Source organism: Hyperoodon ampullatus (genome assembly GCF_949752795.1).
Source record: "Hyperoodon ampullatus genome assembly, chromosome: 16".
Classification (NCBI taxonomy): Eukaryota; Metazoa; Chordata; class Mammalia; order Artiodactyla; family Ziphiidae; genus Hyperoodon; species Hyperoodon ampullatus.
Window position 1 is genome coordinate 65,153,200 of NC_136929.1, and position 144,179 is coordinate 65,297,378.

At 36.5% G+C, this 144,179-nt stretch overlaps 1 protein-coding gene across 6 annotated transcripts; it reads left to right on the forward strand.

Annotated features, from left to right (window-relative positions):
* Window positions 1–5,804: 5,804 nt before the first annotated feature.
* On the forward strand, window positions 5,805–118,224 carry TRPC4 (transient receptor potential cation channel subfamily C member 4; the record flags this gene model as incomplete). Of its 6 annotated transcripts, XM_079721550.1 has the most annotated exons (11): window positions 5,805–6,182; window positions 33,036–33,554; window positions 72,653–72,989; window positions 84,561–84,700; window positions 94,425–94,738; window positions 101,599–101,794; window positions 105,223–105,417; window positions 115,766–115,807; window positions 115,933–116,022; window positions 117,502–117,646; window positions 117,899–118,224. In XM_079721550.1, the coding sequence occupies 11 exons, from the start codon at window positions 5,805–5,807 to the stop codon at window positions 118,222–118,224; spliced, it is 2,682 nt and encodes an 893-aa protein (XP_079577676.1). The 6 variants fall into 6 exon arrangements, with proteins under 6 accessions (XP_079577676.1, XP_079577674.1, XP_079577675.1 ...); XM_079721548.1 differs by having other exon boundaries at window positions 105,223–105,432; window positions 117,502–118,224; XM_079721549.1 differs by having other exon boundaries at window positions 117,502–118,224.
* Between the last annotated feature and the right edge of the window lie 25,955 nt (window positions 118,225–144,179).

A 144,179-nucleotide genomic window follows, 5' to 3' on the forward strand; every position in this document is an offset into this window, starting at 1 on the left:
TTGCGGAGTACAGGCTCCGGACACGCAGGCTCAGTGGACATGGCTCACAGGCCTAGCCGCTCCGTGGCATGTGGGATCTTCCCGGACCGGAGCACGAACCCGTGTCCCCTGCATCGGCAGGCGGACTCTCAACCACTGTGCCACCAGGGAAGCCCAGGAGTTATTCTTATATATCTTATGTGGTACTATGGATTCTTTCCATGGGAGGTCTTATATTTTTCATAATTATGAAAATTCTTGGTCATTAATACTAAAAATATGTCCTGTGCTCCATTATTTTAGTTTTTCTTCATTCAATTGCTATTTTATAGATTTTGGCTCTTATACATCCATCCTCTTTTTCTCTTCACTTTTACTTTTTCCTAACTGGGAGAATTTCACGATCTGAACTACTGATTCATTCCATGGTCATTCTACCAGTATCTCCAATTACTTATTCTTGATGATCTCTTATTCCTCAGATTTTCTCATGTTCCCTTTATAATTTTGTAGATATTTATACACGTACTTTAGTCTCCTGTTAACAGGTATATTAACTCTGTTTCTCCCATTATAAGATATTCAATTTTTAGCCTTGGCTGTCTTATACCTTTTTCCTCTGTGCTTACATTTCCCTGGAAGTATCAGCCAACTGACCAAAATCTTATGCCTTTCTGATGATTTAGGCAGTAGTGACAGGAAGTGTATTCCAGAGCTGAGAGCTGTAGATGTGTTGATTTACACATTACAGTTATAATTATTTGTATGGGTGAAAAAAGCTTGGGGGTAAGATAGTTAGAGAAGAAAAATAGGTAAAAAATGAAAGCATTTTCCCCCAGGGTATTCAGTATCTTCGTGACTGTTGACTGGATGTCCAGTTATGCATTGTTGCCTTCAACGGGCCTACAAACGCTAAACCGTTTTTCGGCACGTGATTGAAGCAGTTTTACCCTATTAATTTTATTCCTTTACCCAAGATGACAGGAGGAATAACTCTGAAAGTATAGTCACTAATTCATTGATTCATCAACAAATTTGGGGCACTAACTACCTGCTTAGCATTGGGGATACAATATTGTATAAGTCACAATCTTTTATACAGTAAGAAAAAATGTTCTAAAGCTAAGAGGTCCACAGCATTTATGAAGATGCATAAAAAAGGCCATTAACTCTGCCTTAAGAGGAAGAGAAGAAAAGTCCTCAGAGGCTACGGTACTTCACAGAAGGTTTTAAAACTTGGTAAGAGTTGCCAGAGACTCAGGGGAGGAACAGTTTTCCTCTTGTAAAGAACAGTGTGAGAAAATGCTTAAAACTGTAGTGGCCAAGTGGTTTGGGATTCTTGTCAGTGTAAAATAAGGTTTTCCAGGGACTGTCTTGGTAGATATGTCAAAGAAGGCATTTAGAAGCCAGGTCATGGAGGTCCCATATTCCATAATAGGTTAGTGTTTTTCCTGTGAATGGTTCTCAGTCATTTAAGGATTAAAAGTGAGAGAGTGATTGAATCAGCTTTACATTTTAGAAATATTAGGCATGTGGCATTGTGGAGACTAAACAGCGAGGATGCAAGGATAACATCGGTGAGATTATTAGATGGATATTAGTGTAGCCACGTGAAAGATGATGAGGAAAAAGGCCTGGAGTTAGGAATGATAGCAAAAGTGAGAGCATTATGCTTTTAGGTGGAGTATGCATTATATCAAAGGTTATTGAGATAATATACTATACCAATAGCAAGAAAAAAATCTGAATTGGATTGAGTGTGAATAAGTTATCTGGGAAACTGTTATTTTATATCAGATTTCAGAAAAAAATACAAATACAACTTAGATATGTGCCATAGTATCCTAACAAAAAATGAGAGTCTTTATTTCTCACCGTGTAATAAGATCACACGTGTATGAAATGTATCTTTTGGTAGTTAGGGAATAAAAAGCAAAAAGAAAAAACAGTGTTGTTTGGGGAAATTTTATTTTACTTTTAGTAATGTATACTCAAGAGTGGAGATTTCTATTTTCTTTCCTTTGTGTTCTTCGGAATTCAAGTTCACTGTTCTTTGCACCACACAGCTAAATTTATCCTTTAGGGAATATGCCTTCAGACCCTATAAAATCTGGAACTTTTGTTTTCCTGCATATCTTCATGTTGTTTAGATGATTGTGGTTTTCATATCTACGGACAATTTTTTAAAAATTTCTCTTGGGATTGATGTCAAGGTGAAGCTCTCCCACAGTTTTGTTTCTTAAGTCCCAAACATATTTAGGGAAAATAAATGTTGGGTTAATTATGAATTCATGTCGCAGTATTTGAGTTTTTCTTCATCACATCCCATAGCTCTTCCAAGTCTTCGAAACATAACTTGATGAAGCAGCCATTTTACTTCTGGCTTATGTGTCATAAAGGGGGCATTGAAATCAAAGGATCTGTTCAACTCTGTAATTTATGGGGAGAAATATATTTTTCCTCCAGAAAGTTTATTCTGAAAGTGCAGGGTCAGAAACAGGGTTTTATTTCCACATTTGAGGTCAAGATATTTGCTTCAGTGAGAACCCTGTTTTTTTACAGACTTTCTATCCAGTAGCAATTCCGTTGTTGCTAATAAGAGTGTCAGCTCAGGAGCCATTGGCCTTATCAGCAGCTTCTCCTTGCAACTACATTCGTGTATCACAGTTTTCAATTGTTAAACTTGATTTTTGTCCTTCTGTTAGTATCACTCCATCAGGTAATCCAGAAGGACAAGTGGATGTACTGAAAAATTATATACTCTTCCTGACTTTCTTAAGTTTTTAGTCATCAATCAGAGTTGCTCCACCTTCCTTCTTTCTCTTCCCCTCTCTTTCTCTTTCTCTATGTTTTACTATTCCACTGTAAATATTTAAACTTTATTTACTTTATGTATTTACATTTTAAGTATATTTCAAATCCACATAGCCTTCCAAGCATGAATTCTTGTGTCTTTTTTTTTTTTAATCAAATTCAAGATGTTAAAAGAGGACAGCAGACAAAAGGTCTTTCTCAGCACTAACTCTTTGATTCTCCTCACCCATTCCTTCATCGTTGTTGTTTCTCCCCACTTTATAGATGGAGAGACAGGTTATCTAATGGAAAGTCTCATGCCCAATTCACATCTTAAACACAACGTTGAGTAGAATGTATCTTTCTCTCAGTGTCATATTACTCTTTTTGAAACTTATGTAGTTTACATTTATGGTAGCTATCTGGATTAAATGAAATAGATTTTAGTAAGTCTCACTTTTCATTATCTGTCCCCTCCTCTTGCACAAATTCTCCAGTATCTGCTATGTTGTCCTCCTATCCCTTCATTGTCACCAACATCTTGTACTCTGAAAATGAGAAGTCAAATGCTGTGTACTGTCTAATTTTTATATGATACCATCATCAATAAAACAAAGTAAATGAAATAAAATGAAATACAGTTTTTCCATCCTCTAAGCTGATTCCTAATCCTGACTGAGCCATAATTCACATGAATTTCTGATTCTGTGTATGCATATGTATGTTCATACTTTCATTGTAACCTGTATTTTGGGTAAGCTACAATGAAACACTAGTCTTAAGCAAAAATATTGTTGGTGGAAAACCTTGGATTCAACTCTAGAAAATGAAAATTAATGTATTTTTCCAAGAGCCATGGGTAAGGATAAAGTGAGGTAATAGAGAATGTATACTGCTGAAATAGAATATAAATGGTGGTTATTATCATTATGAAGATTTCGACTATAGTCTGGATAAAATTGCCATGTGAAAACCACAACTTTGATCCCACACACTTTCATGGATGCTGACATGGATAGAAAAGTAGTGCTGGGGAAGTGGGGGACAGTTGCCTTCCTAAGGCAAACATTTTAATGTTACCACTGATGCATATATGGGACATTTGGGATCAGAAAATTATAAAGAGATATGTAACATAATAATGATGTTGATTATTGAAGTTTTGGTTATACTGGAGGACTATTAAATTGTCTTTGTTGTCTGATAATATCATTTTGTTCCCATTATTCTAGTCAGTTAATGCATTGTCTAAATACTGAAATTATAATCAAGCTTCAAGTAAGAAATTTGCATGTCTAAAATTAATATATTTGAACACCAGTATTAATTTTTATGTTCCTCTAAAAAGGTAATATTGTTATTTAAAGAACTCATAACACACTTTGTCTGCAATTGTAAAAATAAATTTATATCATGCTGTATAGTTGGTCATTATATGTTTAAAACACCAAGACTAACAAAATGTGAAATATTTGAGAAAAATATTCTGGATTATAGGATTACCACTTTTTGCTTAGTCTATGAAGAGGCCTTAATAAAGTGCTGAATCAAATATGCCAGAAAGGAAGAAATTATGGAATTGCAGTTTTGTGTATTAGATCCTGAACCTAGATATTTGAGAAATCATGATGCATAATCTGGACATCAAAAAATTAAACTTAACTATTTGATAACTGAAATTACTGTTAAATTGAGGTAGCATGCAAACAATGCATACTTTCCCAAATTGAGAATATTACATTAAATATAATCACATTTGTTAATGCAATGCATGTTCAAGCTATAGTTAAAGCATTATTCAAATCTGGTTAAGTTACTTATAAAATGATTAGGTCTAAAAAGATCAATTAAGATGCATATGCATGTTCAGGTACTTAGAATGCCTCATTCATTTTAATTTGATGTAGTGAATGTATGTAAATAAACATGTGGGTTGAATATAAATGATATAGAATAATAAAATAGTTCAGACCATAAGTATGAAATCAGGACCTAACAGCAGTAAAGAAATTATATTCAAAACAGAATACATTTTTCAGTAACTTTGTACCTCTAAGATGATTACCAAATCAGTATAACTTCTAGCGACATCGGACTTTTTTATTCATCTATTTTAAGACGATAATCTCTTATTTATTTGAAATAATTTCATCATCTTCAACTGTATATTTACTGTAACTTCAAAATAATATTACATTTTACAATAAATGTATTCCTGCCTTGTGGTTTATTGTTTCATGATACGGAGGTAAGAGAATCAAGAAAATAGCATTTTCATAATAAACCATATATTTAATCCTTTTCTAAATGCTTCCATTGGAAATTAAATTGCCTAGACTCATCTTGATAATTAGTACCACTGGTACACATTCTTTCTTCCTCAATGAATTTACTTACAAGGGGAAAAAAATAAAATTATGCTCATCGGGCTCAGTATGATATTTTATTGACATTAATATCAGTAACTCACAGTAACTGTAATGTCAGTTCTTACAAACATTAAAACTAGAAATGAAAGTGAAAAACATTTTGCCCAGATATTGATATTCCATTATCTCAACAGCATCTCCATGATGAGCAAAACTGACAGTGACTGACATTCTTGAAAATCCCTGGTCCAGTTTGGGGACCCCAGAGATACAGCCTTTGACTTTAAAGGTTCTCCGTTAAAAACAATATATATTTATGATAAATTTTGTAAATAATTTAAAAACTTACAGGTGCAACCTCTGACAGACGTCACTTTTAAAGTAACTTTTATAAGTAACTTGCCAAATACTGGCCTCTCTTTCTTCTTAAATAAGAACTTTGAAACCTGTGTTTCTAGATAACTGAATAATTATTGCCTATTTCCATTGTTTAAAGGGAACGTAACTTCTCACTTAATAATTACGGTTCCATCGTTGTTATTGGCCTCATTGTGAGTTGTTAAATGCGATGCATAATCATTCAAAAGTGTGCTAATACTAATCCTTGTGTGTGTTGGTTTTTGTTTGCACTTTCAGAGACCAAGAAATAGCATGGCATGAAACATGGCTCAGTTCTATTACAAAAGAAATGTTAATGCCCCCTACAGAGACCGCATCCCTCTCAGGATAGTCCGAGCAGAATCAGAGCTCTCACCATCCGAGAAAGCCTACTTGAACGCTGTGGAAAAGGGAGATTATGCAAGTGTCAAGAAATCCCTAGAGGAAGCTGAAATTTATTTTAAAATCAATATTAATTGCGTCGATCCACTTGGAAGGACTGCTCTCCTCATCGCAATCGAAAATGAGAACTTGGAGCTCATAGAACTACTCTTAAGCTGTAACGTCTATGTTGGAGATGCTCTATTACACGCCATCAGGAAAGAAGTTGTCGGAGCTGTAGAGCTGTTACTGAACCACAAGAAGCCCAGTGGAGAAAAACAGGTATGTGCAAAAATACTGGCTTTAGTTTATTTTACTTGCAGAAGGTTTCTATGGATGGTCTTATTCTCCCCAAATTTTAATAAATGTTAGCCTTGAAATCAGAACGATTATGACACAAAACCACTGCTAAGTACACATTTTACACTCTCCAAAAGTCACCGCCACCTGCACCTCCTACCCTGGCTAATCAGACTTTAGTGAAAACCAAAGCAAAACAAAGTAGCCTATGGTGGCTTCCCATACATTGGAAACATTTCTATCTAATGGTCAATAATGTTTTCGGGGGGCTACTGTGTACGTGTGGGTGTTTCTCCTCTCGTGCGTCACTTTCTGATGTTCTACAGTGACAGGCTGAATTCTTTTGCTAGTTTCCTTTTTAACCTGCTTGCCTGTTCTGGAATTCTGCATGTTATTGCAGAAGTGAGTTGTACATATAATTCTGATATTGCTCTTTAGCAAACTCCAATAGATTCTTTTAAATTGAGACTTAAATGGTTTATAAGCAGGAAAAAAAAGATTACTAATAAATAACTGAACTCTGACTGTACGCTTAACTATGTCAAATTTACTAATGGCAAAATGTAGCTGTATCTTAACATCACGGGTAGGAAATAAACCAAAATGGCACACAATTATAAATACAATGTGGTTTTATTCCTATTTTTTATTCCTATCTCCCTATTTTTTTTACCACTAAGGAAGTGGAGAAATCGTTGACAGAAACGAATAAGGAATCTATTTTTTCCTTATTTTCTATTTTTCCCACTTGTCTGTCTAGATCTTTCCCTTTTTTACTGCCCTGTATCTGAATCGTCTCTCTGATCCTTTATCCTTTCACACTGAACTCTTCACTTCCCTGCATCAAGTCTCACTGACTGATTGCAAAGACATTGCATGTACTTCAGTGGCTCAAATCTATGCTTTAAAGTAAAATCTTATAAAAATGTGTGTTATTACAGCTCTAGCAATTTCTGTTCTATTTGATAAGGCGCAAACAATTTCTGCAAATGATGGACTCTTAGAGACGTTACATTCCTTTAAAGCAAGCTCTGCTGTAGCTACTATTATCTTTGCTTTACTGGAGGACTTTGATCAGAATCCCCACCATGATTAGGAGAAGAATTCATGGATGGGTGTCTCCTGAAAAAGTCTCCCCAGAAGTTTGTGTTCTATGGCCCATTCTTATGTCTCACCACCATGCACCCCTTTCCCTTACCTGAGCCCAAACTTTGATAAAAACAACACTCCTCAATGACAATAGTTCTTTGCTTGTTGCTTTACTAGATTTTTGTTCTCATATCCAGTTGTTTGGGATACCTTCCCATCATATTGGTAAAATTTTCCTGATAGAAGGATTTGCTTCTTTCATGTATCCTTTCAAACTTGTACTAACCTTGACAGAGGTGGATAGGTAATGGTAATACCTGAAGGCATATGTTATGTTATATCGCAGTTTTCCACCACTAGAGGAACACAGGACACACAGACAGGAATGAGTAAGAGTGTGTTTTTATCTGTGTAAGTTCAGGCTCTACTTTCCCAGGCACCTCGTGATTTTGAAACTCCTTCCACAATCATACCCCTAAAGTATTTGCATTTCCTAATAACAATGATCTTATATCGTACACCCTGTTGCTTCATATCTATAAGGGCAACCATAAGACAGATGTTGGGACTGTGGGCCTAGATCATTTGAGGTTGCAACAAGTCAATAGAACAAAATTGCGATTGTGTTTTCCCTGTTTATTACTGTATAACCTTCTTAATTCTATTGTCTAGAGAACAATGACCAAACATTTCCGTGTCTCTTTAGTCAATGACATTTGTGCTGGCCAAAGTAATTTGGTGTCTGGAGAAAATATCTGCTATTATGAGATTGTTTGTTGGAAGATGTTCAACTTCTAAGCTAAACTCTAGTCTGACAAGTGGGTCCTGGCTTCTTAGCGGCACTTGATCTGAACCCTGATTATTTATAACAGGCAGTAAAGGTTTGCAATCTGCCTGGAGTCTGAAATATCCGAGGCCATGTGTTTCTGGAAGATTTCTCTTGTATCAGTTTGTAAGCCAAGAATTTTCCTTTTCTATTTGCACATTCTAGAGTTCCTCTTCAGCGAAGGCACTGAGAATCAACAAAACATTGCATCTTTTGGTTTGAACTTTCTAATTTGGAAAGAGCAACTCCAGTCTACCTCAGAGTGTCTGGTATCTTGTACAATAAAAGTGAGGTTGTTACATCATGAAATGTATACAGTATAGCACATAAAAGAAGTCCTCAGGGCTTGTTGCGGGGAGGAAAGGCAAACAAACCCCATGAGAGCTTGGCTGTTTATCTGTGATCTACATAGATAATGCATCTCCTAAGTATGGCCAACCTTGTTTGGAATAACAGTTTCCATAAGCCAGTGTCTGGTAGGTAACAAATAAATTCTTGACAGGAATTTTTTCTCTCATAAATTGTAATTCCTTAGATGATTCTTGTGATCATTGAAAGCCATTTTGTGTTTACTATTTTTGCCTAATTTCCAGTCTCATGGGCTTCCCCCAAAGATCCTGGAACACAGTACCATTAATTTTGTTGAGGTCACTGAAGCCGAGTGTTAAAACCTGGGAACACTAATATCCAAGAGGACAAGATAAACATAACTTGTCTTAAGATGAGTCAAGGAAGAGGATCTAATATAAAAACACATACAAATCTGATCATTAGAACACTTACTTAGAATTTAAAATGTGACAGACGTGGATCAGGAAACACAGTCTTCTTTTACAAATTTGTCACAAATTGATTTCTTTCTCCTGAAAAAAGATGCAATGTGTGATGGCCTCCTGAAATCATGGGGGATTGAGAATTCAGATTAATCTGTTTACCCTTCCAGTACATTCACCAGGGAACAACTTACAATTTGCATATGCTTATTGTGTCAGGCCTTAGCCCGGGCCCTGGGGAGAAGACATTATTCCTGTTTTCTAGAGTCTAGTTGTGAAGAGAAACAGGAAAAATATCATGGGAATATGAATAAAGATGATCACAATGGAAAAGATAAAAGAGAAATAAATCCTTGGGTAATTATGAAATTAAATTGACTGGACTTGGTAAATACAAAATATTATGTTTTAAGGTTTGTAACTGGGGAAAGTTAATTCCATTAACTGAGATAGAGATTATAAGTAGGGTTTATGAGACCTGCTTGGATATACTCAGTTTTCGATTTATTGACATTAACATCTAGGAGATAATTAGAAATTTTGGACTTAAGAAAGGGGTCTGGGATTGATATACAGATGACAGGGAAGACATTGAAACACATAAAATCACCTGTCTTCCTACCACCCTGACATTGATTGTCTATCCTTTCCATCATATCTTGTTTAAGTGATTATGATTGCTAGTATGTTAAAAACTTTTCTCAGTGCAGCATCTAATGAAGATATTTAGGGTTTGCCAGATAAATAGATGGGCATAGATCATTAAGTACTTCCTTCCCTATTTAATGTACTTCTTCATAAACCAGGGTTTTGAGTTCTTAGTGTTTTATTTTCATTTTTACTATAAAAAATAGAAAGAGTAATACTTTATTTCTTTCATGTAGTAGACAGCACGGAGAACCTGTAGTTCTCCACACTAGGCAGGAAGATGGAACATTATGTATTCTTACTGGGGCTGCTCTCTTGCTAGAATCATTACTCTCATACTCTCTGATGATTTATTAAACTTTTCTTTAACCTTTTTAGTACCTTATTTCTCTACAGGGGATAATTGACAGTGGCTTCTTAGCCCCTTTTCTCAGTCAGTTGATTGGTTACTTGACTTCTAATTATTTCTAGCAGACTTTCTCTTTGATATCTTCTAAGGCCAGATTCAATTTCACTTTTAGCTGCTTCGGTAAATGTTTAGCAGAAACAGAACTTTCTTTTTCACTATGCACTCAGACCATAGTACTAAGTCTTCAGTATCATCAAAATTTCTGGGAGGACTTGTTAAAACATAGTTTGCTGGATCCCACCCCAAGAGTCTCTGATACAGTGGGTCTGGAATGGGTCACTGGAATTTGTGTTTCTGACAAGTACCCAGGTGATATTCAATACTAATGCTTCTGGTCTAGAGACAACACTTTAAGAATCAGTGACTTAGAAGATGTTGACAGTTACAGAATACCTATAGTTGTCTACCTTGTGTTAGGTGTGCTGGACTCTACCATGCTAACCTTACTTTAAGGAGATTTCAAATAATTAGCTTAAATATGAATGATTAAGTGATATTTAATGTATGAGAATTTCCCAACTTCACTAATATATTTATTATATTTTCCCTTCTTTGGGAAAAATACTTTGCTAAACATTACTTATCAGTTCAACAGTTAAGATCCTAGAGTATTTCAATTGAAGAAATTTTTGGTTTGAAAACTCTGCTAAAAAGAGTACCAGATTTAAAAATTTTGAGGGATCTTGGAAATCTTGGAGACCATCTAATCCAGTCACTTCATTTTACAAAAGAGGGCAAGGAACCATGGACCCAGTGGCCTTTAGAGTTTAACCTAACCAAAAGAATCTATAAATTAATAGCTAGCAACCAACCTGGAGATAGTCTGAATGATGAACGTTCATTGAGCTTGTCACCATGCCAATAACTGTGAAAAGAATTTTGTTTGCATTATCTCATTTAATCTTCACATTATCCTGTGAAGGTTGGTGCTTTTGTTCTCCCCATTTATAGATGGGGAAATGAAGGTACAAAAAGGTGTAAGTGACACGTCCCAGATCACAAAACCAGGAAATACCAGTGCTGGAACTCAAGAGTCAGAAGATAACCACCACACTGCCTGGCTCTAGCTGATTAGTTAATAATGCTAATTTAAGATATGGGTTATATACATTTAAAAGAGCCTCTAGAGGTACATATTTAGGCAGTGTCTCTGTCTTGAACATTATGATGCCATTTATAATTTAGTGGCCCAATAGATACTAAGTCATTAGAAGTCATTAGAAGCTATGAAATGCCAGGGAAGAGCAGAGCTGAGTAACAGAAATGCTGACTTCTAGTCCTGTTTCACACTTGCTAACAGGACAAGCCTCTGAAAATCATTCTGAGCCTTGGTTTTCTTGGCTATTAATTGGAATCATAGAATTAATTTACTTGCTTCTTAATGTCTGGTGGTGTTAAAATTCTGTAAAAGTGTTTTTTATAAGGTGACATGTAATAACATAATATACTGTTATTACTGTTTTATGCCATATTCTCTGCCTTCCTATTGACAAACAAATATATGAATAATACAATATACACTGAAAAGAAGTTCAGCACTGGCAATTTACCTTTTTGAGTGCATGACTTCATTTACATTTGAAAATGCACTTACTGGAAATAGAAACCCTGCTCAGGGAGAGCAAAGGAGAATTTAACTGTTTACCCTTTTTTTTTTTTTTTTTTTTTTTGTGGTACGTGGGCCTCTCACTATTGTGGCATCTCCCGTTGTGGAGCACAGGCTCCAGACGTGCAGGCTCAGCGGCCATGGCTCACGGGCCCAGCCGCTCTGCGGCATGTGGGATCTTCCCGGACCAGGGCACGAACCCATGTCCCCTGCACTGGCAGGCAGACTCTCAACCACTGCGCCACCAGGGAAGCCCTGTTTACCCTTTTTCTTTCCATCTCAGTGCACATAGGGGATTTAAAAACTAATTTCTGTAGATGTTCTAATGCAATTTGTGACTTTAGAAACAGTACCTATTATGTGATCAGAAAATCAAAGGGTGAAATAGGAGATTGGCCTTAGCAGGTTAATGCAAATATACATCCAAATCAAAATATACCCTGCTGACTAAAAATAAAGGGCAGTTTTTACTTGATATGGGTGCTAATAAATATAGCCCTGGCTAGTGGGCAGAGATAAAGTTTACTTTTATCTCTTACATTCATCTGATTTTCCTCACTGGACTTCAGAACAAGTAATTTACCTTCTGCAGTCCCATGAACTTCATATGGTCCCTATTAAATGTCGTATATGCTAAGACAGCCTATCTGTTCTAGTCTTTAGAGCTGCCCCTTGCAGAAGGAAAACATTTCAGCTTCCTCAGTAGTTAAACACTTGAGGTTACCCCTTTCTATTTGCTTTTGTTACATCCTGGATATTGACAGTAAGTGAAACTAAATAAATGTATAATAACCATAATCTTGGTTACTATCAAAATTCAGAGAGTATGAGAGTAAAAGCAAGAGCAGGAGAGAATTATAGTAAAGTATTAAAAATGTTCTCCCCTCAAAATACTTATCCTATTGTGAGACATAGCTAGATAAATCATCAATTATACTTTCTTTATATCTGGATGTAAAATATCAATAGGAAAGATGCTTATAATATTGTCTAAATCCACTATTAATATGAAAAAGCTGAAAATTATCCCCAAATATGATCTTTATAATGTAAAGTAGAAATCAATATAAAGAAATTTTTATTTAAAAGTACTTTGAAAGTCTAAAAATTCAATTGAGTCTTATTATTCCACAGCAGGGAATTTAAATGCTATTACAACATAGAGCCTAGATTGCCTCTAGTCAATTGGCAATCATGAGAGATCTGAATAATTTTGCCCTAAATGGAAGAATTTTTAAAAGACGGACTATGTTACACTGTTAATATGATGAAGTGGATTAAGATAACAGGTCATTCTGACTCATAAAATAATACACACTGACATTTTCTTCTTCTTTAAGACCAGCAAATTATAGACAAGTAATTCTCCTGAACCATGTTCTTTCCTCTCAGCATATCACACTTATTATGAAAGTAAAAGTAATCATCATCATCATTAAATATGTTTGGAACTGACAAGAGCAAAAAGCTTTTAGCTCCTTTTGAAACTCAAGTGAAAAAAACTACAAAAAACAATCTCAAGCATTAGAGCTCCATGCATTGAGGCATTTCCATGCCACAATAAGAAAATAGAAGACAGGGCCCTTATTCTCTGTTTGTGGACAGAGAAGGAGTGAGATATAGTGAAAAGAGTCGAGAGAGAAAGATGTGGCTATAAATCCTATTTTATAATCTCAGGCAAATTATTTGAGCCTCAACTTTCTCATAAATAAGAGGGGGATGAGAGTCCCTGCTTGCCAAGTTGTTTTAAATATTGGATAGTTAACACACTAATGTAGCTGACATCAAAAGAGCTCAGTAAATGCAAATCCCTCCACCTTGACGTCATTTGAGTATTTTACATGTATTCAATTCAATTTAATTAAAAATACATATGTGCATTGAAGAGGCTAAAAATTCCTCAAAGCAAATGCATTGTGAAGTGTTACTGCTGGTGTGAAGAGTGAGTTTATGTTAGAATCAGAGAGAGGGAAACTAGCCTTTCAAATGTGAGCTTTGGTGAAAAGATTTTCAGGGGTCACTTTTATTAAATACCCCCCAGTCCATTATAAATGTTTTGATTAAATCTAAAAATAATAACTTGATGTCTTAGTAAGCAGTGTATCAATTGAACTTCATTAATTGTAATAATTTAAAAATTAATCATTAAGGAAAAATGATGTCATTCAACAATTGTAATTCATTGAATAGATAAGGTGTTAATATAATTAGGAATTTAAAAATACATATTATGATTAGAATGTCTCAAAACTGTTTTTAAAGTGTCCTTTCAACCTATTATATTTACTTCTGCTCTGATTAGATATAAAGTGAGTAAAGTTTTTATTGCTTTAATATCTGAAACACAAGAAAGTGAGGATTGAAGTAATGTAGAAGTGTATAAAAAATATTCAGTAGATTTGGGAAAGTGTAATATGTTGACATATTAGAAGAATTTTTGTACAGAATAATATATATAAAGCATATACTTCACCCTAAATGGAATCAGTATGAAATATATTTGCTTTGCACACATATAACTATTAGCTTTATCAATGAAATGCTTAAAATTAAAAAAAATTTATTTGGTAAATTAAATATATATTAAATGTTGCTAAACGTATTTCTCTTGCATACTTTATCCTAGAGTATCAGAGCCCATAATCTTTTTTTTTTTTTTTCTTTTTTTTTTTTTTTTATTAGTTTCTGCTTTATAACAAAGTGAATCAGTCATACATATACATCTGTTCCCACATCCCCTCCCTCATGCATCTCCCTCCCTCCCACCCTCCCCATCCCACCCCTCCAGGCGGTCACAAAGCACCGAGCTGATCTTTTATAACATCTGAGGAGCCTTTGATTCTTTTGGTCGAGCCTTAAATTACCAGCTTTAGGAAAGACATTTCAAGTATATTCTATTTAGTGCTTTTCAGCCTAAACTTAATGTTTGACTTGCAGGTAGTGTTCATTAAATCATATGTTCTAGCACCTATTTTGGATGACTTTTACTTTACTATATATACCATGTTCTCCTAACCCAAGTCTACACTGCCTGGTTCTCTCAACTTAAAAGCAAAAAATCAAGTTTAACTTTGTGAAATCAGAGAGCAGTTTGATATCATACTGACCCTACATCCCTCTCCCCATTCCCCCCTCCTCCTGCTTCCCTACCCACGCAACCCTCCCCCCACACAGACTCCCGGAACCATTACCTTAGAGATATGAAGAAAGTGAAGTTTAGAGAAGTTCAGGAAACTTGCCAAAGATTACTGAGATTATTCATTCTTGAGCCAAGATTAAAATTCACTTTTTTTGTCTAGAATCAAATAGAAATATTTACCATAAACATTACTTTAATTCCAGCCTTAAACATTTTGTAGAACAAGGAAAGCATACGGATATAAATAAATGTTTCAAGGTTTAGTTTTGGGTAACAGGAAATGTTTCCTGGTGGAAAAAGATCAGGTTTGGAATCAGACAGATAGGAATCCAAGTCTTAGCTCCACCCCTTACTATTTGCGTGACCCAGTGGTGATTATTTAACTCAAAAGAGAAAACGGTAATGGCTATTTCTCACAGTTCTGATGAGAATTAGAAATTTGAAATACTTCATGTAAAGTGAATGCCTGGTGTATTTACATTTGATTTCGTGTTGTTGTTATTATTATCATTATCATCATTCATTCATTTCAGAACCAACTATGCTAATTTGATCAATGTCTAAAGATTGACATTTGCATCACGATTTTAAGTTGTCAGTGATTAGATTTCAAATACACTGATGCAGACCACAGGAGGCAAACTTGCTGAATTCTGGTGATGAAATCTCAAAGGCAAGGCATCTCAAATATCTGCATAATGGTCAGGAGGATTGTGAATAGATGAGAGGTTGGATGGAGCCAGGAAGCTTGTCTGTGACCTCAGACATGTGGAGAAGTTAGGAGAGTGGAAATTGACCAGGCTTCTAAGACTACAGTGAAGTCTAAATACATATAATCTAAACATGTTGAAAATCATCTGATACAATGTAGTTTCATTCTGAATACAGAGAAAGAAAAAGAAAAATCATGATAAAAGAAGATGATCAGAGATGATCTCAAGGAAGAATAAACAGGTTCCCTTAAGGATAATTTAGGGAGTATGTGTTCAGAAGAGACAGGTCATTTAAATGCAACATTATGAGAAAAAAAGCAAAACATCTCCTGCCATAAGTCACATTTCTTTTAATAAAGATGAGGTAAAGCAGATCATTTGTTTTGACCACACTTAAGGAAAAGACTGCCACCTGGTGCATATTTGAGGCCTTTTAAAATACATTAGTATTAGTTTAAACATCTGGCATGAACTCAAAAATAATAGTCATCCACTTTATATTATTTTCCTTTAATTTCATTAGATTACAGTTTTGCACACCACCATATTAGCAGAGGTTTTGTAAGGCACCATAAACATCACAAGTTTCCATGAAATTTATCCATTTTTACCTGGTACAAATGCATCTTTTACAGGTCACCTAATTCAGATGAAATATTACCAAGAAAAAGTAAACAAAAATTTAGGAACCACCATGATATACTTCTTTGGATTTCTTCTTTACTTAATTCTATAGCAAAATGACAAAAATAATATCTTGGGATCACTATAATGCTGATACATTCCATTCTTTACAAATCTGATCCAAAAAGTCAAGAGCTGGGGAAAGTGATTTTTCATTCTATAACTAGTGCTGTAGTCAGAGTCTGTTTTGATTTTCCCTGGGACTTAGCTTTTTCTGTATATTTTATCTGAGGCATGAGAGATAAGGAATTAATTCCCAAAGTTTTCTTCTTCTAGTAGCATGTTGCCACTCCACCTATCCTGGTAAATATTTTTGACACACTAAAGTGGAAGTTAAGAAGTCTCTTAGCTGGTTGCTACAGAACTTGTAAATTACTGAAGTCTTTCATTGTTGTAGCTCAAGATTCAAGTTCACAGCTAAAGAAACTCAATGGAGGAAAGAAAAAAAAAACATGATTCTTTCCCTTCACATGTGTATTTCTCAGCCCCCAGTCAAAAATCTAGGTAATATTTTCCTTATCTGTGGACGGAGGAAAGCCATCATTCCATTCAGAGGACTAAGTGCCTATCACTTTACTTTTGCCGAGAAAGTCCAGCTATGGGGCTGACATGACTTAGCACCTGTCTTTTTTCATTAGTTTCACACTGTCATATCCTCAAATTTTTCCAAGCATTAGTTCAGTTATTTTTATGCAATCTCAGAAGAGAAGTTTTGTGAAACAAGTTATTTCCATAGCACTCCTTAGTTTAGAGCTATGTTTTTATCCTGGAAGACTGTTTTTGTGTCCTTGCCTTTCCTTAATACTTACCAACATAACACATTGTGTGACAGTGATGGATCATACTGTTATTCTCATTTGCGTTAACTTCCTAATTCTTCTTTTTCTTCTTTTTTTAAAATTTTTATTTTATATTGGAGTATAGTTGATTAACAGTGTTGTGTTAGTTTCAGGTGTATAGCAAAGTGATTCAGTTATACAAATACATGTATCTATTCTTTTCAAATTCTTTTTGAGTAGAGGCCCCTGTGCTACACAATACGTCCTTGTTGGTTATCTATTTTAAATATAGCAGTGTGTACACGTCAATCCCAAACTCCCAAACTATCCCTTCCCCCTCCTTCCCCCCCCGGTATTCATTAAGTAAGTTCTCTAAGTCTGTGTGTCTGTTTCTGTTTTGTAAATGAGTTCATTTGTATCATTTTTTTTAAGATTCTGCATATAAGTGGTATCATATGATATTTGTCTTTCTCTGTCTGACTTACTTCACTTAATATGATAATCTCCAAGTCCATCCATGTTGCTGCAAATGGCATTATTTCATTCTTCTTAATGAAGCCTTTTTACCTTTAATTTTTCCCTCATGTGATTACTAATATATAAATATAAAAACTTTAATTAGCCGTGGTTGTTGTATTTTGGGTCTTTAAAAAACAAAATCTTTTTCACCCTGTTAATCTGTGATGGTTTTTGTAGTTCATTTTCTTCTCAAACTTATGAATACCAGCCTATTCCTTAGGCAGATTTTACTCTTCACACCAAATAAAATTTTAGTCCTCTTTTCTTCTCCTGGCTATATAATACTACACACATTCTAGGTATTAAGTAGCAGTTTGCTGAATAGATGGATGAACATGACAGATTAAAAACCCCATCATCACTCATGAAAATAAAGCAGGCAAAGAACAATCTGGCAAGATAAAATCAAACATCAAGGAGCTTATAGACATTAGTGAAGGTAGCACTTCTGATTTAGATCATATTCAGAATGAAAACAAAATTATTAATACCTTCATTATAAAATTTTCTGGGAATATATTGTTTTTGAAGTTGGGCCTCTATTTCATCATGATGCTGTGTTATGATTGTAAGTGAAGTATTGCATTCTGAGAAGCCTCACCTCATCTTAAAAAGTTAAAGTTCCACGTGGAGCATGCAGACTTCCTTGAAGTAACTGCAGTATTTCCAGAAAAGCCTGCAACTGGTAAAAAAATATAAAGCACACTACCAATTTTGTAGATATTGAGAGAGAGAGAGAAAGAGAAAGCATGTATATCTGGGTGAGAGAAAGACAATGTATATCTCTGGATAGTGGGATTTAGGGAGAATTTTGCTTTTCCTTTTGTACTTTTGATATTTTAAAAATCTTTAGGCAATAAGGGTATATAGCTTTTGTAATAGGAAAAAGTTAATGCTTGTCTTAAAGATCGTAATGCGGGGCTTCCCTGGTGGCGCAGTGGTTGAGAGTCCGCCTGCTGATGCAGGGGACACGGGTTCGTGCCCCGGTCTGGGAAGATCCCACATGCCGCGGAGCGGCTGGGCCCGTGAGCCATGGCCGCTGAGCCTGCGCGTCCGGAGCCTGTGCTCTGCAACGGGAGAGGCCACAACAGTGAGAGGCCTGCGTACCGCAAAAAAAAAAAACCAAAAGATCGTAATGCTCCTGCACATCACAACAGGAAAAGGCAGTGAATGAGAAAGAAGTTATTAAATATATGGGCATGTTAGGCATAAATACAGAGTTGTTCCCATTATAGTAATTAATGAAAGGGATATAAAATTTAGGAATCTTACACCCATTCAACAGGCCCATTCTTTTAGGGTTCATAAATGAAATCTAAAATTTTATTTAGTATTCTTAAATTTAGTTTCCCATTATTAATAGAAAAATAAAAACCACAATTGTAATAATTGTCTGTGTTTTCATTTTTAATATCATAAAAGTAAAGGGTACTTTCTCCTCCTTACATTTATGAATCACTCCAACTCTGTCAAAGTTCTTTCATCATATTAAGGTGACTTGATCCTGTGGGTAAACAGGCAATGCTGTTATCGCTAAAAGTGAAGCTGGTGAATGATGTGCTGGAGGCCACACTGATAGTTAGTGGATGAGCCAAGGTCACCTGACAACTCAGCTTTATCTCTTCTGCTCCTTTCAAGGTAACCGATCCAACCTCACACCCACTTCATAACAGCCAGACATTCAGAATACTACCCAGCACAGCCTTACTAACTTGTAGCCTCTAATATCTTCTTAGCCTCAACTGCTGGTTCCATATTTTCAATTTGCATCTCCTCATTCATGGCCTTTGGGATCAGCATGTTTTTCCATTAGGATACACTATCGATGTAATTCTGCTGCATGTCTCACTGCCAGAAAAGCATCCATATGAAATTCTTTTTATATCTTCTCTGTTTAATAGGTGCTGTGACAGATAAAAGCTCTTAGAGTGAGTTTTCCACTTGAAGTATAGATGTTTTAAAGAAATGAAGTACTAACAACAACATGCAATGGAATTTTGCTGTACTGGATTGATGAGACCTTGTTCCTATACTTCCACATTCCCCATATTTTGAGTGTTCTTCAGTCAGAGTGGATTAAGATGTGAGGATTCAGGTCATTTGTCCCTACATTCCTGCCAAACATGCTCCATTCAATTTGGCAGACAAAATCTAGTGCTATATTGCCCATCGTCCTAAGAGTCTCAGGGCACTTGAAAATTACAGGCAAGCTTGATAATATTTGTTTAAATTTAACATAAGATAAGATCTCTTACTCCATGGAACCTTGATTGGAACCTCAAATCACAGGACTTGACATAATTATATCAACTTTTATTCATTCATGTAAATCTACATTAATCATGTGCAGCACAGTTTAAACAAATCTATCATGAAAAATACAAAACAGAAAAAATGAAGGTTTACCTTGGTGTAAGTTTTTTTTTTTTTTTTTTTTTTTTTGCATTACGCGGGCCTCTCACTGTTGTGGCCTCTCCCGTTGTGGAGCACAGGCTCCGGATGCGCAGGCTCAGCGGCCATGGCTCACGGGCCCAGCCGCTCCGCGGCATGTGGGATCTTCCCAGACCGGGGCACGAACCCGTGTCCCCTGCATCAGCAGGCGGACTCTCAACCACTGCGCCACCAGGGAAGCCCCTTGCTGTGGTTTTTAACCTCTGAAAGATTTGTTTTATTTCAAAATTATCTCTATAATAATTTAACAGTGTGTGTTCCTTTGTGTGTTTAAAATAAAATCATAAAAATCAAAAATTGAGAAAGGAATTCATAAAACATAAGACAAAAATTAATAAAAATAATTCTATTTCATGCTGACTGATAAATCAGCAAAGAACAATAAGGCAATTATGCAATCTTCTGAATTTTATGCCTCATCTATATAGTGAAACTAGCACCCTTTATTTTTGTTGTAACTAAATCCTTTTGGAAAAGCAACTTAGTGACGTTCAGCAAAACCAAAGAAAAGTGTATTCATATTTAACCACTCTTTCATGTATTCAAAATGGAGGTGATTAAGTAAATTACAGTGTATTTTTAATTGAAATATTGCACAATCATCACAATAATATTTTAAAGTTTTAAAATCTATCACGGGATAAATAAATATCAAATAACAACTGAATTCCATATGGATTAAATAAATAACATTATAATTAATTTAAATATGATGCAAATACTAAATCTCTTTAGCAAGGGTTAGGGGTTTTCACGTGGACAAGACTGTCTCAGCTTAAAAGTAAAGCAGATATTTAGCCTATACAAAACCCTATACACATGGCTTTCATTCTCAAAGATTGGTGACCTATTTTCATGAATGAATGTCTGGGCTACACAGAGCAATATTAGGGGAAAAAAAGACTGATAAATTTGTTGAGGTGAAAATAACATTAACAGTCTTCATAATAAAAATTTGCATAAAACCTAAAACATGGAAAATATTTGAAATAAATATGATTGATTAAAAAAGGTAAATAAATATATTTTTTAAATAACAATGAAGAAAAACAGGTGAGATCTACCATTCAAGGAACATATTATTCCAATCTTTCACAAACATTTCTAACTTTATGAAACTGATACAGCCTTGGCATCAAAATCAGAAGAGGACAGTGTGAGAAAGGAAAATTATGGTCCATCAAAAATTAAATGCAAAATCTAAAGCAATTATTAGAAAAATCTATTAATGTAATTCGCTACTTTGGCGGGTAAAGGAGAAGGAAATGTATGATTATCTCACTAGATGCCAAAAAAATAAAGCATTTGATAAAATGTTTATCCTTGCATGTTAAGAAAAAAAAATCAACCAAGTAAGCAAACCAAGAATGAAATAGACAAAAAATTTTCCTTACCTTGATTGAGTCTACCCAAAACCTACATCTTATATTATTCTGAATAGTGAAATATTAAAAACATTCATGTTACTATCAATAACAAAATAAAGATTCTCAATATTGTTCTTCCATACAACACTCTACTGGAGGTTCTATTTTGAATAACCAAAAAAGAAGTAAAAATAAAAGATATAAAGACTAGGAGAAATAAAAAACATATTCAGCTAATTTGTCTACATAAAACCAAAATGTAATCTACATATTATTATAATTAATTAGAAAGTTTATGCAAGTCATGGCATGAAACATTAATCTAGAAAACTGTCCTTCCATTAAATTGGTCAAATACTCTAATCATACTCATGCTTCAGGATCTTCGCACTTGCTGTTCTCTCTTCCAGGAATGCTCTGCCCTTAGATGTAAGCTTAGCTTGCTCTCTAAATTTCCTCAGCCTTCTATTCGAATGTCATCATAGCAGTAAGACTTACCTGTCACCCTACATAGGGCAGCAGCCTCTCCTTGACTCTGACACTCTTTATTTCCTCTTACTCCACTGTACTTTTCTCCATGGCCTTTACTGTTTGAGATTTCTTCATTCATTGATTTATGCATCCACTAGTTCATTCATGTTGTGTCTTTCTCTCCCCTCTCTTTCTAGAATGCAATTAGAATAAAGGTGAGGATTTTGTCTGTTCTGTTCACTGCTGTATTCCCCAAACTTTGAAGAGTGACTGGCATAAAATGGGTGCCCCAAAGTATTACTGAATAGCTGGAGGCTGGAAGAATAAATATTGACACATACAGACTATCATTAACATGAGAACAGCCAACCTTCAGGGAGTACATATATGCTGAATGAGAAGAACACTGGGCTTAAGTCTGATTTCTAAAGAAACAGTGTTCACAGGATGAATAGGAGAAGGGTCCCCAGTGAGTGAGACTGAGAAAAAGCAACCAGAGAAAATGATGATGATAGTGATGAAGATAATTACAGTAATTACACTAGATTTTGTTTTATCAAACATTATATACTGATGCAAAACACTTTCATATTAATTATTATTCTGTATTTCTTTTTGAATCCTTAAAAAAACGCTACGAGGTAAAGACTATAATAATCTCCATTTTATAGATGAGAAATTGAAGTTTAGGGGGTTAAATAATGTTTCCAAAGCTACAAACCATTAGTGGGACAGCCAGGATTTGAGTCAATACACTACCCAGTTATGGAAGTCAAAGGACTGGTGACTTTCAAAAAAAGGGACAGTGATAAACACTGTCAAGTGAAATTAAAATTAGAATCTCTAATCAGAACTTGTGTAATTCTTATAAAATTAAGTATACACTTGGCCCGTTGAGCTATGTTCTCTACCAATAAAAGATTTCACTTGGGTATCATTTAATAGATTCTCCTTCAATGTAACAGATATAAAGAGAGAGAAAGTTTTAAAAATAAAAGTGATGTCTGTGAACTAAACGATCTGGGAGTCAGTGATAGCAATCCTCTCATTATTTTAGTGATTAAACACCTAGCCAAATCTGGTGGTGATTTAATGTTGCTATTTGTTTGATGTCGCCCTAGGAGTCAAAATAGATTTCTCCAGTTCTTTATCCAAGATGCAAATGATATTTAATAGCTATTATTTATGGTATATCTATAGCAGTATACAACAGAGTCTATGCCATTTTAGGAGATACACAGTTTAAATTTTCAGTCATGAAAAGTACACGTTCCAAGCTTTGACATCTACACTGACGAAACTGGCCCACCAGGAAATAATTGTCCTACTTTTCAGATGAATCAAGCACTATAATTGGGATTGTGTTTATGTGAGAGAAACAAATCAATCTGGCAAAACTGAACAAGACTGTTTTATGCTCTTTCTCCTAACAATCTTAGGCTTGTCACATAACACTAGTCCCTTCCTGTTATTTAGTGATTTGTAGATACCACATGCTATCATGTTGCCCTGCAACATGAAATCTTCACTGCAGCCCTATGTGTATTAACTTTGAGAAGCCTTTATATATATTTCTCCAGTTCTTATTCCACAAGGAGAAATATCTTGAATGAATGTCCAGATTTCAAAATGGGAAACTGGAAATGTGGACAAGTTAACTGGCTTTGTCATTCTCACACAACTGAAAATGGTTGAGGCAGGATGTAATGCTCACTCTTGATGCCTGAGCTATTTCCAGGACCTCACAGCTGCCTTACTTACAAGACATATAGATTATTGATGAAGAATTTAGACCCAGGAGTCAAGCTGCATGGATTTCTGTGTGACCATGGGCAAACTATTGCATTTCTCTAAGGCCTATTCTAGTTGTCAAAAGAGGATTACAGTAACACCTAATTCCAAAAATGATTTTGAAGATTAACTAAGATGTGGCATGAAAAGCTCCTAGCACAGGGCATGGCACATGATAAGTGCTTCATACATGTTAGTTGTTACTTGTGTCACTATAATCAGACTCCAAGCATATGTGTATCACCGAGTTGAAATGATTTTTGCCAGATCCTTGTTCATTTGGTTCAAGTGTGCTTCATAGTTCTAAAATAAATCTGTTATCCAAGTTATTGTAGAAGTATATTCACTATGTGCATCCTACACCTATTCAAATCAATACAAACTATATCTATTTGCTGGTATTTTTAATTCAAAGTAAACTTGAAATAGGCTTACCATAAAAATATATAACCAATGTAATTTAAAATGAATATTAACTTTAAAATAAAGTAGAAACAGTTATTAATGTTACATTATTTATATTTATATACTGGATGTATCACTGACCAAAGCTTGGGTAAAGTTATTATAAGTAGTTTGTATGAGAGCACTTAAAGGAGATAAGAGAATCATAAATTGTATAATCTGCACTCTCATTCTTCACTTTTCCCACAAACTCCTCTTTTTATTTTATTTTATTTTTTTTTACAAACTCCTCTTTCAAAAACTTGATATTTATCTCTTCTTGTAAAAAGCTAATAACAACACCTTCCCTTTCTCCTGCCTCCATTTAAAGAAAAAAATGCCAGGTTAATGACAGTTCAATTGTACTAAAGGGTATCATAGAAATCATAAGGTTTGAGTTGGGTCTTGAAGGTTTGGTAGAATTTGATAAGTGGGAGGGAGCAGGCAGAAGTCAACAAGAAAACTATGAAAGGAAAGTTTGACACTGAAATGATTGGGCCATGGGATGCCTGTCAGGGTGGAGTACAATGTAGATTTGAATACACAGGGTGGGACATGATTATAGAGGCCTTTGTTTATCAAATAAAGTAGTTAAGATATAATTAGGTAATACCAAGGACAGTCTCTGATATAAAGTTAACTCATGTTTAAAGAACATAAAATAAGGAGCCTTTACGTAAATAACTATGCTACAACTCTCCAAAGGGGCAAAATGAGACCTCAGGGGCAACCCTCCAAATTGATACATACAGCATGCATTCAAGTTAAAATATTCAATAGCATCATAATATTTCATGTAGAGATATTCCACAATTTGTTCAACCTTTCTCTTTCGAAAAACATTCAGGTGATACCCAAGTTTCTATCATGACAAACAATGATGATATATATACATAGTTTCAAGGTGCCTGATTTTCTGTAGGAAGGGTTCCCTAACTAAGACTATGGTGCTTAGAATTTATGTAAGTGCCAGAAACCTTCCAGCAAGGCTGTTATAATTTGCATTCCTCTTGTTTTTGATGAATGTGGGTGCATCAGCTCCTTAAATTTGGCAAAAAAATTGTAGTTCATTATTATTTTATATTTCCTTTCTCTGTCTATTAATGAGAAAGATCATTCACGTTTCTGACCTTTATTTCCTTCCAGTTTTATTGAGATAAAATTGACATACAGCACCGTATACGTTTATGATAACATTTAGCATAATTATTTGACTTACATAATCGTGAAATGATGATCATAATCCATCATCTCATACAGACACAAAATAAAAGAAGAAAAGATTCTTCCCTGTGATGACAGTTCTTAGGATTTGCTCTCTTAACAACTTTCATATATAACATGCAACAGTGACAATTATATTTATCATGTTCCACATTACATCGCTAGTACTTATTTATCTTGTAACTGGAAGGTTGTACCTTTTGACTGCCTTAATCTATTTCTCCCTCCCCCTAACTCCTACCTCTGGTAACAAGAAATCTGATCTCTTTTTCCATAGGTTTGTTGTTGGTTTTTGTTTGTTTGTTTTTAAGTATAATTGACCTACAACCTTATGTTAGTTCTTGGTTCACAACATAGTGACAGATGTTTCTAACATTATAAAATGATGACCATGATAAGTCTAGTTACCATCTGTCACCATACAAAGCTATTACATTATTATTGACTGTATTCCCCATGCTGTACATTTCATCCCCGTGATTCATTTATTTCGTAGCTTATATTATATTTGTGCCTCTCAATTTCCCTCACCAATTTCCCTCACCCCTGACCCTCTTGCCTCTGGCAACCACTTGTTCATACTTTCGGTATCTGTGACTCTGTTTCTGTTTTGTTATGTTTGTTCACTCGTTTTGTTTTGATTTTCTTCTGTGAAAATCTTGGGTCATTCTACTTGAGAACTGTAAAACCAAATATGTAGTTTTCCATATTCTGTGTTTCCAATCTTGCTTTAAGAGTTCTCCCCAACCCTTGGGCTATACAACTATTTTTTTTTTTTTTTTTTTTTTTTGTGGTACGCGGGCCTCTCACTGTTGTGGCCTCTCCCGTTGCGGAGCACAGGCTCCGGACGCGCAGGCCCAGCGGCCATGGCTCACGGGCCGAGCTGCTCCGTGGCATGTGGGATCTTCCTGGACCGGGGCACGAACCCGTGTCCCCTGCATCGGCAGGTGGACTCTCAACCACTGCGCCACCAGGGAAGCCCTACAACTATTTTTTAAAATTATTTTTCTAAACTTGTGTTGCTTTTTGTTTTTACATTTAAATATTTACTCTATCTCAAATTTATTGTTATGAAATGAGATACACACTAATTTTGTTTGTTTGGGGTAGAAAATTGTTTCAATAAATGAACCACTATTTCCAATTGAATAGAAATTTTACTTTTTCACATATCAAGTTCCCATATAAAATAAGAAGTAATTCTGGGGACTTCCCTGGTGGCACAGTGGTTAAGAATCCACCTGCCAATACAGGGGACATGGGTTCGAGCCCTGGTCGGGGAAGATCCCACATGCCGCGGAGCAACTAAGCCTGTGCACCACAACTACTGAGCCTGTGCTCCACAACAAGAGAAGCCACCGCAATGAGAAGCCCACGCACCAAAACGAAGAGTAGTCCCCGCTCGCCATAACTAGAGAAAGCCCACGTGCAGCAACGAAGACCCAAAGCAGCCAAAAATTAATTAATTAATTAATTAATTTTAAAAAAGAAGTAATTCTGGTCAAAATTCTATTCGACTGATCCTGTATTTCTTACTATATTTTCTTGGATCATAGCCTTCATATCATAATTTTTGAAACACTTGGTTATATATTCCTCCATATTAACTAATAAAATAGTTTTATCAAGTTATAAACAAAACAACATAAGTAAAAAAGATTCTGAATAAAATGCACATATTTATTTTGAGACAATCTACATAATTAAGATATTAGGTCTTCCTATTCAGAACATAATATTGTATTTTCCCCATATTTTGGATTTTTGTGCAAGTTCATGTATGAGTATATATGTATGTGTGTGTATGTGCATGTTTATGAAAATTTCAAGTTCTAAATAACTGATGTTAAATTAATTTTTAAATATAACTCTAAGTTGAAACTCCCTTATGTTGGTTTGAATTAGAAGGTAGTCTGGGTGATTGAGAGAGGTAAATTTGATATTCATAATCCTGAATTTCAAGAAATGTAGGTTTCAATACATTATATAAAAACAAAGTTAAAAAGCAAGATGAAACTGAAGATTTTAACAAATTTTTATTGAAGTACTTGAAAAAAAATTCTCATAAATTTTCAGTTACTGTGCTATCAACTGGAGTATAAAAATAGTTTTTGAGTCATAGAAATTTCATGTTACAGGGGATAACCTCTTTCATATAACAGAAATATTAAGGGACTTTCAAAGATAATATAACTAATTGAGTACAGCCAGATTAGAATATGGATCTATTTAGTCTTAATAATTTAGGATACATCAAATAATATTATATAAGTAAATTTCTTTTACTCAGTTTATACAACCCAGTTTAATAAATGCTGAATGCAAGGGAATGAATTCTTTTAAATTGGTTGAATGTCACTCCAGGATGAATTTCTCTTCTAGAAATGTATACTTCAGGATTAATAGTTCAAAAATGTATATGTTAGTCACAAAGAGACATCTCTATATTTGGGTAAGATGTCACATATGCCTCAGACTGGTGCCGAGTGATTTCAAGGTAAAGCATTTCGTTGAATTTGAGAAAAGCTATCAGTTTATGGGTTAATAGTTAATCACTTAAACTGATTAATGGGTGTTAATTAGCTTATGTGTAGGTCAGTCATTGTGAATGCTATGTGACATGAAAATGATTCAGTTAATAATGTAACTAATGTTATGATAAGGCTGAGAAAAAGACGTTGAACAAATACTCATTCATAAATCTTAGACAGAAGAAAAGCCAGAGCAAACTTCCAGTTATGCAACATAAGAAACAGGGACATAAATTTAGTTTCCAGATCCTCTTTTAACTGCCTCTTCTACTTAGTTGTAGATTAGTGGGTCAACTGTATAATTCAATCGGTTGGAATTTGTTAAACGGTGGAATGTGTTGTTTGTTTACAAGTAATGTGAGTATATATTTTCATGCATGTATGTTTGCCTGGGTGTAGTGTTTTTATGTCTGTAGAGTTTACTTCAGCTAAAATAAATCAAGCATAGTGTGATTTTTATTTACAGGGTTATCCTCATGATCTTCATATCTATCCTTAAATATGCCAAATGGCAAATTTGAAAAATTTGGAAAAATACAATATTTCTATCAAAACCATTTTTAGATAATAGCTACCAAGCACTTCTAGTGACCTATTTATTTATTTTAATGTTAGAAAAATATGCTTTTCACTTGTAACGTTGGCACCACAAAAGGAGAGAGGGAGAGTTGCATATTGAAGATATTGAATAAAACGAAGAACAGGATGGAGACAGAAAATAGACTGGTGAATGAAGCAAGAAAAAGAGGGAGCAAGCCCATTTTCTGCATTTTCTAAATGTTTCTGAGATCAAATGCCTTATATTTTAGACTTCTTTAAATTTCTGAGTATTTAGTAGATAGCAAAGTGGCTACTCAACGGATAAATTTCTCAGCTGCAGGAGCTCAGCAAACAGCAGTCTCACAGCTTGCTGCCCTCTTCCTGTCTTCAATATCACCATCTTCCAAGGCAAGAGGTAGTGTGGATGGCACTCTCATCTTTCCAATGAAGTCAGTAAGTGGCCTTTTATCAATTGTTATTCATAGCCAGCTAACAGACCGAAGAGAGGGGAAAGTTCATTGGCCCTTATTTGATTTAGGACTTCTCTGAAAGTCCCCTTTCAGGGCAAGATTTTGCAAATGTGCCATTAGCACATGGTCATTCTGTAATGGAACTCTGAATTGTTTAGTTCTGTTGACCAGCTTTCCCTCCCAGCAAAGTAGACATTAAAGAAAGTGAAATCTGAACTGGCAGGTATCTCAGGGCATCTGGACTAGACCTCTCTTATTTTCTGATATCTTTGCTTCAAATTGTTCTATTCCATGCTTGTTCTCCCTCACACCCCCAGCACCGTTTGAGGGGTCATATGCACAGCCTCTCCTTTTCCCTTCCTACAACCCTAGTTCAGACTGCACTCATTACCAGGCTCCGTTATCTGCCTCTACCCATCTATTCTTAATTCAATAATCAAAATATGCTAGCGTGATGTTAATACTTCAGAATTACTCCATCACTCTCCTGGTTCAATTCTTCTATGACTCCACCAATGTCTACAAAATAACGCGATTCAAAACCATCCCTCATCTTGCCCTGATCTACACTGAGGCATTTTATGATTATTTATCTCTATATGATTTATCCCATACTCTAAAGAAAGTATTTGCTATGAATCCATCTTTCTTATTTTCTTCTTCTTGTTGTCATTTTTCCTGTAACTTTTCTACATTGCTAGTTCCAACCAATCTTAAGTTTAAATTCCTCCTAAAATCCTTTTCTAGTTCTACCAAGTAAAAATAATGTCTTCTCTAAATTCATTTCCCTTTTGCTTTATTCATACTCTCCTTAGGGAATTTACTAATTTTTTATGCTAAAACCATTTGCATAGTATTATACTGTGTGTGTGTGTATGCAGGTGTGTGGGTTTGTGTGCACACACACCATATTTTTAGGACTAAGGAGAATAATTATGATTATCCTCAGAGAAGTATAAAAGGACTTAGACAAATTCAATACCCAACCCTGATAATAAATAATGAATAATCCAATTCAAATTGATTGCTTAACAAGTTGAATGGTGTAAATAAATAGATGGATAGATAACTGGGAATACCAAGCATAATTTGTGGTGGGCATGAAAATTGGTATCACTGCTTAAGAAAATTGTTTGACCCAGAAATTCCATTGCTAGATACAAGACCAACAGGCATGGACAAAAATGTGCATAGGAGCAATATTCTGAATAGCCACAGACAAGAAACCACACAAATATCATCAAAAATAGAATGGTAAATAAATTGTGCTATATTCATAAATCAGAATATTATGCGGAATTGAAGTAACAAAAACGATTGCTACTAACAATATGAATATATTTCAAAGAGCTAATGTGGAATGGAGAAAGCTAGACATAAAAAGTACATACTTTAATTTGTTTATATAAAGTTTAAAAGTATGTGAAAGTAATCTGTGGTGACAGCAGTTAGATTTGTGATTACAAAATGGAATGACTGGGAGGTGACAAGAGGGAGGTCCCTGGGGTGCAGGCACTCTTCTAGATTTATCTTTTATAAATTTATTTATTTTATTTTTGGCTGCATTGGGTCTACGTTGCTGCGCGTGGGCTTTCTCTAGTTGCAGCAAGTGGGGGCTACCCTTTGTTGTGGTGCATGGGCTTCTTCTCATTGCAGTGGCTTCTCTTGTTCTGGAGCACCGGCTCTAGGCACGCAGGCTTCGGTAGTTGTGGCATGCGGGCTCAGTAGTTGTGGTGCACGGGCTTAGTTGCTCTGGGGCATGTGGGATCTTCCCGGACCAGGGCTCAAACCCGTGTCCCCTGCATTGGCATGCAGATTCTTAACCACTGCGCCACCAGGGAAGCCCTCATCTAGATTTTTGTCTGTGTCTTGTCACACAGGTGTGTTCACGTTTTAAAAAAGGTTTCAAGGGCTTTCCTGGTGGCGCAGTGGTTGAGAGTCCGCCTGCCGATGCAGGGGACAAGAGTTCGTGCCCCGGTCTGGGAGGATCCCACATGCCGCGGAGCGGTTGGGCCCGTGAGCCATGGCCGCTGAGCCTGCGCATCCGGACCCTGTGCCCCGCAACGGGAGAGGCCACAACAGTGAGAGGCCCGTGCACCACAGAAAAAAAAAAAAAAAAAAAGTTTCAAGATGCACACTGATCTCTGTGCATTTTACTGTATGTATGTATGCTATACCTCAATAACAAGTTCAAAATGAATAATTATTGCAATGAATCAAAATATATTGAATAAAATAAAGGAAGAATCCATGGGTTCATTAGTAATATTCAATAATTAAGAGGAGAAGAGAGCAAAATTGTACATACAGAAGAATGCCAATTACTAAACTTAGAAGTGATGGAGGAATAAGAAAACCCCCAATTTTCAGACTCCATGTAACACTTGATTCAGGTGTGTAATTAGCACTCAATAACACGCAATTGTTTAAGTGTTTTTGTTTTATTGTTATTTTTCAATGCAATGCTTACCCTCTGGGACCTGGATAAACAATCACGTGTGCCTGCTGGGCTGACCTGTCAGAGTCCCAGCAGACTACTGTCTGTTAAGTATATATAGTTTATGTGCTTTGTTTGAATATAACTGGTGAAAGTGATGGGTTTTTTTAAAAAGCAGTAGTGATTTGGGGTTTTTTTGAGTTTTGTTTTGCTATTTCATTCCATTCTTGACTAAAGCTTCCTTTAAGTCGTTTATTATGGAAAATTGTCACACTAACTTAAAGGAAGGGGTGGGGGAAATACATAAATTGTCTTCTAAAAAATTAAATAAAATACTGAATACGTTAAAAATATGTATATATATATAGTGTGTGTCTTATGAAATAAATGGATATTCAAAATGGCCAGATGAATTAAAAGCATTTGAGTTTAATTATTCTCATATAAAGAGAACACCTCTACTTAAAAGTAGTGCTACTGAAGTTTCATATGACTTTCATTTTCCTCTACATAGTTGTTTTCTTTTGATCCTTTTGTGGTTTTAATCATATTTGACTAGCAGCATATTTTAATGTGACGTGTCATGACTTTTTCTGCCATGCCTGTTTAACTTGTCCTTATGTAGCATTTATTTTCATAGAGACCTTTATGACTTTGCACCAGCAGGAAGAAATACTAAACCAAAAATTGTAAAGCAGCAGGGTGTAGTGCAGTATGTACAGGCCTGGGTGTCAGACAGATGGACCTAGGTTTAAATAGCAGGATTCCCACTTACTCACCAAGAGACCATGTCTATAAAATGTGAATAATGAATAGTGAGGGTGGATGTGCTTTAGGCCTACTAAATAGTGCCTATTAAATTATTTTTGTCATTACCATTCCTAGAGTATAACCCTAAGGAAATTGTTCATAAGTGCATTGGTGAACTGATTCACTGGGAAGCATTTCTTTCTTTTTTTTTTCTTTTTTAATAGCTTTATTGCGATATAATTCACATACCATAACATTCACCCACTTAAAGTATACTATTTGGTGATTTTTAGTATATTCACAGGGTTGTACAACCATAACTACAATATTAGAACATTTTTATCACCCTCAAAAGAAACTTTGTGTCCTTTAGCAGTCACCTCCCATCCCTTCCATTACCCCCAAGCCTAGGCAATCGCTACTTTCTCCATATACAAATTGGCCTATTTTTGTATATTTTATAAAAATGGAATCACACAATATGTGATCTTTCGTGACTGGCTTCTTTCACTTAGCATAATGTTTTTAAGGTTCTTCCACTGGAAGCATCTATTTCTAATAACAGCGATGTTAGAATGGGGCACCTCTTGTCATCTGGAAAATATACCATAAAGGAATGGATGAAAACAGAAAGCAGAGGGGCTAGCACTCTTGCGTTCTGCTGCCACCTGTAATCGCAGGGTGGATCTTAGGACTGCAGAAGATAAAACACAAACAAACAAGCAAAAAACCTGACTGAAGAATTTAAAACCTTCTATTGCAGAGGAAGATCTTGGGTTTAAAACAAATCATTAACTATTTTGTAGCATCTTTCTTATTATTTAGGGAGCCCATATCACTGGGAAAGAAAAGCAAAGATTGTCAGCCAGAAAATAAGTTGGAGGCAAGAAAGTCTTTTATCAAGAGTTTCCATAGGCACTGAGTTTAAGATATCATGAAATGTCACAATTCGGACTGAACAAAGAATAATGTGTCATTCTATTGCAGAGCTATTTTTTGTTTAATTTTCTATTGTCTCTTGAGGGGAAAAAAGTCCTATCTCTCCTGCAAAAAAAACCCATAAACCTGGCAAAAGACCTGTGAATCTTGTTCAACATTGCCATAGCGCGTTGCTTAAATTCACAGGCTTGAGCAAATGCGTTACTACTCACGACCTCTGCTTTCTTCTTTCTAGGTGCCTCCCATACTCCTTGATAAGCAGTTCTCTGAATTCACTCCGGACATTACACCCATCATTTTGGCAGCCCATACAAATAATTACGAGATAATAAAACTTTTGGTTCAGAAAGGCGTCTCGGTGCCCAGACCCCACGAGGTCCGCTGTAACTGCGTCGAATGTGTGTCCAGCTCGGATGTGGACAGTCTCCGTCACTCCCGCTCCAGACTCAACATCTACAAGGCCCTGGCCAGCCCCTCTCTCATCGCCCTGTCCAGTGAAGACCCTTTTCTCACAGCCTTTCAGTTAAGTTGGGAGCTCCAGGAACTGAGTAAGGTGGAAAATGAATTCAAGTCAGAGTATGAGGAGCTGTCACGACAGTGTAAACAATTTGCTAAGGACCTACTGGATCAGACAAGAAGTTCCCGCGAGCTGGAAATCATTCTTAATTACCGCGATGACAACAGTCTCCTAGAAGAGCAAAGTGGAAATGATCTCGCGAGACTCAAATTGGCCATTAAGTACCGTCAGAAAGAGGTGAGTTTTGCCAGACTTTATCCATCAAAATGCCACAGAATTTAAATGGCAGTGAGGGAAATTGGTACTCCAAAATTAGGTTGGGGGTTTAAAGCATTTTCTGTTTAACTGTAAGTGGATGATATTTATTGTTTGCCAGATTACTGATGATGAAACACATTGAAGAGGGGCAGTAAGCAGGTTAATAATTAGTGATGGTTTTTGACATCTGTGTTAAAATGTACACAGTTAATGGTGTGTGATGGTAAAACTAATGAATTTTAGAATCTCTGCACTGAGAGTTCTGGTTCTGCCATTTATAAGTTTTGCTACTTTAGAGGGTCACACAGATCTCTTTGAGTTTCGGTTTTCTCATCTGCTTAAGGGACTTTATATTTGATTATATATATATATATATATTTCTTTATACATATAAAATATTTTACTCACAGATTTGTAGGAAGTGTAAAATGAGTGGATGTGTGTGAAGGCTCTTAGTAAATTATAAGGTATGATCCTAATAAAATACATTATTAGAAGTTATTAATAAAGGAAAGCCTTTAGTCCAACAGCAGATGAAAATACTAAAACTTCCTTCATGTCTGGCTTAGTTTCTTGATTTGTCGGGAATGAGAAGTTAAGAAGTCAATTGCAAATTGCAGAAGAGTAATAAATTTTTCATTAGATTTCCATGGATTTGAACATTAAATAAGGAAAATTCAGATCTATTACACTTATCACCTAGTGTAATTGTTTTTTGTTTCCATCACTGATTTTGAGTAAGTTCTCAAAAATCCATTTACTTCTACCTCCAGAAAATATTGGTTTTCTTTTCATTGGTGAATTATAGTAATTGTTCTAGAACAAAAGTTGGAAAAAACTATGTATGTAATATAAGATGAAAAGGAAAGAGAAAAAGAAACTTCTGAAAAAAATGTATTCATTTTTTTTTTAACTTGGCCCTAAATATTCTACATTAGCACTGGCTGCTTTATCTACTGCTACTTACTAAAGATTGAAGATACCTGAATTTGCTTCTTTGAGTTTTTCCTATAGTTCTTTGGCCAGTTGTCATGGGAGCCTAAAAGTAATTAACAATCTTTTCCCTGAACAACAAAGGAAACAGCTACTTTCCTGTGCATTCCCACTGATTATAAAATCACATGTAGTAGTATCAATTCATCTTTTTAGGGTATCGTGTTTAGGACTCAGGGCTCGTTTTTTTTTAAGGGACTAGAATAATTTTAATATGCAACTAGAAGAAACTGATGAAAAATTTCACATGATTAAAGATTGTAAAACACTAAATATGAAACTTACAAATACACCAGATAGATTTAATTGATATTTATAGGACATTCCATCCAAAAAACAGTAGATTACACTTTCTTCTCAAGTGCACATGGAACATTCTCCAGGATAGATCACATCTTGGGTCACAAATCAAGCCTCAGTAAATTTAAGAAAATTGAAATAATATCAAGCATCTTTTCTGACCACAACGCTATGAGATTAGAAATGAATTACAGGGAAAAAAACGTAAAAAATGCAAACATATGGAGGCTAAACAATATGTTACTAAATAACCAAGAGATCACTGAAGAAATCAAAGAGGAAATCAAAAAATGCCTAGAGACAAATGACAATGAAAACACGACAATCCAAAACCTATGGGATGCAGCAAAAGCAGTTCTAAGAGGGAAGTTTATAGCTATACAAGCCTACCTCAAGAAACAAGAAAAATCTCAAATAAACAATCTAACCTTACACCTGAATGAACTAGAGAAAAAGAACAAACAAAACCCAAACTTAGCAGAAGGAAAGAAATCATAAAGATCAGAGAAGAAATAAATGAAATAGAAACAAAGAAAACAATAGCAAAGATCAATAAAACTAAAACCTGGTTCTTTGAGAAGATTGATAAACCAAAATTGATAAACCATTAGCCAGACTCATCAAGAAAAAGAGGGATAGGACTCAAATCAATAAAGTTAGAAATGAAAAAGGAGAAGTTACAACAGACACCACAGAAATACAAAGCATCCTAAGAGACTACTAAAAGCAACTCTATGTCAATAAAATGGACAACCTGGAAGAAATGGACAAATTCTTAGAAAGGTATAACCTTTCAAGACTGAGCCAGGAAGAAATAGAAAATATGAGCAGAGCAATCACAAGTAATGAAATTGAAACTGTGATTAAAAATCTTCCAACAAACAGAAGTCCAGGACCAGATGGCTTCACAGGTGAATTCCATCAAACATTTAGAGAAGAGCTAACACCCATCCTTCTCAAACTCTTCCAAAAAATTGCGGAGGGAGGAACACTCCCAAAGTCATTCTATGAGGCCACACCATCACCCTGAGACCAAAAGCAGCCAAAGATACTACAAAAAAAGAAAATTATAGACCAATATCACTGATGAATATAGAAGCAAAAATCCTCAACAAAATACTAGCAAACAGAATCCAACAACACATTAAAAGGATCATACACACAAAAAAACAAAGAAACTTACAAGTAATTGCATGCATTAGAACTGATAAAACATTATATATATGTTGTTCTCTGTTTTGTTCTTGAGCCACTAAAAATGTTCATTCCTACTGAACATTTTTTTCTTTGCTTAGGTTCTTTTGTATATTTTAGGAATATACAAAGTGAACTCAACTTCAAAGCGTATTGAACAAAAGCCACAAGTTTAGTCCCTAGCTAGATATGTCAGAAGCAAAGTAATAGAAAGCATTTGATAATTTCTAACACTTCTTTCAAGATGCTTATACTTTTGGCTCATATGAAGTTTGGGAATTGGAAGATAATAGAACCTAACATTGCAGCAGGATGAAGGAAGGCTAAAAACATATAATATGTAATAAGAAAATAAGAATTAGTAATGTCTTTTAAAAGATACCTTTTAAAAATACCCTGCCTTTGCACTTTCTATTTTAATCTTTTGTGATTACATTGGAGAAAAAACTTAAAATTCTTACAGAGTTGTTCTGGAGTACCTTTTATTCAATATTAAAGAGCATATTTCCCTGGAGTTGACAGTTTTTCCAGAGCAAAGTAATGTTGGATGGCTAATAGCATTATAAAATTGAGAATAAGATTTTACTTTCATATAAATTCTTTGAAATCATAGGTTGCATTTTATGAAACATATTCCTAAATTATTCAGAAATTATTGATTTCAAAATATTTAAGATCTTCTAGTAGGATCTTGTGTCTTAAATGAAACTCTGCTTTAACATAAATGTCTTGCCTTGTTACCATTTAACCACAGGTTTTCCTTATTTCAGTCTACAGAAGATTGAGGTTTGTCTTTGGTCCATCTCTTACATTTTTGGAATACCTTCCCATTAATCTTCACATGGCTGAGTCTTACTCAGTCTTTAAAGTTCATCTCAGGTCTCTGCTCCCCCAGGGAGATTCTATGAAGCAATCCCCCTCCATACAGTCTCTGGGATAAATGCCTTCATTATGCACATTCTAGATCACATTGTATTGCTACCTTTCACTTGCCTTCTCTAGGCTGTGAATGTCAGGAACACATCTGTCTCATTCACCAGTCCTACCTCAGTACTTGATAGAGCTCCATGTGAACTGATCTCAATATGTTCAATATGAATGCACTTGAATGAAGTTACAGAATTTCTTAGTTCTGGAAGGCTCCCTGCATGTTTCTTTGCCTGATTAATTTGCAGTGTTTAGGTTAATAATGGAAAGCAATGAAATACATTATTTATTGTGAAAAGACTGTAGTTCACTCCCCGTATAGCTCTTCAAATTAAAGTGAAAAAATAATCTCTACATAGTAAACAGTATATGTTCTTTTTAATTTACTTTTCCCTTTCATGAAGGTATGTCAACAGTTTTGCAACATTAACTTTAAACTTTGGTACTAATCTGGGTTCTCTCTTAGAAATTAAGGAAGTTGTTAAAGAAGAAGTAGATAAATCAACATTTGGAGAGCCCTGTACTCATACCTTTTTATCCCATCCTGGAGCAATGAGAGAAATATGAAGAGATTCTGTCAATCAGATGCCTTCAATAGCATGATGCATTGTATTGATTCCAAATATTCCATAACACAGCTCTTTAAAGCTCTCAAGATTTGTGGTTTTATGTTTCTTGATTTATTCAAAACTCCTTGTTGTGGAATCAAGAAACAAACCTCCTGCCAGAAAGGATACATAGGGGGTAGAATTCAGGGTCAGTAGAATCACAGAGGCTAAAAAACTCTAATACAAAACTCTAATACAATCCCCTGGATAGGAGAGAAGGGGAGGTAAAGGGCAAGGTACCAGAAGAGTGCTGGGTAATGGGAGAGCAGTGAAATAATGAATGGGGAAGAAGCAAAAGAAATTTGTTTTCCTAAAACTTCATAGGGCTGAACTTTTTGGTATTTCATAAGCTTTGTTTTGTTATGTTATAAACTCTCTACTGATAAGTTTATCATGCCAAATTTTTTTAATTCAAATTTCATTAGAAAAGAGTCAATAAATGGCAGTATAAATTCAGACTTGCTACTGGCTGAATTTCATATATATTTCATACAAATAAAAAATACCACTCATGTTCCATATGTACCTGAAATCTACATGGGAAGCTCCATCTGGAGATCTGGAGTCAGATGCCATTTGGTGCTTCTGGTAGTGGTTGAGGAAAAATAGCATCTATACGTATATATATTTTTTAATTTGCAGCTACCAACCCTCAAGGATGTACCATTGCCCATCTCCACCAAAAAGAAAAAAAAATCACAGAGAAATCAATAATAATGTTGCTTCCTAGCTGTTATGTCAGAACCTTGGGATTGTGTTGGCAAACAATGGCTCTCTCCTCTTAAATCCATTGGATTCTGGTGGCAGCCATGGAAGAGCTTTGCATTTGCTACAAATGGGGCATGAAGGGCTGACCTTTGTTAACCATTGGTTATCTTTGAATCTTTTGTTTTCTTCCTTTTCCCCTCTTATTCAATTCTAGGATGTCTAAAATATACCTTTCATATTTTCTTGTGTCTGTTAAATTCCACATAAGAGTATGGATAATTTGGAGGGAAAAAATGTCTCATACTATGGAGATACTGTCTCATGGACATCAAATAACTATTATAGAAGAATAGCAAAGAGAGCACTTCTGGGGAGAAAAATGAGAAAAGGTGCTGCATACAGTGTTCCCCTCCATAACTGAGATTCTTCTGCTGAAATAACTTTGAGAGTCATCCATATAAGTAAATATGGTGATGTCTTTGCCTTAGTTTTACTTAACACATACTGGGTTATTTGAATTCGATTTGATATTATTTACCATGTTCCTCTCTTTTTTCTCTCTTCTCTGTTTTGAACTATTTTGAAAACATTCATGTTTTTCAGATCTCTTCTTAAATACTACTTTCTCTGGGAAGGCTTCCCTTTGAGTTGCTAACTCAAAATTAATCATTAGTTTCTCTTGCTATGACAGCAGCATTGCTTTATTGGAAGTGCTGTTTTGCTTTTTATTTGTTTTCACGTTTTGTTTCTCCAGTTGAACACCTTGCCCTTAGTCTTACCTCCTTGAATTCATTGCCCACCACACCACTAAAGAGTCTTTGTTTTGTTTTGTGTTTTAGGAAAAGTAAATCTAGGGATAAGTTTTCCAGGCATAGCACTGATGAAAGTCCACAGTCTTGGGGAACCCCTCGGTTTGGTCATCATAAATCTGAGCATATGAGCTCTGTGTAAAGCATTGCAGTGTTTCTCTCACTCTCTCATGTAAAGTACAAGTGTCACCGCTGCTTTATATGAAGTCTGCCTAAATCATCAATTTCTTCTTTCACCATCACTACTTATAGTTCACATTTCAGCCAAATGGAAACACTCATAATACAATTGTACTCTTTTACCCCATTGGGCCTTTCCACCCAGGAGCCTCTTAACATAAAAAGACCTCTGCCCTGTTTCACATTGCTTGCCTATTGTCATGGGTTTCATCCGGACCACAGTAGAATCGCCTGGGAGGTTTTTGAAACACTGCACTGCTGCTTCTATCCCAGCACTCAGGACAGTTACACCAGAACCCCTGGAAATGTGGTGGCATTTTTTTTAAAAACTACCCAGATGATTCTCATGTGCAGTCAAGGTTGAGTAAGTACTACTTGAAATTATCTATCAAAGTTTAACTCATGAATTAAAACTTCTTTAGATTTCCTTGACTTTCTCAAGTAGAGAAGAGAGTGGTCACCAAATGTGACTGATCATCAGAAGCAGCTGGGCAGCTTTTAGAAACAACTGTCTCAGCCCCACATGCAGAAATTCGCCTTCAGTAAGTCCTTGCATTTGTGGCACAGCACAGAGGTCCTCTCAAGTTCTTCCCATCTCTCCACCCCCCCTATTATGGTTGCCCGGACCCCGATGCCCTCCCCTCTTCTTAAGGTCTATCCTGCTGGTAACAGGATTCTTAGGGCTTTCGTTTCTTTATTTCCTCTATCTGCAAAGTAAGACTCAGGATTTAGGTAGGAAAAAAATCCTATTTAGAAAGGTGAAGTAGACCTAAGAAAATGAAAAGATGGAGGGGAAGGGGTCATACATTAATATTCCCCTGTCATGTGATAGAGAAATAAAAACTTTCCATCTAAGTGTGCATACTGTAGCCACACCTTCTTTCAGGTAAATTTCTGACCATCTAAGAACTATTGGAAAGATGTCTTTTTGTTGGTATCCAGTAACTCATCTCTGTATCATTGAAATAAAATATTGTATGAAACACATGAAGCCTGTAAAATGGATATAACCCTCTTTTCTGCTCCTAATCAGGTATGTGGTGTTAGACCAATTATCCTTTAAGTTTATGTTTTCTCATCTTTAAAATAGGAAAATACTGCCTACTTCATAGGTCAGTAGTTAAGATGAAGCATGACAATACAAGTCCAGATCTAGGCATACTTCCTGGCATATTTGTCCATTGAAGAGGAGCTATCTATTATATTTAGTTATTACTGTTATTATCATTGTTTTTGCTTATCCCCTCATGGACCCTCAGTATAAAAAGCTAAGTGCATTTGCTATGAAGCAAATGCGGCTTCATTATTAAATGTTTTAATATTTGTCCTGAATATTTATCTAGGCCTCGTGGGTTGAATTGCACTTTTGAATTGGTAGTTTGGGATTGACACATACACACTGCTAAAAATAAATTAATTAATTAATAGGAAAAATTTAAAGTTTATCCTCTTACAGTCTATTGTTATAATCACTATGCTAAACTGTTTATATTAAAAAGACATTCTCATCAAAAATGTATAATGTATAAACTTTATCTCAGACCCTAGGGTTGTCCATGCTCTAATTCTTCCATTATCAGCTTTCAAAAGTAACTTAGATTATATACTACACACTTGATTTTTATTTGTCCTTCTGCCTTGGTTTTTTGTTTTTTGCGGTACGCGGGCCTCTCACTGCTCTGGCCTCTCCCGTTGCGGAGCACAGGCTCCGGACGCGCAGGCCCAGCGGCCATGGCTCACGGGCCCAGCCGCTCCGCGGCATGTGGGATCCTCCCGGACCGGGGCATGAACCCGTGTCCCCTGCATCGGCAGGCGGACTCTCAACCACTGCGCCACCAGGGAAGCCCCTGCCTTGCACTTTTAAAGTATATTTTAGGTGGTTGATTATGTATGCCCTTTGAACCTGACTGCTACATGCTACACCTCAGAATCAGGAACTGGTATCACAGCAGAGCTCATCAAAAATGCCAGACATATGGTAGGGTTTTGATACATGAGGCTTCACTGAGTGACGTAAATAATTAAGAGACTTGTAAAAGGGATAAAAAATAGCATTTCTTTAGCTTACTTTCCTCTTCCTCTGTCCTCCAAGCAAGTGCCCACACCAGCTGTTGCTAGGCAAAGGCTAAAGACGATCAAGGTTCCCCAAGGCCTCAGCCCAGCCCCCTCCTGGGGACCAAACATTTCAGCACCTGCCACTGGATAATGGATGAAGCAAATGCCTGTTCAGGACTTCTCAGCCCGGCTGACGGAACTATGACAGTCATTAGGCATTTAATTTAACACTAGGATTTTAGAGCTTGGAATTCAATCCCCATGAGTTTCTCTACAGCTAATTAATGACATGCAACCACTTTTTCTAATTCATATCTGAAAATGATTGCTTCTGTTTCTTCCACAATTAAATATGAAATTGTATATGTCCACAACATTGTATAACTTCAGCCTTTTAAACTGCACTGATTAGAGTGTGATAAATGTATATCTTCCAAACATAAAATAGCAATTTTTAACTTTAAGTTAGATATAAAACATAGCTTGTATTTGATACTGCTTTAATAAATACAAAAAGGAAACGACTCAGGAATTTATTTTTAAAGAGGTATATTCTTCTGTTCACCTAATAAAAATGCGTTGTGTCAGCAGGATAAACAACTCTTTCCAATGTAGCCTTCATTTGCCGCAGACATAAACTAAAAACATTAGGTTAGTTTGGGATTGACATGTACACACCACTATATTTAAAATAGATAACCAACAAGGACCTACTGTATAGCAAAGGGAACTCTGCTCAATACTCTGTAATAACCTAAATGGGAAAAGAATTTGAAAAAGAATAGATGTATGTATATGTATAACTGAATCACTTTGCTGTACACCTGAAACTAGCACAACATTGTAAATCAACTATAGTCCAATGTAATATAAAAAATTTTAAAAACATTAGGCTAATGATAGTCTCTTTGAAAAATTTCATGGTGAATTAGAAACCTTCTCTTGGTTCTCCAGTGAATTACTTTTTTGTATAAAACTGGTGCTTCTGACTCCATGATGACTGACAAACAAGGGTAGCAATAATATCAGCTCTGATCATTTCATTTGTCAGTGATGAAGAACAGTTTCTTTTGCTCCTTTTGCAAAAAATTCACATTTTGGGGGGGCCATGCATCTTGCAGGATCTTAGTTCCAAGACCAGGTATCGAACCCGTGCCCCCTGCAGTGGAAGCGTGGAGTCCTAACCACTGGACCGCCAGGGGATTTCCCCAAATTCACATTTAAATTTGAGGGTTATTTTCATTTGGGTCATTATTTAATGTTTCATATCTTCTCTGTCACTCATCATGAAACAAAATTAAGAATCACCACTTTTTTGAAATTATGGATTTAACAGCTTATCCCAACCCACATATTTCCTGGAAAATACAAAAACCCAATAGGTTGTCTTTTAGAACTTTATGGAACAGAAACATTATTGTTCTCAAGAAAACCTAATGGTTTGAGATACAATATAAAGTCTTGCTCAAGATCCCTTATAAATTATGGGAATAAGAGGGAGCTTTTAAACTTCTCTTACCCTCATTGTCCTTCGACCATATGAGGCATATTCACATTTTTTCTCAATAAAGGTTTGTTGTTTTTTGTCTCAATTCTTGGAAACAGAAACATACAGTAAAACCCTCTAGGATGTATGATGCCTGTGCTATAATTTGGTGATTCGTGATTCTGAAGCTGAATTCTAAAGCTGCGTGTTTACAGATTGCCTCTAGGTAATATAGAACTGGGAAAGCAATCCCATAAGGTCATATTTTTATTCTTTGAGTCACACTCTGTTCCCTTTTCCCCTTCAGCTTTAGGGAGTGCTCAGTGGCATGCCCTCTGCTGCCACAGAAAAATACTAAAATACTAAGATCTCTTTCTTTATGGTTTTTACCTTCATCTGCCCCATTGCAAGCTCCCTGCATGTTATAAGAAGGCCTGCTTTTCCTCATTCCAAAACATGACTTCAATTTTAAATGTGGGGCACTATTGCTGTTTTTCTCCATGGCATTCTCTGGGCTCAGTGATTTTCCCCAGGTGGCTCTGAAACATGCAGCCCAGAACCACTTTTCATCCTTTGCCACATTCTCCTCTAATATCACGGCATGGGGGGGGGAGCTGGAAATCTTGTTGGCAGCTGCTATTAAGTAAACATATGAGGAACCTAGTGGATGGGCTTAGGGAGCTCTGGCCAAGAGCTGCTCTTTCTCTCTCCAAGTGCAAGTCCACATGTGCTTGCAGGGTGTCTGTTCTACACCCGAGACAGAGGACAGCAAAATGAGAAGACAGCAAGCCCTAGGCCAGGTTTGGATTTCTTCCAGAAGTGTCCTAGAGCCTAGAATTTTATTCTTGCTTAGGTAATACAATGAAGTTCGTGTGTGTGCATGTGTGTGTGTACGGCAGTACTTAATCAAGCAGAAAATGCTGACTATAGCTAAAAATACCTTTGTAGCTAGATTGCACTAATGTTTTACATGCTACCTTCTTCATTTATGATGTTTTCCTCATTTTCTTTCCTCCTTCCCTCCCTGCCCTCCTTCCTTATTAGCCCCTTCACTCACTTATTTAAGAGAGCCTTTAGGGCTTCCCTGGTGGCGCAGTGGTTGAGAGTCTGCCGGCCGATGCAGGGGACACGGGTTCGTGCCCCGGTCTGGGAAGATCCCACATGCCGCGGAGCGGCTGGGCCCGTGAGCCATGGCCGCTGAGCCTGCATGTCCGGAGCCTGTGCTCCGCAACGGGAGAGACCACAACAGTGAGAGACCCGCGTACCGCAAAAAAAAAAAACAGAGCCTTTACTATTTGCTACTTGCTGGTGACGCTGAAATCAAAGACAAATGCCTTACCCTCAAACAACTACCAGATTCTTAGGGATGGAAGAAAAGTCAACACAACTGTCACAGTGTGGGTTACAGAGGCTGTGGCAGAGCTGCCTTCCTGGAGCCCAGGAAAATGCCTCCTAATTTGGTCTGAATGTTTTAGGGGAGACTTCCTGAAGAAGAAAGTGGCTTAATTGAGTTTCCATGGAAAACCGGGAATCATCCAGGCAGAGAAGTTACAAAAAGTCATTACGGGAAGAAACACCATGTACAGATGCAGGGAGGCAAAATAGAGGATGGAGGATGGAGAATCCCTTCATTACTATTTTTTAAATTAAGGTCCATCTGATTCATTTTTTAAAATTGGAGTATAGTTGATTTACAATGTTGTGTTTCAGGGGTACAGCAATGTGATTCTGTTATACATATATATTCTTTTATATATGTATTCTTTATATATTCTTTTTCAGATTCTTTTCCATTATAGGTTATTACAAGATATTAAATATGGTTTCCTGTGCTATACGGTAGGTTCTTGTTGTCTATTTTATATATAGTAGTGTGAATCTGCTAATCCCAGACTCCTAATTTATACCTTCCCCCTTCCCCTTTAGTAACCATAAATTTGTTTTTTATGTCTGTGGGTCTGTTTCTATTTTGTAAATAAGTTCATTTGTGTCACCTTTTTTTGGTTCCACACTAAGTGATACCACGTGATATTTGTCTTTCTCGGTCTGACTTACTTCAGTCAGTATGATCATCGCTAGGTCCATCCATGTTGCTGCAAATGGCATGATTTCATTCTTTTTTATGACTGAGTAGTATTCCATTGTATAAATGTACCACATCTTCTTATCCATTCCTCTGTCAATGGACATTTAGGTTGCTTCCATGTCCTGGCTATTGTAAATACTGCTGCTGTGCACATTGGGGTGCATGTATCTTTTCAAATTATAGTTTTGTCTGATATATGCCCAGAAATGTGATTGCTGAATCATATGGTAGCTCTATTTTTAGTTTTTTGAGGAACCTCCATACTGTTCTCCATAGTGGCTGCACCAATTTACGTTCCCACCAACAGTGCAAGAGGGTTCCCTTCTCTCCACACCCTCTCCAGCATTTATTGTTTGTGGATTTGCTGATGATGGCCATTCTGACTGGTGTGAGGTGATACCTCATTGTAGTTTTTATTTGCATTTCTCCAATAATTAGTGATGTTGAGCATCTTTTCATATGCCTCTTGGTCATCTGTATGTCTTCTTTGGAGAAATATCTATTTAGGTCTTCTGCCCATTTTTGATTGGGTTGTTTTTTTTGTTTTTGTTTTTTTTGACATTGACCTGTTATGAGCTGTTTGTATATTTTGGAAATAAGCCCTTGTCGGTCACATCGTTTGGAAATATTTTCTCCCATTCTGTAGATTGTCTTTTTGTTTTGTTTATGGTTTCCTTTGTTGTACAAAAGCTTTTAAGGTTAATTAGATCCCATTTGTTTATTTTTGCTTTTATTTCCATTACTCTAGGAGATGGATCCAAAAAAATATTGCTGTGATTTATGGCAAAGAGTGTTCTGCCTATGTTTTCCTCTAGGAGTTTTAAAGAATCCCTTCGTTCTTTCTGCCCTCATTCCCACCCTGTGGCCTCTGCTTTAGCCTTTCACTCTGCCTGGCACTCATGGATGGCTTCTGTATCAGGTCTCAGTTCATATTATCACCTTCCCAGCAAACATCCAGAATACCTACCTGATCACTGTCCTCTTCCTTCACCCTTTATTCTCAGGCATTCCCTTTATATCCCAATGTTGTTATCATGGCCTTTATCGCAGCCCGAAAATATTCTGTTTATTTGTGTGTTTAATTGTTTTTATCTGTCTTTCTTCACCTATATCTGTTATCTTGTCTGACTTCATTATCAGTGAAAGTCTAGTGCTTGGAATAGTGCTTAGAACAGAGGAGTGCTAAATAAATGATCATAAATTAGAGGAGTGGCAGGAGCTGAGATTAGAGAAAATGACAAAGAATAGGTTGTAAAGGGATCAGCAATCCTAAGGATCATGGCTTTCCTAAAATCTGTGAAATTTAATCATGGTTTAAATATATAAATCCTTATAATCTTTATTATTTTCTCAAACTGCTGTTTCCCAGAGATGAACTCATTATCTTCCCCTTTAAGCCTGGCTCTTCTTCTGTCGTCTCTGTTCGAGTATAAGGCCTTCCCAGTTACTCATGCTAGAAATCTGAGACTCATCCTTGATTATTTTATATGCATCACCTCCCAAAGTTTGATATGGTAGATTAAAGATGGCTTCAATTGAGAGATGCCATCTAATTACCCTTCTCCTCTATCAGAGCCTGCCTTGGCTACCTGCCTGAACCAATAGAATGCAAGAGAAGTGACTTTCTGTAACATCCAAGGCTTGGTTGTAAGAAGCCTTGCAGCTTCCAGCTATGCTGTCTGGCAGCCCTGAGGTGCCATGTGAGAAGTCTGACTGTCCTAAAAAGGCCATCACACCAGAGAGGCTGTGGGTACACACTCTTCCTGATTGTCGCACCTGAGCCCAGCCTTCCAACCCTTCACTCCAGTGACAAGACTTACAAGAGAAGTGAACTTGGACCTTCTTTACACTCCCACACCAGGCCATCCTCTAGCTGGATACTGCTGAGTAACTTCTATTGATGCCATGTGAAACAGAAGAATCAACCAGCTGAGTCCTGCCCAAATTCCTGTTCCACTGTTATGGACTGAATGCTGTGTCCCCCTAAAATTCATCTGTTGACACCTAACCCCCAATATGATGACATTTGGAAGTGGGGCCTTTGGCAGGTGATTAGGTCAGGAAGGTGGGGCCCTCATGAATAGGATCACTATACTCATGTATAGTGCCCTTATACAAGAGACCCCAGAGACACCTCTAATCCTCTTACTACCATGTGAGGACACAGCAAGAAGACGGGCCCTCACCAGACACCAAATCTGTAGCACCTTGATCTTAGACTTCTGGCCTCCAGAACTGTGAGAAGTAAATGTTTCTTGTTTAAGCCACCCAGTCTATAGTACTTTGGTAGAACAGCCTGAACTGACTAAGGCATGCACAAAATTGTGAAATATTAAATATACACTGCTTGTTTTGTTCAAACAAGCAGTAAGTTTTGGAGCGTAGATCATTGAGGTTCTTGTAAACCACCAGAGCCTGCCCATCTTATTGCCCATTATATTCCCTAATATTTCTCAAATTATTTCCTCCCTTCCAGCCTTACTCCTCCTGCCCTCTTTAATGAAGTCTTAGACTAGTGTGTCTCACCCAGTTTCCCTGCATCCGTGGCTCCAATCTCATTCCATCCAAAATCACACCACACTTCAGAATTTTTAATATGTAAATATTCCCCACAGTAAAATTTTTAATTTTTTAAGTATATTCATATTGTGGTATAACCATCACCATCATCCACCTCCAGAACTTTTTCATCTTCCCAAACTGAAACTCTTTACCTATTAAACAGTAAGTCTACATTCACCCCTCTCCCCTGCACCTGCCAACAACCATCCTGTCTCTATGAGTTTGACTAATCTGATTCCTTATATACTAATATATATATATATTCCTTATAAGTGGAATCATATACTCTCTGTCCTTTTGTGTCTAGCTTATTTCACTTGCATAGTATCTTCAAGTTTACCCATGTTGTGCATGTATCAAAATTTCATCCCTGCATGTATTTCACTGTATGTATATACACTGTATATACATTGTATGAATAATATTTCACTGTATGTATATACCGCATTCTGTTTATCTATTAATCTACTGATGGACATTTGGGCAGTTTCCACCTCTTGGCTACTGTGAATAATGCTGCTCTATTATGTTATTTTAAAACTGTAACCTGGTTTCCTATCCCTTACTTTGTAGATCCCATAAAGTAAAACCCAGTCTCCTCAACAGGATAGATGATATCTGGGCGCTGACTTTCTGCCCAGACTCATCTCTCACCCCTTCCTGACTTTTGCTGTATGCTCAGCAATTCCAGATTGCTATTATTTCCTCTCCTGTGCTGTGATCTGTGAATGTTACCTCTGTAAACTTTCTTGTTATTTTATTACCTTGAAATACAACCATTACCTCTGGATGGATCCTACTCCCTGTTCAAGATGTTAAGCCTCGGCTTCAGAAAGGTCCCACATTTGCTCTCTCAGGCTGGGTTTGCACTCCCTCTTCTTTGTCTGGAGCATGCACACTTACCACTTTATCATTTCCTTTTTACATTTCTTTCCCCTTCATAAGACTGTGAGCTCCTGAAGCCAAGAACTGTTTTTTTTGTTTTTTTTGTTTTTTTTTGCTATAGTCAGCGTCTGTGATGGCACTGGCATGTGGTATATGAGCGCAACAAATGTTTTTTTCTGCCAGTCGATGCATTTTTATAATACCTTGTTAGTAGTCCTTCTAAAGGATTTTGTGTGGCACAATAACTTGATCGTTGGTGAGAAGAAAGTAACAAAGCGTTGTGTGTAATTTCTGTTGATTGCCCCCCTATGTTAATGACACTGGTAAATTCTACAAGGAGAGACAAAAACAGTAGACAGCTCCCGCGGGAGTGGGGAAGGGGAGATACTACTTAAATAATATTTAGGCAAACAAACCAAAAATACAATTGTTTTGTATGAGTTTGCTTTGAATTATTTTAAGTAAAGAATGAATTTTTAATAAAATAAAATGCTTTTAATAATATTGATGGGCTTCCCTGGTGGCGCAGTGGTTGAGAGTCCGCCTGCCGATGCAGGGGACGCGGGTTCGTGCCCCGGTCTGGGAGGATCCCACATGCCGCGGAGCGGCTGGGCCCGTGAGCCATGGCCGCTGAGCCTGCGCGTCCGGAGCCTGTGCTCCGCAGCGGGAGAGGCCGCAGCGGTGAGAGGCCCGCGTACCACAAAAAAAAAATAATAATAATAATAATAATATTGATAAATTTCCATCTTTATTCCTTATACAGATTGACTTTTATCTGTTCAAACAAGCATTGTTGTAAACATTACACACATAGCATTGATCGTGTGATTACAGTTTAGGTGCCAGGAAGCTGTAACAGCTGTTAACATATAACTGAGATATCGTTGTATTGAACCTTTTTATTTTTTGTCCTTCCTGTGTACCTTCTTATATTTTTCCATTCTGTTTTTGCTTACTGTCTTATCATTTCTTCATGGACCACCAGTTGCTAATACAACTCTGGCTGGGTCTTTGGCTCCAGAGGCAGAGTTTTGAGTTTTGCAGCTTTTTTCTGTTAAGGAAAAATAATCCATATCCCAGGACACATAAGCAGCCTTGGCTTTGAGATAAGGCCAGTAATCTAGTTTCTGTGTGGTGACTGTGTGTCTTGGGTGTCTGAAAATCTTGGCAACCCATTTCGGAAAGGGCAATGAATGAAGAAAGTCTGTTATCCAAGGATACTGGAGAATGGAGAGATATAAAAATAATGCTAATAACATTCCACATAGTTGAATTTTAAGTGGCAACATTTTTTTGTTTAAAATATCATCAGTTCATATGAGAATCATTGGCTGAAAATGTACAATGTTATGTATTATCTCTTTTTTAAACAAAATTCACAGAACATAACCTTTTCTTTATAATTCAGAGCTTTGGAATGAACCTCAGTTACTGTACTCTATGATCTAGTTGTAAGTTTAGGATTTTTAAAAATGCTGATATTAATAGCTACTTAGGCCTATATAAAAGTCTAGCAGAAATCTGTCCTTTACATAGTTTTTTTTTTTTTTTTTTTTTTTTTTTTTTGTGGTATGCGGGCCTCTCACTGTTGTGGCCTCTCCCGCTGCGGAGCACAGGCTCCGGACGCGCAGGCTCAGCAGCCATGGCTCACGGGCCCAGCCGCTCCGCGGCACATGGGATCCTCCCAGACCGGGGCACGAACCCGTATCCCCTGCATCGGCAGGCGGACTCTCAACCACTGCGCCACCAGGGAGGCCCTTTACATAGTTTTGAAGTCTCTCTCCTCAGGATCAGACTTCCAGCTATCAGTTCTGGAGAGTGCTGATTCAGCTGCCTTTTTATATTTATTTATTTTAATCAATTTCATACTAAGCAACCCAATAACCACTCCAGGTAGAAAGAAGTGTTGGAAAACATAGTCATAACTGTCTCAGGGCTTGAGGACGCCTCTATAAATATGATGCTTAAGATTTAATGCCTTAATACTGTGACATTATTCAACTTCTTTGAGAAGAAGAAAATAACAGCCTTATTGCTCAGCTTGTCAAGCCCAAAGCCGAGAACAGAATCAGCTTTCTCTCTACCAGGAATGGCTCATATCTGGAATGCTCTTTCCTCCTAAGATCCGTGGTAGATACTTGCCTTGTGTTTTAGTGGCTGCTTTAAGAATTGCAATATATACCTTTATTAGTTCTCTCTCGCTGCTTTATTAGTTTTCTCTTGCTGCTTGTGTAGTAGCTCAAAACACCACAGATGTATTATTTACAGTTCTATATGTCAAATCTGACACAGGTCTCATGGGCTAATACTGAGTATTGGCAAGCCTCATTCATTCTGGAAGCTCCAGTTGAGACTCGGTGTCCTTGCCTTTTCCAGCTTCTAGAGGCTTTCCACATTCCTTGGCTCATAGCTGTCTTTTTCTATCTCTAAGGTCAGCAATAGCAAAAGGTTTAGTCCTTCCCACGAGCATCACTCTGGCCTCCTCTTCTACCTCCATTTTTCATCTTTTAAAGATCCTCTGACTACATTGGGCCCCCCTGGATAATCCCGGATAATTTCCCAATTTTAAGGTTAGCTGATTAGCAATCTTAATAACCATCTGCCGCCTAATTTGTCCTTGCCATGGAACATAACATATTTACAAGTTCTGGGACTTAGGATGTGGACATCTTTGGGGGGCCATTCTTATGTCTACTACAAGGCCTTTAATTTTTCACCATCTATTTAGAGTTCATATTGTATAATTTCATGTAAAATGTAGAAGCTTTGCCCCAGAACAGGTTCATTTACCCCATACAACTGACCTTTATGCTCTAGTTATATAAACATTCCATACATTACAAACCTCACAAGACAGTGTTTTAATTTTTGCCTTAAATATTGGCATGTACATTTTTTAAATCATGAGAAAAAAATTTGTTTTTTTATCTGACTATTTGCCTTTTATGTTTTTCATTCCTTTCTGATGATCTGAGTTTTCCTGTGGAATCATTTCCTTTCAACCAGAAGAATTCTCTTTAGCATATTTACCAACTGATATTCTTAGTTTTCTTTTATGTGAAAATGTTTTTGTTTCTCCTTCATCCTTGAAGGTTTTTGCCAATTATAGACTTCTGCATTGACAGTTTTTGCCTTTCTCTTTCAGGCTTTTTATTGGCCTCCATGATTTCTGATGAAAAGGCAGCAATAATTTTAATTGCTGTTTCCCTCTATGTAATGTGCCTTTTTTTTCAGGCAACTTTTAAGATTGCCTTATTATTCTTTACTTTTTAGAAATTTTAATATTATGTACCTTAGCATGGTTTTCTTCATTTTTATCCTGTTTGAGGTTTTCTGAGCTTCTTAAATCTGTAAATTGGTTTCCTTCACCAATTCGGGGAAAATGTAGGCTGTTATCTTCAAATATCCTTTTGCTGACTCATTCTCTTTCTCTTATTCTTCTGAGGCTTTAATGATACCTTTTGATATTGTTCCACAGATTCTTGAGGTTGTATTAATTTATTTCATTTTTTTTCTTTTTTTTCTTCAGATGGGATAATTTCTATTGATCTTTTATCACATTGACTTACTCTTTCCTCTGTCATCTCCATTTTACTGTAATGTCCATTCAGTAATATTTTTAAATTTTAGATATTTTATTTTTCAGCTCTAGGCTTTCCACTTGGCTTTTATATAGTTTCTCTTTCTCTACTGAGATTTATGTTTTTATTTATTTTGACCATATATTTCTTTGCCTTCTGGAGCAGAGTAATAATAGGTGCTCTAAAGTCCTTGTCTGCTAGTTTGCCATGTGAATCATCCAGGGGTCAGCCTTCACTGATTGTCTTTTCTCTTGAGAATGGGTCACATTTCCTTGGTTCTTTTTATATAGAGAAACTTTGCACTGTATCCTGGATATTGTGAAAGTTGTTTTGTGGAGACTCTAGATTCTGTCATGATCATTTAACTGTTTTTTGTTTTTTTTTTAATTTAGAAACCAATTTCCTTAAATCTTATGTCAGTTCTTCGTCTAGCCACTTTAGTGAGGCAGTCTGCAGTCTGCCCTACACATGCATAGTTCAGGGTTCTACACAGAATTTAGGAATCCTAATCCCTGGTTCTCTCCTTTCTGGAATTTGCTCTTCAATTTCCATCAGCTCTGGTTGCCCTAGACATTGTCATCTATTTCTTCAGGCTAGAATAATTCAGATTTGTTCAAAGTCTTTGCCACTCCATATTATACCTCAGTGGTGATAAATATATGATAGATAGATAGATAGATAGATAGATGATAGATAGATACACCCACTTCACTTTCCTGGTCCTTTCTTCCAAGTTTTGACTCTTCCACAATCTGTCTGTATTTTTTTTTTTCATTTTTCAGAACTGTAGGCTAGTTTTTCATGGTATTTTATAAAAGTTATAGTTCATTTTCAAGAGGGTTGGCCTATGTATTAGTCTGCTAGGGCTGCCATAACAATGTACTACAGATGGTAAAAACAACTTAATTTTCTCACAAACTCTGGAGGCTAGAAGTCTGAGATCAAACTGTCAACAAAACTGGGTTTTTTTTGAGACCTCTCTCCTTGGCTTGTAGATGACTGTCTTCTCCCTCTGTCTTCACATGGTCTCCCCTCTTACCTCATTTAACTTTATTACTTCTTTAAAAGCACTATCTCCAAACAGTCATATTTTGAGTTACTGCAGTTTAGGATTTTAACATATGAATCTTAAGCATGTTGAACACAGGTTAGCTCACAACAGTATATAAGGAAAATTTTCAGCCATACCAGAACTTAAACTCACCCATGGCTATTAGGGATATTGGACAAGATACATGTTTCCTCTGAATTCTAATTTAGTCTCAGACTCCTGTTCAGTATATGTTCCAGGCCCCCATTACTAATAAACTTGTGTTGGCATGCAAGATAAAATATATTTTCCATCCCTGTTCCAACATACTCACAACATCTACAATGTCAACTATAATGTTAATTTCTAAAATTAAGTCTTTATTGCTACCTAAATGCAATCTACACTAACTCATAAATATCAATACAACAAACATGAGTGTTTTCTCTCCATTACGCCTCATGTCCAATAACCAACTTTTGTTGAATTTTTCTTCATAATATCTCTCGGATCTGTCCCTGCCTCTGAACTGAAGCATCAGACATGGAATTTCATTGCTCACTGTTCTCTATCTAAAACTTTCCAGTGGATCTCAAATTTCACTCTGAATATAGCCAAAATCTTTATAGTGCTCTCCGAGTTTGAAAACCAAGTTCTTACTATTTTATTAACTATATCACATACTTACGTATTTTGTGTCATTTTGTTTGTTTGTTTTGTTGCCTATTTCCTCCGACAGAAAGAAACTACACCAAGACAGTTTTTCATTTGTGTTCATTGCAAAATCTTAGAGTTTAGAATACAACCTAGATTCTGATAGATGGCTAAATATATTTGTTGAATTAATCTGAATGAATGTATTATTTGCTGTCCCATTATTCTTTCTCTTATTGAAATGATGTTATTGGAAAACAATAACTCAGAAAAAAAGCATACCAACAAAATACAAGATGTTAACCATATTTTTTAAGACCACTAATCATATGTTTAGAAACCCTTTCTTTAAGCCTTTGTGACTCTTTATATTAGTGACACTGCTTTATATTTCATTATGATGGGAAACATGTTAAATCTGAACTATTTTACCATCTTTTAACATAATAGTAATGAACCAATAGTATTTAAAATATATATTTAAATACTTTGTAAAACAGAAGTAGTACTCTGTTCTAAAACTATTTTCTGACACTTTCATCTATTAGCTGTTCATTTTTTGTGAAAGACCCCAGTATAAACTATCTTAAATCTCTAAATTGTGGTAATTCACTGATGAGGAGGAAATTCTATTAACAATTTTGAAAATTGTTCTGGAACCTATGTCTCTCTCTTATAGCTCCCTGAAAAACATGGTGAATATGAACTATTGTCATAGAAATAAGCTTTTATCTACTGAGCAGCCTAGTTCTGATTTTTCCCACCTATATGTATTATTTTACCATTACCATACATCACCATGTCAGAGTTAAAGTGTACATCTGTGTATAAACATATATTCTGTCTATTCAGTCTATATTTTACCATTCTCCCTTACTGTAGTCTTCTATATGAACCTAAAAATAATAATAAAAAACACCCACAAAACTTAGATGTACCCAAAAGAAACAGCTATGAGGAAAATAAACTCACAGAGGACAATTTAAAAATAATTTTTTTCCAGCTTCCTAGTTTAAAAATAGCATGCTTGTTGAGATGTGTAACAATTAAAAATAGCTCTTAAGTAGAGAGACTGTGTTTTTTTAAGATCTGTTTATCTGACTTTTCATGTCAAAAATATTTAAGAATCAAGGTTTATATTTCACCAGTAATGCCTTTAAAGTCCTCAGGGTAAACCCCACACACACAGTATTAACTACTTCCTGGATATGCTAGATAGATTCAGAGTTCATATCAATCACTTTTTAAATACTCTATATAGGTTCAGAGTTCAAATTTATTTTGAAAAAGAATAAATCAGTTTTGAAGTTTTCTTATATAAAACTTGGCTAGAAACTCAAAGCCAGTGAACTATAAGCATAGTTCACAAACCATCCCTTGTTGGCAAGTGTATGGTAAAGAAATCCTTGCTTGAAGAATGCTGGTATGAAATAGAAGTGTACATTTAAATGAATAGCTTGAAGAGAATGGATTCGTAATTTTAGGATTCAAAGTTTAATTGAAAATTTAGTTTAAATTGAGTAACTTAGAGGCTTTACTAGGAATTTTTAGTAGTAACATAGAAATGTATCTCTACACTCCTTAGGAAAACTACTAATATAATCAAATACATTCACCAATTTAACTTTTTTCCAGTTCTTTTTCTCCTATATCAGGAAGTACCCACTCTTTAATGAACTTGTTCATCTTCCTACTTGTAATTCTTATATTTTTTTAATATGTAAAATCTCTGTAGACCTTTAGGGTAAAGTGATAGCCCAAGCAATTACCTCATCTAGGAGACTATACAAGAAGTCACAGCAAGCACAGAAGGTACTTTCTCTTGGAAAAAAAATTAAAATTTGTTTTTAATAGTATTTGTTCTCTGCTTTTGATTTGCAGCTAAAAGAGAAAAAATGTTTCATGTTCTTCTTAATCTTAAAAATACACACAAACACATAAAAACAATATGTTTAATTCCAGCAAAGGTTTATCAAGTCTAGAAGCTCTTAAAAACATTCCATAAGCCTATATGTAAAAAATTAATAGGAAGCCTAGGGCTTGACCTTGGCTCCTGAGAAGGATCGGGACACCGAGGCACATTCCCACAGTTCCTCTGAGTCATTTGCTGTGTCTTTCATAGGTTGGCAAGGATAGTTCCTAGTCAACAATTACATTCCGGCCACAGTCAAACCTCCATATACAGTTATAGGAGAAGAAAGATAGACAGTTTCTCATATTTGCCAATTCTGAAAAATTACCAAGATCACATTTCAATCAGCAGATTTCTCAGGAGTTTTGTGTCAAAACTGCCTATGATGTTATGATCCAGTGAATAATAATTTATTATAAGGTCAAATGCAATGCCTGGAGTAAGTAACACATGATCCAATTTAGTAAACCCACTTCTCTCTTTGCAGAGTTGCAAGTGAATACAGAAATACTTGCAAATTGCTTTGTGCTGTGTAATGCCTCAATGCAGACATGTGCATAGGTTAGGGAAGGCAAGAGAAAGGAAAGAAGTAATAATATTTTTGCACCTGGTACTATGATAAGCACTTCTTAGACTCTGTTTCATTTTATTCTTCAAAAAACATGGCCGCTATTTTTATAATCTTCACTTTAAAGACAGGTCTTTCTGGTTCTGGAGCCTACACACTTAATATAGCACCACATTATTATTATCTATGAAACGAAAGATTTCTGTATTCATTTGCTCCTTATTCAACTCTAGCTAAAAGGATTTACCTTGTTGGTTTCCTTATAGGTCTATATATTGGCACAGGTGATATTCATGTCTAGCCTGCAAATGGCATGTCTCTCTCAGCTTTGACATCAGGTGGCTCATGCTATACCATCCAGCCATATTCAGGTGTAGGTCCCAGGAAAATGGTGGACAAATCTGAAAGTTAAGCATAGACAAGAGATTCCACGTTCAGGCCGTGAGACTCCTGTAAATTCATTAGGACACTGAGAACTATTTTAGGGGAGGAGAGATAAGAATCACATTGCTTTCATTCATGTATTTATGCATGTATACATGTAGTTATTTATCATCCACTACACAAACATTATTGGTGCACCTACACAGGCCAGGCATTGTTAGGCATCGGAAATGCAGAGGTGAGTATGACAAGTATAGTTCTGGCCCTTATATACCCAGTAGTCTAGTGGAAGAGAATAATATAAAAAAGAATTACCCAAATAAGTGTATGAGGGCAGTCTTTGAAAAGTATAATGAAGGGGCATATTGGCGGGTATATAACCACGCCAGCAGGCAGTCTGAACTAGTCTAGATGTTCCAGACAGACTGAATGGGAAATGGGAGATAAAGGGGTACAGGCGTGGAGTGGGCAGGGGTTGGGGGTATGGATAGCATTGCAGAACAAGCAAGCATCATCTGGGACAATTCTGTGGGGATGGAGACAGTAGAGGGACCGGAGCACAGACAACCATAGGGCAAGCGGTTTGCAAAACCCTGTGGAGTGGTGGGGCGGGAACCAGAACAGCCATATCCTCATTAAGAACGTGTGTTCATCTTAAAAGCAGCAAGACGTTTTTAAAAAGCTTTAAGCAGGGAAGTGGCATGATTAAATGTGTGATTTGAAAAGATCTCTTTAGGTGCCGTGTTTAGAATAGAGTGGGGAAAATAACTGAAGTGTTTCAGATAAGACATGATGGTAGCTTGGGCTAAGTGGTAAGAGGAGAGAGTGAGAAATAGAAATGTAGGGAAAACAATCGTACTTCTCAGTGATTGCTTGAATCCTTGGAGCTAGGGAAAAGGATGCATAGGGATGAACCCGGACGCTTCCTATGTAAGTGTTGAAATTGAAGTGAGGGATGCACAGAGTCTTATTAAATGTGGTCACTGCTTGGTTACTGCATTCATCTTCTCATCTTCCTGAGCACATCTCTCGTTTAGCAGAGAAAATTACCCCTTTTACCCTTAGGATCAATAAGTGATTCCTCTCCTTGACCTTCTAGAATTTCTGCCCTGTCTGGAAAGTTTGAGAAAAGCTAAACTACAAAACAAAGCACCCAAGGATATTTTTTTTCTTCTGTCTGGCTTCTCTTCTTTTATTCCCCCTGATTATATACATCCAAACTACTACATCTCATCCCACATAAAATGACTCTTCTCCCTCAATCCTTTAACTTTGAGAAATTCTTTTAGTCCCATTTAGAAAACATCAAGTAAGATTTAAGAGGCTAGGCAGTGGAAATACTCATTTCTCTTCGGAGGGATTATTTTTTTCTTTCAAGGTTATTAGTTATCTAGAGCGTGAGAAACGGCATCTGCAACAATTCCAGGGACTCAGAAGATTAAGAAAAAGAAACGAAAAGCCCTCTTGACCGCAAAGCCGGTACTTTGGAACCGAATGCTTAGTTTTATTTCATTCAATTTTTAGAACTTGCTTAAACCAGTATTATTGACTTGATATCTTTCATTGTCTACATAAAAGAATGCAAAATGGCAGAAGGTGATGGTAGATCGCTACCATCTCACTGCCACTATCCAAAGTCTATAACTACTGAGCTGGGATTATAGATCTGCAACTTTGACTTCACTCAGGGGTTGACTTGAATCCCGAGCTACTGCCCCTTACCCTGCATTCCAGTCAGCACCACACCTGATAGGGAACTACCTTTGCCTCTGCCGTTAACTAGTTTTGTGGCTCTGGAAAATTCATCTGACCTCCCTGGACCTCAGTTTCCTGGTTGTAAAGCCAAGAGGTGAGGCTTGATGATTTTTGAAGTACCTTCCACTTAACTTTCTAAGAAAGACAAATCTTGGTATGTCTGACACAGAGTGTGTGTATGTGAACCGGTGTATTTGCTTTTTATCCAACTTTTTCAATCGTGTGCCTCATAAATGTTACAAAACAAACCTCACATATTTCTTTCTCCTTTGAGAAATAAAAGCAGATAAATAATAAGCCAGGCGTTTACAGTTTTGAGATCCCAGACATTTGAGATGTCTGTTAATTTGCCCCCATCTTATCCATTTTGGCCTGTCACCCATCTCTAGACTTACCTTCTCCAGGGCCCTTAGGGTCTCCAAATGTCCCTTTGGCAGGACCTCTCCCAGGCCGACCCAGTGAGGAAGTGCTCCCAAATCAAAACTGAGCAGCCCACCCATGCTCGTAAAGATAATCTTAGCAAGGAGGAAAGTAATCTGATTTCCTGATAAAAAATGTTACATTTCAAAGATGGCACTGAGTGATAGGCTGGACTACCCCAGTGTTATTTACATGTTCAAATAGGAACAACTAACACCAGTGGATTGCTTATTGATCGGATGCCCATGAGAAATGAGTGGGAGCCGTCAGGCCATCTCATTGCCTAGGCGGGGTTGTCTGCCTCCAACGTATATCCTCAGAACAGAGGTCTGTGACTGGATGCTCCACTCTGAAATCTTACTGAGCCGCATTATTCAATCTCTTTTTAGCACTGCAAGGAACAGACACTATACAGAGGAGAGAGGAGTGCAAATCCCCTGCACCACATAGCACTGGGGGTTGGGGGAGAAGATGTGCAGAAATCATTAAATACAGTTAACTACCTTCTTGTCACCCTTTGGAGAGAAGGTCTGTCAGGGAAATAGGTACAGTCACTCTCTTCTAGAATAGACTTTTTATTAAGAGCTGCTGAAACAACAAAATTACTGCTCTCTGCATTCAGTACTCAGTGATCCTCTTAGAGTTTTTCTTTTTTAATTTCAAAAGCTATCTGTTAGTCTATAATTTGAAAAAACTAGACCTCTGTTGTCAGCACGTAGCCACTAGCTACATGAGGCAGTTAAGCACTTGAAATGTAGTTTGTCCAAACTGAAGTAGGATCCAAGTGTCAAATACATCCCAGATTTCAAGCCCTATAAAGAAGGCTACTCATCAGCTGAAGATTTTTCTAACAGGAGAAGGGACAAATAACATGATTGATAAGCAGAATGTATACACTGAATAGTATATTTTGCTAGGAAATAATCATCTGGTATTTATATTTCTAAGCGTATCCTTCTCTTTGATGTGAAAGCAAATAATTTTCACACCAAAGCTATCAAATTAATTCTAGTATAGTTGAAAAATAAGGAGAAAATTTTATAAACTACTTTTTTCTTGGTGGTAGGGGTAGTACTTATCTTCTCAAAATCTGAAAAACATAAATAAGAAGCTCCTTCTAAAACTCAAACCAGTAGCCAAAAAAGAAAAGTTTTGTGCATTTTTTGATTAATTTTATTCTTCAAGCATTGCCTATTAAAATACAGTCCCAATCAATACTTAGGCACAAGTCTTATGCATGAGCCAGGGATCAGTGTCTTATCTCAATGTTTACATAAACCAGGAGAGTAGAAATCTCATAATCCAGCAAGAGTCAGAAATCAGTAATTAGTTTGTAACAGAATTAAAGTAAGTAGTTCCTTTTCCATATATCGTGATCATGTTTATTTACTGAGAAAATAATTTTCTTCCTAATTCTTAGGACAGAGTAGAAAAGCCAGTTACATACTGTGCTATAGACCTTTGACTTCCTTTAGAAGGAAGGTTGTATTGTTTGCCTTTTTTTCTTTAGCCTTCAGCCATATGTTTAGACTCAGCCTCTCCTTCCATGCTACATAGCAGCATGAAAGCCGTAAAATAACCTAGACACAATTTTGAAAGCAGTGGATAAAGTCAGTCTTTCTACTGTTGCCATTCATATATTTACTCATTCATTCTAAAACTATGTCTCAAGAATCATCTTGGTACCAGAAAGTCTGCAAAGCATTATAGATACAGAAATAAATAGTATCAAGTTGGTATGGAGGTATACAGAGATAAATATACCAATTTCTATTGGATGTAAAGAGTTAACTATAATATTATGTATTATAGTTGATGCTGATATAAAATACATATAGAAAGCCCACCACTATGAAGGGTGATCCTGGACCGCTTTCTCAGAATGAATCCTGGCCAGAGAAGCAGACGACAGGGTGGTGATTGCAGTGGTTGAAGGAGGATGCTGCGTTTGGGACGGAGGATTTCCGGAGCTGGAGTATCTATGTGAAAGGAGGAAAAGTGAATGATGAAAGAGGATGTAATTTTTCACTCTTTAGTTGCTTCACATACAAAGTTTTGCCTTCATCACTTATATAGTAATTCTACAGTGATTATTATCAATAATATTATTTTTAAATATTAATTCCATACTCTTCACAAGGATAAGCCTATCTGTTTTTGGGGTTTATTTATTTATTTATTTACTTTTTGTATTTGACATCTCTCTAATGTAACTGGCAGATCCTTGTGATGTTCTGAATTCCTTTCAAATCTGGGTGTTGGGCAGTGTCTGGACACTGACATTTAGGACCAGAAGATGTCCTTAGATAATGAGTGAATGTTCCATATCTCCAACTCAAAAATATTCTCGATCTTTAAACATCTAGCCACCTTTTGAGGCCAAGACTGCAGTGATACTGTGGAAAACGGTCTCAAAAGAGACTCCCCATGATTCCCTGCCCGGTGTTTTCTGCCTCCACAGTGTCCTGGGGTGGAAAATTTTGCCTTGGACTTCGCTCCAGTTGGAGGAGGACATTTCCTTCTCTGGGCAGACTCGTAAATTGTACAGACACAACAGAAGATTATCATGCTGAAGATGAAAGAGTGAGACTATGTCAATCCCAAGAAATTAGGTCATAAAAGATTTTCTAGCGCTTTGGTAAATAAGAAACCTATCTTCAGTGTACTGAGAAGGCCGAGATTACTTGGATGCCATTTATTTATATGGAGAGAGAAAAATGAAGTTTCTTTGTCACTTTTGGGGACTTTAACTTTCAACTAACTAAATAAATGATGTACTGAAAATTAGGTCTTCTTATTTAAATATTATGTTTTGTAGACTCTTACTCACGGTTCTTAAATTCTGGGAATAGGTATGAAAATATTCCCTTTTTGAATTCCTATTGTGATTTTGAATTCTTTTGGGATTAGGGAATGAGATGCCTACAGAAATGTCCAGAATATGTATCGTGGTCTTACTGAATTTAGTAAAAGGAAAAAGAATTCAAACCGTCTTCAGCTTTTAACAATGTTTTAGGTAAAGCAAAATTATCCTGACAGAAATGTAATAAACATTTTGACTACCTTCCTCATGTGCATCATGCACCAAAAATTGCATTATAAATGTTTGGAGGTGGTTAAATAGTTACTCAGAGTTGGCAATAATATGTCTAGATGACATGAAGCAGATAGGTTCTGCTTGCCATCAAATGGACTTTCCACCTCTAGGGAAGAATTTAGCAAGAAATTCTTGAGCATTTGTAAACCTCCTCATAGCTTTCATTTCTTTTGACTGAAAATCTAGGTACCAAAAAAAAAAAAAAACAAACAAGAGGCATTCTGTGTAATTATCATTATCTTTATTTTTGCTGAGATTGTAACTCTATTTACTAACAAGTATGGAAGCTTCTTGTTTGTTTGAACCAAGAAATCTAATCCCTACTGTAGGATAGAGAGGGCACCAGCATTGAAGGTTGAAGACATTCTGACTGCTTGCCCTTCCTCTCCAGGGTCAGTTAGATCAGAAGACTCAGACCAAAGACACATGGTGGGAAGAACCCAGGGCAGAAAGGCAAGGTTCTTTCAGTTCTGGGGCCTAAATTTCTGTCATTCACTATATTTTATTATTTCTTAAATGCAAATGAAAGATTAAGGTGAATGCAATTTGCTGTCAATTTGTATGAATTCTTTTCATCTCATAATCAGACCCTTTCTAGTTAAGTATAGCTATGAATATATAAATAAAAATAGAACTAGAGGGACTGTCTTGGTTCTGCTGCTAGGAAAGGAGGTATGCAATTTTGGGCATCCCAGATTAGCAGGAGGACAAGAGTTATTGGATGACCATCCGTAGGCCCACTTGAATAGCATTGTGGTAGCATGGGTGGTGGGATGGGGCAGTGGGGGAATGTTGGAATGGATACTGGTGCTGGCGTAGGAAATGTTCACATCTTGTCATATTTAAAGATAACTACTGAAAATCTTTTAGAGGCAATCCCTAATTTACAAACAGATTGTATTACAGAAGCTTAACAACTTGATGAAATGAAGTTTGGGGATATAATTACCTTGCGGAACAGAATGATAGTGGGTATGGAGAATTCCAAGTCAAAATACACAATTTGCTTTAACCTATCCATAAATGTCTGATATATGTACATAACATAGGAGAATAAAACTTTAAATCTACTTTTAAAGTGTTTCAATTCTCTGTGAGTAGTGAATAGTAAATATCCTCCATATAGAGACTAAAAATGATTTTTAAAAATTTGTAGTTTGTACGTATGCATTTTTTTTTTTTTTTTTTTTTGGCTGTACACAGGCCTCTCACTGTTGTGGCCTCTCCCGTTGCGGAGCACAGGCTCTGGACATGCAGGCTCAGAGGCCATGGCTCACGGGCCCAGCCGCTCCACGGCATGTGGGATCTTCCTGGACCGGGTCACGAACCTGTGTCCCCTGCATCGGCAGGCGGACTCTCAACCACTGCGCCACCAGCGAAGCCCTGTATGTATGCATTTTTAACATGAGTGTTTTTTTTTGCATAGAAGTCCAGCATTGCTACTTCTTCCCAATGTTTGGACATCACCAATGGTTTTGTAGTCAAGGAAATGAGTTCCTTGATGTTGGTTTATCTTTTTCTTCTTACATTTTTCATCAGACACATCAGACGTGCATGCCTCTGATTGCACGAAAGAGCAAGGTACAGAAAAGAATCTCATTACTATCTTTTTTAAAACACTGTTAAGAGGATCACAGAGTCCTGAAGACCATGTTCACCACTTCAAGTTCTCGTCTCTCTTTCATTGATCCTCATGGAATTGAACTACATTTCTCAGAAATATATTTCCTTGGAAACTTCTTGAAATACTCTGCCTCTGGACTCCTTGTAAAGATGTATTTTCCAAGAAAAACTTGATTTTCAATAGCTTCTAAGAACTGACCTCTAACCTAGACTGAGGCAGCTTTCTCATCCTATACTCAAGCAACACCATGGATCTCCTAGGAAGCTGCCTGGACTAATTAACATTATATTCAGAAGAAAGAGAGGCATTTAATTTTGTATTTTCTGGAAATAAGCATAAGAATATAAAGTGCCCTTCTTATTGTTGAGGCTAATAATTTTAACCAGGCTTTTCTGTGGAACTTACAGGAGCGGTTAGTGCCTAATTAAATGGATTCATAAGCCCTGAGCTATGTTCAGCAGTTAATTCAATTGAGTAAACATCCATTGACATCTCAGGGCCAGGCACTGGTGTGAAGGATCAGGTGATGAAAAATGACAGACCCTTCTCAAATAGCTCACTCCAACCCATGATTAAAATGCAGGAGATAAGAGGAAGAAGTGCAATGGTAGGTGTATGTTCAAGGAAAAATATCAGTACCGAGAAAAAGAACAGTTGACTCTAAGACTGATCAGATGAACAGAAGCTGAGTTGGAAGACTCAGGAATTTACTCTGAGAAAATAGCAGATGGATGATTCCAGGCAAAAGTAGCAGCACATGCAGCCCTACAACAGTAAGAAAGGTCCAGACATGGTCAGAGCACTCTGAAGGGTTTGTGTGCCTGCAGTATAAATATGCAAGGGTGGAGGAAATGAGTCTTATGGTAAAGGAGCTCAGGGCCTGGTATGCCTTACATAAACTGGGGACTTTTTCCTGGAGACTATGAAATGACAGTACAGACTTTTAGTTGAGAAAGAGACACAGTTAAATTTGCATTTTGCAAGGCCCTTCATCTCAGCGGTATGGTACATAGGTTAGTTGGAGGAAGAACTAATAGGCTTTGGCAGAAAGTAGACCTTTATTTTTCCTCCTAGTTTAAGCCTGAAATAATGATATCTGATGTTATGATAATATCTCATGGTAGTGGAATTGAAATTAAAATGAGACGAATCCAAGAGAAAGAAGCCAACTTGGTAAGATTGGTAACAGATTGGAGGTAGATCATTCTGAATGTGCTTTCTGGCACCAGCAAGATAGGGGCAGCCATTTTTGAACAACTTTATTGAGGTAACATTGACACACAATAAACTGCACGTATTTAAAGTGAATACTGTGTTAAGTTTTTTTATAATATGTGTACACCTGTGAAAACATCACTGCAATTAAAATAGTAAACGTGTCACCTAGTAAATAGTAAACGTCTGTCACCCCCATAAGTTTCCTTTTGCCCTTCTATGATCTTTCTCTGCACACCCCCTCATCCCTTCTCAGGCGATTGCTGATCTGCTTTCTGTCACTGGAATCATACAGCATATTCTCTTTTGGCCTCCAGCTTCTTTCATTCAGCATAATTATTTTGAGATTCAACCACGTGTGAACATCAATAGTTCCTTACTTCTCATTGCTGAATAATCCTCCATAGCATGGATATACCATGTTTTTATCTTCCAGTTTTATTGAGATATAATTGACATACAGCACTGTATACATTTAAGGTTCATAGCATAATAATTTGACTTACGTGCATCATGAAATGATGATCACAATACATTTAGTAAACATCCATCATCTCCTATTAATACCTAATTAAAGAGATAGAAAAAAGATTTTTGTGATGAGAACTCTTAGGATTTACTCTCTTAACAATGTTCATATATAACACGCAGCCATGTAAATTATATTTATCATGTTGTACGTTACATCCTGGATACACCACATTTTGTTTATCCATTCACTGGTGGATGGAAATTTGAATTGTTCTTGTTTTTAGCTATTAAAAACAAAGCTACTATGACACTTGTATGTGACTATTTATATGGCAATATGCCTTCTTTTCTTTTGGAGAAATGCCTGGAATTGGAATAAGCCCATCATATGGTAAGTGTAAGTTTAATTTATTTTTTTAAAATCCTGCAAACTGTTTTCCAAAGTTGTTGACCATTTACATTTTTTAAATTATTTATTTATTTATTTGTTTGTTTATTTATTTTTGGCTGCGTTGGGTCTTCATTGCTGCGCGCAGGCTTTCCTCTAGTTGTGGTGAGCGGGGGCTACTTTTCATTGCGGTGCGTGGGCTTCTCATTGTGGTGGCTTCTCTTGTTGTGGAGCACAGGCTCTAGGCTCACGGGCTTCAGGAGTTGTGGCACACCAGCTCAGTAGTTGTGGCTCACAGGCTTCGTTGCTCCACAGCAGGTGGGATCTTCCCCGACCAGGGCTCGAACCCATGTCCCCTGCATTGGCAGGTGGATTCTTAACCACTGTGCTGCCAGGGAAGTCCAACCATTTACATTTTGATGGCTGATGTATGAGAGTTCCATTTCCTCCAAATTCTTATCCACACATATCATGGTTAGTCTATTTTAAAAATTTTCTCAGAAATAGTTAGCCTTGAAATTATGTGAAAAGGGATAGAAAAGGGGAAAGAAGAGTGACTGTATCCTTTCATCTCAAAACAGCAACTAGTATTCACTCCTGTAGTGCCTCTTTTTTGTCTCTTGGATACTTGTCCTCATGGCAGATAATAGAGCAGAGTTTAGTCCTCAGTAGGCTTCCCTCCAGGAGACTAAGAGGGGACCACGTTTTCTGAACTGCCACTCTTCTTGCAGTAACTGTCGTCAGAGACTGGAAAACCAGCCCATTGAGGGCTGGCCAGGACCAGGAACAAGCTGTCCTCTGTTTTCCATCTACCATTCTCACCTATTGCTCACCTACATGATTCAACAGTCAAATGGTGGTTCCTTCAAAAGAGAATGGACTTGAGGACACAGGGAGGGGGAAGGGTAAGCAGGGATGAAGTGAGAGAGTAGCATTGGCATATATGCACTACCAAATGTAAAATAGATAGCTACTGGGAAGCAGCCACATAGCCCAGGGAGATAAGCTCCGTGCTCTGTGACCACCTAGAGGGGTGGGATAGGGAGGGTGGATGCAAGAGGGAGGGGATATGGGGATGTATGTATATGTATGGCTGATTCACTTTGTTATAAAGCAGAAACTAACACAACAATGTAAAGCAATTATACTCCAATAAAGATGTTAAAAAAAAACTGTATAATTGTCTGCCCCCACATCTCTTCATTTTTAAGAAAGCATGTATGTAGGTAGCCACTTAGAAATGACTGGCAGTTTTTTATCTCTTTTCCATGATAGTTTAAAACAATTCTTCATGCGCACCATGAAGAGGGTTATTGGTGAAGAGACGTGGAATTTCTACCAACTGCTGCCCTTTGTGATTTTCAAAGAACTAACAATATCTATTGACTCTGCCTTCCCACTACCAAAATCTCATTTTGTTTGTTTGCCAGGTTCAATAGTTTAATGTATTCAATGTTGGGTTTTTCACCTCCCACCATATTTCCTTTGTCTCTGCATTTTCTGCTTCCCGTTATTGCCCACTCATCATCCCAGCTCAGTTGCCAAACCAATTTTGAATTTAGGCCCAGAAATGATTTAAGAAGTTTAATCCTGCCCCCGCCTCACCAGCACAGTCAAATGGCGTTTACTTGTCATCTTCCCTTCTGGATATGTAGACATCAGAAATGGTGCCCTAGTAATATGCTTTGAGGTATTCCTTGAATTCCAATCTGCAAATCTGAATTTCACATGCCTGTCCAAGGAAAATAATCATGTGATTTGATGACTGGATAGGAGATTCTTTGACTTGACAGAGACAGGGGAGTTGTAGGCCAATATCCTGTGGAGGAAAGAACCTAAAGTTTATCAATCAGTCTTCTTGACTAATCTCAGGCTTCTTAGCCAATGTCATCTCAGATATGATTAAATCTTCATTAATTTTTTTACCTTTTAATGACACTGATTAAAAACTCAATTAGTCAACTAGCTATTTTATTGGATTCCCTATGCCTGAATTATTATTATCTTCTCAGTGTAAGTTTCTTATAGAAATCTTTTTAAACTAATCTCCCATCTTGTGACATTATATTCATTAAAATTAGGTTATAAAATATGTAAATACATTAAAGTTGGCATAAGTGCAATACTCTGTAATTCAATGAAAGTGAATATTATATATTTGTGTATAAGACTATAAGTGATTGTACAGTTGTCTCTTGGTATTGCCAGCCTCGGCCTCCACTGAGCAGCAAGGACTTAGACTTGAGAAATTGCCTCAATAAACATTTTTATCTGTATCCCAATATATGGCCACAGTATTCCTTTATACTACATCTCTAGCATATTCACCATTGAATGTAACATTCTAGAACAAGGGATTGCTCATCTGAACTTGCTTATCTCCATCCTCAAGTTTTTAACATGATATTCTCTAAATCTGAATTAAAACACATCCACCTACCAAGCTGTGCCTGTCAAAATTCTACTTGTTATCTCAGGCTTAACTAAAAAATTCTGCTTCCTTTCTTCAATCTTCCCTGATTATTTCATATTGGGCATAATTCCTCCTACACATTCTACCTCTTTTCTAACAAGTCACGTAATGCTCTGTATTTAAGTTACCCAGTCACATTATCAGTCCGCAACAGATTTTGAGATCCTAGAAGACAGATATATCTGGTTCTTACAGATCTTGGTCCTCTCCCCACTTATCTAGCCAATGCCCCACTCATAGATGATGCACAATACTATTGGTTAATCAAACTAGGGAGCACCAGATGCAAATGATGCTTTGAATAATGAAGTAGGTGAGTGATTAGTTATGCAGTATGACCATGCTCAAGGAGACTGGAGAATTGTTTTAATTAGGAACACAACTAGAGCTATCTCTAGGAAACAGAGAAAGGCCCAGACAGTTAAAGGCCATTGGCAGCTATGAAGGGAGTTAAGGGCAGAAGTAGAAGAAAAAAGGGTTTTCAGTTATGGACAAAGTAATTCCCTGAAGCTCTTCTGCCTACAAATCATTCTTAAGCCTTGTTATCCACATTACAAAATGAGTTGTCAAAAAACATTCTTGGGCAGAGGAAATAAAACCCCAAAGGAAATAGATTACTTTTGAAATTCTAAGGAGTAAATAGTAAGACCCAGGGGAAACTGGCATGTATATGAATCTGCAGTCCTTTTTAAGCCCTTACCTAAATCACTTTAATTCATTCAACCCAAAAGTTTAAACTCTCTTTATAATCGTCCAACAGCCAACAGAAACTCCCATGTAACTATTTGACTTAGTCAAGATGCACTAAGGTGCCAGGTTGATTATTTCCAGAATCTAGATTTTGCTCGATAAGAGAATATGGCCACAGTCTGAACCTTGGATTCAAAATTTTAAACTAGAAAAATATATTGAAAAACTAAAAAGATAAAGAAAAAACAAATAGGAAATGTAATCCATAGTTATTTTAATTATCAGAGCTCCATTAATTTTTGAATTCTTTTCATCTTATTTTGTCCATATCCAATTAATATTTTAATTCCTCGCCACGTAGCAGTGAGGTTTCTCGGTTGTTTGAGTTTGTTTTTTTGTTTGTTTGTTTTCACTTTTCAGCTGTATCTCCTTTCTCTTCATTATTTTCTATTTGTTTTCTTTAGGTTTGGGGTGTTTTAGTACTTGGAGTAGTTGTTTTTAAATCATTGGTACTGGAATTCACTTTATTTGTAAAAATGAGATTAGATTCAGTAATCTTCACAGTTTCTTCAATATTTAAAATTCCATGACTAACAGCTTTATAAATAATCATGAGATTAGGTTTTTAAAATTTTTTTAAAGGTTATTGAAAGAGAGGAAATCTTTCTTTTTTTAGAGTGTCCTTTCTAGTTTCATGGCACAAATGTGAATTTGAATGTTTATAATGTCTTAATATGAATTTTAATGTGATGTCAGGAATTGTTTAGGAATCGGCCAACAACTGCAGAGAGAGAAGGGGCTGTAACACGGTGTGTTTCAAAGAAACCCCACCTCCCGCAGTCCCGGGATGGTATAGAAGATGGTGGGTCCCGTGACTCACTGGGCAGTAGAAAGATGGAGCAGAGGAGGCGTGACCTCTAGGCTCCCAGCAGGCAATGTGAGGGCCCACCTGAAGACGGCTTTGCTAGAATGGACCAATGGCAAGTGTCACAGAGATAGGGTGGCACCCTCTGAGGGGGTCCTTCAAAGGGGGTTGGCGTACAGCTGAGTAGTTTCTAAATAATCCAAGGAAACCAAGAGACGAGGAGGCGGGGAGAAAGAAAGAAAGACAGGAAGAGGGGGGACAAAGAAAAAACAAAGTACAAAGATGGAAGCGTCTAGGAAGGAAGCAAAGAACAGAAGGAGAGAAGGAAGGAAGGGACACATGAGAGAAATGAAGTGTTTTAATCTACTTTAACAGTTAAACACCGTAAAAATTCTGTAATATAAAATTTTAATTTTTTTAATCTTTAACTTGGTAACTGTTTTTTTCATGGAAATATTTATTAGTGAATGGGCTACAATTTGGAGAATGCTGGTGTAGACATTCAGCAAACAGTTGTAGAAGAAGAAAGATGTAAAACCACTGTGAGAATATTTAGATCTATAGCGATTCTTAGGAATACTTTTGCGGTTGTTTCAATCCTAAGATTAGAACAAATTTGTAGCCCAATAATATCTACATTTGGAGAAACTTGTGTATTAAACACACCCACTCCCCCACTCCTGCTCTTCTTATAGTATCCTGCCTCTATTCTTTACCTCTAGGTAAACCTCACTGTGTCTGTGTTTGGTAAAAAATTGTGCACAGTTCGTTTACTAAGCACAGATATATACTTTCCAATAATTAAAGAAAAAGATCTTTTAAGAAAATGCGTTAGTAAAAATTAAGGCTAACCGAGTGCTTGGCAATGGCAGGTGTTCTATGAGGATTAAATGATTTGCTTCTTCTAGGTAATTTAACACGGCCTATATTTGTGTATTAGGCAACGGAAATATTTTTCCAAGCAAACCTTAAGTGCTCCCAATAAAGTTATTTGCTCAATTGCCCGGGGGTGTCTCATGCTCTAATGAGATTTGGGCTAAGAAGGGCAGAGTATGTTAGTCCTAGAATTCACCCAGACCGTGTTGAACAAAGTACATACCTTTATTTTTTTCTGCATGTGTCAGATGTGTTGTTCACACTTAGTCCCTTATAGTGTTTCTTCAATCTGTGAGAATTACTGAGATTATAGTAACTGTTCATTATATCTTGCATTTTTCATAGGTTTCATTAATTCCCTTCTATTATGGTCTTTGTGCTAAATTCTAATGAAGAAAACTGTAGAACATATTTTATATGAGAAAATAGCAAAAAGATGGTAGACTATGCTTTGTGTATAAAATGCTGACGTGAAGGATTATGTGTGTGTGTTGGGCGGGGGTGAGGGAAACTAACTAAGAGAACAGAACTTGTTAATGACCTGTGTCACTCTTTCCCAGTACTCTACAGATATATCAGCAAAAGCTCTACTGTGACTTTCAAACACTTGACTCTGACCAAAATAATAGGCAAGGAATGTGTCAAGAAAAGCTCTTCTTTGGATTATAAAATTTAACTTTACTAACTATGGAGCTTGAAGCTTACTTTCATAAATTACTTACAAAATAGTGAGGAGAGCCTCATCATCCCAGTCTTGAAGAAATGCAGTTTTATCTTGTTTTAGCTGTACTTGCTGAACCCATTATTATACATTTAATTCCATTTATACATGTGGCTTTGCCCACTATATCTTTTGATGAATACAATATCTAAGACAAAATGAAAAGAAACAGTTGCATGAGAACTCATCTGACATCCAGCCCATATGATTGCACATCTCAACTATTGAACTGCTCTTTTAATCAATCACCTGTCTCTCACTTTCAAACAGCTTTTTGTTTATGATCATCAAGCCACTTTCTGTGTACCCATCAGAAGAGAGTAAGGGTCAAGTAAGGGTCTCCTAAAGAAGATCCATAAAGTCTAAGATTGAAGAAGAAAAATAGGAAATATTGGGGCAGGGAGAGTCCCATGAAAGGGCCAGGTGTTCAGTTTGCTTCTAGGGTGGGTCTATTTTTAATGCCAACAGAACTTTCTTGAGTCCCTTAACAAGGGACTAAAGCTTCTACTACAGACCAAAGTGTCCATAGGGCATCACTTAAACACACTCTACACTTTCTCACCTACATGCCTTGCCTTCCCCTCTCTTCTCTGCATATATAAATCTCCCCTTTCAGAGTACAGACCCACTGGGAAACATTTTTGGACCATTCCATCTGGAAGAGAAAACTCCCTCTGAATTTATATAATGCTTAGCTGTCACTGTCAATGAGAAAGATCATGTACAGAAAAAAAAGAATCTTGGACCAGATAGCCATATATTTCATCATTTACTAGATATGTAATTTTCTTGAATAAATTTATAGCCCTCATATAAGCCCCCATCTTCGTCCTTAAAATAGAGTAAGATCTATGCTACATCTCAAACATGTTGGCAGGATAAAAACGTTGTCATGTTTGTGAAATGTTTTGTATGTGGTAATTGATGATACTTAGGTAAGGTATTTGCTTTATTTCCACCAAATTCAGCTATGATGATTTACATCCTGGTAATGTAATATGCTTTCAGTTATGATTTTCTTGTTGCCTCAACCCAATTAAAAATATATTTACTTTTTCTGATGTGATTATTATAGAAGATATTAAAAATACACCAAGTATAAAAATGGGAAAAAAGTATAATGTCTTAACCAGAAAATAACCACTAAACCAAGAAATAACCACCATTTTTTACTTCATGTCATATACCTATATGTATATCACAATTCTTATATATGCACATATATGTGTATATCTTTGTACACAGCTCTGTTCAGTTATCAATACATCCTATGGATATTCTTAGTCCTCAGCTCTATCTTTGCTTCCTAAGGTGCAGCCATAGTATTTTGACCCCTGTTGTGTCTGGCTAAGCACTCAGCACTTTGCCGTGGGTATAAAATGTTCCATAAATGAGCTTTGTTCACAGAATGGCTTAAAGCACTTTATGATGGTGTAAACATAAAATTATTTTATGTTTGAACAGAACTTGTGACTTGAACGATAACACTGTGTTCCTGTTGATGAGCTGGAGCCCCTGCGTGAAACCCTGACTCTCACTTTTCCTCTCCTTTCCCTGTAGTTTGTTGCTCAGCCCAACTGTCAACAACTGCTGGCATCTCGCTGGTACGATGAGTTTCCCGGCTGGAGGAGAAGACACTGGGCCGTGAAGATGGTGACGTGTTTCATAATAGGACTTCTTTTTCCCGTCTTCTCTGTGTGCTACCTTATAGCTCCCAAAAGCCCCCTTGGACTGTTCATCCGAAAGCCATTTATCAAGTTCATCTGCCACACAGCATCCTATTTGACTTTTTTGTTCCTGCTGCTGCTTGCCTCTCAGCACATCGACAGGTCAGACTTGAACAGGCAAGGTCCACCACCAACCATCGTCGAGTGGATGATATTACCATGGGTCCTGGGTAAATGTGATACTATAGAAAATATAATCCAAACGTGTTACTGCCATGGAATTTTGTTGCTCAGAAAAGAATATTCATTAAAGTTGGGGACATAGGACTGTTTAAAACAGGTTCTGACCATTGTAGCTCCAAGTCCTAATCCTCAAAGCTAAATAAATACTTCACAAACTGCGGTGGACCTGCCCCCAAATGCAGTCTACAAAACGTAATTTTAGGTTTTAGAATTCCAGATTTTCATGACTTCAGGTCCTGTGAATGATTCTCTGGGTTTTGGGTTTTTTTTTTTTTTTTTTTTGTATGTTTGTCTTCTGAAGCCTTTCAACATGTCTCATTAGCCATATGTAAATAATCTTTTTAATTTTCTTAACAGATACACCTTCTAAAAGTACAAATTACTCTGCAGAATTAATGATTCTGTACATAAAATAGCTAACCATTTTTTAAAATCAATTCATTTAAGTTTATCTTTGAAACTATATAGTAAAGCAAAATAATAGGAAATTAAACAGTAGGACATCCTCCATCTCTCTCTGTTCTTTTCATAGAAAGAAATTTTGTTTTAGATCTTCAGCAAATCATGGTAAGGTAGAAAACCTCAAAGTAGCTGGTAAAAACCTTGTTTTCCTTTCCTCTTGTTATTGAAGTCATAGTTAAAATTTAAATTTTAAGTATTCTTCCTTCTATCCTACTGTGGTTTGCTGAGAAATCACATTTTCTCAATTTAGCTCATCATTTTAAACCTCTCTGATATTATATCCATCTCAGCACTTAGTAATTAGAAAATATGTGACAAATTTAATTATTCACAATCTCAGAAGATCAGTTTGGATTAAAGGTCAAAACGGCTGGAGAGACTGTAAAATGAGGAAAAGACAGGAAAAAAAAACAATATCTGAATCTGAGATAGATACACTTTTTAAAGATTACAAATACTGTAAGTACTGACAGTAAGAAAAGTTCTTAGGAACAAGATTTGATGTTTTACAAATATTTCTAATAATCAAAAAAACCCCTTCTCAAGTGAATGTTAAAATAAAATACATTCTCAATCTGAAGTAAAGTGTGATCTTGGGATGGTTTATATATTCTGTAAATGTCTTTTTGAATAAAACAATTATGACATAGCAATTGATATTAAATATAAAATTATCCTACCTGTATCCATTTAACTTAAATGTCTCACAGTAGGAATCTGTTCTTTATTGAGTTTTCTTCATAGAAAATTTCTTGGGAACAATTCATACAGAAGCTTTTGGAAGTCAAATTTCCCATTGTGTGTAACTTATATTGAATGTCTAAAAATCCTGGTATCCTAAGTGAAACACAGAACATTTCACTTTGAAAAATGGTATAGATATAATGCAGCATAAGTAGATATAATATTTCTAGTCTTTTCTTTATACAGTCAATGAAAATATGTAGGATACTTTCTATGGATTAAGGGCAGTACAGGGCAATAGTGAGTCAAAACTTAAAAAAAGAAGAAAGAAAGAAAGAAAGAAAGAAGGAAAGGAAAAGGAAGAAAGGAAAGAAGGAAGGAAGGAAGGAAAGAAAAAGAAAGAAAAGAAAAGATCTCTTCTCCTTATGAAGGTTAAATTTTACTGGAAGAAATGGATAATAAACAAACAATGAGATATGTGATATAATATCAGAAATGGTAAATAATATGAAAATTAGAAGCTCCAAACTTTGAATAATTCATACAAGTAAAAGTCATTGGCTACCTCCTACATGCAAAACTTGTGACATAATTTTCCATGAAAATTGGCTAGAAGAAACCGTATCCAAATTTCAGCTGAATGGTTAAATAAGGTATAAATTTAATTATGAGAACTATAGCTCCAGCCAAAAGAAGTAGCTGCTAAAGGCAACCTTTTCTGAAGATATCCTGCTGCAGTGAGTTCATTTATATGGGAATTTTTAGGATGAAAAGAGATGTTCTAGAATTTAAAAAATACCCTTGAACGATCATCTTGCTTAAATAACAGAGCATGAGAAAAAGAATGTTTCTATATCAAATAGATCTGTCAAAACAGATTATTCATCAAGCCTGGTGAATTCTGAGTGCCTCGTATCTAAGACTGAGTTCTAAGTGCTTTGCTAGAGTCATGATTATAACGGGTATTCTCCATGTTATTTGGCTGTAGAAGAAAAATGGATTTGAATACATGTCCAAGTTCTACCACTGAGAGACTACTAAATTATGGGTGGACACAATCTCTCAGGATTTTCTGTGTTTTCATCAATATGATGAAAGACTCAGAGTGATAACTTCTTCAGTCCCACTGTGTCCTGTTATCCTGTCCTGGGGACCTATCATTATCGGTGCAGAGAAAATTGATCTTTTCGTTGGTGGGGAGAGGGGGTGGGTGGAGGGAAGAGGGCTAAAGACAACAGGGTAGGAATCCTTTAACCTTTTACCAGAAGTGTGACAGATGCAAAAAAAGCATGGTCTCATTTGATGACTATATCAATGAACCTTCTATATTGCCTCACCCAGTCCTGCTGTTTGGTAAAGTGAGTGAGTGTACATTTCATGGTCCCTGCATTGTAAGGCTCTAGGTTTATAATAACAAGACTTCACGATTTACGGAGAAGTGTGTGGCTTGTGTTTCCCTCATCATGTTAATTTTCCCAGTGATTGAATGAAGTTCTGGGCATGGGTTTTTCTCAAGTCTTCTTGAACTGACTTAGGTTTTCAACTCATGTGACCTCTGTGAGCTGCTTGTTCTGTAAAGAAATATTTTTTCATTTTACTAAACTTCCTTTCCTTCCATTTTCAGATTTTTCCCAGACCTATGATACTGTAGTTTAAGGGAAATGATTACTTTGATACCTCTCATTTTGTTTATCCTGGCAAAAAGACTTTTGCTTTACTTGTTTTATATATTTATATCATAAATTTTCAACTTTTTTGAATAGAAAATTTTTCTAACTCTAAAGCTTATCCTCTCAAATCAATCCCTTTATCTGAAGAAGTATGGTTTTTGCTTGGGAATTTCCATGTTATGTACTTCGCTGTGTTTCAGCAATAAGAACATATACAACATTACAGATCCAGATACCTTGTGATTTAGTACAGTGGAGAATAATGTTTCTGTGTTATTTCCACTGTCTTTCCCGTTGAAGTTCAACATCTTTTTGACTATATAAATTGAAGTCTATTGAGTTTGATATCTTTGGAAGAGAATCTACAGTGGTCCTTATATCCTTTCGCTGTGGTGTCATTGACAAATTGTAGCTCATCTCCTGCAAAGCTTTTCGAATTATTTTTCCTTCAGATTGAAGGTTATCAACCCTTCTTTTCTCCCATCAAATAACCTCTAGAGATCTTCTTACCTATGTTTGCTGTCAGGATGAACTTTAGCATATAAGCAAAGAAATTTAAAAGCCTGATACAGGGATAAAAATTATGATTCTGGTCATCTTGAGAGATAGTTTTAAGCAACAGAGAAAACTAATCACAGATAATTCCGTCAGAACTATGTCAGTAGAAAGGTAAATTCTAGACAGATAGACACCAGTATATTTCTCAGATTGTTAAATTACCCATTTGAACTAGAGTAAAAAGTAAAACAACAGTTTCATCCTGCATGCATATGGCCTGATAACAGAGCTACGCTTTTCAGTTGTTTAGAGAGAAAGTATCACCGAGAAGACTGTGATGGATTAAAAGAAGTCTGGGGTCAGATTAGAGACATGGCTACTTCTCTTTTCTGTTGTGTCATGACCCCAAGGCTCTTAATTTATTAAGGGTTTGATTTTAACAATATAATACTAAGGATATGAAATGAATATAATATTCATATGAGAAACTCATTTTTATATAGAATTTAAATGCAAACTAAATACAGCATGTTATATGTAGAATGCGTATTATGAGAATTCATCTAAATTATAGCAGAAGTTTTAACTCCAGTAGATGTCATTTGTTTCTGGAGATAATGTGGAGTAAAATGTGAAAAAAAAACCTTTTTTGAATGCTAATTTTTAAAGCCTTAAAAATCCAAAACTAGATTGGATTTTTCCACAGAATCCATTATAACTCAACTGTAACAATTAAATTTGTGCCATAGCTTATTCTCCTGCAAAAAAAAAAAAAGTGTGCATATATATGAAACATCCAGATGTAGACTTATGTTATCACTTAGCAAAAAGAATATGAAATTGATAACATTTTCCACAAAAGAAGTAGAATGTTAATGAAAGCTATCATATTAATAAAGCAGGAAATACCTTGTTCCCAATGAGAATACTGCCAAATGGCTGCTGAAGTGACTGGATATTATGTGTGTGCTTAAGAATATGCCATAATTATACAGCATATAAATCTGTGCATGCTGAGCATGATGAGAATGGTGAACTGAGGAAAAGATATATCAGAGGAAGAGATATGAGCTCTGTTAAAAATAGCTTCTAGGGCTTCCCTGGTGGCGCAGTGGTTGGGAATCCGCCTGCCAATGCAGGGGACGTGGGTTCGTGCCCCGGTCTGGGAAGATCCCACATGCCGCAGAGCGGCTGGGCCCGTGAGCCATGGCTGCTGAGCCTGCGCGTCTGGAGTCTGTGCTCCGCAACGGGAGAGGCCACAACAGTGAGAGGTCCGCGTACCGCAAAAACAGAAAGAAAAAAAAGCTTCTAGTGAATTTCTAGGCATAAATTAAGAATTGCTCATAAGATCCAGATTCTATGTCTTGCCTATAATACATACTTATTTAACAATTTTTCTGCAACAAAATTGGCCTCATTTTCATAATTTATTTTATATTTTTATCTTTTAAAGGGTTGATATTAGCAAATCTGAAAATTTCAACAAGGCCTGCCAAATGGAAAATGGAAAATGAAAAATGGTGATCACGCTCACATCTAGATAAAGACTCAGGGACAAACAATCCTATATATATTCTTTCTTTCCTATGACCATTTCTTCATCTTTTGTCTAAAAGGCATTAAGATCACATGGCTTCAGGTACTCGTACTTTCAGCCTCACCCTTCAATTATCCGTCTTCCCCCAAATTAAGAATTATAAGAAACAAGTCTATAGATTTCCCCACTCTCTCCCTTGGCAAGGTGTTCTAACCACCTCGGCAAACTAGCTGCAGACACATATAGACAACTCAAACACAGCTGCAGAACATCCGTTTATTAATTTAAAGGGATATCTTAATTTTCCAGAAAACCAGATAATCATTGCAGCATGACATAGAATTCTCATTTTCCTGTTTATTTGTGAGGAAGAAATTTTAAAGTCATCTTTACCAAGATTTATCAAGACTAACACAGTAAAATCTCAAACAACAAAATATTCATATAGTTGTAAATTGTTCAGTGTGCACATACTATTGCTGACCTAATGACTTCTTTTTCTATTTTTTAATACTTTTTATTGGAGTACAGTTGATTTACAATGTTGTGTTAGTTTCAGGTGTACAGCAAAGTGAATCAGTTATACGTATACATATACAGACTCTTTTTTAGATTCTTTTCCCATATAAGCCATTACAGAGTATTGACTTCTTTAGTGGAGAGAAAATTAAGTCTTTTAGGGCATACATGCAATACAAATTTGGTGCACCAACAAGTGAAAGCTATAGACCTTGGGAGAATGTGTGATGACCGTGGCTCTGATGGTTCAAGGGAAGAGGAGAAAAGATAGGAAAAGAAGAGTACATAGGAAATGAGGGAGGGTCAGAGTAAAAGATTGGAGGTAAGCTGGAAGTGGTTTCTGTTAGTTCAGAATAACAATAACGGTAATAGTAGTGATGGTGGCAATAACAATAGAAAGTAAGAAATTTGGCACTGTGCTAAGTGATTCAAATGTGTGTTTTTATTTGAACTTCATAGTCAACCTCCACTTTACTCATAATAAATGATGTTAGTATCTCATTTAATAGAGAGGAAATAGGCTTAGAAAAGTGAGATCACTTTCCTAGGTTCAAGGAGCTAACAAATGGTAGATACTAGATTCAAACTCCAGTTAGTCTAACTCCAGAGCTAGAGCCTTTATCCTCCATAAATACTGCCCTTGGAGTGTGAGAAATGGAATTTAAAGGGGCAAAAACAGCCCAAGAACTCAAGTTTCCATCCACAGACTTCTTTCCTATTTTCTCTGCCTCTGTTTACCAACTTAAGTCTTTACACAGGTCAAATATGAGTGGACCACATTTCTAATTTATTAAAGATGCAATGCTCTTTGAGATACACACTTGATGTAATTTCCTATTGAAGGTGATGCTTGTTAATATAGCAAACTTATTGTTGCCATCAGCATCACATCAGCAGGACCCTCCATCTTCATCTCCACCACCCGTCTCTGTTCTAAAACACATGCTTTATAAGTGGTTCCCTAATACTGACAGAAGCAATTTCTATTCTAAGAAAGAAAGAATAAAGTCCTTTGCCATGACCTTGAGATGCTTCCTTTTTAGTTTCCATGTTCACTTGCTAAGACCTAAAGCTAAATTTCCTTGCTTCCAGGGATATCATTAATTTTTTAATCTTTCATTGGTGTGTATATGTATGTGTGTGTGTAGCAGGTCTTCAGGAAATGTAAAGAGATAATTATATTTCTTTTGCACATAATTGTTTTAAAAATAGAAGTTTATAGTAGGTGGAAAGTGGTAATCTTCATAGTGAAAAATTAATAATCACTCATTCAAAAATATTTATTAAGCAACTACTGCCACTCATTGAAAAGGTGACTTGAGAAAAGACTTGAGGAATATTTATTCATTGTTTTTCCACCTACATAAATATATAATGCCTTAGTTCTCATGGAAAATTTTAAATTAAACAGAAATCCTATAAAAAGTCTAATACTGCATTGACAGAAACATTTTACTTGATTTTTAAGTTACTACATTTATGTCATAAGCAATCAGATGAGCTAGAATTCTAAAGTTCTACATTTTTTACATCTTAATCGAAAACTAGCATCGTATCGTTCCTTGGCACAGTTTCAAAACATGTACTTCCTTAATTGTATATTCCTAATTTTTTTTCCTCTAAATGTTAAACTGATGCTATCAAAACTGTAGTAATTTAAGGGTTTTTAGATGTCTTCAAACTAAGCATATTTAACTATTCACTGTCCCTTTAAGTCAGTGTTTCTTGAAGCGTGGTGTGCTGACTATAATCACAATCACTGTGAATTTTTTATGAAAAACTTAGATTTTGAATTCTCCCCTTGGTTGACTGATTCAGAAATTTCAGAGGTCTTTAAACACTAAATATTAAGAAACAATTCTAGAAACCAAATTTTATGCAGGTTTCATATTTAGTTCCGATTTCAGCTTTATTGAGGAATTGAGACTCATTAGAATCTAAACATGAAATGGCTTAACCTTTTCCAATCACTCTTCCCAACCACCCTGCACCAAATATCCTTTCCCTTCATTATCTGTCTAGTAGATATCATCAATTTCCTGAAATTTTGAGTTATTAACAAGTAGTCCTAGTTCAGTTTAAAACACGAAGCTTACCATCAGTGTAAAGCTCTCCTCTTCCCCGCAAAGGCCTGACACGTGTATCAGAGGACCCGGAAATATTCATTTCTTGCTCATCCTTCAACCCCAACCCTGGAATGGAAGGAGGGACATAGCCTTTTTCTGTTCTCCCCATTGCTTGGTTTCTGCAGGCAAGAAGGATGTCAGGAAAAGTTAAAAGTCTTCTTTACCTCCTTGGTACCCTGGTCACAGCTCTTCCCTTGTTGGTTGTCTGCATCTCTGGCTTATACTGAGTGGCCTATGTGACAGGTCTTGACCCTCTGACTCTCCTGATGGGTCCATGAGTGTTCTTTAGAGGGTCCTGTGTACCTGCACACTACAGAGTTCTCTGAATCCGAGTTTCAGCTCTGCCTGACATCTTCCAGTCTGGGAACTCTCATAACCAGCAGTTGGACCCTTTATGGGTCCTGTGACCCTAGCAAGGGCAGGAGAACAAAATGGCTAAAGCCCGGCTTCTTCCTGTGATAAGCACTCGCTCCCCCAAGAGATCACAAAACCTTACTACCTCAGATGGCAAGGGGTCAGGCTGCTGCCAGCTGCCCAGCTGCCAAGACCCACTGTTTGTCTGTTTTCCCTGAAGTGCAAGCCAAGTGAGAGATGAGCAGGCCAAGTGCTTGGGAAGATGCCCCAGCAGGCGTTAAGAGCCAGCTTCTCCTTGCAGAAACCCCCCATCTTTATGCGGCATTTTCGTGGAGTCTCCTACACTTGACCTAGGGAGGTGGCGGTGCTCGTGAGGTCACTAGCACCCGAACTGCAGTGCCCTGAGCTCACAGCTCTCTGGCCCCCTCTTCCCAGCGTTCTCTCTGTATAACCCATGGGTTAGAGTGTGGCAGGAGGTTGGTAGCAGATATGGTCCTCATCCCTCTTAGGAATCCCCAGCGGGAAGGGCTACAGTTTTCTGTACGCTCCCTTCAGAAACTGGATGCTTGAGGCTCTTTATCTTTGTTTGGGTTTTAAGAATAACACTGAGACCATAGCAGCTGTCCCTTAACTTAGTGACTCTTATGGGTCTGGCATAATGTGAGTCTCTACTGAGTAAAATAACCGCATTTAGATTTCTTTTTGAACAAAAGCAGAATTTTGACAAGAAACTATCTTTTTGTTTCCTGACTTGGGGAGGGAAAAAAACCCTCCAGTGAAGGAGAATTCTTTTTTGTTGCCTTTATCTTCATTGATTTGGTGCCACAGCATGGATTTCAGTGTTCTGTCAAGGGACTTCCAAGGCCAGATCCCTCGACTAGCTCTGGGGCTGCTGTAAAAAGCCCTCAGAGGTGTCATAGGTGAAAAGCTGACTTGCTCTTTGCTTGGGGTTATTTACTCTTCGTGTAAATACTGACAGCAAGAAAGGAGAGGCAAGAGGTCTGTGTGCAGAACTACACATTTCTCACATGAAATCGAGGCTGCTAAATGCAGCATCGGAGGTCTGCCTGTTCCATCCCCTCCCCACAGCCAGCTTCACATGATGGGATATAACAAAATACTCAGATAGCCCTGGTGAAAACTGTTATGGGAAAGGTAGAAAAAAAATAGCCAAAACTTCCAGGCATCCACAAATATTTTTAAAAGGAAGTTCTCTGACTCATTTGCACTGCAATCTTTCCGTGGTTGGTCCCTGCAGTCTTACATCAATGCTTGTAATTACACTTCCACCACCATGCTGAGAAATCATGTCATCTGTTTATAAACAGCAGAGAATAACTTTGAAATGTTCCTATTGTGGGAACAGCACAAACATTTTCTGACAGAAGCTCCCTCAAGCTTTGTTTGCTTTAGTCGTTTTTTAGTTACCATGAATAGTTTACTATCTGGATGCATTTTTCAGCCAGTTAATAGCACCTTCTAGTTTTTCTAAAGGCTTGTTTCTTCTAAAATTTCGGTGAATATTGCCAGAATAGAGGAAACTTGGTATTTCACTAACGTGCTCATAACAAATAGAAATCAATGTCATCAAACAAGTATGTGGTGATACAGGAAGTGATCCAAACAGCTATAGGAAGTGATCCTACAATCTGGTGCTTTGAAAACTAAAGATCCCAAACCCCATTAGCCAACCAACACTGACTGACAGTCTCATTTACAGTTCAGGTTAAAAAAACAGTGGGCTAAGTCCTCAATTTCATCAGGATCTCTGTTTTTTCCATACAGTTGTGCCTTTCCAAAGTCAGAAGTAATATAATTTTTGTATAATTCAGAAAGTTAGATTTTATGTCTGTTCTTTGAACTCCAAAGGAACTGTAATATATCCAAATTGTGAGTTTTTGTTTTGACTCTTCTTCAGAAACCTTAGAGGTCATCTATTGAAGTGTCATGTCCTTGAACCTGTCTAATAGGAACAGAGTCTGCTCAGATATTAAGGGGCTCCAGGTTAAAATGGTGCTTTCTACTGAGCTCCTAACTGCTTCTTCATACCTCCTTCCCCTCTAAGTCAGTTAGTTTTGGTGTCCTTACTCTTTTACATAATTACCCACAAAATATTTGAAGTTCCGTATTCTGGTGACTGTTAATAATCCCATTTGGCTTTCCAGTTGGGTAGAAGCAAAAAAAGAGATACAATTTATCTATAAAGGGAAATAAAATATAAACCCTCTTGTTGGTTAGTAGGTATTTTAAAATATATTTCATTTTAAAATACATACAAAATTTGAAAACACCAGAATCACAAATTCATAAAGTTGGAATGATCTTTAGAGGTCCAGTGGAACAAGTCTCCACTCATTGCTAGAATTTCTCTGGAGTATGACTGATCAAAGACATTCCAGGCTCTGCATTGGAATCTTAACCCCAAACAGTGATCCATTCCAGTTTTGGGACAACTCTGCCAGAGAATCCCCCTTACATTGGGCAAGAAGGTTCCGTTCTATAACTTTCATATCATAGATCCAATTTTTGCTTTCTGGGGCAGACCAAAGCTGCCCACACTAGCTCACACTTAGCCTTTAGAAGTTTGTTTAAGAAGGTTTTCTGAAATTGTCCTTCTCTCTTGTATGATGCCAGTGTTTCTTACCCTGCACTCTGCCACAGGGGAGCTAATGCTTACCTCGTCACTCTCTTTACAGGAACCTGTTTTTCTTTGAAGTATAGGCTCCTTGGTTTCTCACCTCTCTGAAGGATTCATGAAAAGTCATAATTCTATAGTTATATGACTTTTTCTTGCTTTTGGTGTAGGACAGATATGAAACTCTGTGCTACCCACATTCGATGTTTCAAACTATCATTACCTTAAAAGTCTTGTTGTTTTCTTGCTTTAATATAGCTTTAAAATCATATTTATCTTTTTAATATTTCCTGATTCTAGATATTTTGATATCTTTCTTTCTCATCATTAGGCTGTAAAAGTAGATTTATAAAAATGTAATAAGATTATGGAAATAGAATAATGATATACAGTGATATTTTTAAGTGCTTTCTAATATTTGAAAATAAAATATTTCCTATTAAAAACATGACCATAATAAAGGAAAGTGATTTTTATTTTCTCTGGATATAGCTTTAAAGCTACTGCTAGATATAAGGTCTTTTATTGAAGTATGAATGTTATCATCATCTTCTGTCCAGAACTGAAATCAGATCTCTGAAGGTGTTAATTGCTTACAAAAACACCACAAAGTACCCTGCTTAAAAGCATTAAGCCAGTTATGTTCACTAGATACACTGTTTTTTCATAAATCTTTGAGTCATTTTGATTTGGGAGGAAAAATATCCTCAAGTATCTGTTTACAAATAAACGTTATGATATTTTCCAGAGAAAGATACATAGGTATAGAGGAATTATTGCTCCTATAGAGGAATTATACTTTGATTCAAATTGCACAACCTTATCAATTTATCAAATGGATATAAGACAGTGAAGCTGCCCCAAGAGAATTCTCTACAAATTAGCTAAATGTCCTGAAAGTTTTAAAATCTGACTGGGACTCAATTATTACTACCTATAAAAATAGGTGTTGCATTTAGAGTAACTATGTAGTCTCTTGAAGCTCCAAGATTCTCTAATTCCTAATTATAGATCTCTGTTTTTAGTGATTTGATTGAAAAATCACACTTATGTGAATCTTTCTATAATTGCAGGTTTTATATGGGGAGAAATTAAACAAATGTGGGATGGTGGACTTCAAGATTACATCCACGATTGGTGGAATCTAATGGATTTTGTGATGAACTCCTTATATCTAGCAACAATCTCCTTGAAAATCGTTGCATTTGTAAAGGTAACTATTGTTTATGTTATTGGTAAAGCATAAGTTCTGATAAGTATCGATATACCTTTCACTGCTATTATTTTTATTAATAATGTTACCTAGAGCATTATCTGTATGTGAAATTCATCATCTCATGACTTTATTGAGAGATAGGAATAAAAGACATAGATAATACACAGTTTATAGTCATAAAACAAATTTTAATAGATTTCTAAATAGAAGTTGTCACCCAATTTTCTTGCATCTAAATTGAATGATGCCTCAAAATGATTCACAATAGCTGCTCTCGTTTCTAATCCTTTCCATTTCTAATGAAATTCTACCTCAAACACTGTTCAAATTTCGGCAACCCAAATCTATTTTTATCAGTTACAACTAACCGATAAAATTACATAGATCAAAATATTACTCTTTCAAAGCATTGAAATTATTATTTCAGTTTAAACTAATACAGTTTGATATAATTAGAGCAGAATATAATTTTTTTCTTCTCACCCCATTCAATATGACAGTGCTGAAATCTCACACACCCATACTCCCCTGCATTTCTTACAACATCAATCTTATCCCAAACCACATAATTTACATAAAATGTTTTTGTTCTGCAATGACAATTGGGATTATTTTGTACTTTGGGGGATGTTTTTCAAACCAAAGTATTATATTATTGCCTCCTCCTTCCTGCCTTTCTTTTTCCTTCTTTCCTTTTCTCTTCCTTTTAAAAAAAATTTCTGTCAAAATGATGAGTGAATTAGTAAAAAGTAAACAGTGTTTAATTGAACTGTACATGAATAATTCATGCCATCTAATGAGCTGAGCTAGGAAATGCTAACATGTAAGTGAACTCTTATTCATGTAGTCTTGTCCTAAGTCGACTCCTGAAATTTTCAGCTATAACAGGGTCAAAATTGCCCAAAGCTGTTTCCTGAATTGTTCAACTAAAATGTTTCCAGCGCTCATATAAACATTAAGAAAAAGCATTTTCTACCACTTTCATGGAAAGCAAGCTGTGTTTTAAGAATGGAAACATGATTTGATAATTTTTCCTATCTGCATTAAGGTGAATGTCCTTGAGACCTTCTGAAGATGACAGAAGGTTTTGTGTTAACCAAGGAGGCTTTGCATCTGTGTAGGAGATGGACATCTGTTTTGAAATGCAGATCCTTCTAATTCTTCTTTCTTCTGTAATGATCTTTAAGTATATCTATAAAGTTGGTTTGGACATCTCTCTACTAAAAAGTGATACATCTGTTTTTTGTGGTCCTGTGCGCTTATAAAATTCTGATATTACATGACTATAGCAGTTCTTCTCAAACTTTCAGGTGCTAAGAATCACTTGGAAAGCTTGCTAAAACAGATTCCTTTTCTCCATTCCCAGGAATCAGGAGTATTAAGGAGGGGTCTAAATTTGCATTTATTGCAAATTCATCAGGTGATAGTCATGTAATTGGTCTAAGGAAGACACTTTGAATAGCTCTGGACTGTAAAATTCTATTCAGCAGCTCAGAGAAGCATGAGATTATGCCAAAAGGATCCTCTCTCATACAATATTTATATTAAGAAACATAATATTTTTACAGGTCTTATTTACATGGTGTTTACTTATAAAACATATATTTTATATATATGTGTGTATATATATATATATATATATATATATATATATATATATATATATATATAAAACCTCTAGTATATACTGGGTACAGTTACATGAATTAATGGATACTTGTGGATTTTTGGCCTAATGGTTTTAGATACTGGATTTGAATTTTCTTAAAATGTTGTAAAATTTTCACCTGTATTGTTCTTTATACTACATGAAGGGAAAATTTATGTTAAAAATCCAACTCACCTACCCCAAGTGATGAAGAAGAAAAGAAAGAGGGGGGGAAAAGGGAGATAGAAAAGTAGACAGAAATTACCTCTGATGACAATATGTAAATACCATGGACCCTTTGGGAAATACATAGTTTGTTTATGTGCTTTGGCCATAGGAGTTCAGTTAGGATTGTAAATATAGATGATGAAATGTTCTTTCTGAATGATTAGTTTGTGTGACCAAAACTTGAGTTGCATGGGTAGTGTTTGAATGGCTATACTTTATTTTTTTTAATAAAGTTATTTATTTATGTATTTATTTATTATTTTTGGCTGTGTTGGGTCTTCCTTGCGGTGTATGGGCTTTCTCTAGTTGTGGTGGCCTCTCTTGTTGTGGAGCACAGGTTCCAGGCACATGGGTTTCAGTAGTTGTGGCTCCCAGGCTCTAGAGCACAGGCTCAGTAGTTGTGGTGCACGGGCTTAGTTGCTCTGGGACATGTGGGATCTTCCCGGACCAGGGCTCAAACCTGTGTCCCCTGCATTGGCAGGCGGATTCTTAACCACTGTGTCACCAGGGAAGTCCTGAATGGCTACACTTTAGACTTGGGTTTCCTGGGCTCAGTTTTCTTCTACCACTTACTAGTTATGTGAGCTTGGGTCTGTTTCTTCAACTCTGTGCCTCACCTATAAAATTAGGAGAATAACAATTTCTGCCTTATGTGGTTAGTATGAGAAGTAAATGAGTGCATACATTTAAAGTGCTGGTTACAGAGTAAGCGTGCATGATTAGTTTTTCTCCTTTCTATTCTACTGCTGTTTCCTCCTTCTTCATATATTATTGGTCCACTGGATTTGCCTTTTGTAATGTCTTTATTGTGTCTTTTCGTTTGCTTTTTTTTTTTTAGTTGAAAAGGAGTCTGAGCTCTGGATTAGGACTGCCTTTACCACTTGCAATCTGTCTGATTTGGGGCAAGTTATTTAATGTGGGCCTCAACTGTATCATCTGTTAAATGATGATAATAGTCAAAAGAGCACTTACTTTGGGAGTCTGTGTGATATGCTGATTTGCCGATTCACCCCTATTCCTCTTCTTTTGTTCTATCATTCAATTTTTATGCTAATTTTTAATAACTTACAACTTGCTATTTCAGGAAAAGGTGCTTTATTTGTGTACAAAAATAGACTGCTATAAACAAGGCAAACAGTCATTATATGAATCAAGCAATAAGAATTTATGGGGTCACGCTAAGAAATCAGCTTTCCATCTGTTTGCTGAGAATGCAGAGATGCCTGAGATATAGCCCCTTCCTCCAAGCAGTTCAGTAAGGAAAGAGAAATGCACATGAAGACCTTAAAGTGTGATAAAGTCTACAACAGGGGCCATGCTGGCATCAAGGAAGGAACTAAATTTTGCTGGCAGTGTCCTGGAACTATTTAGAGGACAGAGTGAGTAGGCATCTATCGTGTCCATGAGCATGTATGAGCATTCTAGGAAGAAGAGACAAAACGTGCAACAGTCTGAGAGGGTAAAGGAGGTCAGATCTCAGAGGGATGATCCAGGGAAATGGGGGCGGGAAGAGCATGGGAAGGACTTTCCAAATCATGCTATAGAATTTGGACCCTATAAATAAAGAGGAACCATTAATGAGGTTTAAAAAACAGAGGATGAGTCAAATGATGATGAACGTCTGAAGTAGAGCAGTGGACATAGGAGAAGCTTTAGATTTTAATTAGGAGGTAAGATCCACAAGGTAGTTGATTTGTTATTATGAAAGATGAGGTAGATGGAATCATCTTGATGCTTCTCCCCAGCAAATAGCTCACTTCTCATGGATCAGGCAAGATGACCAAGGAGTTATAACTGGGATCTCGACTGAAATTGCCCAGGTTCTACCTTCTGCCTGCAGGTGCATAAATGGTAGCAAAAATCTAACCCTCGGTGATTTTGGCCAAGCCATGGATCCAGACCAAAAGAACTGTCAGCCCACAAAGAGGGAAACCCTTCCATAATTGGTCTTCAGGGGGAAAACCTCTTAGAATAGGTCTGGCAGAAGGGCAATTCTTCCTTATTTGGTTCATCCTTTTGCAGTTCATCCACCTGGAGGAGATTTTTTTTTTTTTTTTTAACATACAAAAGGGTTGTTCTAGCCATAAACCATGGTCTGGGCTATGATCCATACTTGATATGACTACTGCCTATACCACTTCCTACCAGTGTGATGTGGGGTAAGTTATTTAATCGATGCCTCAACTTTCTTACCTGTAAAATGACAGGAATAATCAAGTCCCAGAGAATGTTTGTGAAGATTACATTAATAAACACATGGAATAGAGCTTAATATAAGCACTCAGTTTTTAATTTTTATTAAAATGCAACAGCATTATATTGTACAAAGACAGCACAGAAATCCATGAGATTTCAGTACTGTCCTCCTTCTGTGCAAGACTTTGTGGTGCTGCCTTAGATGCCTCAATTCATTAGCATTTCACAGCTCAGAGATTGTAGCTTTTTTTTTTTTTAATTTGCTCTGAATTTTTTGAAGGAGAATGTTTGTCAATCATTTCCTCTTCTCACCATGTATAAAATGTTAGTTAATTCAGAGCTTTTTGATGCCTGGGCACCCTTAGAAAATGTTACTTTATCTTCATTAGGACTGGTTTTCTCCTAAATTTGCCAAGTCCCTGTCCCTATGTACAACTTGTCTCATATTTATCTTCAGCCATTTGGCAGAAATGATTAAATTCCTATGCCTCGACCACTGTGTAATATAAATAATATTTTCAAAAATCACAATGATTAGGAATAAGATCATTTATTTTAACAGTCTTGCTGGAGTTTTTCATAGCATCATTCGTCTAAATAGTGCTACATATTTATCTCACTGATCCTTCTTATCAGTTAGAAAGAAGGCAAATGTTTCCATTTCACAGATGCTATAACTGTAGTGAACTCTCCAAATTATGAACTTTTTTTTTAACTTTTCTAAACATTCTTTAGTTTTATGACAGAGAGCTGTAGATATTTAAATCCAAGTTATTTAATCTAGTATCATCCACCACAGGAGAAAATCATATGCCTTCCTATTGTCTTTCACTACTTAATTATCTAACCAACTTATAGAAAGGGAAAGGTTTTCACCTTATAAATCAGACATTAAAACCAGCATACATTTTCTATTTAATTTTGCATGACAAATGTTTTCATTTTGCATTAAATTAATTATTACCCATTTTGATTGATTACTTGACTTTTATAAGTGTGCATTGGACTATAGAGAATATAAAGATGAACTTTTCCTATATTCAAGGAGCTTATGACCCAGTATTATGCTGCAATCCATCTTCTTCTCCTAACACTTCTGCTGAGGGGTTCATGACCTGGCTTCATCTTTCTTTTAGAGTTCTCACTATTCCCAAGCCCTCTGTATTCCAACTATATTAAGATACTCACATTTCCGCAAATCAACCATCTTTTCTAACAACCATGCTTTTGAATGTGGCTATGATTCTTCACCCTAGAATGCTTTTTGAGCTTCTATCATATATAAGACACTATACTAGATATCCAGTACAAAAAATGCATTAGACAAAGCTCCCTGCATGGAAATCTGACAAGTGATTCAATGGTAAATATTCTATTTCATAGGTCTGCACAGGACCAAGTCTCTTAAAAAGAATCTAAATAGAAATGAAGGCTTAAGACAAAGCCAAACTACGGTAGGTTTATACTAGAAAGCAGATCTTTGAGAGAAAGAAGAGGGCAGGAACTGCTGGTCCTCGAAGGGCTATAGGTGTGTACATAGCTCTTGATCTCTGTCTAACATGGAACTACCAGCTTTGGTCAGCAGGATCCTAGTGTCTACACATCTGTGGTCTGAGAGTACTTCTCAAGGGAAAGAGCGGCATTACTTATTTAATGTCTGTCTTCTTCACTATATTGTAAGCCTTCATGGCATGAATTATGTCTTGTTTGATAACCACTGTGAACCCTGAAGTTAGCTCCTGACACAGAGTAGGCACTCAACACATATTTGATAACTGAATAATAGCCAAAGAATCAAAATAATTAGAACTTAAATCCATTCTAAACAAAGGGTCCAGTATTCATAGAAAGGCATTTTGATGAGAACGTGAGGGTAATTTGGGGAATTGCCAGCACTAAAGGTTTGAGCCAGAGTAGTAAGTACCTAATTGGGTATAAGTGGCAGGTCAATCTCAAAAGAAAGTCAAGACCTAGATTCCCAAGGCTTCATGTGACAGGTTGGGAAATCGGAATTTCATCCCGAGGTCATTGCAGTCATTGAAGAACATTAAGCAAGAGGTGAGATGATCTGATTGACCCTTTTAAAAGATGATTCTAGAGGAAAGTAGGGACAAGGTTCAAGGCAGGGAGAAGAGTTGGGAGGCTATTTTAATAATTTCTGTGGGAAACAGAGGAACTTTTTAAACAATGAGAATACCAATGTAGAGGAGTGAGCAACATATCTAAGATTTCAGTTTTAGAGGCTGCAAGTTTGGAAGGGAAGACTATCAGATCAACATCAAATGCTGCCTTGGGTGATTTGCTGCCATTCACTGAGATGAGAAAACATAAACAGAGAAGGAGCTTGAGGATGAAAACATGATGTGCTTCAATTCTGGCCTATGAGTTGGAGACACCTGTGAGATTTCTAAGAGGAGAAGTCAAGAGGCAGGAGAATATAAACTATGATTGTAAAGGTGCGATTTCTGATGTGGAATCGGAAGTCACCAGCATACAAATGACAGTTGAAATCACAGGCAACATCCAGGGAGAATAGACAGAATGAGAAGAGAAGGGGTTTGAAACGTTTAAGGGGAAAGTGAGGAAGAAGAGCCTGCAAAGGATACTGACAAGAATCATCACTATGGCTTGAGGCAAACATGCAAAGATGAAACATGAATATAGATTTTGTGAATAGTTTTTAGAAAATAGAGCCAAAGAAAACTTTAAAATTAGAGTTAATCTTTTCATTTCTAACGATAGCTGTGGGAAATACATTTAATCACTGAAGAATTTTTTCTTCATTTTTCTCTACAAATTCACAGAACAGTATGGCTTGTAAGAATTTTTAGAATTCCTTTTGTAAAAGAATGCCTATATTTAAAAACCTAAGCTAAATATACATAGATGTGAATGGTAGAAGAAAAATTAAAAAGTAAAGTTAAAAGAGTGTAATCAAGAGATAATTTCTAAAGGTTCATATCTCCATTTATTAACAGGAAACAAGGTTTCTGGGTCAGAGAATAGACAAATTATTTACTTACATGAGAAGCTTGGCATTGGTTCCCTGTGCTCCAAGCCTCCACAGGGCGACCGATGAGAGCCAGATGTGCCCTTCACATCCATGAGTTTGTACCACAGGAGAGGAACTGGGAAATGATGCATCTCAGAGCTTCTATAGTGCAGCTGTGCCCGCTGCCCATCTTCCCCCTGGAGAAGAAAAGAGAAAGACCTTAACTTTCTAAAGAAAACAAATTCTGTCTGAGGAGGCAAAGGTCCCTTAGAATTATTATCCTTAGACTGTAAGCAGATGGCTCCAGGGGAGATATTTCTAAATCTCTCAGGAGGTCTCTAATTTCCAAGACTCATTTGCCATTCAAACATCCTTTAACCCCAATACAATATATTTCTCAGCAAGCCCCGGCCATGCATAGATGTGAACATATTCACGTAGCATTGTTTCCCAACAATTACCAGAAGTGCTGGACTCTGAAACGGTTTTGGGTAATTATACTGGGGCAGAAACTAGCATCTCTGAGTTGTAAAATGGGAAATGTTCCTCTTATGATTTTCCAAGTCCCAGCTGAGAGCAGTTGCTAAGAAGGGTTCTAAAGTTTAGTAAGTCAAAAGTAGAGCTGGGGTCAGTGACCACGTGACGATGGATTCTACATCCAACTGCCGCAAACTGGTTGTGAGAATTAGAACAAGGAACAGCATCTCCACCAGATTCAATAACATCGAGGGACCCTTAGAGCTTGAACAACATGTAATCTCTATTCATTGCCGGCCCCAGCAGCCCCAGACAGACTGTATCACTTTCTCTTCTCTATTCCCACAGCAGTTTGTGTTAATCTCTTAGAGCATTTTTATTATAATTAGCTGTCCCTGTCATCCTCACTGGACTATGCATGAATAGTTGATGGGATAAAATGTCTCTTGAGCACCTGTTACATGCAGGACATTGTGTTAAATGTGGTGAGAAATTCCGAGAAAACGATTACATCCTTAAGAGTGTTTACTGTTTAGTGTTTTGTACATTTTGAGATATGGTCCTAAGCCATATTAAGTAAGAAAGAGAGAGAGAGACAGAGAGATAGAGGAGAAATATGTAATTAGCCATCAACAGAAGGGTAAATGCTCTCTACTAAAATATGTGTGTCTTTCAAGAGAAGTGAAAAAAGGAAGGTGAATGTTATCGTAGTCTTTGAAGGAAAAGGTGGCATAATATACCAGGGGAGGGGAGTGGAGAGATTTAGGTGATGTTTGATACCACAACCTGTCACTCCGATACTCATTTTAATGAATAAAAATCTTAAATTAAAAATTTTTTCTGTATCTTCAATCATTAGCTATTTTATGCTGAAGCTATGCATGGGAATGTTCAAGAACGGTTATGAGGATTCAAAAATAGAAAATAATTTCCTTCTAGTTCAAACTTGATTGTTTTAAATTGTCACTCAAGCAGGAGTCTGAGTGTTGAACAAAATCCAGAGTTTGTGATGTATTTTCTCCCCAAGGAGATTTTAAAAATACCATCTATTAGCTTCAAGAGAATTAACATTTGTAAAGGTCTTTGGTATAAAATGCAATATAAAAAGAATGGAAATATTCTGAGAGACTCATACAGAAGTACATTTCTTTTCCCTACATGATCATTAGGAAAAAGGTGCAATTGTCTAGACGTATTTTTAGTGATGTATATGAAGAAGAGAATTTAACTTGTTCAGTTCTTGTATGGGTGTAATAATAGATGTTCACGATGTAATATTTCAAAGAGTGTATTTGACCTTTTTTCTTGTAGGGGTACAGATTTACCTCAAGACTACAAGGGATAAATTTCACTGTGCTCTTTATATAGCCCAGTATCAAGATAGTTCAAAGCTGACATTTTAATTAAATCATACTTTTAAAATAATTGCTGGTCAAAGTTTAATGTAGCAAGTATTTTTCTCAAATCACATATTTTATCTAATTAGGGAATGTTTAGACAAATATCACACTTTCTACACATGAAATATTAAAAATTAGCAATTCATTGACTGCTAGGATGATTTCCAGTTTAGGTTTTATGTACATTTAGGATATAACAGATACAAAATATTAATCGTCATACCCACGTTAGTCATTACTATATCCAAGACAACAGACCACTACTTCCATTCATTTATATGTAATTTGTATCCAGCATGCATTCCTCTAGAATAGGCAAGTGTGTCGAACATAGTAAGCAAAGCCATTGATTTTGTTCAAAATGTAGCAGTTTTCCTTTAAAATGTAGTTTTCTTTGTTATAATTATGATATCGCCATTTTTTCCCAAGATAAAACAGACTATCTTTTCCTATGTAACGTTTTCCTTTTCTTTTTTAAAAGTCCCACTGGAAAGATCAAGGACAGATGTAATTCACAGATTAGCAAATACTACAAATGACAAGGACAGACCAGGGAGGTCACTTTGATTGAAGCTCAACAATTATAAATTCCTTTAGGAAATTTTTATTTTTCTGTAGATTAGAATTGCTGCCACCATCATGGAAAGCATCAGCTTCCTGCCAGTAGGCTGCCGTGGTGCTGAAGCTGTCCGAAAAATCATCCTGTCCTGAGATTGACATATTTATATGTATGTGTTTGTTTCATATTTTATTTTCCCTTTGTCTCTCTCTTTTCTCCAGTACAGTGCTCTTAATCCACGAGAATCTTGGGACATGTGGCATCCCACGCTGGTGGCTGAAGCTTTATTTGCTATTGCAAATATATTTAGTTCCCTGCGACTGATCTCACTGTTTACTGCAAATTCTCACCTGGGGCCTCTGCAAATATCTCTGGGAAGAATGCTCCTGGACATTTTGAAGTTTCTATTCATCTACTGCCTTGTGTTGCTAGCATTTGCCAATGGCCTAAATCAATTGTACTTCTATTACGAAGAAACAAAAGGGTTAAGCTGCAAAGGCATACGATGTGAAAAGCAGAATAATGCATTTTCAACGTAAGTCTCACAGACTTTTTTTTCTATTGGGAACGTTGGGCAGGATATAGAGTGTGTTACATTTTGAATTTGAACTGTGACAAGCGGTTGCAAAGAAAAATTGTGCTTAGTGTGGAAAACAGAAATATCCAGTACATTTATTTTAAGTTTTAGTAAAATGGTCTTTTCTTTTTAAATGACCTCCTATAAAAGACCGTTATGTATACTGTTTTAAAATGTGGAATAGAAAGAAACTTGTGCCTAGTGATAGCTTACAAGCATAGTAAGAGATAGAATATATGGAAAACCAATCGTGGAAGAAAATCAAAATGCTTTTCAATCTTTGCTTAGGTGTTTTCCAGATACTAAAGTTCCTTCACATGTCTCTTTTATTCTCGGGTTCCCTACCCAAAAATCTAAGCATGGAGAAATAGTCCAAAATAGAGACCTCAGGCTAACCTAAGCCATGATTATGACGCACATATAACCCTCTGTGCCCTTACAGCTGAGGAGCATCAGGTCTTGTTCGGTGTCAAGCTCTGGTAATTCTCACAGTCAGGCATGCTGACAGCCCAGGTTCATGGCCACGGTGTTTCATGCTCACACAGTTCTGATAGAAAACCCCTCTACTTGCCTGTGTCCACTTCCTTCCCACTATGATAAACAGTGAATTGGCAGATGAATTAAGAAGTGAGGTGATCTTCCTCTCCACAGTAACCACATGTGAACACATAGTGATTTTGTAGATGACTTTGAAAGTCAGCTGGCCATTCATTGGCCCTTCTAGAACTTTATGAAATCTGAGAGAGTACAGTAGTTCCTCGGGAGGAAATCAATAACGTCCTGTAAACTAAATCACTTTTGGTTAAATAATCTTGTTGGCTCAATTCTGTATCTGTTTTACCTTTGATCCCAGTATTTAAAACCCCATTTAACTTCATTAACATCTGATTATTTGCACGTAAGTTTTCATCGCAGCCTTAGCTGCCTCAGGTCCATTCAGAAATCGATTTGATACAAACCGTGAATCATAAAGAAAACAAAAAGTCATCCCAGCTTCTCCTTGTCACTTTATCCCTTGCTCCAGCCTCTTTATTCTCCTGGACTTAAGCAGTTCTCCAGCCCGACCAGTTTACCCAGCCTTGTCATCTCCCTCATGCTCTTTTCTCACCTAGTTCAGTGAAATCCCTTGCAGCAATAGCCTGGTGAGGAATAGCCTTGGATTGTGTCTCAGTTTTGATATCAGAACTTGTCTTTCCCCACTTGCTCGTGATCCTTGACTTGGCAATTTGCTCCCGGCAACGGGAACTAGGGATTCACGGTAGTAGATCCACCAACCTCCCCCTTCTTAGACTCAAATTCTGCCTCTAACAAAGTTGCTGGATAGTGCCTGCTGACAGGCCTCCTGGATTTCTGATGGACAGCCATTTTGCATGCTCCATCTTTCACAACTCCCTCGTTACTTTGTACTACGTGCCCTGGTGCAACTGCTTGCCAAGACCGCCCTGTTGACATTTGTGGTCACATCCTTCTGATCATGCTTTGTCTTCCAGAGAACTTCCACACAGCCCCTAGAACTGAGTTCTCTCCTCAGGTTTTCTTTAATTCAGGGAACAGCTCAGGTTCCAAGACCCAACCCCTTCTCAGACATATGATTCATCTGTAGTTAACAAGGTTCTATCTAACCCCATCCTAATTTATGGTCCGTGAGAGTCTCAGGAATCCCCTTGCCCTGTTACTGGTTTTGCGGTAAATGCTGACATATTGTGAGCTAATTTTAACATCTGTCTCAAAAGAATATGGCTAGAGAATCTGATGCAAAATATTTAATATACATTTTATTCTAAAAGCAAACACGTTGAATTCCTTGGATTATGTATTCTTTCAGTGTATCCTTACTGATGGTTTTCTCTATTACCATGAAAAGCAACAGATAACTGCATATCACTCCAATATTATAGGTCCAAATCATTCAGTGCAAATAAACCAGGTGTTCTACTTGAATTCTTTTCCAGATAATGGAATGTAAACCTGCAAGCAACAAATTATTTTTGTTCAAAGTTACTCACAAAGAGTAACTGCTAGTACGACTTGTTGCTTGCAGTTATAACTATATCTTCTTCTTTTTATAACTCTGTAACTACCACAAATTTCAACGTTTTCTTTTTATTACCCCATCTCATGTCTTCCCTATGAAAATTAAAAAAAAATTAATGTAAAGTACCTAAGACAGTGCTTGTCATATAATGTGATAAAAAATGTTATCCACTCCACTTCTTTTTATTAGTAGTAGTATCTAGTGTTTCCTTATCTGTATTTACATGGTTCCTCCCTATAACTCCTTCCAGTCTGGGCACAAATGTATGCTGAAACTCTGAACTCTGTTTCTCATTGGCTGCTACTCCTGGCTCTCTCCTTCCTCTCATCCAAGCAACCCTGAAAAGAAGCCTAAACAAGATACCTTGTTCTTGGTCTAGAAAATAGCTGGAGGCTCCATATCACTACTATCAATGGACATTTATCTCTTTGTATCCTATTTAAACTGTATCATTTGACCCTGTTTAACACCTTCATGTTTTAAATCTTGCCCTCCTTTACTTTTAATATGACTATGTTTTAATACTTTATCTCTTACTTTTCTAATCTTTCTCATGGTTCTCTAATAATTATATTTCAGTGATTGCTTTTAAATAGTGATCTGCCTTAGTAACTATCCTCCGACCCTGTTCCAATATCTCGGTGAAAACTCATCTGATGGATTTGGCCCTATCCAAGATGTCTAAGAGATGACTCCTATATTCAATTTATATCACTAGCATCGGCCTCTCTCCCCAAGATCTGTAAGTCCAACTGTCTTTCGAATGCCTCTCCATGCAAGTCTCCTAAACATTTAAACCCAATCAGAGAAAACTCATCAGAGTCTCTCTCACAACTTTTTAAATTCCTCCTCCTCAAATCCCTTTCTTAGTCAATGCTACCACAACCATTCAGATACTTAAATCAAAAACTTGTGTTTTATACTAGATCCCTCTTTTCCCCCACCCCCTCCACATGCAGTCAGCCAATAAATGTCTACTACTGCTCTTTATTGTCTCGGGGCCATCTTCCCTTGTTCGCTGACCCTGCCTAAATCTAAGGCCCTCTGCCCCTGGTCCCTGCCTTCCTTGATATGTCTTCCATCCTGTTGCCTGAATGATCTTTCTAAGCCAAAATCTTGACACTCCTCTATTTAAAATACCTAAATGGTTTCTCGTTCCTTATTGGATACAGTCAAATTTCTTAGCTTGACATACCAGGTCCTTCAATGATCTGCCCCTTGCTTGCTTTTTTAGCTTCATCTTTCTCCAATCCCCAATCACACTTTATTCTTCAACATTTTCTAATGGGTTATCAATCCCTAAATATGTCCTATTCTTCTCTCATCCCAGAATGCTCTTGTTCTGCCCTCTCACTTGGCAAAGTTCTATTTTGTGTTCCAAAACTTATCTCAGATGTACCTTTTCCAAGATGCCTTCCAGATCCCTTCCTGACTGTGAGCTCCCAGTGGGAATAGACTGTGATCTGTCTTCTATGTCTCTCTGTGCATTTTCCCACCAGCAAGTGGACACTTCTTCCTGCCCCTTTAATGCTTCCAGGTTGTTTTCTCTTTGACATGGGAAGAACTACATGTTACTAAAAGAAACCAAATATTGAATCACTGAAATTATTCTGCATAGAATTTTAAACCAATAGTCTCTGGGTAAGGGGCTCTCTTATGAATACAGAGGCATGGACCTTGTGATAGATATTTTCTCATTAAGAAAATGCCTTTTATGTTGATTGGAGCTGTACTTCTGATAATTGAAACTGGCCAGCTGACGTCGTACTTTAATATTCTTAATTCCTTATAAACTCAGAATAAAACAGTCAGATCTCTTGTATTAACTTATGTTTCCTCATCGATTTCATCTCAAAGGATAGAGGAAAACACAACTGTGAAATACATGACCATTTTACCTGTTCTCTTTCTCTAGGTGTAAGTATTTAACTGGGGAATAAGCTCATTTTTAAAAGGAGAAATTGAAAAATAGCCTCAAGAAACAAGAGACATCTTTAGGATGGCAATGCTGTAGAAGTTGCCAGGTCTTAGTCTTTAACCAAGATTCTAAAAGTGTGATTTAATTAAGGGTGCCATTATCCTGGAAAGCTTTCTGTCCTTATCTTTCCACAGAATTAGGAAAATAGTTGCCACATAACGTTAATCTAAAATGTGATGCAGCTAATGCTAATGGCCCTTCAATCTATGGGCAATGTTGTTATCAATAATTATGAAAACCGTTTTAGAAACAATGGCTTTGAAATATTAACTTAGATTGATTTTTTAATCCATGTAATAAAAGAATAATTAGCTAAGAAACACCAGTGTCTTGATAACAGGGTCTTGATTCATCTAAAAGTAAATATATTTTGGTTAAGTGGAACTATTCTGCAAATCTTACTTCTGATTCATTCAACTGAAAAAATGAAAAGAAAATAAAAATAAGAATGAAATTCAGAGTTAATCATAGAACGTCATCTTGTTTTGAATTTTCTTATTTTCAAATTTTAACTAAATATGCAAATAAATGTTTTGCCAAAGGGTCTGCTAATATCCTAATGATGAATAGTTCTTATTTAGGTAGAAGAAAATCAGAATTATTCAACCATAACAATCCATTTACTGTACATCACTTTTTTATTTGAACATTTAGAAAAGTAACTGTTATGGGATTTATGTGGCAACATTTTATATAATTTTTATATCACTCATATAACTTCTACTCTCTCTCTGAACTGCTATTGAGGTCAGGGAAAAACCAGTTGAATTATATTTGTATATTCACAGTGAGAATATACACTATTTAGAAAGAAAGAACAAAATCATTTCACATTGAATCCAATGACACTGTCATTAATCTTAGAAATTCTCCCTAAAGCTACTGAAAATAAAGAACTCGTGGCCTTGGGTCAAATTTACTTTTCTTCTGAGAAAGTTTTCAAAGAATACCTTCTAGTGACCTTTGTCTGAGGTCAATGAATTATATTAAACTTTCCCTGATATTGTTAGAATCTGACATCTGGTTGTCCTTTAAGAATATATGGTGAACTCTTCACAAAGTACATCCCTGCTGGCAAGTCAAGGTCTGATTGAGGTTGATAACATTGAAACCTTTATGATAATTTGCCCCATTGAGAGATGAACAGCCCTAGCAAAATAATTCAGTAAAGAAACCACTACATTTCATATCCTATAATTAAAATTTTATTATACAATTAAAAATATGAAATGGCTTACTTAAAAAAAAAACCCAATTAATTTAAGAAAAGAAATCCTGAACACCAACTAAGGCATCCTTAGTTAGATTCTGCTTGTCATACTGATCAGAAATTCATGGATTGTTTCAAGTAACAGGAGTTTGGTACAAGAATCCAGCCCTTTGATTCTCTGAGCAAGGGTTGATCTTAGCAAGGACAGAGCCTAGAGCAAGACCTGGCTTCAAGAAGAGCAGGAGTTGATGTAGAGCTGGACCATGGGATATTTTTCCTCTGAGAACCGATATTAACATGACTTAGCTACTCCACGTGTATTCTCTTCAGGGTTTACTTATTATCTGGCTTATTTATTCTCAGTTCTCTGTTTCTTAGTTTGTGCTGTCTCAAACCTTTAGCTTCTCATAATTCCAGTGATCCTAATTCTACATCATAACTCCTGTCATTTCAGTACTTTTTAACAACTACCTCATTCTCTTGATACTTCTAAGGTAAACTTTCACAGAGAGGAAATCTGATAGTTTAAGCTCATCTTTTCACATCAGGCCATACCACTGTCCACTGGCCTCATATGAATTTGCTCTCCCTGGGGCACTTGACCACTGAAATCCCACCTCCTATATGTCATGCCACGTATAAGATACTTTTTGCTTTTGTTTTCACAACATAATTTAAATACAGTATTTTTTTAACCATTTCTCGAAGAATATAAGAGTTCCATTGTCTTTTTATTACATTAAGGTGTTATAATGGTCCTACTGAAACAATTCTTCATTTGGGTTCAGACACTCTTCATCTTATTCCATTTTTGGAGTAAGTTATGAAGAAAATGTTCCGAGAAATATAAAAAATAGCAAATCTTATTATCTGAGCATTCTGAGACATTTTGTCATCATACAGGATTCACTCTGTGCAATTTTAATTGTAAATGTGGAAATCCATAATGATAACATTATTTTTAATCCTTCTATAATCAAAAAGGAAAATCAGGTAAAAGAACTTACATTTTTTAAAGACTAAGCCTGCAGATTTATTATTTATTAACTGTCACTCAGTGCCCTGGGACACAGGTTTGCAAACTTGTTATGAAAAGGACACGTAGTAAATATTTTAGGCTTTGTGGGCTGTATGTTCTGTGTTGCGACTACTCACTGCTGCCATTGTAACACAAAAGAAACCATAGACAGTGTATAAATGAATTGGCATGGTTGTGTTTCAATAAAACTTTATGTGCATTGAAATATGAATTTATATAATTTTCACATGTCACAAAATATCACTCTTCTTTTGATTTTTTTTTTCTGACCCTTTGAAAAAGTAAAAACCATTCTTAACTCAATGACTATACAAAAACATGCTGTGGGTCTGATTTGTCATCGCTGGTCAGGAAACTAAATAGTTTTCAAAGCTCTTGAGAAAATTAAGTACACATTTGTGCTAGTATAAGGAAACAATTTTCTTTAATTCTTTCTATTAAGTTTATTTTTAAATTAATCAACTATGACCTCATAGTAATCATGTTTTATCATTCTACCTTATTGTATAATGGTTCTATTAATGTAGCTATTAATGTCATTTTACCTTTATTCTAGGTTATTTGAGACACTCCAATCCCTGTTTTGGTCAATATTTGGGCTCATCAACTTATATGTGACCAATGTCAAAGCGCAGCATGAATTCACCGAGTTTGTTGGTGCCACCATGTTTGGGACATACAACATCATCTCTCTGGTTGTCCTACTTAACATGTTAATAGCTATGATGAATAATTCTTACCAACTTATTGCTGTAAGTTGAATAACTTCCCCCCTAGAATGTGTCGTTCCTAGCTATACTCCATCTTATTATCATAGGAAATACAATCTATAATTGCTATTGATGAGACGAATCAGAATTATAATATAAATGGTTAGTTTGATATTTCTAAGCACTATTACCCTACTTGGCTACATACTATTTTAGTTTTTTCATATTACAGATGATTATACTAAATCTATCCTACCATGCAGTCATTGGCTATGGCAAACAGTAGGTGAGGTATGGATTATGAACAGGCAACACAACTCTATGCAGTGCCCTTTGGGTTTTGCATTGTCTCTGACCATCTAATCTACAATCTTGATATAAGCAAACTCATGCTAGCTTGGCAAGATACAAGAGCTAGCCCAGAGAGGAGTCGGAGTGAAAAAGCACAGGGTTTTCAGTTTCTTAAAGCCCAGAAAAAAAGTCAGAGAGGAGTAACCCTGAATGCTGTAGCAGAATATACAGTACCATATGTGTTTATCTGAAACTCTAGAATCCAAACAACTTAGCTTATTTATTCATTCATTCAATAAATTCTTATTAAGTGCTTACTCTGTTGCCAGGTACTGTCCTAAGAACTAGAAATATGGCAATGAACAAGAATGGCGAAGTCCTTTATCACCTTCAACTTGCATACTAGTGATCTGTGCCTATGGCCATTAGCAATAGTGACAAAGCAAACCCATACTGGAATGAAATATATTTCTTAAGTCTTTCATATGTATACTTTAGACAAGTAGCTTTTTATGAGAATAATTACAGGCTGCCCATTTACTCCATAAATAACTGCAGTTATATTGCATCTTTGAATCTATTGCTAATCCTCTGGGGTGTTATTATTGTTAATTTGAGAAGCAGCACTCCTAATTTTAATTATACTGTCTTTATGGAAGCAAGACACCTGTCACAGATGAAAAACTGCATAAAACATAAAAAGAAATGATTTTTATTTACTGATTCCAAGACTAGAGTATTCCCACAAAATATACTTAGGTCCTAGGAGTTGCAGGTGAATATCTGAATTTGTGGAACTTCATTTACGCATCTCACAAATCTTAAACTTTTTAGATAGTCCATAAATATATATGTATATTTGTTTCAGAAGTTCTGTGTTCCTCTAGTCAACACATTTGCTAAATGTGGATTCTATTTTCCAGACCACCCTTCCAAAAATATTAGAAAGCATCTAATTATCAAGCTATATACAGAGAAATTGTATATACAATTTGGATCCTATAAAACATTAAATGTACCAATTTCATCAAGAAGAGAACATTAGTCAGGAACCGTGTAATATTTTTTTTGCTCCTGTGTGGGGTGTGTCTTTCTAGGTGACTTGTAGAAATGAGAACGATCTTCAAATTTCTATTCTTGTTTAGCCCAAACGTTAAAGCTACTTGAGAGGAGAGAAGGCACTGAGAACCTGAGACAGGTGTACCCCAACATCCCGCGTGTGATGCCTCCTTGGAGCATGAACATGCCAAATATTTGATTTTCACCTGTGCCACAATAGCAGAATTTACCCTGAGGTCTTTCTCTTCTTGTCCTGCTACCCTTAATTCAGAGCTCTAGGATAAAGCATGAAAGAAGAAGAAAATGTAACAGTTGAAAGGCAAAAGCGATCGTGCAGACCATGTACAAAGCCTTCTTCTCACTCAATCTTTTGTTCATAGATCAAATATTTATTGTGCACCTAGTATATGCCAGACATATGCTTGATTTTAGGGATACCCAGAACAACGAAGTCCCTGCCCTCAAGAAAAAAGTAATATAGGATGGACAAAAAAATTCAATAAATAATTCCAATATTGAGAAAAGGAATTGGATAATGTGATAAAAGCACAGAAAAGACGACTGTAACATGGGCTGGGGAGAGGAGACAGCTGAGATAGATGAGATTCGGGGCTAGCTCCTAGGAGAGGAAATACCTAAGCTAAGCTTTAAACATTAACTAACAGTTAGAAGATGGGTAGCAGAGGTGATTATAGTTATCACCAGCCTGGAACTTTTCATCTTCAATTTTTCTAACCACTGTAGACGTTGTTATAGACCCTTTCAGAATCCCAAAGGAAGAGTCTGCTTTGTGACAGCAGTAAGAGAACATAGTGAGGTCAGGATAATCCTCAACTTGTGACTCCCTGAGAATGCGAAAGAGCAGAAGCTACTCACAGGCCAACACTTCACCTGTGGGACTGCCTTTTTATTACCTGAAGCCAATTTTATTCAGTCCCATTCTCCGTGGCGGCAGCAAACAACATCTGCTTTCCTTCATTAATGCAGAATCTATAAGCTTGTTTAGGAAGAAAGATAGGGAAGGCAGTAGAAATGGGAGAGGAGAGACAAGGGGAAGCTGTAGCTTCTGTACGTCCATCTATCGATCGTTTGCTAAGCAAAAATGAAGACCATGCATTTTCTAGATACAGTGACTTCTGCTGAAAGCACGAGCTGTCCAGCGTCTAGACTAAAATCCATATTATTCAGAGTAGAATGTATAAACAACATATGCATTCATCAGCACACAGCAATTTAGGAAGATTAGAATGAAGTATACTCTGATTTCTCCTACTCTAAAACTCGAGGTTTTTTAAATAATATTAATGGGTTAAAATGAACTATTTTGAATTTGTATGTACGCCTAGTTTCTACCACCTCCTACTTCCCAGATTTTCTGCTTAAATAAGATTTGTGGCTAATTTAAGAAGAGACTGGCTGCCCCATATCTAATTGCCACAAATGTTCCTAAGTTTTTCCAGGAGATTAACAAAGCAGAATCATTAATAAATAATTAGGGGGGTGCCTCAGGCTTGTGGGCAACCCCTAGCCATACTCTCACCTGGTACCATTTGGCCAAGGTTACGTCAAGGTTCAATGCTGTGTCAGAGACCCTACTGTACATTTGTTAGAGGAACTTCTCTCTGAGTTTATGCCTGTTGCCTAAAGGTGGACAAGCTTTATTCAGATGGAAACAAATCAAGTAAGACTTTTACTGGAAACACCAGAAGTATGAGCCATGGGCACCTACCTAGGCAGGGTTTCAAGGCCTTGGGTAAGACCTAAAGCCCTGCTTGTGGCCAGAATCTAATGAAACTGAGCTAATGTAAGCCTACAGGGCAGTAAATGAAGATTCATCAAGTCATAACTAATCTCTGTAGTCTCTTTAACATGGATTTATTGTAAATGTCTGTTTCCTGCAAGTGGGAAGGATGAAAAGTGACAAGAGAGCTGTGACTCCTTTCCAGGCTAAGCCACTGTCTGAATTTAGATGACCATCTCTGGGAGTCAGTGTTGTTTTTACAGGCAATTTAATGAATGTTCCAAGAGCCACTCAAAGTCAGGTTACAGGCTCTCTGTGAGGTTTATCTCACCTTATTAATTAAGAAACCTGTCAGCACTTGTCATGTTTTCCTGTTCAGGACCATGCAGATATAGAATGGAAATTTGCTCGGACAAAGCTTTGGATGAGTTATTTTGAAGAAGGAGGTACCCTGCCTACTCCCTTCAATGTCATCCCAAGCCCCAAGTCTCTCTGGTACCTGATCAAATGGATATGGACACACCTGTGCAAGAAAAAGATGAGAAGAAAGCCAGAAAGTTTTGGAACAATAGGGGTAAGGACACAGCATGTTGGTATTACTGTTGTTTGGGTTTTTTTTCAAATGTGTGCTTGAGTATGTTTGTATTCCTTATTGAATACATTTGCATTTTATTCTTTTTGTTCTCACTGGGTGCATTCGGTGCACATTTATTGCACAGCTACTGTGTCTAAGAAACTGCCTGCTTAACTATGGTTAACTATGGTTTCACAAACCCATTTCCTCCACTGAGGGCGGTCACTGTTATTTTAATAGGAACCACACTGTACATAGGCCTCTCCAAACCCACCAGTCAAGGCTTGGAGAACTAGTACATTCTCTCTTAGAACCTTAATTTCTAGCTCTATTCAGAATTATAACCTCAGGTTACCTGTGGCATGACTGACTCGCTGTCTGTTTCTGTCTCTGGATCGTAAGGGAAAGGATCTGTTTCAGATACTTCACATTCTTAGTGCCTAGCCTAGGCCCCCGCACAGAGTGGAGAATGCTTGATAAAAATTTCTCAATTCAGTGATTGAACAAATATTATAACTTGAAAATGCTGTGCCATATTCAAGTGCAGTGATTTCAGAATATGTTCAATTGTTCAACATTTTGCTTCTAACTCCCAATTATATTAAATGCCAAGAAGTTGTGTTTGTAAAAACTATTAGGACTGTTCAGAGCCATGCCCCTGTTATACTGGAAAATTATACTTCCCTGGGACATTTCTTTCATATTGGAAAGAAAGAGTTCAAGCAACTCCAACAGAAAAGGCGTGGATTTAAGGCTTTGTTCTGGCCAAACCACTGACATGTCATTCTTCATTTCTTTCTCACTCAACTTCCTAATTTTCAAAGTTCTCATGTTTTAGAAATTAATACCCTATCATTCATTAGTCACTTGGACCTTCTCAGAGAAATTGCTTTGGAAGTATTCTAATATGCCTTTATATTAGAATCAAGTAATATCAGTTATTTAATTAAAAATTAATTCATTTTTAATTTTATTTAACTTAGTTTATGACTGCTAGTTATGCCCTTAGTGAGTCTTCTTTTTCATTAATTTCATTGCCCACCGGGCATTGTTATCGGCATCAGATGGGGCTTTCTCTCCTGAAAGTGGCATTGATTGTCCTGTCATCTCTGTAACAATTCTAATTCTAAAAAGAAATTGACTGGCAAGGGCGTATAGCAAACAGAGTGTGGTTAGGAGAGGCAGTTACATTCTCTCCTAGAAACCGTCACTCCGTGAACTTGGAAATTGGGTGTCTATCTGATCTTAGAAATGGAAGTCAGATTATGGTGAAGCCTTACCTTGCAATCCTCATACTAATTTATAGAGTTTATCACTGACCTTACAGCAAAATTATTGTACTCCAAGTGTCTTATTTTCCTCTTAAAAAATAAGTTCAATTTATTAAAAAATATGTTCATAAAATAAATATAATGATTTGGGTTTAATAAGCAATTACTGTACATTTTCCACATGCCAGGAGCTGAGCTAGGAATTAGAGGTGGGAGAAGATATACGAAGGCATGGTTTCCATCATTGAGGGCATTGTTTTTAACGTGGGGGACACGGATATGAGAACATCTTACTAAAATACATGTTAGATGACATATTTAACATTACCGTATAGTTATAGGCCAGAGGCCATGAGAACAGTGTGAGAATTCATGTTTTCCTTGAGATAAACAGGCAAAGATTTCAGAGATGCCGAACTCTGGCTTACTCCCTTCCATATCACAATATACTTGTCCCTTTTCTCATCTTATTCTTAAATTCATAAGAAATTTATTTTATCAATCCTTGAAGAGATATTAATTATTAGTACTATTTTATTATGCTTTCTCTCATAGGAGTATTTCAATTGAAAAAGAGTTTCTGGGCCCCCAAATAAAAGCCACACTCAAAAGAAATTTGTCTTTAATATTTTAATTTTAGGCAATAGCAGAAGGAATCTTGGGTTTTAAGATGCCATGGAACTTGTAAAAAAAATATAGGGCCCTGCTCTAATATTTTAAGAGCGCCATCTGTGCTGCCACCAAAATAATGGAGGACCACTCTAAGAATTTGACTTCCAACTCTCTCTCCCGTCCCCCAGAATCCTCCCACTGTTGACATATTTTTAGGAATATATTACCATCATTTCTTAGATGCAAAGAGGAGCTTAACATTGACTTGGGCTTTCCTATGAAAACAGTGATTCAAAGGGTAAATGGTATAAGTTAAAGAGCTTTCTTTTCTATACATTGCTGGTCAGAAAAACAAGTTTCTTTTTAATGTCTCTGTCTCTAAATTTGAATATTTTGATCCAAGCTGGTGCACAGAAAGATAATTCACAATTAATTGTGACCTCAAATCACTCCTTCTTCCCTAGCCATATAAATTTTACTAACCTTTGGTAATGGATATTTTTATGCTTTGGGAATTTATGACAAACTAAATCAATACTGCGAGTCACCTCTCTCTTCTCCATTCTCTTCCTACTCTCAATCCTGCCTCTTCTCTGCCAAGTGGAGGCTTGGGTAAAGCACCAACCTAATCAAACTCAGTGCTATACATTTACCTTTTACCTAGACTGCATTTCCAGAATGAGAAGGACATATTGTGGTATGCATACTCTTAGTTGAGTTTTATACATTTAGGTTTTAGATGGAAATAAATAATATGTATTATTTGCAAAGAAAAATGTAAGATAAATAAAAAGTAAATTAAGAAGAAGTTTGTAATATTAATGGAGGAGTTAAATGAGAAAATAATTCCAAAAGTGAGTGCTGTGAATTCATTTCAATTTGGTTAATCCACCTGATAGTTCATCGTGTAGACAGATGAAGACAAGGAGATAAGACACACATCCATTAACTGAAAGGTGACTTTGAAGTACCACTGGCAGTCACTTTGTAAAACGAAGGCACGGTTTAGAAGACCCCATGACATTTCAAAGGGACCTTAGAAATCATTTAGCTCAACTATTTCCTTTAAAAAAGAGCTTGTTTACCTTGTGCAGTGTTTTAGGTGACAGAGCTGGGGAAAAACTCGGGTCTTTTGTTTCCCATCCCATGTGCGTTTCGTTGCCCTCTCTTGTTTCCCTGAAAACTCTGATGACCTTGCAACAATACCCTCCATGTTGTGTGTCCACCTTTTGATTTTTCTCAACAGCTTTTGCAGATCCCACCCCTGTTTTCCGCTGCCTCTTACATTCCTGTATCCCAAAGCCCTTGTTTAACAGGTTGGCCTACCTTCTGCTCTCATTCCAACTTGCTTCACATTTGTGAAGAAAATTCAAGCTGACCTGGAGGTAGAGTTCATACATTCTTGGAGGCATTTTCTCTAAACCTTCCCACTTGTGCTTCACATACTCTTGTCACCAGCAGCTGCCTGAATGTTACCCTGTTGATCCCTCCCTGCAAGCCTGAAGCCAGTGCTCTCAGGGTTACTGATGGGCCACAGTCTGGGAGCCCAACATTGGTGATCTTATCTTGCGATTTATGGGTAATAACTGATACAACTAGCTCTGAAAACTCATTAACTTTTTTTTTTTTTAAACTTTGGACTTCCTTTTATGGGTGACTGGGAATTCCAGGTAAATTAAGTTTTCCTTTGGAATGCTTTATGGGAGAAAGCAGAAATGCTTTACTGAACAACACTTTTATTGTGGGAGCAAGCCCATGATGGAGAGATGTCTTGTTTCTGTGAAATCATGAAAATCCCACCAAAGAGGCAGTGTATGGAAAGTACAGTCATAAAATAAGCAACATTTTAGAGCCTCTGGTTTTTATATTACTTGTAGAATTTAAGCACATTTTATCAGCAAATACCCTTCTCAGTATTAAAACAGTGGTTCTCAAACTTTAGTGTGTCTTAGAATCATCAGGAATTTCCATTTTAACAAGCACTTCCAGCATGTAACTTTAATTAGAAATTCCTATAAAAAAAAAAAGCATTGGTATCTAGCTCAGCTTTTTAAACTGAAAGCCAATGTTTGTACTTGTTGTCCAAGAGGTCTAGATAATTTAATGTAAAAAGATGTTAATGCAATAAGACCCTGCCAGTGTTTAATTAATATGAATCAGTTTTAATGCCATAGACCAGGTTTCCAAATAGAATGCTAAAGTTAATGGGCAATATACTGAACCAAAAAACTACCAGGTCTTTTAACAAAAAAATGGTTTTAAATCTAGTTTTATGTTCTCCACTTTCTCGTTTTCTCTGGAGCACATAGTGAAGGGAACACGAAACACCATCTCTGTTAGGGCCCCTTAGCATCACTCAACTCTGGGGTCACAGATGGGATACTCATGCCTGACCAGTTGCCACAGAAATACATTCAGTTAAGTCACTGCAAGAGAATTAGGAGCAGTGAATGGATTAATATCACCTATCATTACTAAAGAAAAAATGTTAATAGTACTTGCCTTTCAGACTTCATGTTTTATAATTATCAAAATGTGTCATCCCTTAATCTTCATGAGTTTTCATAGGCCTACCAACAAATCTTACATATATGACTGTGTTCATCCATGGGTACCTCTCAATCCCTAATTTATTGCTGTAAGATTTGCTGATGGGACCTTTCAATTAAATTTTCTTTCCTAAGTGGGAATCTAGAGGAACAAATTTCTTCTTGCTATTTCAAGAGTGAGATCCTGAATACTTGCTTTGACAAGGCAACCTTCAGCTTTTTATATCATTTATTTTTATATGCTTAGAAAGTATGTTTATAGAGAACAATATGTATAGATTCATCTATAAATGAGCCAAACTACAATCTTTACAGAGGGATCACATCCTGAAATGGCCCCTTGCCTTTTTACTTGTTTTTTTTTTAAAAGAAGAGCACAGCAAGCTGCCCCCTTTCAGGGATTCACTGAGCAAAGCAGAGAATAAAAGGCATAATTCATGGGCTTAAAATCAGTGATAGACCAAAACCAGAGTGGAAATGAGAGAAAACGGCACTGACAATTTGACTGCAGGGAACCAGCTACGTGGAGTGAGCCTGACATTCCACATATTGGACCCAGGGAAAACGAGAGATAAAGAGTGACAAAGTGTCACCATGGATTCCCCAGAGCCCTTTCTTTCATAGCTGCAAAACCCTTCCTGCTCTAAAGCAACCTGACACTTATATTGAAATGAGAGGTTACCTCTGGGCAGCAAGGCTTCTCACTAGTTGGTCGTTTCCTTTATCATTAGTTCTGTGATCCAAATACTGCCATTGTCTTGTCCTAACAAATCAGGAGGAACCTGCAAAGAGAGAGATCTGCTAATGTGGTGGGCAGGTGTGCCCTGGGCACCTGCGTTCAAAGCCACCCTGCCAAAGAACCGTGCCAGACTTCCGATATAACTCGTGGAGAAAACTGCCATCTTAAACTGCACGTCTTCCTCCAAAATATTTTTCCTAGACATCAACTTAGGGAAGGAAGGTCCCTGATCAGTCATGTGGCCCATTTTTCTTAAACATAACAGAAAATCAACCCAAGTTATTTTAGAAAAAGCTGCCAAATGCAACTCCACAAATTTCTCAGTAACGCTGTAAACAAGAACTCATTCACAGAAAATTCTTTATTCCTAACCCAGGTCTATCATGCTATAATTCTACTTCGTTCATTACTTTTTAGTAAAAACAGAGAACCCCTAGTCATTGCAGATCACTTATCAATCAAAGTTTAACATGTGAATGGCTTGAAAAAATTAAATACCTCTTACCCACTTAGGTATTTTTTAATGAACTGTCCTTCATTATATTACTTTTATAAACACACATTGGTCCATTCTGTTCTTAGTCACTTCCAGTGAGAGTTATAAGATGTCATGCTTTCCCTTATGAGAGTAAATCCTTTTGAAGTGCAGCTGATCTTTACCCAACAAAGAGGTTGCAAACATACGAGGTATTGTTAGTGGCAGCTCTATTATAAATATTTAACGATGTCACCAGTTGCCAAAAATGATCATTATGTTTATGGCAAAGAGTGCATATATTATGGATTGAATTGTGTCTCCCCCATAAAGATACTTTGAACTCAAAATCCACAGCACCTCAGGATATGACCTTATTTGGAAACAGGGTCTTTGCAGATGTGATTTGTTAAGATGAGCTCCTATTGGAGGAGAGACCTCATAAGAACATGAACATTTGAAGACCTGGAAACACAGGAAGCACGTCATGTGGTGATGGAGTAGATATTGGAATTGTGCAGGCATAAGCCAAGGAGCACCAGAGATTAACAGATACCACTAGAAGCTAGGAAGAGGAAAGGCAGGATTCTACTGTGAGCCTCGGAGGGAACATGGAACTGCCAACATCTTGATTCGAGACTTCTGCCTCCAGAAGTGTGAGATACTAAATTTCTGTTGTTTTAAGCCACCCACTTTGTGGTACTTTGCATGGTAGCCCTAGGAAACTAGTACAACATATGCCATGCATTTTGTGGTTAATTTTTATTCAAATAAATGAGGATCCAGTCTGGAAAGGATACTGACCCACAAACTAAGATGTGATGGGAGAAAGAGGCAAAGTCATAGGATGCAGAGCAGATGTTCTTATATGTCTCTTAGTGTCTACTTGATCAAAAAGGCAAGGAGTAAAGAGTAAATTCTAGCCTGGGATTCTAGGACTGGCACTGTCTTTAGAACATTGTAGTATTTTCGTTATTCACTCAACTGTGTGGACCTTGGTTTCCTTGCTTATAAATGAGGCAATGAGACTGGACCAGCTCTTCGGTTCTAATAAGTAACATGTCTGTTCTTAACGCCTACATGTCAGTTGTCATGTATTGAAATTTGAAGCCCGATCTTGTGTTCCTTGACCTTTGGTAGATTCTGAGAATTTAGATAATTAAATTAATTTTAGTATTAGCTTAAGAAAGCTAATTTAAAATGAAAGGAATAGTTTATGCATTCCTAATAGATATATTCACAATTTATCAAAGATTTTATTGTTCATGATAGTTTCCCTTTAGCAATGCCAAGAAATGTGGATTTGTGATTGTATCCATTCTTGTACCTATGCATATAATCCTCAAATATTTTTCTTTAGTCCTAAACTTCCCCCAAAATATAAAATAGACAGTGGCATCTCCACCTTAATGTCCTTTGTCAGCATATACCAAATTGAATTCTTTATTATTTTTCTAATAGTACCAACATCTCAGCAGCCAGGCTAGAAATCTTAGTCATCATGCTCCCACCCCAGCACCAGGCCTCCAGCTCTGTTTCCCCTCAACATTCCCTGTCCCCCTGGGACTCTTACTGTCCCCTCCTTTCCATTCAGAACCCATAGAATGTACAACACAAAGAGTGAACATAATGTAACTATGGACTTTGGGTGACAGTGATGTGTCATTGTAGGTTCATCAGTTGTAACAAATGCACCACTCTGGTTGGGGATGTCGATAGTGGGGGAAGCTAAGAGTGTGTGGTGACAGGAGTTTAAGGGAAATTTCTGTACCATCCCCTAAAATTCGCTGTGAATCTTGCATTGCTCTAAAAAATAATAAAGTCTTAATAAAACAAAAATAACTGCCTACAGAATTTGTGTTATATCTATCCATATTTACCAGGACCATCCCTTCACCCTATCACTTAAATATGAATTTCTTATTTACAAATCTCTATTGCCTAGGCTAAAGCATCCAACTCTCTAGCTAAAGAAAATGTTCTTCTCAAGCATGAAATGCCATGCAAATCATGCAAAGATAATTACCCCTAAGTACATTCTTTACTTTTCCAGAGGCAATCCCAATATGTGTTAAACTATCCACAGGTTTTGTGATTCAAGAATATTTTTTTAAATATATTTTTTAGGTATGTTAAATTATAATATTAATCACAAAGGGAAAATAATGGAGAAAGGACAGGAACTAACATTCGTTAGTAATAGAAGCCTTAAATCTCTTATCTCATTTAATCTTCAAAATCATTCAGTGAGTTTATCTTTACCTTGCAAAATAAAAACTGTGGAAGGGAGAAGGTCTCAGAGATAAATTCCTCATTCAGGCTTAGTCACCTTCAGTCCCAGGTGTTCTTAACATCACACCACATTACCTCCCTGAAAGTAAAAAAATAGACACAGGTAGCCCTGATATTAATGGTCAATAAGCATTGGTGAATTCACTGCATTCATTTTTGCTTTCAGTACTCAGAAGATGGTTAACTGCATCCATTCTTATTTTCTTCCTAGGATAGCGAAGTTCGGTTGGCTGATATAAACTCACAATACTAAAAACTGTTTTGTAGTATGACCATCTAGTTGTGGAAACAAATTGGTTGTCAAAAACAATTAACTATATTAACTTAGCCTTAAACCTGGGCTATGGATATTGAATAAATTTTTACTGTTATCATAGTAAACTTTTTCTATGTTCTTTCCTTCTGCCAGACAATTTTGCTTAAAAAAATTTTTTTCTTAGAAAAATAAACCTGGAATTAGTTTTTAAAGTGTGACCTTTGATCTTTTTATATTTGCATTACAATTTTAAAATTCATGTATGAGTAAGGTTCTACTGAAGGGAAGACAGTTTGTGCTCATTTTAATACTAAAATGCATCATGATAATTTTCACTTATTACTCATAATTTTCTGATTTTGTCATCCCCAGTTTTAGTTTTGCATTAAGGAAATTTAAAGTTAACTCATGATTTCAAACTGCTCTCTACTGACTAGTTTTTATTGGCTTTTTACAGACTAAACTAGCAAAATGCTATAGAACCCCAAGATAATAAAAATTGAGTCGACTAAATTCTGTATTAAATTCAGAGTTTCTATTTACTTAAACCATGGAATACGATCTCCTGTACAATACTTACACTGAGAGTGCTAAAGAAGTTAGCGTACAGATTGCTTTTGTATTTGTGTTCACTTAAAAAAAAGTGAAGGAGACCTGGAAGGCTTGTTTCCTTCCAGAAGTGCTTTTGCTTCGGGTTTCAGCTGATCTGATCTCAACAGGAGTTACATACCTCCATCTTGTGGCCCAGTCATAAAATTCCCATGCTCTATTTCTTTCAAGATGTTCTAGTTTTGTATGAAGTTTCAAATTTCCCAGTCTTTTGATTAATACCATAATCATTTGAAAATTTTTTTCTTAAGATTCATGTAATATTGAATGGTATTCCAATCATTAGTGGCCTTTAGAAAGTTAAGCACGGTCTCATCTGTTTCTAAAAGTCACTAATAGTCATGAAACACAAATCCATTCTCACGGCCAGTGAAAAGGCCAATTTCCCCTATTGCCCTAAAGAGAAAACAAGAGATTCTTTTGAATTGTTTGATTTTTTGTCTAATATCATTTCACAGTGATGTATGCACGGCCCTTTTCAAAATTCCATTTTAACAGCCTATGATTATTTAGTAAGGAACAAGATCAAAAGACTTAATTAAACCCACGATATAGTATCTCTTTTGCTTTCTCACAATTTACCAAATTCATTCCCTTGTAACAGAAGTATTTTTATTTTACATGACTTTGGCTAGTTTTCTTCCTTAAGAATCAATACTGATATTTATTCGACATGCATAAAATTGGGATTATGATAGCTTTTTTTCTAGTATCTTTAGAATACTAGTGAAGTCTGCAAATATATAATTTGTCATTTATGATTTAACTCAGTTTATAATGGACATTTTTTAGTCCTTAAACATCTTTCTCCATTTTACACTCCATAATCATTGCTCTGTGCTAACACCAGCTCGGCTCCCAAACCATTCTGATTTCTTCAAAATGATAGCTCAGAGTCACCTTTATTTTTTTTTAAAATCTAATGAACCCTATCTTTGATCAGAACCTTTTATTTTATTTTGTTAAATTCAACCATCTAATTAAAACAGCAATCTCCTCTTAATGTACATCTGTTTGAAATAAAGTGTTGGGGAGTTCACTGTCTAACAGTGTTTCTGATTACATGTTTTATATCATGGTTAAATTCTTAATGTTGCTATGTTGATATTGATGAAGATCTTCATATTGTTATAATGCTAGATTTTTACCCATCAAATCTTTATTTTTATTTGACATTTATTGTGTATTTGATATGTCCCACCTGTGTCTCTTAGGATCATTTAAAATGATTTGGGATACATACCAAGTATGATTACTTAATTCTTCATCACTTATATTAAAAGAACAATCTTGCCATCATCATTAACTTATTCTATATATTAAATGCCATAGGAATTATAACCTTGTCCTTTGTTGTTTTGGTTCATTCATTCTTTTGATTCATATGAAGCACTCTCTCTAGCTATTTATTGTCTGTTGTCCAGTAAAATTCCCACTTTGCAGAAATGAGGGAAATAATATTCTTGATTAAAAGAACCAGGCATTATTTTACAGAATGGTACAATATCACTATAACCAAAAAGTAAATGTCCCTTCCCTTTTCAGAGGCGAGCTGCTGATAATTTAAGAAGACATCACCAATATCAAGTAAGTTATTCTTATATCTTGACACTTACATTAAAATAAAGCACAATCTCCTCTTTGGAACTGACTCAAGAGAGAAATCACATTTATGCACTGAATATCAATTCTCTTGTGTTCAAATGCCTCAGGAAGTTATGAGGAACCTGGTAAAGCGATACGTGGCTGCAATGATTAGAGACGCCAAAACTGAAGAAGGTCTGACTGAGGAGAACTTTAAGGTAACCACTTTCATCTTTGTCGCCAAAAGGCAGATTCTGTAGAGCGTGGAACCAGGTGCAGCACGTTTAACACCAGAGCTGGAAACTGGGCCACGTGTTCCGAGCAAGCCTGTCTGTCTTCTGATTTTTAAATTCAAGCCCTATTGATTTATATATATATATAAAAAAGTGGTAAAATTTCTTTTTAAAGTACATTGCTTTCAAACAGACTTAATCTGAATGATCGAGGGGACTTATTTGGAGGCAGAGAAAATTCTAGTGCTGTGTGGCATTCTGATTGCTGATCCCAGCCACACTCTACTGAGTGAGCTTTACTTTTGGAAATGTCGGTCTGATTTCTAAACCTGAAACACTTAGTAACCAACGTTCTGAAAACAACGACAACAAAAACCTTCTTTGTGTTGGGCACGACTTTGGTAAAAGAAAATTTAAGGTTTGAGCTTAACTGTAGCTTATAAATGTAGTTTTTCTCCCTGAGTTTCTTTTTTTTTTTTTTCAATTCTATCACAGAAGAAAGGTAGAATACATGAAGTATATATTTGCTCATATCATGTGTATAAAATGCCTTTGTTAGCCTGCATGAGTTGCTAGAGATTTTGGAAGACTGACTAAAGTCAATAAGATCTCATAGGCAAAAACAAACAAATAAAAAACCCTACAGGAGACCTCTGACAAAGAAAAACAGCAGGCTTAACAGAGAATAAATATAAGCAGCCAGTTAGGTAAGAAGAGAGATAAATTGCAAAGCTTAAAGCACAGATTGAAAGTTGGCTAGGATCCAAAACGTTCTTTGCTGCCACACCTCTGAATTTTGGAGTTAAATGATTCCTGATGCTTTGGGAGATGGACTGGTGGCAGGAGGCCACCACAAGGCCACCAGCAGGTTAGGACTGAGAATTCAGCTGCCCCAAAAGATAAAGGGATGAATCTAGTAAGTGCTGTGTGCTCTGAATCAATTCCCAGGATTTAGTGGCTGATTTTTTATCCCCAGAGGTTGGGATAAAATCAACTCCAAGGTAATAAACAATTGAAACTAACTGCCAACTCTTGGAAGGGTAGACTCCACTTTAATTGTTTTAGATATCCCCTTGGACAGCAAAATGTCCCTGAGAGAATGTAAGATGAATGAAAGCAGATGAATATTTTGGAGAGAAAGAATTTGAAACTGTAGTTCCAAAGAAACCCAACATACTCCACTAGAGTGGTGGGAAAGAAAACTCTTCCTGTTTCTTTTTACATCAACCATAGGAAGTCTCCTATTACTACAGAACTCTGATAGGGAAATTAGGAGATAACAAATAGATACAAGTGCCCCTGAGAGAACTGACAATTCTAAACAGAACCACAGCAGAGTGGACACCTAGCTCTCAAAAATGAATGAAGACATGTCAGATCCATATATGAAACGAGCAGATGATGATTCTTAACGTTTATTTGTTTAGGTCACAGACTAATTTCGTCGTTTTCCATTTCACTTAGGAACTGAAGCAAGACATTTCTAGCTTCCGCTTTGAAGTCCTGGGGTTACTAAGAGGAAGCAAACTCTCTACGGTCCAATCTGCTCAGGGCACAAAGGATTCTTCTAACTCCGCAGACTCGGATGAAAAGAGTGATAACGAAGCTAGTAGCAAGGACAAGAAAAAGAACTTTAGCCTCTTCGACTTAACCACCCTGATTCACCCACGATCAGCAGCGATCACCTCCGAAAGACACACCATCAGCAACGGCTCCGCCCTGGTGGTGCAGGAGCCACCGAGGGAGAAGCAGAGAAAAGTGAATTTTGTGACCGATATCAAAAACTTTGGGTTATTTCATAGACGATCAAAACAACACGCTGCCGAGCAAAATGCAAACCAAATCTTCTCCGTTTCGGGAGAGGTGGCTCGTCGACAAGCTGAAGCACCACTAGAGACAAACATCCAACTGGAATCTCGAGGGTTAGCTTCCCGGGGTGACTTGAACATCCCAGGTCTCAGTGAACAGTGTATATTAGTAGATCATCGAGAAAGAAATACGGATTCCCTGGGTTTACAGGTTGGCAAGAGAGTGTGTTCATTCAAGTCAGAGAAGGTGGTGGTGGAGGACACGGTTCCAATCATACCAAAGGAGAAACACGCAAAGGAAGAGGACTGCAGTGTAGACTACGATGCAAACCTCACAGACATGGTCACCCACGAAGATTACGTGACCACAAGATTGTGATACTTGACAGAGGAAGCATTTCTCATCCATAACACACATTTCCCATAGTGCACTGGGTGGGGGATGTTTAAAGGTGAATGAGCCAATGCTAACGTACACTTTATAGCATTTATCAACTGGGGCGTATTGACATGTCATGTTTAAATAAGGCAAAGGCTATCAAACACCCTTGTTTTGTAGCCCGCTTTTGCTTTCACAATTTGTTTTACAATTTGTCGTTGTTGCTGTTAATAAATAAATGCACCTTGTATTCTTGTACTGTTGCAATAACTTACAGGAAATTTTTAGCTCTCTTTTTCAATTAAAACAAATGTGACTCAATATATGTGCTAGTTGACTCCTATAATAGATATTTTTATATGCAAAAAACAATGTAGCTGAAATATTAGAGCTTTTCACAATTTTTTAGGGTCTCTAGAGATGGTTACTCAGCAAGGACTTTTCATTCAGCCCTACAATTTGGCTTTAAAACACAAATATTATCCAATTTTTTTAAAGAACATGTAAAACATTATCATACGCAGTTTAAGCAACAAGCCTCCTTCTCATAGAGTCAAGCTCAGACTTTTAAAATGAATTTTAAAAGTTAAAAGTTTAAATTTAAATTCTATTACTTGTAATTTAAATTCTATAACTTAAATTCTTTAACTTGAATATATTTAAATTCTATAACTTTAAGTTCTATAACTTGTATCTATTTAAGCCACCATGGAAATAGAAGTTTCCTCACCACATGCAATAGCATTTATTTCAAATCAACAGAAACATGCTGAGTTTGTTTTGTCAAAAATTACCTCATGAAAAAAAATTATCTCCATGGACTAGACAAATCATATATGATTTAGCATTGACCAAAAACTGCATAGTATTACAAAACCCAGTTTCTGATTACCGTACATCAAAAATAAGGATTAACAGCAATAGTAATGCCAGCCACTGTCTTATGTGCTATGCGTGTACTAACACACATGTACTGCTCATGACAACCCTCTGAAGTAGCCACTATTCTTATCCCCACTTCTTTGGATGAGGAAATTGAGGCAAGCACTAACTAAGCCGAGGTGCACAGCTAGTGATGAAGCTATGATGAGTCCTTCAAGACCATGCCCTTGACTGCTTTATTGTACTGCCTCTCAGAATGCAGACCAAACAAAACAATGTGTACACATAGACGTTATTGTTGCCACTTCTGAAATGCTACAGTTTGAGAGAATGAGTTTGGTAAACTCCATAAATTTGTGTCCCATGTTGTAAAGCAAAAGGAATATGCAAACTTAAAGAGGTAATGTATTTGACTCTTTAGACAATTACATTATAGAAGTTAGTAGATTTTTTTTAAAATGGATTTGATATGGGATATCAGAATTCAACTTGAAATATTAGATTTTAGCTTTCAGGAAAGCCAGAGGCACTGACATGCTGCTCATTCCTAAATCTGGATTTTGTCCTAGGGATTTAGGAATGCGCCAGGGAGGTTTAGAGAAACACAGTAAGCCTAATGAATGTTCTGACTGCTTCTGGAACACCTTTATCTCAGATATGTTAGGACTCAGAATAAGCCCTGGGAGACAGTGAAATACTTGAGTTGTTCTAAGTCAGACATATAGTAGTAGGGGAATTGTAGTCATACTCTCAATACGTGTGGTATTTTCCAATGATTCCTTTTTTGCTGCCTCTGTTGTGTGTGTATGTTTTTCCCCCAACGGTAAACATCATATATATCACCATGATACATACTTTACAAGAAATTTAATTCCAAATTTCCTCTGTTCCTTCCAATAACACCACCAACAATAAAAGCAACCAAAATTTTTTTCCCAGTAGCTTATTTATATCAGGTTAGGGTGCTGATGTTTTACAGGTAAACATGGTGATAGTAGAAGGATTTCTTCGGAGCAGGTTAACACCCTGCTTTTCAGTGTTCCAGAAATGATGGTTTCTAACAATCCTCGGATGTCACTGACAGAGGTATTTATGAGTTTAAACAAAATATTGGATATTGCTTGTACTGGCTATCCTAGAATTGGATATTATTCTAAATATGTAGTGATATTAGGTAGCGTTAATGAAGAGGAAGAGCAGAGAAAGAATAAGAAAACATAAAACAACAGCAAAATTGCAAAGTAAAGGGATGATGTGTTTTTAAGATTTTCAAGTGAGTAATTTGAGGCTGCTTCTGATTTCTATTCATATTTCTATCAGCAGAAATTCCTAAACACCAGAGAGAGATTTGACATCATGCTTCAATCTGTGTAAATAATGTATCTTGTGTTCATGCCCTCTTGATCTTCTTGTTGCTCACCTTTATTTATTTACTTATTTATTGCCAGGGTTGGGTGGAAAAGGATCTAGAAAATTCAGTATAACTTTAGCAGAATTAGGTTCAGTTCATAGCACTTCACTTAACCATAGATATGTTTTGGAAAACCCATTTACAAGAAAGAATGCTATAAAGATGCACTCCACTGTTTGTGATGAATGTATTCCTGAAAAATATCTGTGTAAATAAGTCTATATTAACTTCAGTAGGGAACTAGCTCTGTAAAAAAAGAAATAATGGTGGTGAATTATTTTGTAAAATGATGAATTATTTTTCAAAGTGATAATCCTCCTCAAAATGTAACTGTTTCATAAGTTGGCTATTTGTATATCAAAATTTCTTAGATATTTTATTTACGGGCTGGCAATTAAAATACTGCAAAAGCATATTCACTTTCTTGCCTTGACCTGGATAGCAACTTGACATACTTCAGTCATCAAGCACACAAACCCAAACAATGAACTTTCTTGGGTAACTGTTGGAGTATAAAGAAAAATTTGATGAAGAGTTAAGGGTAGTAAACATCATATTATTCTCAAAGAAGCAGTCAATTTTTCAGCCAATGTGGAAGGAATATAGATAACTAGTGGCATAAAAATGCACTCTTCTACTGTTCAATAACCCTTCCTAATTCTGTGATTTGACCGAGTGAAGGATTCTCCAGTCCCATGACTATCTGTTGAAGACCAGACATCAGGCACTGAAATTCATTCATTCTCACTTATTTTGTGCATTGTGTTTGCAGCAGAATTTCTACAGTTTAGACATCTGTCAGTTTCAACAGGTTAGGTAGTAACCCCAGAAATCAGCCTAGCAAAAACCATCCATGTGTCTCTGTAAGTATGACACATGGATGGTTTTACAATGACTCAAATTTTTTAAAAACCAAGTTTATGACTATATTTCCCCATTTTGAAAATTATTTCTTCAGTTTAGCCTTATTGTATTTTTTTCTTGTCCTATAGTCTCCAAAATTCAGACTGTCCAGTAACTGTAGAATTTAGAAATTTAAAATAGGTGGTAGTCTCCATAAATTCAACTTCAAAACTTTTATTCTAATTATTTCACAACATATTACAAGGCATTTTGTTTATATAGTGTTATCACGTGACTTTTTTAAAATTTGAAAACCATATTAACTATTAGTTCTCCATATATAACTGGAGAAACTAAGGCTCAGGGCATTTATGGCAATTTTCAAATTTACCCAGCTACTCAGTGGTTGAGTGGGAGCTTAAAGAAAAAGCTCTTCATCTAGATATTCTGATAAGATACCAGGTCATAAAAGTCTTGGCTAATGAATTTTTATTTTTGTGGAATTATTTCTTCTTCGCCCTCTCCTTCAGTAGAAAATATTTATAGTTGTTCAAATTTTCAATGGCTAAAATTTTGAGTTAATATCGTATCACCATTTTTCCCCTACAAAATTGTGTTCACAGATTTTTTTTTTAAAGCTGGTTTCTTACTGTTTTCTAAAAATACACTGTTCAGTACTTTCACTTCAACCTGTAGATTTTGTGATAATTCTATGTGCACACTGGTAATAATAAAATGTATTGACTAATATTAAACCTTCTTAACTGAAACATGATAGAGCTGGAATATATGAAGCAGAACCAAGATTGAGACCATGGGACCAGGGCTACATATGGCCATGCCGTCACTGAGCTGACAAACAGTGTGGCTGTCACTTCATTGCCAGAGAAATTCACCAGTAGCAAAACCATCAGTTTCTATTAGAGCTGCCCTGTCCAACATCATAGCTACTATCTGCATATGGTTACTAAGCACTTGAAATGTGGTTGTAAGTGTAAAGCACACACCAGATTTCAAAGACTTCGTATGAAAACAATGTAAAATATTAATATTTATATTGGTTACATGTTGAAATGAGAATATTTTGGATGCATTGGGTTAAAATATACTAATGAAATTAGTTCCACATTTCTTTTAACTTTTTAATGGAGCTACCACAAGATTTAAAAATACCTTTGTGGCTTGCATTTGTAATTTGCAGTACATTTCTCTTGGACAGTGGTGCTATTTGTTTCACTCAATTCATGTATTTCCTTCATTTGAATTTCATGGGTAAAGCTTATATATTCAACTGCTCAGAAAACGTTGATGTGGCTGGACTAAAATTTGTCATCTCTCATTGATTCCCAATTTCCTTATGGAATCACTGCTAATACTTTTTTTGTTTTTCATATGTTTTTCCTTGCCTTTGCAAATATATTAATATATGAATACATATAGGTTATGGTTTTTTGTTGTTTTTATCAAGAATGGGATTATACTATACGTATAACTTAGCGACTTGTTTGTTTTTCATCAAGCAGGGTATCATGGAAGCCTTTTGTAGAGCCATTTAATATAGCAGAGACATTTTAATTCATTCAAAGAAAGTCCTTCACTAGCTAGTTTACCTTTCAAAACACATTCATAGGTTATTCTAAAAGCTCTTTGGAAGAGCTACTTATTGGGTCAAATGCGAGATTTTGAGGAGTACTTGAGAAACGACGACGATGAGGTATTTTGAAAGGCAAATATGCTCACTTTTCTCTCTGTTCAGTCTTGCAGAGCTCTCTATTTCCCTTGTGTTTAAGTGCAAATTCCACAGCAGGACTGCATAAAGTGGCCCCACTTGATGGTACCAGCATCATTTTTCAGCATCATTCTTTCGTACACGTTAAGCTTCAGCCATGCTGGACTTCTTTTCACTATTTAAGACAATATTTCTCCTTCCCCAACATTTGCAAATACTGTTCTTCCAGGCTTGGATCATAATTGGACTAAAAATTCATAACTTTAAAGAATTTTCTTTAATATAGGATTTTAATTAATTCTAATCTATTGTTTTTATGGTTGCCTTTAGGTCTAATTGCTTTACCAAATGTCTTTCTCCTTAAAGATTATCTTTTCCTGAGCCTGATGATAATGATCTAGGCTTCCCCACTCTGGGAGTAACAGTTTATCTGCATTGACTTCCTTTCAGACCGTCAACTACTTAGAGAGGTTTAATTTACTCTCAGGAAATAACTCACCGCCTTGCTTCAGCATTCACAATGCAAAATGCCCTGTGGCCTGGAAGAAGGCAGGAAGCTGGCATGTGTTCATAGTTGCTGTGGAGCGACCACAAATTGGGTAGTTCACTCATTCAGACTTCATCTGCTGATAATTGAAATTTCTGGATGAAAATGTCCCATCAATCTCTATAATACTGAACAATGCTAAGTCATCTTTCTGAAGTTCTAAGTACCAAATAAATAGGGAAGTGGAAATGTGGGAAAGAATAGACACCATAAAATATTCAGTGAATGCTTATTTCTTCTGTTTTATTTTTAATTAAACTTAAATTTTTTTTCAATCTTTATAGATTCATATGAAGTTGTAAGAAATAATACAGAGAAATTTCACGCACAATTTACCCATTTTCCCCTCAACAGAAACATCTTTCAAATCTATAGTACAATATTGCATAATATTGGTGTAGGTATAATCCACCCATCTTATTCAGATTTCTGCAGTTTTACTTGTACTTAAGTAGCTGGGCTTGTGTATTTAGTTCTGTACAGTTTTATCACATGTATAGGTTTGTGTATCCACAGCCATAGTCAAGATACAGAACATTTCCATGGCTACAAGGATACCTGGTATTGCTTTTTGTTTAACCACATCCATTTCCTAACCACTCCCCCTCAATTCCAAACCCCTGACAATCTAACTTGTTCTCCATTTTTATAATTGTGTCATTTCAAGATTGTTATACATGTGGAATCATATGGTATGCAACCATTGGGTATCAGTGGTTTTCACTCAACATAATTCTCTGAATATTCATCCAAGGTGTTACACTATTAGTAGTTTGTTCCTTTTTTACTGCTAAGTCTTATTCCATGGTGTGGATGTACCACGATTTGCTTAGCATTTCACCCATTGAAGGACATCTGGGCTGTTTCCAGTTTTTGTTTATTACAAATAAAGCTGCAATGAACATTCATGAACAGGTTTTGGCGTGACCAGAACGGTAATCGCTGGGTAGTATGGTAGTTGCATACTTAGTTTTATAAGAAACAGCCATAGTATCCTGGCATGGCTGTACCATTTTACATACTCACCAGCAATGTATGAGTGAGTCAGCTTCTCTGCATTTTTGCTAGCATTTGGTGCTGTCACCAATTTTTATTTTATGTATTCTGATAGTTGTGCAATGATATCTCATTGTGGTTTTAATTTGCATTCCCCTGATGGCTAATGTGTTGAACAACTTTTCTTGTGTTTATTTGTCATCTCTATGTCATCATAGTGAAATATATGTATATGTGTTTTGTAGGATTTCTAATTACATTATTTATGTGTTTTTGAATGCTGAGTTTTTTGAGAGTTCTTTTTATATTCTAGATGCCATTCTTTTGTCAGATATGTGTTCTGCAAATATTTTCTCCCAATCTGTAACTCATCTTTTTATCTTCTTAATGGGGTTTTTTGAAGAGCAAAATTTTAAAATTTTGATTAAGTCCAAATGTTCAGCCTTATGTTTTACGGCAATTCTAAGAAGTCTTTGTCCAGGCCTAGATCATGAAGATCTTCTCCAGTTCTTTTTTTCTAAAATCTTTATAATGTTACATTTTATATTATGTTTTATATCTAACAATATTATTTTTTCTATTTTTTCCAAGTACTTTATGCAGATTTATGGAGAAAAGTCATCTTGAGGAGTGAGATCACATACATAGAGAGGTAATGAAGAAAAAGATTATGGACAGGTAATCATGCAGGTAGTAGTGAAACTGGGGTGACAAAAAGAAAGTTTTATAAATCATTTTTATGATATAACAACTGACTTAGTTACTCAGAAATTATAGCCAGACTTTTCTGGTTTGAAAAGAAACTCAAACTATTTCAATTCCATTGCATTTCTCCCAACTTCCTAAATCAGATGGAAAAGCAATATAGAATGAGAAAAACTGCTGTGATAAGACTGAAAACCAGAAACACAAAAAATTTTCAAATGCACCCATTCATTAAATCCAATTGCTGTTTGAAAAAGCCTGGGATTGCTGAAATATGATCTAACCTGCTATTTTCTGAAGAACAATCACTAAATTTGAAGCTAGTATGTATGCACCATTATAATAACCAATCATTTGTTTAAAATGCTTCTTTTTGGCTTTAACAGTGAACACCAACAACAACAAATGAACAATTTGGATATAAAAAAGTCATGTAATTCATTAATGTAAACTTAGTAAAACTAGAATAATGAAATTAAAACTACATGAGAATATACATGACACATTAAACAAAGAAATTTAGTGCACACAAAAAATAATGATTACCTGATAAACAGTGTGGCATAAAATTCCCATGTTAATTAAAATCATTTCTCAGGCTTGCATTAGAAAGAAAAATTGTCACTAATAACTAAAATAAAAAATAGGGACTAGAATTTTAGCTGAATCATTATGATTTATACAATACCCCAATATTTTGATTCTCTAAGGGAAACAAGTAACTGAATTGCTTAAGCAATGGAAACAGTTGGAATTCTTTTCCAATAAAATTCAAAGTTGCCACTTTACAAAGCACAAATTTGGAAATTGTAACTCAATTCATAAGGTGATGTAGATCTTTAATTTTGCTTTTACTTTCTATCATTTCCTATTGTCCTCCACACAGTTAGAGATTCAGCCCTGTGGCAGACAACAGGGATAAAAAGATGAAGTATACCTTCTAGAGGAGCTCACAAAGTCAAGTCTGGAAAACCTCACTTATGTTTTACAGTGTAAGACATTAGAAACAGTATTGTTCTCCAGACAGTTGGTGCTCAGCAGTCAGGGTTTATAGACTGGATTTCTTTCTCTTCATCACCCAGCAAGCCATATGAAAAGACACTATTTTGTTAAATGAGGTATGTATTTTAGTTTTCTTTGTGGTAGAAATGTAATAAGAAATACAGAAAAGATGCAGTTTTTAAATTCATGCTTAGAAAAAATTATTTAATTGGTGATAAGTTGATCAAATAGCATCTTTGTATTTTTACCCAGTCACCGAGTAAACTGCCTTTTGCAAAAATTATTCCTTCACTCACAAACATTGATTAAGCACACGTTTTGTGACAGGCACTGCAATACATGCTGAGAATAAAAAAATAAACCAAAGAGTCACTGAACTAAAAAAACGTTAATCTTCTGGAAATAACAATTCAGTCTGATGAGCATGATGATGCCCCTGGGGAGCATCTGGGGGAGCACCCAACCCAGCATGGGTAAAGAGAACAAGAGTTGTCTACGTCAGTTCCTAGAGATGAGTAATAGTTATGAAGAAGTTGGTTTTTATCCTGGGTACAATTGAAAGTCATTAAAGAATTTCATGTAGGAGTTTGTCATGACAAAATTCTCTTGAAGTAGAGATGAAAAGAGACGTGGAAATCATCACATTTGCACCACAGAATTAAAGAGAAGTGAGTCCTTTCAATTCTGAAAAAGAATTGTTTTTTTTTTTTTTTTTTTTTTAGAATTTCGCTTAATGGTTTTAAATAGCCTAACCTCCAATCTGCAGGAGATAAATGGGTCATTTTTCCTCAAGTTTTCTAAAGCCAAACAAGTCAATGAAATTCTAATTAGTTTTACATTTTATCTTTTAAAAAGCTTTATATTCAATCATAATAAATTTTCAGGTTACTCAATCATCTGAAGAGTAATTATCTCTTTTAATAGTTTTATTGAGATATAATCCACATACCATATAATTCATTCATTTAAAGTGTAAAATTCAGTGGTTTTTAGTATATTCACAGATATGTGCAATCTTCACCACAGTCAATTTTAGAAAATTTTCATCACCTCAAAAAGAAACTCTGTACCCTTTATCTATAACCAACCTATCTTCCCACCCCACTCCTCTCCAACCTTAAGCAACCACTAATTTCCTTTCTGTCACTATAGATTTCCTAGTCTGGAATTTCATATGAATTTGATCACATATTCTATGTTTTGTGACTGACTTCTTTCAGCTGGTATAATGTTTCCAAGGCTCATCCATGTTGTAAAATGCATCAGTACTTCATTTCTTTGTATGGCTAAGTAACATTCCATTCTATATATATACATTTTGTTTTTATCCATTTGTTTGCTGATGAGCATTGAGTTGTTTCCACCTTTTGGCTATTATAAATAATGCTGCTATAAACTTTTGTACTTAAGGTTTGTGTAGACATATGTTTTCATTTCTTTTAAGTAGGTATCTAGGAGTGGGATTCCTAGGCCATACGGTAACTTTACATGTAATTGTTTGATGGACTGCCAAGATGGTTTTCAACAGTGGCTGCACCATTCATATTCCCACCAACAGTGTATGAGAATTCTGATTTCTTCACTTCTTCATCAACATTCTTTCTCTAAAGGTTTTTATTCTAGCCATCCTGGTGGGTGTGAGGTGGTATCTTATGTGGTTTTGATTTGCATTTTCCTGATAATTTATGGTGTTGAGCATCTCTTTATGTGCTTCTTGGCCATTTATATAACTTCCTTGGAGAAATATCAATTCAGATTCTTTGCCCATTCTTAAATGGGTTATTTGTCTTTTATTATTGAATCATAAGAGTACTTAAGGGGGGCCGGAGGAAGATGGCGGAAGAGTAAGACGCGGAGATCACCTTCCTCCCCACAGATACATCAGAAACTCATCTACACGTGGAACAACTCCAACAGAACACCTACTGAACGCTGACAGAAGACCTCAGACCCCCCAAAAGGCAAGAAACTCCCCACATACCTGGGTAGGTCAAAAGAAAAAAAGAATAAACAGAGACAATAGGATATGGACGGGACCTGCACCAGTGGGAGGGAGCCGTGAAGGAGGGAAGGTTTCTACACACTACAAGCCCCTTCGCGGACGGAGACTGCAGGTGGAGGAGGGGGAAAGCTTCGGAGTAGCGGAGGAGAGCACAGCAACAGGGGTGCGGAGGGCAAAGCAGAGAGATTTTGGCACAGAGGATCGGTGCCCTCAGGCACACACCAGCCCGAGAGACTTGTCTGCTCGGCCGCCAGGGCGGGCGGGGCTGGGAGCTGAGGCTCGGGTATCGGCTTTCAGTCGGAGCGCAGGGAGAGGTCTGGGGCTGGCGGCAGGAAGAGAGCCTGAAGGGGTTAGTGCTAGCCCGGAGGGAGTCCGGGGAAAGGGTCTGGAGCTACCGGAGAGGCAAGAGACTTTTTTCCCTTTTGTTGCCTGGTGCGCGAGGAGAGGGCATTCCCCTCCCTCCCCTCTGCCTGAGTGAGCCAGAGCCCCCGAATCAGCGGCTCCTTTAAACCCGTCCTGTCTGAGCGAAGAACGGACGCCCTCCGGCGACCTACGCGCAGAGGCGGGGCCAGGTCCAAGGCTGAGACCCGGGAGCTGTGAGAGCAGAGACAGGGAAATCTCTCTGTGCAGCCTCCGAGGCAGCGGATTAAAGCTCCACGGTCCGCTTGATGTGCCCTGCGTCTGTGGAGTGCATGAATGGACAGCGAATCATCCCAAATTGAGGAAGTGGACCTTGAGGACAAGATTTAAGACTTTCCCCCCCCCCCTTTTTTTTTCCTCTTTTTACAACGAATTATCTCAAATTAAGGAGGTGGACTTAGCAAGATTTCAGACTTTTCGCCCTTTTCCTCTTTTTACAACGAATTATCCCGAATCGAGGAGGTAGACTTGGAGAGCAAGATTTTTGATTTTTCCCCCTGCTCTCTTTTTGTGAATGTGTATGTGTAATCTTCTGTGTAAGATTCTCTCTGTATAGCTTTGCTTCCACCATATGTCCCAGGGTTCTATCGGTCCATGTTTTTTTTCAATAATTACTTTTTAATTTTAATAACGCTACTATATTTCATACTTTATTCTTTTTTACTTTACCTGCTCTTTCTTTTTTTCCTACCTTCCCTTCCTCCCTCCCTCCCTCCGCTCCTCCTTTCCTTCTTTCTTTTTCTTTCCTCCATCCCTCCCTCCCTCCCACCCTTCTTCTTTCCACTTTCTTTTTCTTTCCTTCCTCCCTCCCTCCCTCCCTCCTGTCTTTCTTTCTTTCTTTCCTTCCTCCCTCCCTCCCTCTCTTCTTCCATTCACTCTTCCTTTTGCTTTCATTCCTCCCACCCTCCCTCCTTTCTTTCCTTCTTTCTTTGCATCCTTCCTCCCTCCCTCCTTTCTTTCTTCCTTCCTTCCTTCCTTTCTTCCCTTCTTCCTTTCTTTCAATCTCTCTTTCTTTCTTCTACTAATTATTTCTCTCTACTTTTTCTCACTGTTATTCTGAGCCGGGTGGATGAAAGGCTCTTGGTGCTGCAGCCAGGAGTTAGTGCTGTGCCTCTGAAGTGGGAGAGCCAACTTCAGGACACGGGTCCACAAGAGACCTCCCAGCTCCACATAATATCAAGCAGCGAAAATCTCCCAGGGATCTCCATCTCAACACCAGCACCCAGCTTCAGTCAACGACCAGCAAGCTACAGTGCTGGTCACCCTATGCCAAGCAACTAGCAAGGCAGGAACACAACCCCACCCATTAGCAGAGAGGATACCTAAAAACATAATAAGGCCACAGACACCCCAAAACACACCACCAGACGTGGACCTGTCCACCAGAAAGACAAGATCGAGCTTCAACCACCAGAACACAGGCATTAGTCCCCCCCACCAGGAAGCCTACACAACCTACTGAAACAACCTTAGCCACGGGAGACAGACACCAAAAACAATGGGAACTACGAATCTGCAGCCTGCAAAAAGGAGACCCCAAACACAGTAACATAAGCAAAATGAGAAAGCAGAAAAACACACAGCAGGTGAAGGAGCAAGATAAAAACCTACCAGACCTAACAAATGAAGACGTAATAGGCAGTCTACCTGAAAAAGAATTCAGAATAATGATAGTAAAGCTGATCCAAGATTCTATTTCCCAGATCCAAAATCTTGGAAATAGAATAGACAATATGCAAGAAACAGTTAACAAGGACCTAGAAGAACTAAAGATGAATCAAGCATCGATTAAAAACACAATAAATGAAATGAAAAATACTCTAGATGGGATCAATAGCAGAATAACTGAGGCAGAAGAACGGATAAGTGAGGTGGAAGATAAAATAGTGGAAATAACTGATGCAGAGAAAAATAAAGAAAAAAGAATGAAAAGAACAGAGGACAGTCTCAGAGACCTCTGGGACAACATTAAACGCACCAACATTCGAATTATAGGGGTTCCAGAAGAAGAAGAGAAAAAGAAAGGGACTGAGAAAATATTTGAAGAGATTATAGTTGAAAACTTCCCTAATATGGGAAAGGAAATAGTTAATCAAGTCCAGGAGGCACAGAGAGTCCCATACAGAATAAATCCAAGAAGAAATACGCCAAGACACATATTAATCAAACTGTCAAAAATTAAACACAAAGAAATCATATTAAAAGCAGCAAGGGAAAAACAACAAATAACACACAAGGGAATCCCCATCAGGTTAACAGCTGATCTCTCAGCAGAAACTCTACAAGCCAGAAGGGAGTGGCAGGACATAATTAAAGTGATGAAGGAGAGAAACCTGCAACCAAGATTACTCTACCCAGCAAGGATCTCATTTAGATTTGATGGAGAAATTAAAACCTTTACAGACAAGCAAAAGTTGAGAGAGTTCAGCACCACCAAACCAGCTTTACAACAAATGCTAAAGGAACTTCTCTAGGCAAGAAACACAACAGAAGGACTATACCTACAATAACGAACCCAAAGCCATTAAGGAAATGGGAATAGGAACATACATATCAATAATTACCTTTAATGTAAATGGACTAAATGCTCCCACCAAAAGACACAGAGTGGCTGAATGGATACAAAAACAAGACCCATATATATGCTGTCTACAAGAGACCCACTTCAGACCTAGAGACACATACAGATTGAAAGTAAGGGGATGGAAAAAGATATTCCATGCAAATGGAAATCAAAAGAAAGCTGGAGTAGCAATTCTTATATCAGACAAAATAGACTTTAAAATAAAGACTATTAGAAGAGACAAAGAAGGACACTACATAACGATAAAGGGATCGATCCAAGAAGAAGATATAACAATTGTAAATATTTATGCACCCAACATAGGAGCACCTCAATACATAAGGCAAATACTAACAGCCATAAAAGGGGAAATCGACAGTAACACAATCATAGTAGGGGACTTTAACACCCCACTTTCACCAATGGACAGATCATCCAAAATGAAAATAAATAAGGAAACACAAGCTTTAAATGATACATTAAACAAGATGGACTTAATTGATATTTATAGGACATTCCACCCAAAAACAACAGAATACACATTTTTCTCAAGTGCTCATGGAACATTCTCCAGGATAGATCATATCTTGGGTCACAAATCAAGCCTTGGTAAATTTAAGAAAATTGAAATTGTATCAAGTATCTTTTCCGACCACAATGCTATGAGACTAGACATCAATTACAGGAAAAGATCTGTAAAAAATACAAACACATGGAGGCTAAACAATACACTACTCAATAACGAAGTGATCACTGCAGAAATCAAAGAGGAAATTAAGAAATACCTAGAAACAAATGACAATGGAGACACGACGACCCAAAACCTATGCGACGCAGCAAAAGCAGTTCTAAGGGGGAAGTTTATAGCAATACAATCCCACCTTAAGAAACAGGAAACATTTCGAGTAAACAACCTGACCCTGCACCTAAAGCAATTAGAGAAAGAAGAACAAAAAACCCCCAAAGTTAGCAGAAGGAAAGAAATCATAAAGATCAGATCAGAAATAAATGAAAAAGAAATGAAGGAAACGATAGCAAAGATCAACCAAACTAAAAGCTGGTTCTTTGAGAAGATAAACAAAATTGACAAACCATTAGCCAGACTCATCAAGAAAAGAAGGGAGAAGACTCAAATCAGTAGAATTAGAAATGAAAAAGGAGAAGTAACAACTGACACTGCAGAAATACAAAAGATCATGAGAGATTACTATAAGCAACTCTATGCCAATAAAATGGACAACCTGGAAGAAATGGACAAATTCTTAGAAATGCACAACCAACCAAGACTGACTCAGGAAGAAATAGAAAATATGAATAGACCAATCACAAGCACTGAAATTGAAACTGTGATTAAAAATCTTCCATCAAACAAAAGCCCAGGACCAGATGGCTTCACAGGCGAATTCTATCAAACATTTAGAGAAGAGCTAACACCCATCCTTCTCAAACTCTTCCAAACAATATCAGAGGAAGGAACACTCCCAAACTCATTCTACGAGGCCACCATCACCTTGATACCAAAACCAGGCAAGGATGTCACAAAGAAAGAAAACTACAGGCCAATATCACTGATGAACATAGATGCAAAAATCCTCAACAAAATACTAGCAAACAGAATCCAACAGCACATTAAAAGGATCATACACCATGATCAAGTGGGGTTTATTCCAGGAATGCAAGGATTCTTCAATATACGCAAATCAATCAATGTGATACACCATATTAACAAGTTGAAGGAGAAAAACCATATGATCATCTCAATAGATGCAGAGAAAGCTTTCGACAAAATTCAACACCCATTTATGATAAAAACCCTGCAGAAAGTAGGCATAGAGGGAACTTTCCTCAACATAATAAAGGCCATATATGACAAACCCACAGCCAACATTGTCCTCAATGGTGAAAAACTGAAAGCATTTCCACTAAGATCAGGAACAAGACAAGGCTGCCCACTCTCACCACTCTTATTCAACCTAGTTTTGGAAGTTTTAGCCACAGCAATCAGAGAAGAAAAGGAAATAAAAGGAATCCAAATTGGAAAAGAAGAAGTAAAGCTGTCACTGTTTGCAGATGACATGATACTATACATAGAGAATCCTAAAGATGCTACCGAAAAACTACTAGAGCTAATCAATGAATTTGGTAAAGTAGCAGGATACAAAATTAATGCACAGAAATCTCTGGCATTCCTGTACACTAATGATGAAAAATCTGAAAATGAAATCAAGAAAACACTCCCATTTACCATTGCAACAAAAAGAATAAAATATCTAGGAATAAACCTACCTAAGGAGACAAAAGACCTGTATGCAGAAAATTATAAGACACTGATGAAAGAAATTAAAGAGGATACAAATAGATGGAGAGATATACCATGCTCCTGTATTGGAAGAATCAATATTGTGAAAATGACTCTACTACCCAAAGCAATCTACAGATTCAATGCAATCCCTATCAAACTACCACTGGCATTTTTCACAGAAGTAGAACAAAAAATTTCAAAATTTGTTTGGAAAAACAAAAGACCCCGAATAGCCAAAGCAATCTTGAGAACGAAAAACGGAGCTGGAGGAATCAGGCTGCCTGACTTCAGACTATACTACAAAGCTACAGTAATTAAGACAGTGTGGTACTGGCATAAAAACAGAAAGATAGATCAGTGGATCAGGATAGAAAGCCCAGAGATAAACCCACGCACATATGGTCAACTTATCTTTGATAAAGGAGGCAGGAATGTACAGTGGAGAAAGGACAGCCTCTTCAATAAGTGGTGCTGGGAAAACTGGACAGGGACATGTAAAAGTATGAGATTAGATCATTCCCTAACACCATACACAAAAATAAGCTCAAAATGGATTAAAGACCTAAATGTAAGGCCAGAAACTATCAAACTCCTAGAGGAAAACATAGGTAGAACACTCTATGACATAAATCACAGCAAGATCCTTTTGGACCCACCTCCTAGAGAAATGGAACTAAAAACAAAGATAAACAAATGGGACCTAATGAAACTTCAAAGCTTTTGCACAGCAAAGGAAACCATAAACAAGACCAAAAGACAACCCTCAGAATGGGAGAAAATATTTGCAAATGAAGCAACTGACAAAGGATTAATCTCCAAAATTTATAAACAGCTCATGCAGCTCAATAGCAAAAAAACAAACAACCCAATCCAAAAATGGGCAGAAGACTTAAATAGGCATTTCTCCAAAGAAGATATACAGACTGCCAACAAACACATGAAAGAATGCTCAACATCATTAATCATTAGAGAAATGCAAATCAAAACTACAATGAGATATCATCTCACACCAGTCAGAATGGCCATCATCAAGAAATCTAGAAACAATAAATGCTGGAGAGGGTGTGGAGAAAAGGGAACACTCTTGCACTGCTGGTGGGAATGTGAATTGGTACAGCCACTATGGAGAACAGTATGGAGGTTCCTTAAAAAACTAAAAATAGAACTACCATATGACCCAGCAATCCCACTACTAGGCATATACCCTGAGAAAACCATAATTCAAAAAGAGACATGTACCAAAATGTTCATTGCAGCTCTATTCACAATAGCCCGGAGCTGGAAACAACCTAAGTGTCCATCATCGGATGAATGGATAAAGAAGATGTGGCACATATATACAATGGAATATTACTCAGCCATAAAAAGAAACGAAACTGAGCTATTTGTAATGAGGTGGATAGACCTAGAGTCTGTCATACAGAGTGAAGTAAGTCAGAAAGAGAAAGACAAATACCGTATGCTAACACATATATATGGAATTAAAAAAAAAAATGTCATGAAGAACCTAGGGGTAAAACGGGAATAAAGACACAGACCTACTTGAGAATGGACTTGAGGATATGGGGAAGGGGAAGGGGAAGCTGTGACAAAGGGAAAGAGAGGCATGGACATATATACACTACCAAACGTAAGGTAGATAGATAGTGGGAAGCAGCCGCAGAGCACAGGGAGATCAGCTCGGTGCTTTGTGACCGCCTGGAGGGGTGGGATGGGGAGGGTGGGAGGGAGGGAGATGCATGAGGGAAGGGATGTGGGAACAGATGTATATGTATGACTGATTCACTTTGTTATAAAGCAGAAACTAAAAAAAAAAAAAAAAAAGAGTACTTAATATATTGTGCATACAAATCCCTTATCATATATATGACTTGCAAATATTTTCAACCTCTCTATGTGTTATATTTTCACTTTACTGATGGTATCTTGTGAAGCACAAAAAATTTTAATTTTGATGAAGTCCAATTTATCTATTTTTCTTTTGTGGCTTATACTTTTGGTGTCATATCTAAGAAGCTAGTGAAAATGTCATGAATACTTAGCCAAATGTTTTCTTGTAAATTTTTTAGAGTTTTAGCTCTCATGTTTAGGTCATTGATCCACCTGGGGTTAATTTTTAAATATGTAGTGAGATAAGGGTCCAACTTTGTTCTGGTTAGTAAGATGTTAACCAGTTACCTCTGTACCTCTGCATAGTTTGTTAAACATACTATTCTTTCCTCATCAAAATGTCATGGTACTCTTGTCAAAAATCAGTTGACCACACATGTATGTGTGGACTTATTTCTTGACTCTCAACTCTATTTCATTGAGATATATGCTTATCCTTGTACTGTTATCACACCATTTTGATTACTGTTATTTTATAGTAGTTTTGAAATCTCTTGATTCTTTTTTTAAATTGATTTATTAATTTATTTATTCATGTAAGAACACTTAATATGATATCTACCTTATTTTTTTAAACATTTTATTGGAGTATAATTGCTTTACAATGTGTGTGTTAGTTTCTGCTTTATAACAAAGTGAATCAGTTATACATATACATATGTCCCCATATCTCTTCCCTGTTGCATCTCCCTCCCTCCCACCCTCCCTATCCCACCCCTCTAGGTGGTCACAAAGCAACGAGCTGATCTCCCTGTGCTATGCGGCTGCTTCCCACTAGCTATCTATTTTATGTTTAGTAGTGTATATATGTCCATGCCACTCTCTCACTTTGTCTCAGCTTACCCTTCCCACTCCCTGTATCCTCAAGTCCATTCTCTAGCAGGTCTGCATCTTTATTCCTGTCTTGCCCTTAGGTTCTTCATGACTTTTTTCTTCTTTTTTTTTAGATTCCACATATATGTGTTAGCATACGGTATTTGTTTTTCTCTTTCTGATTTACTTCACTCTGTATGACAGACTCTAGGCCCATCCACCTCACTACAAATAACTCAATTTCATTTCTTTTTATGGCTAAATAATATTCCACTGTCTGTATGTGCCACATCTTCTTTATCCATTCATCTGTTAGTAGACACTTAGGTTGCTTCCATGACAATGTTATGAGACTAGATATCAATTACAGGAAAAAAACTGTAAAAAATACACACACACGGAGGCTAAACAATACACTACTAAATAACCAAGAGATCACTGAAGAAATCAAAGAGGAAATCAAAAAATACCTAGAAACAAATGACAATGAAAACACGACCACCCAAAACCTATGGGATGCAGCAAAAGAAGTTCTAAGAGGGAATTTTATAGCAATACAATCCTACCTCAAGAAACAAGGAAAATCTCAAATAAACAACCTAACTTTACACCTAAAGCAATTAGAGAAAGAAGAACAAAAAAAAGCCCAAAGTTAACAGAAGGAAAGAAATCATAAAGAGCAGATCAGAAATAAATGAAAAAGAAATGAAGGCAACGATAGCAAAGATCAATAAATCTAAAAGCTGATTCTTTGAGAAGATAAACAAAATTGATAAACCATTAGCCAGACTCATCAAGAAAAGAAGGGAGAAGACTCAAATCAACAGAATAAGAAATGAAAAAGTAGAAGTAACAACTGACACTGCAGAAATACAAAGGATCATGAGAGATTACTACAAGCAACTGTATGCCAAAAAATGGACAACCTGGAAGAAGTGGACAAATTCTAGAAAAACACAACCTTCCGAGACTGAACCAGGAAGAAATAGAAAATATAAACAAGACTAATCACAAGCACTGAAATTGAAATGGTGATTAAAAATCTTCCAACAAACAAAAGACCAGGGCCAGATGGCTGCACAGGCGAATTCTATCAAACATTTAGAGAAGAGCTAACACCTATCCTTCTCAAAGTCCTCCAAAATACAGAAGAGGAAGGAACACTCCCAAACTCATTCTACAAGGCCATCATCATCCTGTTACCAAAACCAGACAAAGATGTCAAAAAAAAAAAAAAAAAAAGAAAACTACAGGCCAATATCACTGATGAACATAGATGCAAAAATCCTCAACAAAATACTAGCCAACAGAATCCAGCAGCACATTAAAGGATCATACACCATGATCAAGTGGGGTTTATCCCAGCAAGGATTCTTCAATATACTCAAATCAATCAATGTGATACACCATATTAACAAATTGTAGGAGAAAAACCATATGATAATCTCAATAGATGCAGAAAAAGCTTTTGACAAAATTCAACACCCACTTATGATAAAAACTCTCCAGAAAGTAGGCAGACAGGGAACTTACCTCAACATAATAAAGGTCATATATGACAAACCCACAGCCTACATTGTTCTAAATGGTGAATAATTGAAACCATTTCCACTAAGATCAGAACAAGACAAGGCTGCCCACTTTCACCACAATTATTCAACATAGTTTTGGAAGTTTTAGCCACAGCAATCAGAGATGAAAAAGAAACAAAAGGAATCCAAATCAGAAAAGAAGAAGTAAAACTGCGACTGTTTGCAGATGACATGATACTATACATTGAGAATCTTAAAGATGCTCCCAGAAAACTACGAGAGCTCATCAATGAATTTGGTAAAGTAGCAGGATACAAAATTAATGCACAGAAATCTCTTGCATTCCTATACACTAATGCTGAAAAATCTGAAAAAGGAATTAAGGAAACACCTTATTTACCATTGCAACAAAAAGAATAAAATACCTAAGAATAAACCTACCTAAGGAGACAAAAGACCTGTATGCAGAAAACTATAAGACACTGATGAAAGAAATTAAAGATGACACAAAGAGATGGAAAGATATACCATGTTCTTGGATTGGAAGAATCAATATTGTGAAAAATGACTATACTACCCAAAGCAATCGACAGATTCAATGCAATCCCTATCAAACTACCACTGGCATTTTTCACAGAACTAGAACAAAAAAATTCACAATTTGTATGGAAACACAAAAGACCCCGAATAGCCAAAGCAATCTTTAGAAAGAGAAACGGAGCTGGAGGAATCAGGCTCCTAGACTTCAGACTATGCTACAAAGCTACATTAATCAAGACAGTATGGTACTGGCACAAAAACAGAAATATAGATCAATGGAACAGGATAGAAAACCCAGAGATAAACCCACTCACATACGGTCACCTTATCTTTGATAAAGGAGGCAAGAGTATACAATAGAGAAAAGACAGCCTCTTCAATAAGTGGTGCTGGGAAATCTGCACAGCTACATGTAAAACAATAAAATTAGTACACTTCCTAACACCATGCACAAAAATAAACTCAAAATTGATTAAAGACCTAAATGTAAGGCCAGATACTATAAAACGCTTAGAGGAAAACGTAGGCAGAACACTCTATGGCATAAATCACAGCAAGATCCGTTTTGACCCACCTCTTAGAGAAAGGGAAATGAAGCAAAAATAAACAAATTGGACCTAATGGAACTGAAAAGCTTTTGCACAGCAAAGGAAACCATAAACAAGACGAAAAGACAACCCTCAGAATGGGAGAAAATATTTGCCAGTGAAGCAACTGACAAAGGATTAATCTACAAAATATACAAGCAGCTCATGCAGCTCAATATCAGAAAAACAAACAGCCCAATCCAAAAATGGGCAGAAGACCTAAATAGACATTTCTCCAAAGAAGAAATACAGATTACCAACAAGCACATGAAAGGATGCTCAACATCACTAATCATTAGAGAAATGCAAATCAAAACTACAATGAGGTGTCACCTCACACCAGTCAGAATGGCCATCATCAAAAAAATCTACAAACAATAAATGCTGGAGAGGGTGTGGAGAAAAGAGAACCCTCTTGCACTGTTGGTGGGAATGTAAATTGGTACAGCCACTATGGAGAACAGTGTGGAAGTTCCTTAAAAAACTAAAAATAGAACTACCATATGACCCAGCAATCCCACTACTGGGCAAATAGGTCGCCTGAGGGTCTAACCTTGAGTCCTAGGTAATAGTAGATTTATTCATTTGTTGAGTGAAAGCATTAACTGAAACCAGCATTTTTTGGTACCTTAAAAATTGTTGCTGAAAACCAGGAAAGAAAATAAAATAGATTGGTTAAGACAGTGACACAAGCTTATTCAAAAGATGTTAATCGATCCAGTGCAACTTTTATGAGGTTATTTTCTAGCTCCCAATTTTTATTATAGTCTTCAAAAATCATTAGACTATCTAAACTTTTTCCTAGCCATTAAATTGTTTATTTGATCCTTCTCTGTTTATTGTCTGCCTCTTCCTCTCTAAAATACCACTCCATAAGGCAGGGGCTTTATCCATCTGGTTCACTCCTAAGTCTAGTGCCTAGAACAGTGTTTGAGATATTAGGATATGCCTAACAAATATTTTATAATAAAGTTTGAAATGTTCCTTCACACTTCCAAGTTTACTAACCACACCAATTTCCTCTGTCAATAAGTCAAAGAAGTAGGAATCGTAAAATACATATAAATTTAATGTTTTTCTAAAATCACAGTTTTTATAGAAATTTTAACAAAGAAATGAAGGAAAGAAATCTATTTTCGAACACTTACTTATACCAGGAGACTTTCACACATATTTCATTTAATGTTACTCATAAAGGTTGTTAATAAATGTTTGGTAGGTGAAGGAAGAAGAAACTGAAAAAATTTAGCACTGCCCTCTGTCAAATGCCATGTTTGGAGAATAAGATGGATTTTAACATATGCAACTCACTTCCAAGAGAAGGAAGAAGGAAGAGAAGCAGGAGAAGGAAGGAGAGGAGGAGGGAGACAGGGGAGGAGAAAGAACATAGAAGAAAAATTAATGCTTCTTGGGATAAACACTTTATCTCATAATTTTCACAAGAATTAGATGTGATAAATTCCATTCCCATGTTATTCAAAATTGATGATCATACAGTTTTTATAATCTTTCCATGTGATTCTTAGCTAAAAGGTAGTGGAGCTGAGATTTGAACTGGGCTATTTTTAATCCCAAAGCCCATGCTCTTCAGATTCAGTCAACATCTTTGACAGTAAGAGAAAAGAAAGGCAGAATAGATTTAGTTTCATTAAGAACCCAAACTGATTTTCAGAAAACTGTATTTGGGCTGGTTCTTATAGTCACGGTAAATGAAGAACAAGGTGTTCCTTCTTATTCACAAGTCCCCATGCTTCCATTAGCTGGAGTGACATTGTTTGCATTACATATTAATATTCTACTAGAAATAAAACTCTGAGGAAATTATGTCTAGTGTTCCTTACGCATATACCATCACGGTAGTTGTTTTCTCTCACACTGAAGAACCTGTCAGAGCACCACTCTATAAACACAAACAAAAGGAAAGATTTTTTTCCTTCACTTTCTCCCTCCACAGAGCATAGACTTGTAGAGTCACCATGTGAGTCCAGAGAAATGCCCCCAGAAATTAGCCCCAGGAGTGATCTATGTGATAAAATAATGGAGTGTGGTGTGACGTTAAGTGCATATTTCATTAAGGATGAATATGAATTACTGCATTTTCCATTAATGAAGGCAGAGGAATTTTAACGAGCTATGCCTACTCTTAACTTTTCACATTTGTTCTGTCTTTCCTGAGCTTTCATGCTGTTTCATGGATTCATGTCATCACCAACAATAATAATTGTAGACTGATTATTGGGTAAGTGATTCATATAATAGCAGCAGATGAAAAATCAAAACCTACAGAAGCCAAGATTAGCTTTGTGTGCAAAAAATAAAAGAGAGAGAGAAATAAGTGTCTCAACATAGAGTCAAAGGAGAGTCTATTGTCATAACATGATGTCTTACAAAGTGTTACTGTATAAATTCGATCTGAAAGCACAGTTAACAAATGCTGCTTTTGTTTGCATTTTTGAAGTGCCATATTTTTAAGATTTCTATCATGAAAGTTTTGATACACAACCTTTGCCTGACTGTAAAATCAAATGATTGTTGTATTCTTGTCATACTCTGTGCAGGGTGATTTCAGCTATTGAAGAGAATTGGTTATTGGCTGGTTGGAAGAGAACAAATAGAGGCATAGATGCCCTTTGTCTATTCCTCTCTGCTCTCACCCTGCAACCTCTCACTTTCTCAGGCTGCTAGTTCTCAGGATAAATGATGGCTTTTTCCTTGTATAAGAAGTCTCTCTTAACCTGACTCATGTAGAGAAATAATGGTAATTGTCACAGTTGTAACTCTTCTAATACAGGTTATTACAATAGGTTATTACAACAGCGACCTATCTATTTCCAAACTTTCACTCACTGTCAAGAAGCAGGGGACATTTCTGAGGGAATTTTTGCAAAAGAGACACAATATGATGTGTCCAGGTCCTAAATGCTTTGCTTGTGAGTAGGGGAGGGAAAATTGTGAACTCCAATCAAAAAGAGAGTGGTCCAAGCATGACTTCAAAGTGATTTTGACCTTGGAATGTGTATTTGAGTGTGAGTTTGTACACTGGCGCGTGCGTGTCTGTGTCATAGGCAGGGAGTAACCACAACCTGGCTCCCAGCTCAGGGGAAATGATCAAAGGTAATTCTTCCCAGTGGGGAAAAGTTTGGCAATGGCAACATACTGAGGCGATGCATAAGTTTACTGTAGTGGTCTTTAAAGAGTTTTCCGTTCGCATAAGTTTACTGTAGTGGTCTTTAAAGAGTTTTCCATTCTCTCTGTTTATCAGTACCATCAAATTCCCTATGAGAGATATTAATACTAAATATAATAACAAAAGCAACAAAATGTGATTCAGATGCTGCAGATCTTTTAAAAATGCTCACTTTAAATATATCCAAATAATACATGTAAATATGTAACGATGATGAGACTGAGGGTTAAAAGGTTAAAAAGTTGCCAACGTCACACAGCCAGGAGAATCCATGTAATAGCTGCTTGAGTGTTACAGAAGGGCATCACCCATTCTCTGCTGTTAGAAACAAACGCTCAGCCGTCTTTCTTTTACATCCTACATGCTTTGAGCTTCTCACTCCTGCTGTCTTTTGTCCATGGTAGCTGATGGGAACCCAGGGCTTAAAGTTGGGGATGCTACAAATGAAAGGAATCTCAGACACGTACAAAGGAGCAGATGATACTTCTTCACCTGCAGCTTTCATGAAGACACTGACATTTATAAAAATTATTTGTCAAAAACATAGAGAAGCATTGGTGCTTCTGACTTGTAGCAACACGTATGAAGATATAAATTATTGTTTTGAGTTCCTTATTCAGAGGAATAGTTAAGAGTTGTTATGTCACTTAAATTAACAATGTACTGTAGCTGTAGAATTTCAAGGTGGAGGGAATCTTTCAAATCATCTTCAACACTCTAATTTCAGCTGAGGTTTTGTGAAGTGAAATTATATTCACAAGGTTACACGGCAAGTTAGAGATGGAAGCAACTCTGGAATCCAAGTTTCCAGATTCCTAAGCCAGCATCTTAAGTCCTATCCACATGACCAGCCTTCAGGAATTATACTGAGTGACACCTAATGCTGATTAAAAGCTATATTTTAGAGCTTCCTGTATAAACATGTGAGATCTGACTGGGGTTGCTCAGAACCTGATGTGATCCTGTGGTAAGCTAATACCGCATAGGTATAATTAAATCATGCTTAGATCATGCTATGTTGTATGACACTCATATCTAGTCAAATTCAGGAAATTTAAGATGAATTTATATTCTGTAATAATTTATAGTATTTCATCTCCTTGTAGAATTTGTTCTGGGTATTACTAAGCACCAGAGATCTAATAAAAAGTTTACTGCAACCTGGGGCCCATTTATCACAATTTGGTTGGTAGTGGCTTATTCTGGCTAATCTAAAGCAGTGTGAAAAGTCAGAAGACTTTAAGTATTGCCCCAGAATCCATCATTTAGGTCTTATTCTAACTTACCTTCACCAAGAGCTAGTTGCCTTAGCAATAAAGTGGAGTTAATCACAGCACTTGACTTACTGAATTATGAGAATCAAATGAAGTCAAGTGTTTGAAAGTTCTTTGAGGTGTAAAAATGCTGTAAACAAACATAGCCTGGTGGATCTTTTGCCTGAACTCAACTTACAGAGGCCATCGAAGCAAGAGAGAGGTTGAAAGATGCCAGAATCTCTCTTTGTCTCACACACGCGCACGTGCGCGCGCGCGCGCACACACACACACACACACACACACATTGATAGATCCCTGGAGAAGAAAACATGTTTACTTTCAAGTGTGGGTTTGGGGGCAGAATGGTAGCCTAGGACATTACAAAAAGTGTGTAGGTTAAAGAAGAGATTTCTAGATGTCTGTCACAAAGAGAATAGATACCTATGATGTCCAAAAGCATAAGATTGAATGTTATGTGTCTGTCAGAAGTAACAAACTAAACCTACATATAGCTACATGGATCGATTTTAAAGCATGGTATTGAGTTAAAAATATACATATCTATAGCAAAATACTACTTGTGTAAATTCATAATGTGCACACACACAAAACAAAACAAAACAAAACATTGTACATTTTTCTTACTACACACACATATTAGCAGTAATTGAGTTTCTATAAGAAAAAGAGGAATGTCATATGTGGTGAGTTTTTTAGAAAAAGAAAACAATAATGAAACAGAACAAGG